At 43.7% G+C, this 144179-nt stretch overlaps 2 protein-coding genes across 2 annotated transcripts; both read left to right on the plus strand.

Moving 5' to 3' along the window:
• Positions 1-19606: 19606 nt before the first annotated feature.
• Positions 19607-79346, plus strand: LOC137503765 (integrin-binding sialoprotein-like). Its single transcript, XM_068231271.1, has 7 exons — positions 19607-19649; positions 27161-27218; positions 43758-43805; positions 47427-47504; positions 63583-63621; positions 64780-64929; positions 78984-79346. Exons 2-7 carry the CDS (start codon positions 27165-27167, stop codon positions 79344-79346), a joined length of 732 nt encoding a protein of 243 aa, XP_068087372.1. The 5' UTR covers positions 19607-19649; positions 27161-27164.
• Positions 79347-90092: 10746 nt separating this feature from the next.
• LOC137547633 (mucin-22-like) lies at positions 90093-127123 on the plus strand. The gene is made up of 6 exons (XM_068271107.1): positions 90093-90204; positions 102691-102754; positions 103155-103215; positions 113632-113688; positions 115970-116056; positions 124787-127123. The coding sequence occupies exons 3-6, from the start codon at positions 103162-103164 to the stop codon at positions 126338-126340; spliced, it is 1752 nt and encodes a 583-aa protein (XP_068127208.1). The 5' UTR covers positions 90093-90204; positions 102691-102754; positions 103155-103161; the 3' UTR covers positions 126341-127123.
• The last annotated feature ends 17056 nt before the right edge of the window (positions 127124-144179 follow it).

Here is a 144179-nt window from a genome sequence, read left to right on the forward strand (position 1 = left end):
AGAATAATATAAGTAGTGAAACCCGTATTATTAATCTTAGGGGCGACCACACTCTGAAAATACCTAGCCTCTTATATAATGATGGGCAGAAAAATACTTGGGGACTAACCCAAGCACGAAGTTTCCTGCATAAAGTGCATTTGAAAAGTAGGTTTAACTTGAATATCCTAGAAAAACACATATTGCTTAACAAAAAAATGGAAAAAGCTTTATCTAAACTTAATAAACTTAATAGCCCAGGAGAGATAGATAATTCTACCCCAATTTATTGTAAAAAATGGGAAACGGCTGTTAGTCCCACCCTTAGCCACAAATGGCCTAAGATTTGGCAGAGTAACTGGTCCATACGGGATACAAGTCTACAACTTATCCAGTACAAGACCACTGCTAAATGGTATCTCACTCCATCACGCATCCAGAAATTTACTAGCCATAAAGTGGTTTGTTGGAGGTGTGGGCAGGAGGACGGGACAGAGCTGCATGTGTGGTGGTCATGCCCCATAGTTAAAGTTTTTTGGGAAGAAATAACCCTCTTTTGCAAAGAATTACTAACCGATACCTTTGACCTATCTGTAGAAGAAGCTATCTTCGGATTTGCTAACGCAGGTGGATGCAAGGGTAGCATTCTAATCAAAGAAGTGGGTTCCAAGGTTGCTAAAAGAATGATACTGGATAAGTGGAAAGAACCAACTCCCCCAAGTCTGGATGAATGGGTTTGTAGAATGGACCAGCTGTGTGGTGGCAGGTATCCTGTAGTCCAAGATATGAAGGAAGATGATATGACTTATGAAGGTGGTGAATGGGCAGGACCGTGTGGTAAGACCTGGCGAGTAATCACAGAAGGGTATTTAAACAACTCATAAATATAGATACATGTCGGAGATAAGGGCGGGTGAGGATCGAGGCGGTTGGGCAATCTGTAGCAGAGACTGGTGATAAGGGTGTGGTATTTGTGAATTTTGAATGGGTAGATTGTGGAAAAAGAGTTGGTTGGATGAGAGTTGAGTGTGTGTGCTCACATGCAGTGGCCGGAATTTACTGCCCATCGTTTTGGGGTTGGTGAGAAGGAATAGCTGGTGTGGCGCGGCTGTCTTCAGTGTGGGGACGACCGGGCTCCGAAAGGGCGAGTATGTAATCAAGTTACCTATGAGCAATATAAGAAATATGAACACTATGATGACAGCACTACCCAGCGATGGCATACAGCCACTTAAGGCTGATAAGCCCCTAGCTGACAAGCTTTCCGCATGTGGTGTGCATCTGAGTGAAAAAGAAAAAGAAAAAAAAAAAAAAAAAAAAAGATGGGCCATCATGGCTCCGTTGCATTAGTTTCTGAAATATTTTCTGAGGGAAGGTCACTGATCAATATGGGAGGGGGGAAAAAAAGGGTGGGGCAAAATACAGGGGGAGGGGGGCTTATGAAGATCCCAAATCAGTGATTAATGTTTATACTGTATTTACTGTATACCCTGGGTATATAATTTACCAAAATTATAATTTAGTAATGAGTGTATATAAGACATATATTCTATGATGCAATCCTCATTGCATTTTTTTTTTTTTTTTTTGGCAATCCAATATAATCTATACCCTGCAATGACCAGCAGTTATACTAGATGTGTCATGTGATGCAGTTCTCTTATGGATAATTTTGCTCATTTTAAGTGTAGGTTTAACTGCAAGCTGGAGGGTGCCTTACTAGGACCGTACCATGAAGGTAAACTTTACACCCGTATGCATACACACCCACAGTACATACACGTATAAACCTACATATGAGGACATACACCCACATAAGCCCCTGTACCTTTAACTAAATTCCATATATATATATCTCTACCCAAACACATGTGCATCCACACACATACGTCTACCCAAACACCCATATACGTATACCCTTACGCATACCTCGGCACTGCGCAATCTGCTGGTGCTTCACCAACCCAACAAACAAGCAAGTAACAAGTAAATACCTACCTACCTACCCCCACACATACACCATATGTGTGTGTGTGAGTATATACCTACCCCACTATACATGCGTGCATTATATTATTATTATATCTTATTATAACCAACATCCATAATCAGCGATTAATGTTTATACTATATTTAACATATAATCTGGGTATATTGGTAATGTAGCAATATCTTATGTAGTAAGGAGTGTATATAAGACATATATTCTATGATGCGATGCTCATTGCATTTGTTGCCAATCCTATATAATTTATACCATGCAATATCCAGCGGTTATAATGGATGTAGCATATGATGCAGTATCCTCAGGGGTAATTCTGCTCCTCCTAAGTGTAAGTTTACGTGCATGCTGCGGAATGACTGAAACCCTCCGCCTTACAAGGGCTGTAACATGAAGGTATAGAAATTACACTTTGTACAGAACATATAAGGTACCCTACAATACCATCGAGTACGGAAGTAGGGCATGCACAGTGCAATATACACACTATATATATATATATATATATATATATATATATATATATATATATATATATATATATATATATATGTATATATATCCCCACACACATACACACAAACATATACTGTATGTGTACACATATGTATATACACATATATACACATATACATACATACATATATATATCTATATCTTTATATATATATATATATATATATATATATATATATATATATATATATATATATACACACATACCATACTATATACACACACACACATGTACATACACATATACCAATACCTACATACATACATATACGCATACAAATACGTATTATATACACATGCATTACATACATATATCCATACACATACGTCTACACAACGCAACCGTGTGTATACAGTTAAGCATACATACCACAGTGATGTATAAATAAATAAATACCTACATCCACACCCCGCACATGTACATATATACATGCCTGCACTCACCTACACGTGCATATGCACCCTGGAACATGCATACACATACATTACATACATGTATCATTCCTTATTGAGGTCTGGTAGTTGTCCTCCAGCCTACTATATCATAGCACTTATGGTAAAACAATAGCAATAGCAAGTTTAATTAACAGCTCCTCTCATTCCTGCACAGCTCCCTTTGGCAGGACTACTCCTCTGCATACAGGCTCTATGCAGATAGCTTATATCACTGCTGTGGAGAAACTTAAAGCAGCAGTTTTATGTCTTTGGCTGAATTTTAATACAAGTTACTACTTATCAAAGGTACTCTCACTCTAAGTATCATAATATCTGTCAGCTATTTTCCCCCACTGAGTTAAATTATCCTAGTCAGATTTATTTGGCAGCCTGCTTCAGGGTCAGGCTGGAATCTAGTCAGCTTTGTGCTCTGGGGTGACAGACTTTATTACTCTTCCAGCTATAGAAGGGGTCATTGCTCCAACAACAACAACAACAACAAATAACATTTGTAAAGCGCTTTTCTCCCGTGGGACTCAAAGCGCATAAGCATGGCTCCGACCATCGTGGTACAGGGGAAGAATTTTATAAATCTGGAAATGCCAGGCTAAACAGGTGGCTTTTCAGTCTGGATTTGAATAGCTCCAGGGATGGTGCTGTCTTTACTGGGTGTGGTAGGGAGTTCCAAAGAGTAGGGGCAGCATGACAGAAGGCTCTGTCTCCAGATTTTTTGAGGTGCACTCTGGGAGTGACCAAGTTTATAGAACTTGCTGATCTGAGGTTGTGAGAGGTGTGGTGCAGCTTCAGCAAGTCCTTCATGTATCCAGGGCCCAGATTGTGCAGGGATTTGAATGTCAGCAGTCCAATCTTGAAGAGTATTCTCCATTCTACTGGTAGCCAGTGCAGTGAGCGAAGGATCGGTGTAATGTGACAGTGGCGAGGCTGGTTTGTTAGCAATCTGGCAGCAGCATTCTGCACTAATTGCAGGCGACGCAAGTCTTTTTTGGGGAGGCCAGCATAAAGGGCATTGCAGTAGTCCAGCCGTGATGTGATGAAGGCGTGGACTAGGGTTTGAAGATCCTCTGGGGGAATCAGATGTTTAATCTTTGCAATGTTCTTCAGATGAAAGAAGGAAGATTTAACTACAGATGAAATTTGGTTTCTGAAACTCAATTCCCCATCGATTAGTACGCCAAGGCTGCGCACAAGGTTGGAGCTGTTTATGTCTGAATTCCCAATCCTGATTGGTGTTGCTTTAGGATAGAGCTGTTTTGATGGCGAGCACTGGCTTTGGACAAACAGGACCTCAGTTTTGTCAGCATTCAGTTTCAACCAGTTATCATTCATCCATGCCTGAAGCTCAGCTAAGCAAGAGTTTATTTTTGGGGTAGGGTCTGTTCCACCAGGTTTGAAGGACAGGTATAGCTGTGTGTCATCGGCGTAGCAGTGGTACGTCAGGCCATGTCGTTGGATAAGTGTACCGAGTGGCAACATGTAGATTGCAAACAGCAGAGGGGATAGGATTGATCCTTGTGGCACTCCGAATTGTAGAGGTGCAGGTTTGGACATTATAGGTCCTAGGGATACTCTCTGTGTTCTGTCAGTCAGGAATGATCTGAACCACTGGAGGACTGATCCACTGATGCCACAGTACTCCTGCAGTCTGTTAAGCAGGATTTCATGGTCAACTGTATCAAAAGCAGCTGAGAGATCCAACAGGATTAGGATGGAGCATTCCCCTCTGTCCCTTGCCATGAGCAGATCGTTGCAGACTTGGATGAGGTCTGTTTCACAGCTGTGGTGTTTCTTAAAGCCAGATTGTAGAGGGTCCAGGATGTTGTTTACTGACAGCCTGGTTTCAAGTTGCAGATAGACAGCCTTTTCAATAACTTTACCTAAGAAGGGGAGGTTGGAGACAGGTCTGTAGCTGCTCATAGCATCTGGATCCATGGAAGGTTTTTTGAGAAGGGGCTTGATGATTCCTTCTTTTAGAGAGGTAGGAAACCTCCCTGCCTCCAGGACAATATAGTCTGCCATGAGTTTGTTTGGCTTTGATCAAAGGGATGTGCTAATTCTCTTCACTGAGTCCCACCTAAACAGCATTGATCTCTGATCTGCTCTTCTATTGTGATATCACCATTATAGACCAATTACTTGAAACAGTTGTGTAGGAGTTGACCAAATGTGAAATACTACCAGGGTGGGTAAATATGAAAATTTGCAGAGTATTGAAAAACCTGCTTATAAGCTATCCCCCTTCACTATTACAGACGGTACAACTGGAGGAATGCTACTTATATCATACTTTTGTACTAAGCCCATTTGTACTAAGCCCTCACCAGAAGGGGGGGGGGTCACCACACTAACTAACAAAGGACTTCTGATGCAGAAACTGCTCTTCTCAAAAAAGGGGTGGGGGCTGCACTAAGACCCCACCCTGTGCTAACAAAGGATTTCTGATGCTGAACTGCTCTTCTGGCTGGAGCAAGGACAATGGTGATATGCAGGCCATTAGATAAAACGCATCAATTTTTTACAGCGTTCAGTATGCATGAGGCCTAAACCTTTGTATGTAATCTTTCCTGTACTACAGATAAGGTAGCCATACACTGTACCAATATTTTTCAATTACACACTTCAGCAGTCCATAACATTTGATCAATTGTAAATTGAATTGGGTTTAAGTATGGATCACAATTACTATCACAAGTACAAAGAAAGGCAGACTGTGCAGTGCATGGCCTGTTTTACTAGCTAGCTCAGTAGGAATGTGCAGGCCAGATTGGAACCTGCAGCTTCCTGTAAGTAACTATTCTTCTTGGTTTATTAATCGCCATATATTCCGTAGCGTCGCGATTCGCAGAGTAAATATCAAATATGCGTATGCCTTCATGCTGCAAAGGAATAACGTGAAACTTACCTATCCTGCAGTTAGGTTGTTTGTTAATAAAGGATGTTGTCCTGGTTTCTTACATATTCTAAAGAATAGCTAACCAATTACTTACCTAGGACCCTGTTTCCGTTTGTATTGATGGCTGTTCTATATGAAAGCTATTACTTTACTAGCCTTTGCTGGGCTTTGATTTATCTTGTCTCCTCAGCCTATATTTATGAACCTTGGCATATTATAAACCCCTGTGAGCCACTCCATCCCTGTGTCTCTTCTGTACTGGAAAGCTTCTGCCTTTCCCTATTTCTGGCTAATGACTGCTTTAATGTTTCCTGTATCCTATTTGGGCAGAAAGAGAGAGCAGCTCTCCTGCTCTTTTCCTATAATGCCTGGGGGAAGGTACCCCTTCGGGCACTCCACCTTTAATTCACACCTGAGCCGAATTGTGCCTGTTCAGTCCATCCCAGGGCCCGCCCAGTCATGCCCCTTTCGTTCCAGCTGTGCCTGAACTCTCGGGTTACTTGACCGGGCAGGGCCCATAGAGGTCGGACCTACCATTTACCTGAAATAAAAGCCGTGACACCCAATTGGAGTTTAAAGGCCACAGCTTTAATACAGATTTAAGATAATACAATGTAGAAAAACAATTAAATCAATCATGCATTAAGCAATAATAATAAGAATAACTTGCGTAAACCGCGCTCTGACAGGTCCCGCGACAATGCCGTTCCTCTTTGTGAATGTCACAGTACCAACCACCGGCTTGCGCTAAAACCTTGTGCCACTGACCCGCGCCAGTGACGCCCATTAAACTTTGCACCACTGAACCTTGCCAGTGACGCCCATGGTGCCATTAACCAGTCGATGACCCACCCTAGAGCCACCTAGTTTAATGACCCAGAAACCATTGTGCCTCCATGGCACCCATATATCATAACCAGCACTATGCACTCTTAGCATAAATGCCTTACTCCGTTCGCCAAGCGCGGTGTGTACTTCTGGTTTCGATGTCGTCCAGGCCGGCATTGTCACGGACCCGCCTCTTGCTGTGACGAATCTGTTAGGATACAACAAGGGTAGCATAGTTAGGGTATGTTCCCAACACCCATGTGGCCACTTGCGGGATTCTGACAAGCGGTGCACAGGGAGGGTGGGTGGGAGAGTTTCCTGTATCCTATTTGGGCAGAAAGAGAGAGCAGCTCTCTTGCTCTTTTCCTATAATGCCTGGGGGAAGGTACCCCTTCGGGCACTCCACCTTTAATTCACACCTGAGCCGAATTGTGCCTGTTCAGTCCATCCCAGGGCCCGCCCAGTCATGCCCCTTTCGTTCCAGCTGTGCCTGAACTCTCGGGTTACTTGACCGGGCAGGGCCCATAGAGGTCGGACCTACTATTTACCTGAAATAAAAGCCGTGACACCCAATTGGAGTTTAAAGGCCACAGCTTTAATACAGATTTAAGATAATACAATGTAGAAAAACAATTAAATCAATCATGCATTAAGCAATAATAATAAGAATAACTTGCGTAAACCGCGCTCTGACAGGTCCCGTGACAATGCCTTTCCTCTTTGTGAATGTCACAGTACCAACCACCGGCTTGCGCTAAAACCTTGTGCCACTGACCCGCGCCAGTGACGCCCATTAAACTTTGCACCACTGAACCTTGCCAGTGACGCCCATGGTGCTATTAACCAGTCGATGACCCACCCTAGAGCCACCTAGTTTAATGACCCAGAAACCATTGTGCCTCCATGGCACCCATATATCATAACCAGCACTATGCACTCTTAGCATAAATGCCTTACTCCGTTCGCCAAGCGCGGTGTGTACTTCTGGTTTCGATGTCGTCCAGGCCGGCATTGTCACGGACCCGCCACGGCATTCGGGCTTTTCCTGTATCCTATTTGGGCAGAAAGAGAGAGCAGCTCTCTTGCTCTTTTCCTATAATGCCTGGGGGAAGGTACCCCTTCGGGCGCTCCACCTTTAATTCACACCTGAGCCGAATTGTGCCTGTTCAGTCCATCCCAGGGCCCGGCCAGTCATGCCCCTTTCGTTCCAGCTGTGCCTGAACTCTCGGGTTACTCAACAGCTTCATATGAGTAAATAAACAGCAAAGACAATGGCTGAGTCCTCAGGCACTGACCCCAGCACCCGTGAACGGCCATTGAGGAGATGTTTACACAAGCTGAGAGAAGCTTGGTTTATCCAGTTTATCAACACAATGGGTGCTGGGCCTGGCACATACATATCCAGCTATTACATGAATGACCTCCCATGGAGGAGGGGTCTTCAGAGGAGATATCAAGGGAACTTTTGCTAAAGCTCTCTCTCTCAACGCTGACATTAACTTAAGATAATGGATTCAGGGCACAGCTATCGAATGCGGTGTGTATGGATTGTAAGGTTAGACTAATAATGCTCCTAGTAGTACTTTACACTGAGCCTGCAATTATGTAATCATATATTTTATATGCTGTAACTTGTACATATGTAAATAAACCTCTTTTATTTAACCATTTGAAAGGACCTCAAGTGACTGGTCATTAACATAGAAATAAGTAACATAAGCTAGAGTACATTCTATGAATACCAATGTTCTTACCACACATTAGCAAACAGCATTTTTTATGTTAATGAGAACCCAACCTTTTCAATAATGCACATTGCTTGGCTGTTCTGCTGATCCACTACCTCTTATAGAATTAGCCATAGTCGCTGAACAAGCATGCAGATCAGATGTTTCTAATAAAAACCAGACAAAATTAACAACATGCTTGTTTCAGGCGCATGACCAGAAAGATCATCACGACTGCCAGGCAACTGTTGTTGTTTAAAAGGAAATACATATGGCAGCCTCCATATGTCTCTCACTTTGGGTTCCTTTAAGTATGCGACCTGATAGTCAGTTTGCACTTAAGAAATCCAAGGTCAAAAAATACAAGAGTTAAAAAAAAACCTCCAAGGACAAATTCAAAATGCAGTGCTGGTAAAAGTTCCAAAACATACACATAAATATCTATGAATATGTCAAACACTGTATATGCTCTCCTATGCACGTTAACATTTGCATGCACACACATAAAAAAAATAATATACCGTATTTTCCGCCGTATAAGACGCACTTTTTCTCCCCCCAAAATAGGGAGAAAAAGTCCCTGCGTCTTATACGGCAAAGGCAGGGAATCCCCAACTTGCGAACGCCCGCCGATATGAACCGCAGACCCGACGCCATTGGGGATTCCCTGCCTGTGTGTGCGCTCGCTGTGCCTGGCTCCCCTGCGTGCGTAAGGTGTCCCCCTCTAACTTCCTCCTGCCCCCTCCATGTGCGCATCTCCCCGGTGCCCACACCCCTCCCCCCCCCCCGCGCGCGTGTCTCCGATATCTAGCCTTCCTCCCTCCGGGTCTGCAGCTGCAGCGGCTTACCTCATATATGCCGCCGGGAAGACTGCAGACACCCGGCTACTCCATGTGTTCCCTCTACTGCACGGCTTGTACTGATTGCGTCATCAGTACAAGCCGCGCAGTAGAGGGAACACATGGAGTAGCCGGGTGTCTGCAGTCTTCCCGGCGGCATATATGAGGTAAGCCGCTGCAGCTGCAGGCCCGGAGGGAGGAAGGCTTTACATCGGAGGATATCGGAGACACGCGCGGGGGGGTGGGGCGGGCACCGGGGAGATGCACACATGGATGGAGGGGGCAGGTGGAAATTAGAGGGGGACACCACGCAGGGGAGCCAGGCACATGCCACAAGGGGGGAAACGAGACTGATGAGAGGGACACAGGAGGACACATGGGGAGGACACAGACTGACACAGGAGGACACATGAGGAGGACACAGACTGACACAGGAGGACACATGGGGAGGACACAGACTGACACAGGAGGACACATGGGGAGGACACAGACTGACACAGGAGGACACATGGGGAGAGGGACACAGGAGGACACATGGGGAGAGGGACACAGGAGGACACATGGAGAGGACACAGACTGACACAGGACGACACATGGGGAGAGGGACACAGACTGACACATAGGGAGAGGGACATAGACTGACACAGGAGGATACATGGGGAGACTGACACAGGAGGACACATGGGGAGAGGTGCACAGGAGGACACATGGGGAGACTGACCCAGGAGGACACATGGGGAGACTGACCCAGGAGGACACATGGGGAGAAGGGGCAGTCAGGACACGTGGGAGACAGGTAGACAAGGTGCACATGGGGAGAAGGGACACACAGGACACATATGGGAAACAGGACACATGGGGAGACGGACACAGGAGGACATATGGGGAGAAGGGGCAGTCAGGACACATGGGGGAAACAGGACACAGAGGGAGACAGGCAGACAGGGTACACATGGGGGAGACAGGCAGACAGGTACTCATGGGGAGAAGGGGCACACTGGACACATAGAAAAACACATGGGGCATACAGCAGGACAGATGGGGCACACAGTAAGAGACATGAGGTACACAGGAGCACACAACATGTACAAGACGCTCCTGGAATATGGACGCACCAGGTTTAGTATTTTTTTCCTGGTTTTTGCCCTCTAAATTTGGGTGCGTCTTATATTCCGGAGCGTCTTATACGGCGCGAAATATGGTATATGTTATGGCCAGAACCCAAAGTGTGGCCACTTCGGGTTCTGGCTAGTCAAAACTAGAAGTTGCCGTCTTGCTGCAGCCAATGTGAGAAATGAAGATTCCCGGCGGCATAAAAATGAATGAATGAATTCCCCTGCCGCAGACAATGCGAGAAATGAAGCTGGCTCTTCGGCTCTGGCTCCTTCCTCCTGCCCCTCTCCTATTCAGCTCTTGCATGGCCCTCAAAGTCGTTCGTTGCGGCAGGGATTCCTGCTGTTCGTCTCTCTGCAGAGTGGGTGCTAGCAGAAGCAATGTCTGCATAGGTGAAGTTTCAAAACTATGCTCATGAATTTACGCGTAGTAAAGTACCGCTATGCGTAGCTTACGCCCACTATGCATAGTTAACATGTGTATTGTGTAGTGAACTACGAATGCGTTACTCGCATCCAATTTTCCCCGTGCGACTGTATGCTTACAAATTTACGCATTGAAAAGGGGAATGTACGCATAGAAGAGTTCACTGTACAAGCAATTAAAGAGAAATTAATATGTAAAATTCTATGCATGCGGGCATAAGTATCCGCATACACTACGTTTCGCACTACGCGTAATTGCGTATTTTAACGCGTAGGCTACGAAATGCATATGAACCGAATATTTGATTTTGAAGCCATAGTTTAGCGAAGCGTAATTGCGTAAAACTACACGTAGTTCCAGCGTAGTTCCATCCCTGCTTGCATTGCCTCCAGCGGGGAATTCATTCATTCATTTTTATGCTGCCAGGAATCTTCATTACGCACATTTGCCGGAGCGAGACGGCCACTTCTAGTTTTGACTGTCCAGAACCCAAAGTGGCAAGACTTAGGGTTCTGCCCGTAACATATATATATATATATATACTTGCCTGGGTATATATTTGGCTGGTGTCGGCTCCTCCCACTCCCTAACACGCAAACACTCAGTGACCAAGTTTGTGAGCTTTGGCATCAATATTTTGTATATGCTCATAGAAATGAAATAAATCACATTGGCGGTTTGTGACTCCACCCCTCTCCAGCATTTGAACCCCAGTCACCCAATGACCAACTACAGCAGGTTTGAGGCATCCGCTATTAACTGTGTAAAAATGGCAGCAATTTTAATATTCCCCTTGAAAATCAACAGGTGAATTTTGATCGGCTATTATAGGCTCCACCCTCTTAAATTAATATTACTCTCAGTCACCCAGTGACCATTTGGGCAAAGTTTGAGAACCCTGCCATTAACAGTGTAAGAAGGCATACAGTTTATATTTTCCCAATCAAATTTGTTTTTGGCCCTGCCCACTTTTTGTAACCTGGACACACAGTCACTCAACGACCAAGTTTGTGAGCTTTCGGGTCCTTGGCATCAATAAAAACAAATCTGATTGTGTGTTTGTAGCTCCACACCCTTTTCTGAATTTGAACCCCAGTGACCCAATGACAAACTGTACCAGGGTTGAGGCTTGTGCCATTAACAGTGCAATAATAGCAGTAATTTTTATATACCCCTTGAAAATCAACAGGTGAATATTGATTGGCTTTTTTAGGCTCCACCCACTTTTCGGAATATTAATTCCAGTCACCCAGTAACAAACTGTGCGAAGTTTGAGAACCCTGCCATTGACAGTGAAGAAGGGCTGCAGTTTACATTTTCCCTGGGAAATATGTTTTTGACTCCACCCAGTTTTTGTATCCTTGACACACAGTCACTCAATGACCAAGTTTGTGAGTTTTCGGGTTCCTGGCATCAAAATTGTGTGAATGGAAGCAGTTTATGCAGCAAAGAAAGCTGATTGGCTGTTTGTTGCTCCGCCCCTTCAATGAATTTGAACCCCAGTCACTTAATGACCACCTGTAGCAGGTTTGAGGCCTCTGCCATTAACAGTGTAAGAATGGCTGCAGTTTATATTTTCCCATGTAAAAAGTTTTTTGTTTTTGGCTGTTTCTAACCTTGACATACAGTCACTCAATGACCACATTTATGAGCTTTGGGGTCCTTAGCATCATTAAGTTGCATTTTTCCAATGAAATTAAATACATCTGATTGACTTTTTGTAGCCCGCCCCCTTTTCAGAATTTAAACCCCAGGCTCCCAGTGACTGACTGTACCAGATTTGAGGCATCTGCTATTAAGAGTGTAAGGATGGCAGCAATGTAAATATTCCCCTTTAAAATCAATAGGTGAATTTTGATTGGCTGTTGTAGGCTTCACCCACTTTCTAAATATTAATCCCAGTCACACAGTGGCCAACTGCTTCAAGTTTTGGAACCCGGCCATTAACAGTGTAAGTATGGTTGCAGTTTATATTTTCCCATGTAAAAATTGTAGTTGTTGGCGCCACCCACTTTTTCTAACCTTGACATATAACCACTCAGTTACCAAGTTTATGAGCTTTGGGGTCCTTGGTATCAATCATTTCTATATGCACACTGTAGAGCTGTTGGGGCCACTCGGCACTCAGACCCAAATCGTGGGAGCTGGGGATAGACTCTGCATTTGCAAAACATTCATTGGTTGCTCCACCATTCCAAGACACCCATATAAGGTGTGTGACTTGCGCTGTGGGACGTGCAACCGATTATGTTTTCTGGATAACAGTCTATACATGCATATACGTGAAGGCAAACCGGGCATCAGTCCCTTTTCATACGACTTTATTGCAACATCTCGCCACAAAGTATAGCAATGATACATTTTCAGCATGCCAAACTTGGATACATCAAACCTGTCTTGACGGGGGTGTCCGGGGAGTGAGGGATTCGGGTAGATGGACGGCACTACAGCCGTTTCGCGCCCAGCTGGTGCTAGCTTACGTGCTTGTGTCCTTATAAATGACGGCGCCGGGCGGCTTCCTAGATAGGACCTGAAAGCCACGCCCCTGGCGTCTGTCATTGGTCAGGAGGGAGAGTGTCACTGGGGTGAAAGGTGAGGGGGCGGAGACTCGCCTTTCTGGCGAGACACTAGTGATTATGTGACAAAGAAGCCAGCAAGTGAAAGTCAGCTGCTGGCAAGGCATTTAAAGGGGCAGTGTAAAAAACGGTGAAAGTGAAAGTGAAAATCATCTGAGTGATCTTAAATACGCATAATCACTGTGCTACAATAAAACAAACAGGCTTAAATACTAAAACATTATACATCAAACAGGTACTAAATATCGTTGTGCCTATATAACTGTAAGTGCAAAAGTTAGGGCATCCTAGATTGGACATGCCTATAGTTGCATGTGTGCAGCAAATTCATAATGTATCTTCTATATCAATTAAAACCACAGCCTACTTTATTAGTATACTCCATATGTTTGACCCCCCCATCTATCTTTTCCTTGGTCACCCGAATCCCTCACTCCCCGGACACCCCCGTCAAGACAGGTTTGATGTATCCAAGTTTGGCATGCTGCAAATGCATCATTGCTGTACTTAATGGCGAGATGTTGCAATAAAAGCGTATGAAAAGAAACTGATGCTCAATCATTTCTATATTCCCATTGAAATTAATAAAATCTGATTGGCTGTTTGTGGCTCCGCCCCTTTCTGAATTTGAACCCCAGTCACCCAGTGACCAACTGTACCAGGTTTGAGGCATCTGCTATGAACCACTTAAGTTAAGTTGGGCTGCGCGCACTCCCGCGGACCGCGGTAAGTGGTTAACAGTGTAATATTATCCCAGTCTCCCAGTTACCAACTGCGCAAATTTTGAGAACCGTGACATTAACAGTGTAAGAATGGCTGCAGTTTATATTTGACAGTGAAACTTGGTTTTGGCTCTGCCCACTTTTTGTAACTTTGACACACAGTCACTCAATGACCAAGTTTGTGAGCTTTCAGGTTCCTGGCACCAAAAGTGTGTGAACGGAAACAGTTTATCCAGCAAAGAAATCTAATTGGCTGTTTGGGGCTCCGCCCCTTTAGCAAATTTGGACCCCAGTCACCCAATGACCGACTGTAGCAATTTTGAAACCTCTGCCATTAACAGTGTAAGAATGGCAGCAGTTTAAATATTCCTCTTGAAAATCGATAGGTGAATTTTGATTGGCTGTTGTAGGCTCCACCCACTTTCCTGAATCTTAAACTCATTCGTCCAGTGACCAAGTGTGCCAAGTTTGAGAACCCTGCGTTTAACAGTCTAAGAATGGCTGCAGTTTACATTTTCCCATTAAAAATGAATAGCTGAAATTTGAATCAGAATCAGAATCATTTTTATTTCACCAAGCACGACTGGGTCGTGCCCGGAATTGGACTTGGCATACAGGGAATTGGAATTGGACTTGGCATACAGGGCTGAGAAAAACACAAAACACAGTGTAAATGTTAAACAAAACACAATACAATACAAATACAGTTTCGAACACAATTGCGCTACTGCTATAAAATGATTGGCTGTTTTATGCTCCGCCCCATTTTCCTGGATTTCTAACCCCGGTCACAGTGACCAACTGAGCCAAGTGTGGGGACTCTGGTTGATTACTGTGAGAATGGCAGCCTTTTCCATTTTTTTCCATTGACTTGAATGGGTGAAATCTGATTTGATGTTTGTAGCTTCGCCCAGGTGTGCAGGGGGGATGCAAGAACCCAAAACATATCATCCCAGGTAGTAAGGGATCTGTGTACCAAGTTTCATAAAAACCGGTCAAGCTGTTTTCGAGTGATCGCAGCACATACACACATACATCCGATTTTATATATATACAGTGTGTATTTATATATATATATATATATATATATTTATATATATATATATATATATATATATATATATATATATATATATATATATATATATATATACAATATATATATATATATATATATATACACACACATATATTATAGCTACACATACACAAAAAGAGACATACCGTATATTCCGGCGTATAAGATGACTGGGCGTATAAGACGACCCCCCAACTTTTCCAGTTAAAATATAGAGTTTGGAATATACTCGCCATATAAGACTACCCCTACATAGAACTGGGTTTAGAATATAACTATAGAACTACATAGGGTGTAGAATAGAACTAGATAAAACTATTACTGGGCGCTGTATGATCCAGAGGGAGGGCTGTGCATATTTTCATAACTGGCAAAGCTGTCATCCCAATAGTACTACTAATAGTGCTACATAGTAATAGTAATTGTGCTACATCTTTAAATTACCTTAAATACCAGATGGTGCAAAGATAAAATCTATTTCCAGTAAAATCTTCCAGCAATCGCTATCGTTTTTTTCAGCAGCCGCTTGCGTGAGTAGTAAATGACAAACCTAATGCTGCAGCATCAGGGGATGCATCCTATTGAAGTAAAAGCTTCCTGCAAAAACATTAGCATCAAGCAAGCAGCCGCTCGCGCGGGTTACACAGCAGCTTCCTGCTTCCGGGTCACCTGACTGATGACTTGTGCGCTTAACAATGTGTTCCTCCTCCAGTAATATCCAGTGTGAGCGCACACGTCATTGGTCAGATGATCCCCGAACCAGGAAGCTGCTGTGTAACCCACGCGAGCGGCTGCTCGCTTGATGCTAATGGTTTTGCAAGAAGCTTTTACTTCAATAGGAACCTTCCCCCGATGCTGCAGCATTAAGTTTGTCATTTACTATAATTCCTGGTTGAAGTAGTGACACCCGCAGCCTGACACCCGGCGTATAAGATGACCCCCGACTTTTCAGAACATTTTAAGGGGTTAAAAAGTCGTCTTGTACGCCAGAATAAACGGTAGATACTTCAACTTCTGCCTACACATACACACACACACACTGCTTGTGTGTGTATGTGCGTGTGTGCATTTGTGTGTGTGTGTATATGTCAGGAACCGGCCCCACGGCAAGCCTGCAGAAACGGTTTCCGACTGGAAGTTTTGACCGGATTGAGAGGGGAAGCAGCCTTATTCAAGCTAACACAAGGCTGTCACCCCGCCCCCTCAAAAAACACTTCTCACTGCCACCACTAGCTGCTGCTAGACACTTCAACAATTTCCACTCTGCTGTCGAGTGGCCTGCACTCAGTCCAGCGTTTTTGTATTTGGGTCAGCTGCACACTTAGGCCAAAATACGGGAACACCACATACACAATACAATCACACAGTAGCAAGGCACAATCAGACACTGAACTTGTAACGCAAATACACTGCAGTCTCTCCAAGACTATGAGTTTTGCTAGTACATCAGAAGTCAAACTTATTAAATAAATATTTAATATTCCAGAAAAAAGTGGAACAGTGCAGAAAGGTAAATATACAAAAGATTTACAAAAACAAAGTAAAATTGCAAAGACACACAACAAGGCAAAAAGGGGAATAAAATGTTACCAGCATGAAGGTCTGAACGGTGTTTGCGGGAACGCGCAGTAGCTGGTCAGAAATCAGGATAGTCCTAGCGTCTTTGCTAGCTCCTGGGAACTACAAGGTTTGAGCGTTCTATGCCGGGTCTTATAGGCCGAAATGTAGCCCGGGGCACTTAATTTTCAGTCCCAAAAGTAATGCAATTTCCCCCAGAATGTGACATCGCCATTTACAGAGCCCCCTGTCACATCTGGGTTTGCTGTGACATGCAAATTTGAAGGGTTTCCTGTCCCACTTAGAATCTAGACCAATATTCAGAACAACAAGTAGCTGTTTACATGTATAGTCTTCAAAGCAATGCAGCACCTTTTCAGGATGCCGGACAAAGGAGTGGGTCATTATCTAATTAACTGTTTCCTTGCTGGAAGCCGCAGTGTCCAGAGGAAACTGAATGCAAATGTACTTTACACTGTCATACAGACAATCAAATTAGTAGCTTCCTTCAGCCAGGTGACAATTATTTCCAAAGCCAACTGCCAGACTGGCTTCTTAACATACATACACATCTGAAATAGTACACAGCAGACAGAAAATGAACAAAAAAAATGCTTCTGTATTATATACACTATCCCAAATGGCTGCTATATTATGACAGTATACATCCAGAGTTCAGTGCACACCCTTACTAGTGTAGGATGCCTAAGAACACCTGTGCCTAGAAATGGCTATAGGTGGGCTAATGTCACCAAAAATCAATGTAGTTATGGGAAATGTTTTTTTTTGTACAACGTATGGGGATTGTGTGTTCTGTGAGCAGAAAGGCAGCTTCCTGGTTGCACAGCAGTCAAAAGCAGAAAACAGTCAAAAGTATTTTAGCAAGTCATATCTTGACTATTGGTTTCATATTTCAGAATTATTATTATTTATTCACACAGCACTGATATTTTCAACAGCACTTTACAGAAAAAATTGAACATGTCATATGAGCATCTTCATCTAATGTCCCTACAACTGGCCAAGCCCTAGTATGGAGAAGTTAAACAGGGAGGAAATAAGGCATGAAGAAAAGATACTTATTCCATGCAAATAGTGTCCTAGGTGGAATATGAAACTAGGACTCTAGTGCTCCTATCAGTGTTAATAATCATTGATCACCATGCTATTTGCTTCAAGCCTAGTCATACTGAAAGCTGTATGGGCATTTTCTGTGACTGGAGTTCTGTTTTGGAAGCCCAGCCCTTAAACCCTTTCCCTGCTTCCAACTTCCCAAGTACCACCACCTCTCCTCTATAGTTTCAGTACCAAGCCCAGGCAGTAATCACATAAAGAGGGTGGACCAATTTAGTGGTCGAGTTAGTAGACAAGTCCCATGGGACCTCAATGGGCTTAAAGTGGACTTAAAGGGTAAAAATAAATTCCATACGGTCAGCGCTGTCTGCAAAAGATATAATAGAGTAGCATGAATAAACATTTAAAAACTAACATTTTGTGTCAGAAATTACAGGTTTTGTTGTTTAGCCATGCCCTCTCCTGTCTTGAAAAACTGCCATGGCAGTTTTTTTTTGCCATTGCAAAGTCTTCTAGGAGATTGTGCCATAGGTGGGTGAAATGTAGCTCTTAGATCAGCTCAGGTATGTTGTGTGCTACAGTCAATCAAAGAGAGAATGTGAGAATAGAAAAGTAGTATAGTGCTAAATACAGTATCCACAGAGACAGACACAGAATGGCACATATCAGAGATGCCGCAGTACTGCTCAGTACGGAAATCAGCCGTTGCTGCAATGGGTAAAAAAGAGGGTTTCACTTTGGAATTCACACTTTAGGTCCATTTTAAACAGAGCCCTGTTAATGCCATCAGCCAGTTCTGCTGAAGCAGTAGGCCTCTATACTATATGTAGCCTTAGTACCAGTTAGGAGCACTGTGACCCACTACAAGGTTACTTTAAAAAAAATATATATACAAGCTTTATGGAACTCATGGTCATCTTGCTGCTGTTTCTGTCCCCATGTTCCGCCATATACATTTTAGGATAGTGGTGGATCCCAGGCCTGTATATTGTGGATGCAACATACAGTGCATTGTCTGCTCGTAGTGACTCTGTGTAAGTTAATATACATTTCAAACATAGTTATTAGATATAAACTATCCGCATGGAGCTTTTATGCTTTTCTTGTGTCTGTATGGGTTTCCTCAAGGCATTCTTTCAGTTTCCTACAAAACCCCAAAAATATTGATAAGTTAGTTGGTTCCCCCAAAATAGGCCTTAGAGTATGGTTGGGACATTAGATAATGGTTTCTGGGGTAGTCGATTGTGACATGCTTTGAGGGCAGTCAGTAACATGATTATGAACATTGCAAAATGCTGCAGAGGACAGCAGAATTGTATGCATTAATATTAATAATAAATAAAGTTAGCAACATAAAATAAATGTTTAAATAAACACATTTTGAATAACTTTTCTGAGCCGTTCCTGAATACCTTCCTAAGAAAATAGGCTAGAAAAAGATCGCTTTTATAAAACTGAAAAAAGCATGATGAAAAAGAAGTGTTAGTTGTTAAAAAATGTTTCCTTAAAATAGTTTTGGAGGGAAGCGCTAGATGAAAGGTTTTTTAGTGCACTCTGCTATACTCTGCAGCATCATTATATGTTGGCATGGGTGACCAAACCCTTCCAGTAAACTGAGACCTTCAATTACATTGAGCGAAACAAACATGTTGGCATCACAGGGACATTTTTGTAAACTGTGTGGCCATAGCAAGTGTTGACATTGCAGGTTCTTATGGTGAGAATGTGCTTTGGTGATGTCACTCCAGTGGTCTGATTGGCTGGAAAAAAACAAAGAAGGAGTTTATATGGCAACATGTTCCACAAACTGAACAGATTAAATCTGTGCTCTTCACTCTAAAGTCGAGAATACACTGAAATAAAAAGGTAAGGAGAGTCTTTGCTGTTGCCCTGTGCCACTGTGCTTATTAACTTATATTCACACTTATTGACTTATTAACACGTATTTCCTTCCATCTAGTGTTATGCCAATAAAGGTGGTATGTAATGATAGAATATGCAGGTAGGAGGAAAAGTAATATGGAAGTGCCATTCTTGACTTCCACTTACATTCTAGTTACCTGGCTGTCGTGTTGAGTAATCATTTTTATACTTTTTGTGGTTAATGACCAAGATGGCATTCCATCTTCATGGCTGCATACTTTCTTCAAGTGTGACTTAGATGCTACTGAATTAAAAAGATCAGAATGAAAGGCAGGCAAGTGGCATTTTTCAAAAGCAATAAAGATGGAATCTTCCAATTTCTCCCTCACTAGTCACTACAGGTTCCCTTCAAATTCAAAAACTGTGTTCAAGAAGATAGTAAAATGGTGATTATTTATCTGCAGAAGATGTATTTTATTTATTTCCTCTGTAAATCTATGCTTGTTTCAATGCCCTAGACTTGATCTACTGGATGGAACCGATGCAGGATGACGTTTGCTTTAACAATGATGATTTTGATTTAGAGTGTTCTAACTATTCTTTTGTGACAATCTCTTTGAACAATCACATTTCTGATTGTGATTACATAACCGTCTGACTAGCATGGTTTAATAAGATTTGTAACTTACAACAAGGAGCAAGTCACTGGTCTTTTTAGTCTGCTGAACTCATGCCCATTAAAAGACCCACTGCTGTAAAATGTTAATGGAAGAATTTATTTTGGTGAAACAGATATGTAAATGGAATGGTTCTCAAAAAAGAACCTGAGCCATGGTCACACAGTGTCCTCACTTCTGCTTGGATGTAGAGATTAGTTGGGTGGTACCTTTAACCACAAAGTTGGAACACTGTTAGGATCTACATTAGGCAGTGGCGTAGCTAAGGAGCTGTGGGCCCCGATGCAAGTTTTACAATGGGGCCCCCCAAGCACTCTATACATAGCAATTGATACGGTGCACCAAAACCTGCCAATGGCAACTACAGAGTCAGAGGTGCAAGGAAGGGATGGGAAACAGTTTGTTAATGATTACCATTATTCAAAGTATCTATAGAAGTGATTATTATGAGCACAGGACCAATAGAGAGCTAATACTGTAGTTGAGGGAGGGCCCTTCGGGGCCCCTCTGGCCCAAGGGCCCCGATGCGGTCGCTACTGCTGCACCCCCTATTGCTACGCCCCTGAAATTAGGTATACTTGCTTCATGTACTAGACAGACTATACAATATTTTAATTTGGTTTCTATATATGAACTACATTCTTTTTTTTTAACTTTTGTCTGATTTGATCTGTCCAAAATGAGAAATTTAAAGTGAACATGGGATAAAATTAACTTCCTGTTCCTCTAGAAAATCAAATTCTTTCAGTGACTTTAAAGCATTTATGGAAGTTCTATAATTAAGCAAAACATATATATTTTATACTCTTTTTTATTTATGGCCTAACACAGATATTGATTTGACCTTAATGGATATGAAATCTCAGACTGACTTTTGTTAACTGTTGCCCTCCAAAATTTCGAAATAATATTGGGGGTTAGTTTGGCAGGAATCTTTCCACAGGCATACTTGCTCAGTTCTCAGTATGGCAGCATGTATTTTCTTATGGAAGGAGGAGTATAAGCAGAATTAGGAGCTGTCCACAGCTGGGGAATCACTCCAATAAGGCAAGCTTCAGAAGAAGCAGTGGCAGAGGACGTGGACATCAGTACAGGCTTGGGAATGTCACACACAACACTCATGTAAAACTGTAAGCTTATTTTGTATGTAGCTGTAGGTTCAGTAGCTGATCCATCGTCACCAGGAAATGTAATTACCATACACTGATTTGCTAGAAGTAAATGCATGTATTAATATATTCAACCTGTGATTTATAAGCATATGAATTCACATTTCTTAGAATAGAATACATAATCCCATGGACTTCCATTAATTTTTTTTTAATTCAGCAATGCAATTAAATTTATATTTTTCATTCATATTGTAAATGGCATAACCTCTGAGTTAAAAGAAACCATTAAAATATAAAATGTATATGTTATTAAGTAATCTACAGTTTGTCTGCAGCATAAGACATTATTATATTCAGTGCTCATTTATATTTGTTAAGCAATATTGTGCACATTTATGCACATGAATATAGAATACGCCGAAAGAAACTTGCTGGGGAATAAGTCTGTACTGATTGGACATTTTTTGCATTTTCTGGTCGTTTACTGTGTGCAATCAACTAATAAATTATCCATAGATTTCAGAAAATCTAGACTTGTTTAGCATGCATGCTAAGGGGTGTGCATGCAACGAAGCATCATTATGGTCATGAGAAATGGTGGCTGCTCTTAAATAGTGATGGTCAATGCGTTGCAAATATTTTTGAATTGATACAGAATTAAATAATTTTTAATGCAAATGTTGGCATCTTGAAAATGCAAGTGGGATTTGTTCGCCCCATTTTCAAGCTTCATGAATTTGTATAAATATCTGCATTATTCTACATTAACTTGGAATTTTTTGCATCTAATGGACCATCTCTATTCCCTAGTCCTGAGTTTTCACACCTCACACATTATCAGTAAAATATTTTTTCCCCACCCAGCTAGCAAAAAGTAATTAAATTAATTTAAGTTTGATAACACTTTTCTTAGCTGTTTTTGAGCATCTTTTCACTTACAAGGTAACAATGTAGGAATTTCTGTCTAATGGCAATTATACTCCACAGTGAGTTGCAATATGTGCATAATATTAAATAAGAATCTTATCTATTCTACATTTATAGCAATTTTATAAAGAATGTATTATTATATTTTAATGTCCAATTGGGAGAACTAAGATCCCTTGGTACTCTCCACATTCAGCATATCATAAAACATCTGTTAGTGAAATCTCTTATATTTTTATCATGACAGGTCTATTTTTAAATTGATATCTTGTCCCCTTTTTCCTGGATCAAATGGAAAAAGAACATGACACTAGCATGACACATGACACTATTGTTGCTTTGTTTATATTCTCTTGTTATACCTTGTAATCTGTTGTACAGTACCGCAGTAGATGCTGGCACTATAACAATCAATAATAATAATAAATAATAATATCAGCATTTGCCTGACTGTATGAATACATTTTCTCAATATCAAGATGAATACTGAGTAATGCAGTGATTTTCCTATCATCTGAGTTGGATTTTTTGAATATTAATATAACGGGCATTTGCTCTGCAAAAAGCAAGTAGTGAAGTGGAAAATTTAATCTTGGAAGAGAATTATTCACACTGAGCCAGAAAAAAAGGCTTAATAGTTCAACATTTGTATGATTAAACCTGAACTATTCCAGAGTATTCCAGAGTAAACAAGGTGAATATTAACATTTCTTATTTGAAATTCTTTTATTATGTACCAGTATTTTCTATGTAAAAAACACAAGTTTTTACTGTTAACTTTGCTGTCGTTTTTCAAACATACAAGTATTTTGAATCCCTTAGAATCCACGAAACACCAATTATTCAGTTAATCGACTTTAACCCAATTTTTTTTCTCTGTTTTTACTGTTTTCTTTTACTATAATTATTTTAGATTGTTTTCACACTAGCAAAACTTAACACCAACTGTTTGCAGAAATTGTGATTATTGACCTTTATCTATCTAATAACCACACAAGTAAATAAAATGTGAAGTTGTGAAGCAACTTATTGCAGCAGTTTAACCTATCAAGAGGAAGTCTCCCCCTCCCATCCCCCCCCCCCCCAAAAAAAAAAGTATACAGGTAGATACTATACAGCAGTGGTCCTCAAACTAAGGCCCGCGGGCTGAATGCGGCCCCCTGAGGCTATTTTACTGGCCCCCCAAACACAAAACGTATAACTTATAGATGCAGCTCGCTGCACCTTTAAATATTGGCGCCTGTAAATAGAATAGCAGTGCTGGCACCACCCATCAACATACTGTAGAAGCCAGTGAGCAGTCATGTGCTGGCCTCCAATATAATTCTGTATCAGGTGACACTGCTGTCCAACTGGATGGCAGGTTGTCACCTGGGTATGCTTCACTGTCTGGTTCACAAAGATGTTCTTCGGGCGCCGCATGACTGAATGGCTGCTGCTGGGAGATCTCTTCCAGGCATGATTGGGGGAATCGATACCTAAATTCAATGTAATGTTTTTCAACATAATTTTATGTATGTTCCGGCCCCCCCCCGCAGTCTGAAGTATGTTGACCCGGCCCTTGACTGCAAAAGTTTGGGGACCCCTGCTATACAGTATATTTTCCCATGGTGACATAATGAGAGAAGCATTGGTACCAAGAAAAACACAACAAAGGTAAAATAGTTACCGGTACTCAAAGAAAGAAAAAAACAATTATTAATATTTGAATTATAATATCAAAACAATTATGCACTAGGTGCACTGTGCCAGCTAAAACTAGGCAATAACAGGCAGTTACCATGGTCAGAACAGCACTTTAGGCTTGGTGTGGTGTGATCAATGATCAATGCCATCCCTGTCCCTTACCATTGAGTCAAATTCCGGAATGGGTAAAGGCACTAATGAATCTTCAAGGGACCCCAGAAAGAGAAAGGTGCAGCAGCAGAGACTGTAGGTGGTCTTACTGGGAAGATGACTTTCACTTTTACTCCCACGAGTCAGTTTTAAGTAATATCCCTCAAAAAGCTGCCTTTCATTGGTTTCTCCTGTGTTCGAGGCACTGTGGAATACCAAACGGCCATCTCCAAAGTGTAATGATCCTACACCATCAGGGACAGACTCAGAAATTAGATACTACATATTAGCAATAAAACGGTTCTATTTTTAATGATAGGCCTAACTTGCAATACATCGAGCTTACTATATGTTGTGTGGTATGTTGAGATTTGTTTATATATGGGCAGCACAGTGGTGTAAAGAGTAGCATCTTTGCCGCAGGCAAGCCAGAATTATTACCATCTCACTGACCTGACCATCTCTGGTAGACACAGTGGACTATGATGAGTAAGTAATAATACACACAGAAGGAAGCACACTACTGTCATGAACTTGCATTCAATGTATTACATGTCACTCACACTACATGTTACAGTCAGAGCCCTTTTTCAGGACCATGAGTAATTATTGAAAGGAGTAGAGTGTTAGCTCCTTTGAGAGACTGTAAGTAAATAAACAATGTACATCATGAAGCATTGCAAAAGTTGTCAGCCCTACTGTATATAAATACATGATATAAATAGAATTCACCTGTGGATAGGAAGTACAACTAAATGTTTGCTTAGACAGTTACCATGGCTTTTTTAAAATCATTTACATTTTTTCTGTAGAGAGATGTGGGACATTGTGGCATGTGAAGCAGTGATGCTTACTTGTGGCCCGGTGATTTTTGAGGCCAACTGTGTGTTTGTGTGACATATGAAAACAGTGGCTACAACAACATGCAGCCCAGGCACACATACTTTAAAGAGAATCTGTATTGTTAAAATCGCACAAAAGTAAACATACCAGTGCGTTAGGGGACATCTCCTATTCCCCTCTGTCACAATTTCGCCGCTCCCCGCCGCATTAAAAGTGGTTAAAAACAGTTTTAAAAAGTTTGTTTATAAACAAACAAAATGGCCACCAAAACAGGAAGTAGGTTGATGTACAGTATGTACACACATAGAAAATACATCCATACACAAGCAGGCTGCATACAGCCTTCCTTTTGAATCTCAAGAGATCATTTGTGTGTTTCTTTCCCCCCTGAGGGGGGAGTGCATAGCAGAACCACAACACTGAAGAACTTGGCAGCCTTCCAGACACAGGCTGACAAGTCTGACAAGGGAAAGATACATTGATTTATTACAGAGACTGTGATAGTACAAAGTGCTGCAGTAAGCCAGAACACATTAGAATAGCTTTTGGAACTTGTAGGATGATAAAAAACAGGATGCAATTTTTGTTACGGAGTCTCTTTAAGGTAATGCCCATAATTTAGATCTCCCTACAATCCATCATGGTAGTGCTTACTTAAAGGGAATATGAAGTGAAAATAAACTTATGATATAATGAATTGTATGTGTAGTACAGCTAAGAAGTCGAATATTGAGTAGCAAAGATATGAGTCTCATATTGCTTCCAGTACAGTAAGAGTTAAGAAACTTCAGTTTTATCTATGCAAAAAAGCTTCTCTGAGCTCTCCGACCTAGCTTGGTTGGCTACAGTGCTGTTTTCTGAAGCACTTATCTCAACCTGTCTCTCACTGTTTCTTATTTGTTTAAGGTTTTACTGCCTGGAAAGATCAAAGGGCCATTAGCTCGGCTCTGTTTTATAGTTTAAAATACAGAGTGTAGTTTGTAAACTGCAAATATTAGAGATGATGCAATGTTATAAAAAAAACTATATAAATGAAAAAAAAATTATGAAACTCTTTTCTTTGCTACTATGTTCTATGAATTATCCGTGCCACACATACAATTCATTATATCATACTTTTTTCCCTTCAGTGTCACTTTAAGAGTTCCCCCACACAATATTGCCATGAACAGTAAGGCAGTGTGCCCTGCCAATCCATGAAAATAAAGACAGGAAACTCACCTGCTGCAGCCTGGCTCCTCATGTCTTCAGCAGTGCAGCCAGTGAATCACCCTCACACGCCAGCCGTCAGGCTGTATTACAATGATGTACAGTCATTGTGTGGCTGATCACTTCACTGGTGCTTTGTATAGAACATCCCAAACTGAACGATCAGAACACTGCTGCTGAGATTTAGTCTGCCCCCAGAAATGGATTTAACCCCCTTGGTGTTATGATTCTTTCTGGATTTTAGGGTCTAAACGCGGTGCAATTTTTTTGCATGCTTTTAGATCCTAAAACCTGGAAAAAAATCATGCTGCTAGGGAGTTCTGCAGCAGCCCAGCACTCACTCACCTCCCTTGGATCCAGCGCTGCAGTTTTCCCTCCATCCTCCGGGTGGAGCTGTAACCCTATAGTGAGGCCAGGGGAAGCAGAGCCTCGGAGTAGAGGAAGAAGAATGTTCCAGCCCCTGAGCAATGCTATTCCCTAGCCTCTGCTCTATTACCAAGGTGAGAAGCTTTCAGGTGGTGAAGGGGGACTTGGTAGTCAGGTCCATCGTTGTATTCTCTGTAGGCTATTGGGACTTGCCAAGACTCTGTAACCCCCTTTTGTGACAGCAGCCTGCTGAGGTAATTATAAGACTACCTAGTATGAAGTCTTATTACCACATACTGTAGATACATGGTAAAAACTATTAGGTCACTTTAAAGGTCAAGTAGGTCTTAAAGAAAAAAGACCCAAGGCTGTTATGCATACCTGCAGTAATGTGATGATCTGAGTTGTCACACCTAAGTAGCTTCAATTATATTCTTATGATTATTAATACTTGTTTTTTATATAAGAAAATATTTGGTACTGTTACAAATGCCATACTCCGTTAAAGCTTTAAACTTTATTAAAATTGTATATTTTTCTGCAGGAAAATGAAGACAGCACTTATATTCCTCTTTCTCTGGAGTCTCAGCAATGCATTTTATGTAAGTACCAGATATACTTTTACAACTTAGTAGTGACATTTTACAGAGCAAATGTAACTGAACTGACATGCAACATGATGAGATAAACATGGATACATATAGTATCAATTATGCTTGTGTTTACTTATTATTTTTTCTATTTTTTCCTGAAAAGGAAATAGAAGCAAAACATTTTCATCTGACTGTGCAAACACTCTTGAGTTCTAGAGAGTACTGAAAGGCATATAAACCATGTATTTTTGTTGGGAGCTGAATGAACTAGATTTGGAAAGTTATGGTGTCTATTCCCAGCAAAAGGATGGCTTTAAACCAAGCCTGACAGCAAACTTTTCTTTGGGAAAATGGAAACAAGATTGCTGACTGCTATAGCTGTAAGGAAAGTCAAGTGGTCAGCACACATTTAAAAAATTAAGGGGGGGAGAGGGATCATGGAGAGAGAGAATTGGACTGGTTAGTCATTTTCACAAAAAGTATGATGGACAGAGTTCTACAAATCTCTGTGCAGTGGCTGCTGACAATAAAATAATGTAATGATGCAGTACAGACAATTGTTTGTTATAGTGAAGACTGCAGTAGATTTACTTAAAGGGGATGGTCTGGAATAAACTAAAGCTGGGTACACAAGTCTGACAAATGTCAGGCCAAGTTCTGTACAAATGGCGTCATCTGCTGATAAATGTCATACATGCCTATGCAGCTTCTGACTCTGGGAGATAATCTTTTACTGCATTGTTCTCTGTGTGTGCATTTTTTAAACTACACGCTGGAGAGTAAAAACAAATGACCACACATTGCCTGCCTACAGTATGAAGGGTTTCAGAACAGGAAACACACTGAGCAAATACGCATAAATTCACCTATACGCATCTCTTATATCAAAAATAAGTGGTTTCACACATTTGCAAATACATGCTAAACAGGGATATTGCGTAAAGGCTGTCTCTTGTCTCACTGTTCTAACTTTACTCAAGAGTTATGACGTGTTCTCATGTAATGCCCGCTTTGTAATGTGGCTTACCGCACTGCAATGCACCACTTATGCAGCATTCATAGTTCACAAAAATTCTGCTGTTTTCCTATAGTATAACATACAGCAACACGTATTGGCATAGCCTGGCTACTGGTGAGTTCTGATCGATTTTTATTGGATCAGCTGTTAAAAGATGGTAAACGAGATGCAAATCATTTCAGCTTGCATGCAAATGTTATGTGAATTGCATGCTTGGAACTGGGCCGTCATGCTACTGTACACAGCTGCTTTTAGCACATCATATTATTATATACATTTGTGTATTATAAAATAAGTACATTAATTTTCTATAACTCATACTTTTTTTTACTAAATTTCTCCTGCATTATTTGCTAACCAAAATTATCACACTGTTGTAAGTTTATTAACCACTTCACCACTGAGGGGTTTTACCCCCTGACCACCAGAGCAATTTTCACCTTTCAGCGCTCCTTCCATTCATTCGTCTATAACTTTATCATTACTTATCGCAATGAAATGAACTATATCTTGTTTTTTCCGCCACCAATTAGGCTTTCTTTAGGTGGGACATTATGCCAAGAATTATTTTTTTCTAAATGTGTTTTAATTGGAAAATAGGAAAAATGTGGGGAAAAAAAAAATTATTTTTCAGTTTTCAGCCATTATAGTTTTTAAATAATGCATGCTACTGTAATTAAAACCCATGAAATTTATGTGCCCTTTTGTCCCGGTTATAAAACCGTTTAAATTATGTCCCTATCACAATGTTTGGCGCCAATATTTCATTTGGAAATAAAGGTGCATTTTTTTCAGTTTTGCGTCCATCCCTAATTACAAGCCCATAGTTTATAAAGTAACAGTGTTATACCCTCTTGACTTAAATATTTAAAAAGTTCAGTCCCTAAGGTAACTAATTATGTATTTTTTTTAATTGTAAATTTTTGAATTTTTTTTTAATTACAAAAAAAAAAAAAATGGGGAGTGTGGGAGGTAATGAGTTAATTTTTTGTGTAAAAGTCATTTATTTGTATGTGAAAAATGTGTAGGGTGTAGTTTACTATTTGGCCACAAGATGGCCACAGTAACTTTTTGCTTTATTGCGACCTCCAAGCCTCCTTCCGGAAGCTTGGAGGAAGAATAAGGAGGCTGGACACGTGAGTTTCTTCTCACAATGATCGCGCTGCCCATAGGAGAGCAGCGGGTCATTGTGGGGCTTAGATCAACGAACGGGAATGGATTTTCCCGTTCATTGATCTCCGGGCGAGCGGGCGGCGGCGGTTTTACTAGCGGCGGGCGGCGTGTTTACGAGCGGGAGCGCGGACAGCGTCGGGAACGCGGAAAGTACGTGTTTCTCCGTCCCTGGTTTTTAAAGGATGGAAAAAGGGGCGGAGAAATACGTACGCGCGGGGGTAAAGTGGTTAATACTTTATTCGCTTACACAAACATTAAAGGGAACTGTAACTGAAAAAAAAATGGCCATTCTTCCAGACTACCTCTTCCCTTGCCATCATCCCAAGCTGCTCGATTCCCTCAGTGTCAACCTCCGAATGCTGATTGTGTGGCCTCATGCTGCTCTCCTTCTCCAACACGTCCCCATGTACGTGAGCTTTCTGCGCTTGAACAGTAAGCAAAAATTGCTTCTGTGCACGCACAGAATGCTCCCGTCCACAGGAGTGCATTGGAGTAGGCCTGCAGTCAGTGCAGAGCATGCGCAGTGATTGGCGACTCGCCAAGTCGCTCAGCTTACAGAGGGGTAAACAGAGAACCGAGCAGCGCAGGACGACAGCGAGGGACCAAAGAGACTTCAAGGGGTTGGAAGAGGCCTCAGGTAAGTAGCTGGACACTTTTATTTTCACTTAACATTCCCTTTAAGGACAAGCCAATACCTATTCTGTAAGGAGTCCTTGGGCAAGACTCCCTAACCCTGCAGAGTGGCCTATTGAGTGGTGCACTTGGTGGTTGCAGCTCACAAGTGCTTTGAGTGTATCAGGAGAAAAGCTCTATACAAATGTTGCAGTTATCATTATTAAAATGAAGTACTTTAGTCAGGACAAAATGTAGTTGTATGTAGTGTCATTACTGTGGGTATATAGCATACATTTTGTTTATTTTGAGCTGCTACTATCTACTACTATTTGAACACCCCAACTTTACAGATGCGTTAATGGAACTGTGTAGAACCACAAAGAGAACAACAAATATATATTTTTCCATGAAGATGTTCCAGGACCTTTTAATCATAGGTTCTCTAAAATAACTATAATTCAGAGCTGTCCTTGAATGTCCTCCAAAACTGCATGGAACTGAAAGAAAAAAGAGATAGTGGTATAATGTCCACAGGGTGGGGAACCAAAAATGAAACTTAAATACTGAACGTTATAAAGCAAAGGTCTACAATGATAATGCAAAAGAAAACAACAATGAAAATGGGCGAATAGGTAGAAAGTATGATTGCGCAAAGAACTATGACGATATGAAAAAGTATTAAGATGGAAGCTATAATACGCACCCCATGCAAGGGTAATTCAAGGTTCCGGCACTCCCCAGACCCCCAGGTATTTCTCCTTCTGACTATCTATGACTCAGAAGGGGTATAGTATTTAATGCCGCCGGGGATTTGAGCAGCAGCAGGGAGAGCCGTCATTTGGCTCACCCTGTGCCCAGCTCACCAGTGGCGGAATAACACATTAAGATAATTATTAACCGGATTTTAGTTTACTTAATATAACTTAGTTAAAGGTATATGGAGACTGTCACCTTTATTCCCTAGAAAAAAGTCTGTATTGCTTATATTCTTTTTCAGTAGTTTCGAACTTTGCAAGCCTCACATGGGCCGTTTCAGATCATAGCGAGTAGGGATGATCAATGAGATGCAAATTGTTCTGAAATTATGCAAATGTATGCAATTTGCATAACTTTGATCATCCCTAATAGTGAGGGTCGATGAAAAGGTATTGAAGTAAAAGTTGATCAACTGTATCTTTGCACTGCATTTTTGCAAGGGTTTTTCTCCAGTTAATCTAGGCTACCGTGTAACTACAAAGCTAAAAACAGAACCTCCTTAGAGCGCCACTGGAATTCAGTTACACTATTGCTGCTAGACGCAATGAACATCCTACTCAAATCATCTGTATATGGGAAAAGCTTCCTATAAATGAAATAAAATATATATCATATGTAAAAAAGAACTAATACAGATTTGCTAAAGAAAACAAAAAGTTTAAAATCCAAAAAATAAATGTGGTCAACAGATATATTTCCATTTATTCACATTTACATCTCCTCTTCCAGTTGCTGGAGGATAAAATATAGTAAAGATCATGTTATTGGTCAAGCAATATATTTAGTTTTTGTGAGGAAACGCGGAAAAGCCGCCGCGTGTGCCAAGAGCTAGGTGGCTGACTCCGCGTCCTACGTGGCGGTTTGCACGCGTCTGGTGGTGTGGTGGAATGCGGAAAAGCCGCCGCATGTCCTGACAGCAAAGCGGCTGTTTGCATGCAGCAGCATGTGCTTGGTGTGGCTGGGTCTGTTAGTGCACCTAGGCAGATGGAGAGCTATGCTCGCGCGGGCCTGAATTCAGGACCTTTATACCTGCAGAGGAAGTGTCAGCTGATCAGGAAGGTCAGCTGATTCCTGCAGGACTCATGATTGGCTAAATGGTTCGGGCGGGGCAGCAGAGTCCAGCAACTATATATTCTGCTGCTTATTCAGTTGCTGGTTGTCTGGCGTTGCGATCACATACGTGGGAGCACCCAGATCCGTAGTCAGATCCGCAAGTGTGGCGGGACCAGCTGGAGCTGTAATCCTACACTTAGCTAGTTTCTGTTGATAGCTTAAAGTACTAGTTTGATTGTGATTATCTGTTTTGACCTTTTGCCTGCCTGACTATCCTCCTGAACTCTGATCTTGTACCTCGATATTTCTGATACTCTGTTGCCGAACCCCGGCTCGTCCTTAGACTCTGCTTCTTCCTACTGATCTTGTACCTCAATATTTCTGATACTCTGTTGCCGAATCCCGGCTCGTCCTTAGACTCTGCTTCTGTCTACTGATCTTGTACCTCGATATTTCTGATACCCTGTTGCCGAACCCTGCCTGTACCTGACTCCACCTTTGCCTCTTGATATTGTACTTTATCTGTCCGTGTGTGTACGACCTGGCTTGTCCGACCTCGAGAATCGACCTCACTGTTGGAGGCAGTTCCCCGTTCTATCAGTGACACTTCCTCCAGAGAGTGTTACTTTTAGACAATCCTTCCTACTCGCAGCCTGACTCCTCCCGTCTTGGAGAGTCAAGGTCTTCGGAAGGAATCCGTGCACTATACCTTACTGCGCTGAGGCTTAGTCCTCAAAGTGTTACTGTTACACCAAACACTACACTCTACTCAGGTGAACAGAGGTTAGCTGGTATATCGGATTATCGGTGATACTGCAGATCACTTATAATCTGGTATACATCTGTATTCCCAGTGATACTGCAGATCACCGGTAATCAGATCCTCTCTGTGCTTCACCGATCGTTACAGAACTCCAGACCAAAAAACAGATGGACGCACGTGCTGACCCTCTGACTGTGCTTGCCACTTCGGTGGATAGCATCCATCAAGCACTGGGCCAGCACAAAGCCTTAATTGATGCCCTATCAGGCTCTGTGCGAACCCTTCAGACGTCAGTTGATTCGGTGCGATCCCCTCCTAGTGATGACATACGTATGCCCGTACCTGATAAATTTTCCGGCCACAAGTCTGATTTTCGGAATTTTAAGAGTAGAGTGTTATCATATTTTGAGCTGAGACCCCGATCCTCGGGAACTGAGACCCAACGGGTCATATTTATTAAGACCTTACTAACTGGTGACTCCCAGACCTGGGCGTACAATTTGCCGGCCAGTGACTTAGCCCTTACCTCGGTAGAGGAATTCTTTAAAGCCATGACAGTGATTTACGACGACCCTGACCTTGCTGCGACCTCTGAGCGGAAGCTTAAGCTTTTGCGGCAAGGTAGGGGTCCAGTCGAAGATTACGCGGCCGAATTTCGTAGGTGGTCAGTTACGGCCAGGTTTGACACCTATGCCCTGTTAGACTACTTCCTGTCTGGGTTGTCGGATGAGGTCTCCGACCTAATGTTAAGCCAACCCGAGCCCAAGACAGTCGATGAGGCCATCTCGTCGGCCATTCGAATCGACCGTAGGCTACGCCATCAGAGACAAACTAGGGGCAGTCATCGTGTCAGGGTGACTTCCTACGCAGCACCTCCTGCTGCACCCCTAGTAACTCCATCTCCTGCTGTCTCATCGTCTCCGGTCTTGCCGCCACCTGAACCGATGCAGATTGGTCGGTCTAAGTTGACCCAAGTGGAGAGAAGACGGAGAATGTCTGAGCAATTATGTCTATACTGTGGTGAAGGGGGGCATAGGGTACGAGACTGTCCCATTAAACTGGATAAAAATAAGCCGGGAAACGCTACCGCCTAGGAGTTGTAAGGGGTGACACCCTGGGCGCCCAACTCACACCCCTAAAAGAAAGACGTTTACTCCTTCCTTGTACGATTACGTTGGGGGACAAATCTGAAGCCACAGAGGCCTTTCTTGATTCAGGCTCCGCGGCTACCTTTATGAGTTCAGAGTTCGCAGAAAAGTTGGGCATTCCGCTCACCCCAGTAAGACCACCTATCCAGGTTACTGCTGTGGACAATTCCCCGCTGCAAAGGGACCGTCCGCTGTCTCAGACACCAGAGGTGGAAGTCACTATTGGGGTTCTGCATAACGAAAGTCTAAGTTTTTTTGTATTACACATGACCACCTCCACAATTGTTTTGGGTATGCCCTGGCTGCAGCTCCATTCGCCACAGATTAATTGGGCTGCTGGACAATTAACTAGTTGGTCAGACTTCTGTTCCCAACAGTGTCTAGGGAAGGTGACTTTAGGTCAGACCAAGTTTCATGTGGAGGGTGTTCCCGAGCAATACTCCGAGTTCTCGGATGTATTCTGTCCCAAGGCTGCTGACAAGTTACCTCCTCATCGCCCTTTCGATTGCCCCATCGATCTCCGTGCCAGTTGTATGCCCCCTAGGGGTCACCTGTATAATTTATCTGGACCAGAGAAAATAGCGATGCAGGAGTACATTCGTGACAATTAAGCCAAAGGGTTCATTCGCTCCTCCCGGTCGGCTGCAGGGGCCGGTTTCTTTTTTGTTAAGAAGAAAGACGGAGGGCTTCGACCTTGCATCGACTACCGTGGCCTGAATAAAATCATGGTGAAGAATCGATATCCGTTACCATTGATAGACGATTTATTTACGCAGGTCACGAACGCCAAGATCTTTTCAAAATTAGATCTGAGGGGTGCATACAACCTGATCCGCATTAGAAAGGGCGATGAATGGAAGACGGCCTTCAACACTCCCGACGGGCATTACGAGTACTTAGTGATGCCCTTCGGGTTGTGTAATGCGCCAGCCGTCTTCCAAGAATTAATCAACGAGGTATTCAGGGAGGTGTTGGGTAGATTTGTGCTAGTATACCTTGACGATATACTGATCTATTCCAACAACCTCTCCGAGCACAGGGTCCACGTTAAATTCGTGTTGGACAAATTGAGGCAAAATATGCTGTATGCCAAGGTGGAGAAATGTATTTTCGAGGTGACCACTGTCACATTTCTAGGGTATGTGATTTCCACCTCAGGCTTGTCAATGGATCCTGCCAAGGTCACAGCTGTTCTGGAATGGCCACAGCCAGTGGGGTTGAAGCCCCTGCAGAGATTTTTAGGTTTTGCGAACTATTATAAGGAGGTTCATAAAGGGGTACTCCACGATAATTGCCCCTCTCACCAGTCTCACAAAAAAGGGAGCAGATACCACCCACTGGTCTCCTGAGGCTGTGACAGGCTTTTCGCACTAGAAAAAACTGTTTTGCTCAGCGCCTATTTTAAGACATGTAGACATGTCCTTCCCCTTTATTGTGGAGGTTGACGCTTCGGAGGTTGGGGTAGGGGCGGTGCTGTCTCAGCGGTCAGGGTTACAAGGCAGATTGCATCCATGCGCTTATTTTTCCCGTAGGTTTTCTCCGGCAGAGAAAAACTACGACATAGGCATTCGGGAACTTCTGGCCATTAAATTGGCATTTGAAGAATGGCGCCACTGGTTGGAGGGGGCAGAGCACACGATCACGGTTTATACTGATCACAAAAATTTGGAATACATCGAGGGGGCTAAGAGACTAAGTCCCCGACAGGCCCGTTGGTCTTTATTTTTTACGAGATTCAGATTTATTATCACGTACACTCCAGGCAGCAAAAACATCAAGGCAGATGCCCTGTCCAGATGTTTTGAATTAGAGACAGCACAGCCCCCCGCTCCTGAGTCCATCATCCCGCAAAGGCTGGTATTAGCAGCCACAGAGACCTGGGAGGATTGGACAAAAGCTTTGGGTCCCTTTCAGCAGGATGTCCCTGAGGGAAAACCAGAGGGGGTTTTGTTTATCCCACTACCTTTTCGTCTACAGGTCTTACAAATGTTTCACGCCCATAAGAATGCTGGTCACCCTGGTGCTGCCAGAATGCAGGATCTGATCGCCAGGTGTGCTTGGTGGCCTTCTATGGCAACAGACTGCAAGGAGTATGTCAGGGAGTGTGCGGTATGTGCCAAGAGTAAACCCTCCCGGCAGGCACCTGTCGGTACCTTGCAGCCTTTGCCCGCCCCGAGTGAACCATGGACCCACTTGTCCATTGATTTTGTAGGTGAACTCCCCAGGTCTGAAGGCATGTCGGTCATTTGGGTGGTAGTCGACCGCTTCAGCAAAATGGCCCATTTCGTGCCCTTGAAAGGACTCTCCTCAGCCCAGGAATTGGCCGACCTATTTATCGTCCACATTTTCCGGCTGCACGGCATTCCGGAAAACATTGTGTCCGATCGGGGAGTCCAATTCATCTCTAAATTCTGGAGGGCATTTTGCCACCAAATGGGCATGAAGCTGTCTTTCTCGTCAGGCTACCACCCACAGACCAATGGGCAGACCGAACGAATTAATCAGTCTTTAGAACAGTTCTTAACCACTTGAGGACCTAGGGCTTTCTACCCCTTAAGGACCGGCCACTTTTTTTCCATTCAGACCACTGCAGCTTTCACGGTTTATTGCTCGCTCATACAACCTACCACCTAAATGAATTTTGGCTCCTTTTCTTGTCACTAATAAAGCTTTCTTTTGGTGCTATTTGATTGCTCCTGCGATTTTTACTTTTTATTATATTCATCAAAAAAGACATGAATTTTGGCAAAAAAATGATTTTTTTAACTTTCTGTGCTGACATTTTTTAAATAAAGTAAAATTTCTGTATACATGCAGCGCGAAAAATGTGGACAAACATGTTTTTGATTAAAAAAAACCCCATTCAGTGTATATTTATTGGTTTAGGTAAAAGTTATAGCGTTTACAAACTATGGTGCAAAAAGTGAATTTTCTCATTTTCAAGCATCTATGACTTTTCTGACCCCCTGTCATGTTTCATGAGGGGCTAGAATTCCAGGATAGTATAAATACCCCTTAAATTACCCCATTTTGGAAAGAAGACATCCCAAAGTATTCACTGAGAGGCATAGTGAGTTCATAGAAGATATTATTTTTTGTCACAAGTAAGCGGAAAATGACACTTTGTGAGAGAAAAAAAAAAAAAGTTTCCATTTCTTCTAACTTGCGACAAAAAAAAAAATGAAATCTGCCACGGACTCACCATGCCCCTCTCTGAATACCTTGAAGGGTCTACTTTCCAAAATGGGGTCATTTGTGGGGTGTGTTTACTGTCCTGACATTTTGGGGGGTGCTAAATTGTAAGCACCCCTGTAAAGCCTAAAGGTGCTCATTGGACTTTGGACCCCTTAGCGCAGTTAGGCTGCAAAAAAGTGCCACACATGTGGTATTGCCGTACTCAGGAGAAGTAGTATAATGTGTTTTGGGGTGTATTTTTACACATACCCATGCTGGGTGAAAGAAATATCTCTGTAAATGACAATTTGTTAATTTTTTTTTACACACAATTGTCCATTTACAGAGATCTTTCTCCCACTCAGCATGGGTATGTGTAAAAATACACCACAAAACACATTATACTACTTCTCCTGAGTACGGCGATACCACATGTGTGGCACTTTTTTGCACCCTAACTGCGCTAAAGGGCCCAAAGTCCAAGGAGTACCTTTAGGATTTCACAGGTCATTTTGAGAAATTTCGTTTCAAGACTACTCCTCACGGTTTAGGGCCCCTAAAATGCCAGGGCAGTATAGGAACCCCACAAGTGACCCCATTTTAGAAAGAAGACACCCCAAGGTATTCCGTTAGGTGTATGGCGAGTTCATAGAAGATTTTATTTTTTGTCACAAGTTAGTGAAAAATGACACTTTGTGAAAAAAAACCAATAAAAATCAATTTCCGCTAACTTTTGACAAAAAATAAAATCTTCTATGAACTCGTCATACACCTAACAGAATACCTTGGGGTGTCTTTTTTTCTAAAATGGGGTCACTTGTGGGGTTCCTATACCGCCCTGGCATTTTACAGGCCCAAAACCGTGAGTAGTCTGGAAACCAAATGTCTCAAAATGACTGTTCAGGGGTATAAGCATCTGCAAATTTTGATGACAGGTGGTCTATGAGGGGGCGAATTTTGTGGAACCGGTCATAAGCAGGGTGGCCTTTTAGATGACAGGTTGTATTGGGCCTGATCTGATGGATAGGAGTGCTAGGGGGGTGACAGGAGGTGATTGATGGGTGTCTCAAGGTGTGATTAGAGGGGGGAATAGATGCAAGCAATGCACTGGCGAGGTGATCAGGGCTGGGGTCTGAGGGCATTCTGAGGGTGTGGGCGGGTGATTGAGTGCCCTAGGGGCAGATAGGGGTCTAATCTGATAGGTAGCAGTGACAGGGGGTGATTGATGGGTAATTAGTGGGTGTTTAGGGTAGAGAACAGATGTAAACACTGCACTTGGGAGGGGTGGTTAGAGGGGAAAATAGATGCAATCAATGCACTGGGGAGGTGATCGGAAGGGGGTCTGAGGGGGATCTGAGGGTTTGGCCGAGTGATCAGGAGCCCACACGGGGCAAATTGGGGCCTGATCTGATGGGTAGGTGTGCTAGGGGGTGACAGGAGGTGATTGATGGGTGTCTCAAGGTGTGATTAGAGGGGGGAATAGATGCAAGCAATGCACTGGCGAGGTGATCAGGGCTGGGGTCTGAGGGCATTCTGAGGGTGTGGGCGGGTGATTGAGTGCCCTAGGGGCAGATAGGGGTCTAATCTGATAGGTAGCAGTGACAGGGGGTGATTGATGGGTAATTAGTGGGTGTTTAGGGTAGAGAACAGATGTAAACACTGCACTTGGGAGGTGATCGGACGTCGGATCTGCGTTCGATCTATTGGTGTGGGTGGGTGATCAGATTGCCCGCAAGGGGCAGGTTAGGGGCTGATTGATGGGTGGCAGTGACAGCGGGTGATTGATGGGCGGCAGTGACAGGGGGTGATTGATGGGTGATTGATAGGTGATTGACAGGTAATCAGTGGGTTACTACAGGGGAGAACAGATGTAATTAATGCACTGGCGAATTTATAAGGGGGGGTCTGAGGGCAATCTGAGCGTGTGGGCGAGTTATTGGGTGCCCGCAAGGGGCAGATTAGGGTCTGATCTGATAGGTAACAGTGACGGTTGGTGATAGGGGGTGATTGATGGGTGATTGATGGGTAATTAGTGGGTGTTTAGAGAAGATAACAGATGTAAACAATACATTTGGGAGGTAATCTGACGGCGGGTTTGCGGGCGATCTAATGGTGTGGGTGGGTGATCAGATTGCCCGCAAGGGGCAGGTTAGGGGCTGATTGATGGGTGGCAGTGACAGGGGGTGATTGATGGGTGATAGGTGATTGGCAGGTGATTGACAGGTGATCAGTGGGTTATTACAGGGAAGAACAGATGTAATTAATGCACTGGTGAATTGATAAGGGGGGGTCAGAGGGCAATCTGAGCGTGTGGGCGGGTGATTGGGTGCCCGCAAGGGGCAGATTAGGGTCTGATCTGATAGGTAAAAGTGATAGGTGGTGATAGGGGGTGATTGATGGGTGATTGATGGGTAATTAGTGGGTGTTTAGAGGAGAGAATAGATGTAAACAATGGATTTGGGAGGTGATCTGATGTCGGATCTGCGGGCGATCTATTGGTGTGGGTGGGTGATCAGATTGCCCGCAAGGGGCAGGTTAGGGGCTGATTGATGGGTGGCAGTGACAGGGGGTGATTGACGGGTGATTGACGGGTGATTGACGGGTGATTGACAGGTGATGGACAGGTGATTGACAGGTGATCAGGGGGGATAGATGCATACAGTACATAGGGGGGGGGGTCTGGGGGGGGGATCTGGGGAGAATCTGAGGGGTGGGGGGGTGATCAGGAGGGAGCGGAGGGCAGGGGGGGGATAAAAAAAAATAGCGTTGACAGATAGTGACAGGGAGTGATTGATGGGTGATTAGGGGGGTGATTGGGTGCAAATAGGGGTCTGGGGGGTGGGCAGGGGGGGGGTCTGATGGGTGCTGTGGGCGATCTGGGGCAGGGGGGGGGAAAAATCAGTGTGCTTGGTGCAGACTAGGGTGGCTGCAGCCTGCCCTGGTGGTCCCTCGGACATTGGGACCACCAGGGCAGGAGGCAGCCTGTATAATACACTTTGTAAACATTACAAAGTGTATTATACACTTTGTATGCGGCGATCGTCGGGTTAACATCCCGCCGGCGCTTCCGTATGGCCGGCAGGATGTTGCGGCGGGTGAGCAGCGCCAGGCGGAGGCGGAGGATCGCGTCACGGATGACGCGATCGCTCCGCCCATGCCCATACAAGGACCGCCGCCAATTGTCAATACGGCGGTCCTTGCGGCGTCCACTTCCCGGCCGCCAATTGTATATACGGCGGTCGGGAAGTGGTTAAGATGTTACGTTGCGGAGACACAGAATGATTGGGTAAAGTTTCTGGCTTTTGCAGAATTCGCACAGAATAATTTGAAGAGTTCTTCTTCTGGTTTTTCTCCGTTCCAGATTGTGACAGGGAGGTCGCCCAAGTTCTCCCCGCTGCCAGTTGCCTCTTCTCCGTTTCCCGCACTGGAGGATTGGCAGAAGTCACTCAGGGGCAATTGGGGAATTGTTAGAGAGAATTTGCAGAAAGCGTTCCAAAGTCAAAAGGGTCAAGCGGACAAGAGACGTTCCATGGAATGGAAGTTTCAGCCAGGGGATTTAGTCTGGGTGTCCACACGTCACTTGACCCTGAAGCAGCCATCTGCCAAACTGGGCCCCAGGTTTGTGGGTCCATTTTCTGTGACCAAGAAGATCAACAACGTCACTTATGCCATTGATCTTCCTGCCAGCATGCGGGGCGTAAGGTCGTTTCACGTGTCCCTACTCAAACCTGCGGTTCATGTGGGTCCTACTCCTCCTCCTCCTGTGATGGTGGAGGACCAACCCGAGTATGAGGTAGAGAAAATCTTAGATTTGCGCATTGTACAGAACTCAGTACAATATCTGGTGCATTGGAAAGGGTATGACATTGAGGAGAGACAATGGGTACCTGGGAACCGCATGCATGCGGACGAATTAAGGAAAGAGTTTCACGCTTTACATCCCGAGAAACCTGGTAGGAGTTGTCCGGAGTCCACTCCTCGGGGGGGGGGGGGGGGGGGGGTACTGTGAGGAAACGCGGAAAAGCCGCCGCGTGTGCCGAGAGCTAGGCTGCTGACTCCGCGTCCTACGCGGCGGTTTGCACGCGTCTGGTGGTGTGGTGGAACGCGGAAAAGCCGCCGCATGTCCTGACAGCAAAGTGGCTGTTTGCATGCAGCAGCATGTGCTTGGTGTGGCTGGGTCTGTTAGTGCACCTGGGCAGATGGAGAGCTATGCTCGCGCGGGCCTGAATTCAGGACCTTTATACCTGCAGAGGAAGTGTCAGCTGATCAGGAAGGTCAGCTGATTCCTGCAGGACTCATGATTGGCTGAATGGTTCGGGCGGGGCAGCAGAGTCCAGCAACTATATATTCTGCTGCTTATTCAGTTGCTGGTTGTCTGGCGTTGCGATCACATATGTGGGAGCACCCAGATCCGTAGTCAGATCCGCAAGTGTGGCGGGACCAGCTGGAGCTGTAATCCTACACTTAGCTAGTTTCTGTTGATAGCTTAAAGTACTAGTTTGATTGTGATTATCTGTTTTGACCTTTTGCCTGCCTGACTATCCTCCTGAACTCTGATCTTGTACCTCGATATTTCTGATACTCTGTTGCCGAACCCCGGCTCGTCCTTAGACTCTGCTTCTGCCTACTGATCTTGTACCTCGATATTTCTGATACTCTGTTGCCGAACCCCGGCTCGTCCTTAGACTCTGCTTCTGCCTACTGATCTTGTACCTCGATATTTCTGATACCCTGTTGCCGAACCCTGCCTGTACCTGACTCCGCCCTTTGCCTCTTGATATTGTACTTTATCTGTCCGTGTGTGTACGACCTGGCTTGTCCGACCTCGAGAACCGACCTCACTGTTGGAGGCGGTTCCCCGTTCTATCAGTGACACTTCCTCCAGAGAGTGTTACTTTTAGACAATCCTTCCTACTCGCAGCCTGACTCCTCCCGTCTTGGAGAGTCCAGGTCTTCGGAAGGAATCCGTGCAGTATACCTTACTGCGCTGAGGCTTAGTCCTCAAAGTGTTACTGTTACACCAAACACTACATTTTTCTCAGGTGAACAGAGGTTAGCTGGTATATCGGATTATCGGTGATACTGCAGATCACTTATAATCTGGTATACATCTGTATTCCCAGTGATACTGCAGATCACCGGTAATCAGATCCTCTCTGTGCTTCACCGATCGTTACAGTTTTGTTTTATTTTTAAGTTCAACAGCAAGAGGCCTTAGGCTCCCTGCCCACTACATGTGATTCCGATTCTAATTTTTAATTGTTTTTTACATGCGATTCCGATTTTCGATGTTTAATCGTTACTGCATGCTGTGTTTTTTCTGCGTTTTTCTGTTGATAGCATTCAAGGAAAATCAGAATCGCAAATTGGATTTACACTTTGCAGGGAGCCTTACTGTGGTGCAGTATCACTCAGATGAGGGTTATAACCTTTTACTGCCAGCAGACTTTTTTTTTTAATTAAAGAGACACTGAAGTGAAAAAAAAAATTATGATATAATGAATTGGCTGTGTAGTACGGATAATTACTAGAACATTAGTAGCAAAGAAATTAGTTTCATATTTTTATTTTCATTTATATAGTTTTTTTTTATAACATTGCATCATTCTCTAATATTTGCAGTTTACACACTACTCAGCATTCTAAATGATTTTACAGAGCAGGCCAATGAACTATTGAACTATCCTCTGCAGAGAAAAAGAAAATACAGTGACTGACAGTTGAGATAACAAGCTCCAGAAGACTCTCTGCGACTTTGAAAGTCATGGAGCTCAGTGGTTCTTTTGCATAGATAACAACTGGAGTCTCTTAACTCTTCCTGTACTGGAAACAATATTAGACTTAAGTCTCTACTCCTAATGTTTTATTTCTTAGCTGTACTACACATACAAATCATTTTTTTCGCTTCAGTGTTTCTTTAATTCAAACCAGTTTTGCAGGCTTTATATCCTCTGAGAATCTCCAACCCTGGAAAATCTTTGCCAGGTGCTCAGAGAGTTGTGGTATGTTGGCACATGCATGTTTAAAGGACTCTGATTGTTTAAGGCAGCGCTCAGTGCACCCCAACCCGTAACCCGATCAACCAACTCCCATCTGCTGTTTTTAGGCTTCAATAATCCTTACTTACCACCACTATTACAATGTACATTGAAATCTGACCATTTTGCTGACCACAGAAAAAAGTAGTTGAACAGGAAAATATTACTTTTAGATTGTGAAGCAAAATCACCAAATGCTGATGTGTGTGCCAAAAGAAAGTATTTAATCCCAAACACAATATGGTAGGGTCTTTTTGTTGTAATTTTGGACTGCACTGAGTACAGTCACAGACAGAAGGTGCTGGAATGCTAACAATAAATTGTTTACGTTTAACCTTAAAATGGCCTGTAGACATTAGATGTAAGTCGGCAAACAATCTTTCTTCAGAGAAAACAAAACGTAAGTGTGTGTGACTTTATCTCTGTGGGCATTAATGCACTGAGGCGTCGGCCTCTTGAGTTAACAGCAGTCATCACCTGTGAAAATCAGTGATAGTTAATTATGATATATTTCCTCTGAAATAAGTTAGTAAAATGACTGGAGAGGTTACAGGGTGCCCATACCACAATCCTCCACAAAAATCAGGTTTGTTGCTACAAGCACTACTCTTGTCTTTACTTACTTCCACCTTCATGGAACATTATTACAGAAGCATCGAGAAATTGTTCAAGAGGCAATATAACAAAATCAAGTTAGTTTAATCTGACACCCAGCATATAAAGAATCTTCTTCCTATATTATTTCTGCTGTTCAGAATAAAGAAGCCTGCTTGCAGAACTATGAACTGTGTTTTTCTTTACTCTCTCCAGATAAACCGATTCCATAAATGGAAAGGAGATGATTCTGATGAAAAAGGGGTAAGCTAAAAAAATGTACAATCTTTGCAGAATGTGTTTATTTCCTTACATTACATTACATTAGACTAGTACACACGTACTGTAGATCGTATGGGCACACCATATGCCTGGTACTTTACACACCGCCAAAAGCAGCCATGTAAATTGCAGTATAGTGGCACCAAGAAGGTAATTTGGGAATAGTAGAATATTGGTAAAATTACCAGTATTCTACTATTGGTTATATCATGTGCCTATTGTACCGGACACCTTTATTAGATGTACGCCTGTAGATATGATGAGGTTAAATCAGGGAGCAAGACCAGGGGCCCTTCTGGAAGTGTCTGGCAAAAACTGTATTAACAAGGAAAAAAGTACAGATTAAAATTCCATATTTCCTATACAACTACTGACTACTGTCCTTGTCTATCGAATATCTATCTAATTGCCAAGTAGGTAATGTATGTTTATTAAAATGATTTTCATGAGTTGCTCAGAAGGCCAAGAAGTAAAGTTAATATGCAAGCTACAATCAGTTTCTGGAACAGAGTTTGGCTTGCATCCTCTTGAACCTTATTCTTCAATGATTGATTGTTCCCTGTATATGCCTCTGTTGGAGTAAAATTTCCATATTTTTGTCACAACTCTCTCTCTGTCCACTTTTTTCATCCTCTCATAAGTCCTGTGTACAAATACTGTATGTACACTAAAGAAAGTTTTTATCTACTAACAAAAAAGGTGGGTGGGATTAGTTCATCAAGCACCATATCGTTCAACCTGTGATTGACTATATTGTTTATTTTCAGGTATTTCATGAAAGAAAGGATCAGTGTGATTTGACATTTTAAAATACAGTTTTATCTCATGATCTCTTTGTGGTCTGCGATTGGAGATGTAGCAGGACATCTTTTAAAAGGTGTCCCTTTCTCACCTTTTAATGTTGAGTAGTACACCATCAATATGAAAGGCATCAGTGATGGGGCCTTTTCTAACCACCTGCCTTACCAGTGCCGCATTAGCGATCAGGCAACCAAATCAGTTGATTGGTGCCCCAGGAGGTCAAGGGGGCACATAAAGATTTATAAAGATAAAGATGTGCATTCATGTTTGTGAGACAATGGCCTCAATTCACTAAGCTTATCTCCTGTCTTTAATAACGTTTCTAGAGTTGTTACCATGGTGATAAGGCATGTAGTATTCAGGAAACATTTTACCTCAGGCAAAGATAAAGTTAACTCTTCTGTCTTAAAGTTAACTCTCCAATACTTAAAATAATTCCAGAGTTAAAGACAGGCAGTTAATTAACTGCGTGTGAAAATAACTACGAAGGAGGTAAATTAACTACAGAGGAGGTAACGTAAGGAATGGAGAGATAAGATAACTTCTCACTGTGTGGAGGTAAGTTTTCTCTTGCCTTATTATCTCCAGCATGATCTTAGTGAATTGAGGCCAATGTATGCTGGGGAGATATCTTTTTAACAGTGTGGCCACAGGGGGTTGCCTAAATTTATGGCTTTGCTTGGGTTCCTGTATTGTCTTAGTCTGGCTCTGTGCCTGCCCTCTTTGTGTACTCTGTGTGTACCGAGGTAGCTGAAGCATTCTAGAGTGCCTGGCAAATGGCTTATGTCCAGAAATGGTTCCTCTCATTAACTATTTGTGAGGTGCAGAAGTTGACATCAAGTTCAACACCAGGAACTACTGGCAATATTTTCACACTGCCTTCTCATAAATACATTTTATAGCTGTCTTGTTTTGACTCCGTCAATTATAACAGTAGTGAAGGAGTGTAGTAAAACAATAAATGTGTCGGTAAGCGAGGAAGATGATTTTGTCTGTGTTCCTACTGAGGTAATTTTTTTCCTCACTACCTGTTGTGAGCAGTGATGGTCATGTCTAGGAGAACTCATGAAGAAGCATTTGATCAGTTTGATCAGCTGATACATATGTAAGTCTCTGATTTAATAGTCATGACCATGTGCTACAGCAGGATTCCATCACAGCAAATCAGCTGAATAAACAAATCCCATGTTTAACATGACCATCACATGACATCACTAGTCCTAAGGTTAAAATACTTCAATGTAAGGTCTGGAGGTCCTGTGGGAACAAAGCAAGTCCAACAAAAATGATTTTATTTACTAATCTGAGTTTTTCTCTGCCTCTTTGAGGGAAATGCTTACGGACAGCAATAAAAACCAGAATCAGGTTATATTAACTATTTCCACACTATCTAAAACTAAAATACAAATTTTGCCGCAGTTAGGCTTAATAATGCAACACAGATCTACATAAATCAGATTCCAAGCTGATTAAAACACATCTAACATGCAGAAGAAACCCTTGGCTGGTGAATGTATTTTTGCGTCGTGACTGAGATGACAGTGTTTTAGTCATGTGGAAATGATGCTGTAAGTGTATATATGTGTGGGATCACCATCTATGGGTTTTGGCAGACGCAGTTGTAATTATATAATTACAGAGCCACACCACATACACCTCCTGTACTTTTGGAGAAGGATGAAAATGAACAACAATCATTAAAATGAATTCTCTGCCCAGCAAAAATGTGATGGTGCTTATTTTACAGGCACATGCTGTTCATTTTAAAAAATGGGCTGTTTAACTTGAATGAGACCTTTACTTGAACCTGCGTTATAGATGGCCACAGCCTTTGCAAATTTATAACTCGTGGTCAGTTAAATGATCCTTTCTTCCCACAATGCACATGGCTCTGATGCCTCTATAACTAAATGATAGACTGAATGAAAAGTCGGAAATACTTTCTATAGCTATATCTTATAGTATATTGAATGTAGCCAATGCCCTCTCAGTGATGTCTAGCCTAGGTTGATTAGCTATGCAGTATTGTGCCTGCCCCTTCCTACCTCACTATCCTGTCCCATTTGCCGATTGTCTCCATATCTAGTCATGGAGGTGGTGGCAGCTGGCAGGATTTGTGGGCATCACTCTGATTGTAGCTGGCCAATGGGAGCAGGCTAGGAAACACGCCTGATTTAAAAACTAAGGCCTGATTCACACTCCATAAACAGTTGGACACAAGTTTACTTTAGGATAGATATGAATTATTAAAATATCATGCAATCTTTTATTAAGTTAAATGACAACTGAAATAGGAGAAATATGGAGGCTGCTACATTTATTTCATTTTAGATAATACCACTTCCCTACAAGTTCTGCTGATCTTTCATGCATCAGTAGTGTCTAAATCATACACCTGAAACAAGCATGCAGCTAGTTCAGTCAGATTTGAGTCAGAAACATCTGATCTGCATGCTTATTCATGGTCTATGACTTAAAATATTCAAGGCAGAGGATCAGCAGGACAGCCAGACTTTTTTTTATTGTTTAAAGGGAAATAAATATGTCAGCTTCCATATCACTCTCACTTCAGTTGTCCTTTAAGGTCTGTTGGTTCATTAGTCCTGTGTATTATTTTGTCTCAAAATAATGTAACAGATTGATGAACTATATTTCATGTAGAAAGGTTGATCTCTCAGCATGGATGACAAATGTGAGAGATCGGCACAGCCTCTTTGTGAATGAAGCCCCTGTTATTGTATTTTGTCATAACCCATGTATGTGTTCATACTGCTTACAGTATCTTTTATTCTCTACGTTCAGGCAATGAGGAACAGGTATGGCTACTTTGTCAGACGTGTATATATCCAGGCACCTCCTAAATATATAACATATGCCAGGGTAAGTAATGCATTTTTGAAAATGGTACAAAAAATAATTATATAATAATATAAAAAAAATGTTCATTTAGTCCCCAGTTTACAAATGAGATAGGGACTGTAGGTTTGTTCAGAAAACTGTGCCTCCCAGTGCGCCCAGTGTCCCCTTCTGTGCTCCACTGTGCCCCCCTGTGCATCTAGTGTCCCCCTCTGTGCTCCACTGTGCCCCCCTGTGCATCTAGCGTCCCCCTCTGTGCTCCACTGTGCCCTCCCTGTGCGTCCAGTGTTCCCCTCTGTGCTCCATTGTGCCCCCCTGTGCATCTAGTGTCCCCCTCTGTGCTCCATTGTGCCCCCTGTGCATCTAGTGTCCCCCTCTGTGCTCCACTGTGCCCTCCCTGTGCGTCCAGTGTCCCCCTCTGTGCTCTACTGTGCCAGCCTGTGCATCTAGTGTCCCCCTCTGTGCTCCACTGTGCCCCCCTGTGCGTCCAGTGTCCCCCTCTGTGCTCCATTGTGCCCTCCTGAGCATCAAGTGTCCCCCTCTGTGCTCCACTGTGCCCTCCCTGTGCGTCCAGTGTCCCCCTCTGTGCTCCATTGTGCCCCCCTGTGCATCTAGTGTCCCCCTCTGTGCTCCACTGTGCCCCCTGTGCATCTAGTGTCCCCCTCTGTGCTCCACTGTGCCCTCCCTGTGCGTCCAGTGTCCCCCTCTGTGCTCCACTGTGCCAACCTGTGCATCTAGTGTCCCCCTCTGTGCTCCACTGTGCCCTCCCTGTGTGTCCAGTGTCCCCCTCTGTGCTCCATTGTGCCCTCCTGTGCATCGAGTGTCCCCCTCTGTGCTCCACTGTGCCCTCCCCGTGCGTCCAGTGTCCCCCTCTGTGCTCCATTGTGCCCCCCTGTGCATCTAGTGTCCCCTTCTGTGCTCCACTGTGCCCCCCTGTGCATCTAGTGTCCCCCTGTGTGCTCCACTGTGCCCCCTGTGCATCTAGTGTCCCCCTCTGTGCTCCACTGTGCCCTCCCTGTGTGTCCAGTGTCCCCCTCTGTGCTCCACTGTGCCCTCCTGTGCATCGAGTGTCCCCCTCTGTGCTCCACTGTGCCCTCCCTGTGCGTCCAGTGTCCCCCTCTGTGCTACACTGTGCCACCCTGTGAATCCAGTGTCCCCCTCTGTGCTCCACTGTGCCCCCTGTGCATCTAGTGTCCCCTCTGTGCTCCACTGGGCCCCCCTGTGAATTCTGTGTCCCCCTCTGTGCTCCACTGTGCCCCCTGTGCATCTAGTGTCCCCCTCTGTGCTCCACTGTGCCCCCCTGTGCATCTAGTGTCCCCCTCTGTGCTCCACTGTGCCCCCTGTGCATCTAGTGTCCCCCTCTGTGCCCTCCGTATGCGTTCAGTGTCCCCTCTGTGCTTCACTGTGCCCCCCTGTGCATCCATCCAGTGTCCCCTCTGTGCCACCTTGTGCATCTAGGGTCACCCTCTGTGCTCCACTGTGCCACCCCTGTGCATCTAGTGTCCCCTCTGTGCTCCACTGTGCCCCCCTGTGAATCCAGTGTCCCCTCTGTGCTCCACTGTGCCCCCCTGTGAATCCAGTGTCCCCCTCTGTGCTCCACTGTGCCCCCCTGTGCATCTAGTGTCCCCTCTGTGCTCCACTGTGCCCCCCTGTGAATCTTGTGTCCCCCTCTGTGCTCCACTGTGCCCCACTGTGCCCCACTGTGCATCTAGTGTCCCCCTCTGTGCTCCACTGTGCATCTAGTGCCCACCTCTGTGCTCCACTGTGCCCTCCGTATGCGTTCAGTGTCCCCTCTGTGCTCCACTGTGCCCCCCTGTGCATCCATCCAGTGTCCCCTCTATGCCACCCTGTGCATCTAGTCTCCCCCTCCAGTGTCCCCCTCTGTGCTCCATTGTGCCCTCCTGAGCATCAAGTGTCCCCCTCTGTGCTCCACTGTGCCCTCCCTGTGCGTCCAGTGTCCCCCTCTGTGCTCCATTGTGCCCCCCTGTGCATCTAGTGTCCCCCTCTGTGCTCCACTGTGCCCCCTGTGCATCTAGTGTCCCCCTCTGTGCTCCACTGTGCCCTCCCTGTGCGTCCAGTGTCCCCCTCTGTGCTCCACTGTGCCACCCTGTGCATCTAGTGTCCCCCTCTGTGCTCCACTGTGCCCTCCCTGTGTGTCCAGTGTCCCCCTCTGTGCTCCATTGTGCCCTCCTGTGCATCAAGTGTCCACCTCTGTGCTCCACTGTGCCCTCCCCATGCGTCCAGTGTCCCCCTCTGTGCTCCATTGTGCCCCCCTGTGCATCTAGTGTCCCCTTCTGTGCTCCACTGTGCCCCCCTGTGCATCTAGTGTCCCCCTCTGTGCTCCACTGTGCCCCCTGTGCATCTAGTGTCCCCCTCTGTGCTCCACTGTGCCCTCCCTGTGTGTCCAGTGTCCCCCTCTGCGCTCCACTGTGCCCTCCTGTGCATCGAGTGTCCCCCTCTGTGCTCCACTGTGCCCCCCCTGTGAATTATGTGTCCCCCTCTGTGCTCCACTGTGCCCCCTGTGCATCTTGTGTCCCCTCTGTGCTCCACTGTGCCCCCCTGTGAATTATGTGTCCCCCTCTGTGCTCCACTGTGCCCCCTGTGCATCTAGTGTCCCCCTCTGTGCTCCACTGTGCCCCCCTGTGCATCTAGTGTCCCCCTCTGTGCTCCACTGTGCCCCCTGTGCATCTAGTGTCCCCCTCTGTGCCCTCCGTATGCGTTCAGTGTCCCCTCTGTGCTTCACTGTGCCCCCCTGTGCATCCATCCAGTGTCCCCTCTGTGCCACCTTGTGCATCTAGGGTCACCCTCTGTTCTCCACTGTGCCACCCCTGTGCATCTAGTGTCCCCTCTGTGCTCCACTGTGCCCCCCTGTGAATCCAGTGTCCCCTCTGTGCTCCACTGTGCCCCCCTGTGAATCCAGTGTCCCCCTCTGTGCTCCACTGTGCCCCCCTGTGCATCTAGTGTCCCCTCTGTGCTCCACTGTGCCCCCCTGTGAATCTTGTGTCCCCCTCTATGCTCCACTGTGCCCCCCTGTGCATCTAGTGTCCCCCTCTGTGCTCCACTGTGCATCTAGTGCCCACCTCTGTGCTCCACTGTGCCCTCCGTATGGGTTCAGTGTCCCCTCTGTGCTCCACTGTGCCCCCCTGTGCATCCATCCAGTGTCCCCTCTATGCCACCCTGTGCATCTAGTCTCCCCCTCTCTGCTTCACTGTGCCACCTTGTGCATCCAGTGTCCACTCTGTGCCACCCTGTGCATCTAGGGTCACCCTCTGTGCTCCATTCAATCAATTTTGTAAATGTTTAACCACTTCACCACTGAGGGGTTTTACCCCCTGACCACCAGAGCAATTTTCACCTTTCAGCGCTCCTTCCATTCATACGTCTATAACTTTATTATTACTTATCCCAATGAAATGAACTATATCTTGTTTTTTTTTCGCCACCAATTAGGCTTTCTTTAGGTGGGACATTATGCCAAGAATTATTTTATTCTAAATGTGTTTTAATGGGGAAATAGGAAAAAATGTGGGAAAAATTTATTATTTTTCAGTTTTTGGCCATTATAGTTTTTAAATAAAGCATGCTACTGTAATTAAAACCCATGAAATGTATTAACCCCTTTGTCCCGGTTATAAAACCATTTAAATTATGTCCCTATCACAATGTTTGGCGACAATATTTTATTTGGAAATAAAGGTGCATTTTTTTCAGTTTTGCATCCATCCCTAATTACAAGCCCGCAGTTTATAAAGTAACAGTGTTATACCCTCTTGACATAAATATTTAAAAAGTTCAGTCCCTAAGGTAACTATTTATGTTTTTTTTTTTTATTGTATTTTTTTTTTTTTTAATTACAAAAAAAAAAAAAAAATTGGGGAGTGTGGGAGGTAATGAGTTAATTTATTGTGTAAATGTAATGTTTGTATATGTAAAATGCTTTTAGGGTGTAGTTTACTATTTGGCCACAAGATGGCCACAGAGTGTTTGTTTACATGCGACCTGTAAGCGTCCGGAAGGACGCTTACAGGAAGCAGTAGGAGGCTGGGAGACTCACAATGATCTCGCTGTTTCTGAAAGAAGCAGCAGATCATTGCGGGGGCTTAGATCAACGAACGGGAATGGATTTTCCCGTTCATTGATCTCCGGGCGAGCGGGCGGCGGCGTGCACGAGCGGCGGGTGCCCGCGCACGAGCGGCGGGAGCGCAGACAGCGGCGGTAGCGCGGAAGGTACGGATTTCTCCGTCCCTGGTTTTTTAGGAGGGAAAAAAGGGGCGGAGAAATCCGTACGCGTGGGGGTAAAGTGGTTAAAAATAAAGTAAATATAAATATAAAGTAAAAGCATGGACTATTTAAAGGTTAATTTTAGGCATAGGAGCATAGGAGGATAAATACAATTGTTTATCTCATCAGTTTATTTTCCCCTTGAGTTCATTTTAACTCTGTTTACAGGATACATTATTTTTGCTTCTGCCCAAAAGTTCACTGAAAAGCAAAATAAATAAATACTTTTGTTGTCAAATGTTTTTTATTAAATTGCAAAATAACAACGAGTACATACACATATGCATAGATTGGAGCACATAACGGTGGGCATATTTACATATACTTAATGTATGCCCCATGGCATTTTGAAAAGGCAAATGAGAACGTAAAATAAAGTAAAATAAAGAAAAACGAAAAAAATTACTTGACTGAAGAAAAAACATAAACAGGATATTAAACTTCAGAAGGTTGTACAGTGAAACAAATACATTCACAGTCACTTGGTGTGGAAGAACTTCCTAGCAGTGCAAACTGCCTCACGTAGAGGCTAGGTCATATGCAAATTGGGGTGGGAGCTGGCAGCACTGAGGCAACAAATACCAGCGCCCTCCATGGAAGCCACAGGCTAAACTTATAATGTGTGGGCTAAAGCAAGGTCCACCAGTCAGGGGCGTGGGCTGTCAAGAGTTTGAGAAGGCCGTGGGTACCATTGGTACTAGGTCTCGAACATTGGGAGGGGGTCAGAGCTGATACCCCTCCTCTGTGGATGGCCCTGACAAGTGCCTGTATCCTTCATAGGGGGTAGGGGGAGAGGTAGGAGAGGAAGATGAGAGAGAGATAGATGAGTGGGGAGAAAAAGAAGAGGGGGAAGAGTCAGAAGAAAGAAAGAAAAGGAAGAACAGAGTAGAAGAAAGGTCAACCCTGGCGCCGCCCGAGATCAGAGAAGATTAGTGTGTATGGCTTATCCGTTTGTTTGTATGTTCAATTAAGTAATTGGTTCATTCATTAGGTCCCCTAAAGTTATTACACAGAAGCCGAGTGGGGAGGGTTATGGTGCCATTAAACTGTTGTGAGGGATTGTGGTAGGTCCTGGTGGTATTGGTTAATGTATGGGAGCCAAACTTTTTCAAAACGAGGGAGGGAATCATCTAGTATGGCCTTCATTTTGTCGAAGCAGAGGGCCCTGCTCAAATTATTTCTGAATTTGGATATAGATAAGGTGGGGGATTTCCATGCACCTGCAATGACTCTCTTCCCTGCTAAGCATATGTGTGAGAGCAATTTGTATTGGGAGTTAGTCATGACCGGTGGGCGTAGTCCCAGTAGTGCAACCTCAGGGGCCCTGGGAACCTGGACTTTGATAGTGGAGTATATAACCTGATATATTCTGATCCAGAACCTCCAGGCCCTCGGGCAAAACCACCACACATGTGAGAGAGTCCCCCTCTGGCCGCAACCACGAAAACACAGACCATTACAGTTAGCATCAAATTTTGCAATACGGTCTGGGGTGAGGTACCATCTTAGGAGAACTTTAAATTGGGTCTCCAGGAGGGAGGCACTTATGGAGCATTGCGGGGTAAGTGACCAGATATTAGATAGGTCCTCCTTTTCGAAGGTGGAGTTAAGGTCAAGTTCCCATTTTGTTACATAGGAGGGCTTGGGGAGGCCAGAGGGGGACACAATGCACCTGTATAGTAGGGAGATCAGACCCGGAGATCCCGGATCAGAGACACATACATGCTCAAAGCATGTGCGGGTCAAGAGGGAGCCATGTCCCTTGACAACCTGAGAGAGAAAATGTGAAATTTGCAGGTAGCGAAAGTTCTCCTTTATGGGTAGCTGGTGTTTCTCTGTAAGGTGTGCAAAAGACCTGACTGATGTGTCAGTGACTAGGTCGTTAAATAAATACTTTTAAACAAAAACACACTGAAGAATATACATTCCTAAAGCATATTTATTGCTTAGATTCATGATTTGACTGGAGCTAGGGGTAAAACTTGAGCAATGCAACACAAGTAAACCTCTAACACAAGTAAGTATTCATTGAAAATGATAAACACATGTGACTTGGTAAATGTTCTAGATAAATATAGAGGTTTATTTTACTACTTTTAGTAGCTGCTTCCTGTTTGTGGAGCAGAGAGAGTGCTCCAGACATAATAATCTTTGAGTTGATCGTGTAAAGCAAAAAGATACCTGTAACAGATATATATATCTGGACTGGTGACTTGCTGTACAGTTACACACACAATGTTTCTAACAGCAAAATATAGACAATTGTGTTTATTTTTATGTCGTTGTTTTCATTAGGTTGCAGGGGCGTTGCTAGGATCCTAAAAGATACGGGGCACTTTCGGGCACTCAAGCTGGAAAATGGGTGTGGCCACGCACAAAATGTGGGTGTGGTCATAGATGAAGCTAAATTTAAATGAACTTAACAGTGGTCTAAGTAGGCCTGCCCAGCAAAATGTTGGATGAAGCCCCCTCTCCACCAGAGCAGGGACAAGGTCCTCCAGCACCCAAGGCTGAGACACCAAAGTGCGCCCCTCCATCCCGCCCACCCCAGCTGTCACACACTGATTACTATTAGACTAAGAGGCGCCACAGGGCCCACAACCTCCCCAACACCTTAATATCTAGTTATATGGCTTGCAGTCACTGCTATGTATCCCCTTTTCTTATTTCTTTCTGCTTCAAACACAATTAGGAATGACAGCTGAATGAATTGTGCGCCCCCTCCTACACTGCGCCCTGAGGCTGGAGCCTCTCCAGCCTATGCCTCGGCCCGGCCCTGCTCTCCACATAAACATAACTAGGCAGGGTTACCTGGCTTCCGTGCTGGCTAGTCTGGCTTTCTGCTGGGTAGCTGGCCTGTCGCCAGGTTATCTGGCAGTTACCCCATAGCATTCCCTGATCCTCTACTAGACTCCCTCCCTTGCTTCCATGGGCCTTCCATTGAGGCACCACAACTCCCAGTATGCCCCCATAGAAAAACCATAGCTCCCTGCATACCCCCCATAAAGTTATCACAGCCATTAGCATGGCACCACAGCACTCAGTATGCCCACATAAAGGCACCACAGCACCCAGCATACCTGCGACTGATGCACCACAGCTCCCAGCATGCCAGCCTTTTAGCCACCCCAGCTGACTCTGCCTGGGGGACATTCCCAGAATAGATCCGGGGAACGTGCCACTGATCTTTGAGGCTAGCAACGCCTCTGTTAGGTTGTATACTGGAGATGTACAGGGACTGAATTACCATATGTATCAAGACAGGTGCAAAGAAAACCATAGCAGCTGTCCACAGCAACCAATAAGCATTCTTGTTTTATTTATCAGCTGAAATTTGACTGATCACTGTGGGCAACTACTCCAAGTTTGCTCCAGTCCTCAATGCACCTATCCTGATAAGTCACCCAAGAGTGCTTAACAAAAAAAATACTAAAATATTCACACCACTTCTTAGACTTAGAAATAGGTGTAAACCCACAGGCAGCGATACTCCCAATTCCAGTCATGAAGCCATGATTCATTTTCCTGAACTGACATACAGGTCCAGGAGATGCAAACATACATTATGGAGAAACATAATTGTAATGGGGTCCCTACCCTAAGCACACATGTGTGCTAATGCCCTCTCTTTCTTTCTACCATGGTGAATATAGGTTAGATTGCTTAGTTTGCTACTGGCAGAAGACATAAGTGCTCTCAAGGTATGGAATCCAAATAGGTCCCCGATCTGCACTAGAGCACCTAGTAAGGTAGTAAGGGATGATGGTCCCAGGGCTTTAAAGGACCTCTGAACTACAGGAAAACCTATGGGCTAGATTACTTTTTTAGAAGTGATCTCTGCCTCCTAATTCCAGTGCCTTTCTGGCAGCTACAGGGAGGGGAACACAAAAATATAATTGGGAATTGAGCATATCAGGGACACATTAGGCCTATATTGTTCTTGGAGCCTTGGCTATGGCTCCACCCCAATCAGATTTCAGCAAATATTCAAAATTAGTAGCTTCTGTTCACACTTGTGCATTGCTCTTTGCATTATGATGCTTTACAAAATCACTGTTCTACTACTTATAAGGATCATGAATTTCTAGCACTTGTGACCACAGTTATGATGGGTCTTTTCCATGACGTTGCTTGAACATTAGCATTCAATTTCCAGGAAAGTGATACTTTCTGCCCAGCTCAGTTGAGGATTTATCTCTACTGAAACTCCCCTAGCAAACAGTTGCAGCTTGCATGCAAATCTAATGCATGTAAATTTAATTGCATCTAATTGTATGCAGCTTGGAATTATAACCATCTCACTTACCATTTCTATTAATATATACAATAATATATAACAATATTAATATATAATTTAAAGTGAACCAGAGACGAACCACCCTCATGTATTTTACCATATATATCAGTGGAAACATTAGAGAAAACACCTACTCTGCTCTCTGTTTTATCCTTCACTGCTCAGCATGCTTTTGTTTATCAGCTCTGATAAAATCCTAGACTGAGCATTCAGTCTGGCTTTGCTCAGGAATCATTATAGCTGAGTCATTATAGCAGAGCCAGAATGGGGCAGGCTTGGGCTTGAAAATACATCAGAGAAGACAGACTCAGCTATAATGATTCCTGAGCAAAGCCAGGCTCAATGCTCAGTCGGGGATTTTAACAGGGCTGACCACAAGCAGGCTGAGGAGTGAAAAATGAAACAGAGAGCAGGGTAGGGTTTTTTTCTCTAATGTTCCCACTGATATATATGGTAAAACACATGAGGGTGCTTTGTCTCTGGTTCACTTTAAAGGACACTTAAAATGAAAGGGATATGGAGACTTCCATATTTATTCCCTTTTAACCACTCGAGGACCTCAGTTGTAAACCCCCCTAAAGACCAGGCAAATTTTCTGCTAATTGACCACTGCAGCTTTAAGGCCAAGCTGCAGGGCCACACAACACAGCACACAAGTGATTCCTCCCCCCACCCCCACCCCCCGCCCCTTTTCTCCCCACCAACAGAGCTCTCTGTTTATTTGTTTATCTCCCTGTGTTTATTTTTATTTTTTTATAAATATTTATGCTGGTTTTTTTTTATTATTTTTTACTATTTATGTTATTATTATTATTTCCTAAAACCCCTCCCTCCCCCAGCCGGCCAATCCTGGCGATCGGCTGTCCCCAGTACAGCACTGCTGCTGATCGCAGCGCTGTACTTACTGAAAAGACAGTGGTTACGCCGTCTAACAGTCTCCCGAGCGGCAGTCGGAGTGGAGCTCTGCCCCCCGAGCAGGAGATGCGTGCGCAGCCTGCGCGTGATCTCCTGCAAAATGCAGCCCCAGGACTTGACGCCATTCGGCGTTAGGCGGTCCTGGGGCTGCCGCCGCGGCCACACCCATTGGCGTGAAGTGGTCCCCCAGTGGTTGAACAATACCAGTTGCCTGGCTGTCCTGCTGATCCTCTGTCTCTAGTAATTTTAGTCATAGTTTCTGAACAAGCATCCAGATCAGATGTCTCTGACAAATAAAAAAAATCTGACTGGATGAGCTGCATGCTTGTTTCAGGTGTGTGATTCAGACACTACTGATGCCTGAATGATAAGCAGAACTGCTGGGCCACTAGTATTGTTTTAAAGGAAACACATATGGCAGCCTCCATATAACTGTTGCTTCTGGTTCCCTTTAAGCATATACTATGATAGATGGGGCAACATTTTGTGTACACTTTGGAAATGAGGTGATGATGCAGTGTTGTGTAACAAAGGTCAGTGAGAAATGACCCCCTCATGATATAGCTTTACAGTAACTAGGAAACTTCTCTATGGCAAACCTTTTGGGTTTAACCACTTGCCGACCGCCCCCAGCCGATGGGCGGCGGCAAAGACTGGGCCCAAACGACCGCAATACGCCCATCGGCGGGGGCGGCTGCGGGAGTGGCTATGCGGCGATCGCGTCATTCGTGACGCGATCAGCCGCCGGGGACTGGCTCCGCCCACCGCTCGTAGTAACCCGCCGGCCGCTCGGAAGCGCCGGCGGGTTACTACCACCCGGATCGCCGCATTTACATTGTATAATAGGCTTGTAATGTATACAAAGCCTATTATACTGGCTGCCTCCTGCCCTGGTGGTCCCAGTGTCCGAGGGACCACCAGGGCAGGCTGCAGCCACCCTAGTCTGCACCCAAGCACACTGATTTCCCCCCCCCCCTGCCCCCTGATCGCCCACAGCACCCCTCAGGCCCCCCCCCCCTGCCCACCCCCCAGACCACTGTTTGCACCCAGTCACCCCCCTAATCACCCATCAATCACTCCCTGTCACTATCTGTAAACGCTATTTTTTTTTATCCCCCCCTGCCCACTGCCCCCTCCTGATCACCCCCCACCCCTCAGATTCTCCCCAGACCCCCCCCCAGACCCCCCCCCCCCCGTGTACTGTATGCATCTATCCCCCCTGATCACCTGTCAATCACCTGTCAATCACCCGTCAATCACCAGTCAATCACCCCCTGTCACTGCTACCCATCAATCAGCCCCTAACCTGCCCCTTGCGGGCAATCTGATCACCCACCCACACCAATAGATCGCCCGCAGATCCGACATCAGATCACCTCCCAAATCCATTGTTTACATCTATTCTCTCCTCTAAACACCCACTAATTACCCATCAATCACCTATCAATCACCCCCTATCACCACCTGTCACTGTTACCTATCAGATTAGACCCTAATCTACCCCTTGCGGGCACCCAATCACCCGCCCACACGCTCAGATTGCCCTCAGACCCCCCCTTTATCAATTCGCCAGTGCAATATTTACATCTGTTATTCCCTGTAATAACCCACTGATCACCTGTCAATCACCTATCAATCACCCCCTGTCACTGCCACCCATCAATCACCCCCTGTCACTGCCACCCATCAATCAGCCCCTAACCTGCCCCTTGCGGGCAATCTGATCACCCACCCACACCAATAGATCGCCCACAGATCCGACATCAGATCACCTCCCAAGTGCAGTGTTTACATCTCTTCTCTCCTCTAAACACCCACTAATTACCCATCAATCACCTATCAATCACCCCCTATCACCACCTGTCACTGTTACCCATCAGATTAGACCCTAATCTACCCCTTGCGGGCACCCAATCACCCGCCCACACCTCAGATTGCCCTCAGACCCCCCTTTATCAATTCGCCAGTGCAATATTTACATCTGTTATTCCCTGTAATAACCCACTGATCACCTGTCAATCACCTATCAATCACCCCCTGTCACTGCCACCCATCAATCACCCCCTGTCACTGCCACCCATCAATCAGCCCCTAACCTGCCCCTTGCGGGCAATCTGATCACCCACCCACACCAATAGATCGCCCGCAGATCCAACATCAGATCACCTCCCAAGTGCAGTGTTTACATCTCTTCTCTCCTCTAAACACCCACTAATTACCCATTAATCACCCCCTATCACCACCTGTCACTGTTACCCATCAGATTAGACCCTAATCTGCCCCTTGCAGGCACCCAATCACCCGCCCACACCTCAGAACGTCCTCAGACCCCAGCCCTGATCACCTCGCTAGTGCATTGCTTGCATCTATTTCCCCCCTCTAATCACACCTTGAGACACCCATCAATCACCTCCTGTCACCCCCTAGCACACCTACCCATCAGATCAGGCCCTAATTTGCCCCGTGTGGGCTCCTGATCACTCGGCCAAACCCTCAGGTCCCCCTCAGACCCCCTTCCGATCACCTCCCCAGTGCATTGATTGCATCTATTTTCCCCTCTAACCGCCCCCTGAGACACCCATCAATCACCTCCTGTCACCCCCCTAGCACTCCTATCCATCAGATCAGGCCCAAAACATCCTGTCATCTAAGAGGCCACCCTGCTTATGACCGGTTCCACAAAATTTGCCCCCTCATAGACCACCTGTCATCAAAATTTGCAGATGCTTATACCCCTGATCAGTCATTTTGAGAAATTTGGTTTTCAGACTACTCACAGTTTTGGGCCCGTAAAATGCCAGGGCAGTATAGGAACCCCACAAGTGACCCCATTTTAGAAAGAAGACACCCCAAGGTACTCTGTTAGGTGTATGATGAGTTCATAGAAGATTTTATTTTTTGTCAAAAGTTAGCGGAAATTAGATTTTTATTGTTATTTTCACAAAGTGTCATTTTTCACTAACTTGTGACAAAAAATAAAATCTTCTATGAACTCACCATACCCCTAACGGAACACCTTGGGGTGTCTTCTTTCTAAAATGGGGTCACTTGTGGGGTTCCTATACTGCCCTGGCATTTTAGGGGCCCTAAACCGTGAGGAGTAGTCTAGAAAACAAATGCCTCAAAATGACCTGTGAATAGGACGTTGGGCCCCTTAGCGCACCTAGGCTGCAAAAAAGTGTCACACATGTGGTATCGCCATACTCAGGAGAAGTAGTATAATGTGTTTTGTGGTGTATTTTTACACATACCCATGCTGGGTGGGAGAAATCTCTCTGTAAATGGACAATTGTGTGTAAAAAAAATCAAAAATGTGTCATTTACAGAGATATTTCTCCCACCCAGCATGGTTATATGTAAAAATACACCACAAAACACATTATACTACTTCTTCTGAGTACGGCGATACCACATGTGTGACACTTTTTTGCAGCCTAACTGTGCTAAGGGGCTCAAAGTCCAATGAGTACCTTTAGGATTTCACAGGTCATTTTGAGACATTTGGGTTCAAGACTACTCCTCACAGTTTAGGGCCCCTAAAATGCCAGGGCAGTATAGGAACCCCACAAGTGACCCCATTTTAGAAAGAAGACACCCCAAGGTATTCTGTTAGGTGTATGATGAGTTCATAGAAGATTTTATTTTTTGTCACAAGTTAGCGGAAATTGATATGTATTGTTTTTTTTTTCACAAAGTGTCATTTTCCGCTAACTTGTGACAAAAAAAAATCTTCTATGAACTCACCATACTCCTAACAGAATACCTTGGGGTGTCTTCTTTCTAAAATGGGGTCACTTGTGGGGTTCCTATACTGCCCTGGCATTTTAGGGGCCCTAAACCGTGAGCAGTAGTCTAGAATCCAAATGCCTCAAAATGACCTGTGAATAGGACGTTAGGCCCCTTAGCGCACCTAGGTTGCAAAAAAGTGTCACACACGTACTCAGAAGAAGTAGTATATTGTGTTTTGGGGTGTATTTTTACACATACCCATGCTGGGTGGGAGAAATATCTCTGTAAAAGGACAATTGTGTGTAAAAAAAATCAAACAATTGTCATTTACAGAGATATTTCTCCCACCCAGCATGGGTATGTGTAAAAATACACCCCAAAACACATTATACTACTTCTCCTGAGTACGGCGGTACCACATGTGTGGCACTTTTTTGCACCCTAAGTGCGCTAAGAGGCCCAAAGTCCAATGAGTACCTTTAGGATTTCACAGGTCATTTTGCAACATTTGGTTTCAAGACTACTCCTCACGGTTTAGGGCCCCTAAAATGCCAGGGCAGTATAGGAACCCCACAAATGACCCCATTTTAGAAAGAGGACACCCCAAGGTATTCCGTTAGGAGTATGGTGAGTTCATAGAAGATTTTATTTTTTGTCACAAGTTAGCGGAAAATGACACTTTGTGAAAAAAAACAATTAAAATCAATTTCCGCTAACTTGTGACAAAAAAAAAAATCTTCTATGAACTCACCATCCTCCTAACGGAATACCTTGGGGTGTCTTCTTTCTAAAATTGGGTAATTTGTGGGGTTCCTATACTGTCCTGGCATTTTAGGGGCCCTAAACCGTGAGGAGTAGTCTTGAAACCAAATGTCGCAAAATGACCTGTGAAATCCTAAAGGTACTCATTGAACTTTGGGCCCCTTAGCGCAGTTAGGGTGCAAAAAAGTGCCACACATGTGGTATCGCCGTACTCAGGAGAAGTAGTATAATGTGTTTTGGGGTGTATTTTTCCACATACCCATGCTGAGTGGGAGAAATATCTCTATAAATAGACAATTGTGTGTAAAAAAAATAAAACAATTGTCATTTACGGAGATATTTCTCCCACCCAGCATGGGTATGTGTAAAAATACACCCCAAAACACATTATACTACTTCTCCTGAGTACGGCAATACCACATGTGTGGCACTTTTTTGCAGCCTAACTGCGCTAAGGGGCCCAAAGTCCAATGAGCATCTTTAGGCTTTACAGGGGTGCTTACAATTAAGCACCCCCCAAAATGCCAGGACAGTGAACACACCCCACAAATGACCCCATTTTGGAAAGTAGACACTTCAAGGTATTCAGAGAGGAGCATAGTGAGTCCGTGGCAGATTTCATTTTTTTTTTGTCGCAAGTTAGAAGAAATGGAAACTTTTTTTTTTTTCTTTTTTTTGTCAGAAAGTGTCATGTTCCGCTAACTTGTGACAAAAAATAAAATCTTCTATGAACTCACCATGCCTCTCACTGAATACTTTGGGATGTCTTCTTTCCAAAATGGGGTCATTTGGGGGGTATTTGTACTATCCTGGAATTTTAGCCCCTCATGAAACCTGACAGGTGCGCAGAACAGTCAGAGATGCTTGAAAATGGGAAAATTCACTTTTGGCACCATAGTTTGTAAACGCTATAACTTTTACCCAATCCAATAAATATACACTGAATGGTTTTTTTTTTATCAAAGACATGTAGCAGAATAACTTTCGCGCTCAAATGTATAGGAAATTTTACTTTATTTGAAAAATGTCAGCACAGCAAATTAAAAAAGTCATTTTTTTGCCAAAATTCATGTATTTTTTGATGAATATAATAAAAACTAAAACTCGCAGCAGCAATCAAATAGCAGCAAAAGAAAGCTGTATTAGTGACAAGAAAAGGAGGTAAAATTCATTTAGGTGGTAGGTTGTATGACCGAGCAATAAACCGTGAAAGCTGCAGTGGTCTGAATGGAGAAAAAGGCTCTGGTCCTTAAGGGGCGAAAAGACTGTGGTCCTGAAGTGGTTAAAACTCTCTCTCTCTCTCTCTCTGATTCATGTAATTGATGTATATTTTTGTGAGACCATGTTGCATATTAGCTATTGTTGTATATACTGTAGATTCTGGTATTTATATTTTATTTACGAGTGCTTGTACCTTGCTTCTGACTGAGCACCAAGATACATGAAAGATAAGACTGTGAATAAGAATAATTTTTAACTTAAAGGTGGCCACACACCATACAGTTTTTTTAAATATCTGTACAATTTAAGAATTGCAATCAATTTTGATTGTAACATTTCAAAAATATGACCAATGTACCACACACATATGCTCAATTTTTCCCCAATTTTGATAAAAATTATTGAAAAATCTGACAAAATTGCTAGGGTTTGTATATTAATAAATTGACAATCTAATGGTGGCCATACATGGTACAATTTTTTAATCCAATCTTACCCTTTCTATGTAATATAAGGGAACTGCATAAATTATCCTTTCAGTATATTCACTTAACTTACCCTTAAACTACATAGAAACGGTAAGATTGGATGAAAAAATGGTACCATGTATGGCCACCATAACACACACCATACAATCTTTAGAAAGATTGAAGAAAAATATCTGGCATTCCGGATCGATAAAAATTGAAGAAAACGGGAAATCCGATCGGATTTTTCAGTCGAATGAAAAAAAAGCTTTCGATTTTTCCGGGATAACCAATAGTTTTTATCGAATTGCTGTAAAATCGGATCATTTTGTTGTATCGTGTGTGGCCACCTTAAGACTGAGATTAAATTAGATGGAGAAGACAGCAAGAGTAATGTAACTTTTCTATTTCTTCCTGTGCTTTGTTATAGGCTGGAGGTTCTTCTGAAGAAGAAGACAGCTCTGATGAGGTAATTAAAGTCAAAACTTTACTGTATATACTTGCGTATAAGCCTAATTTTTCAACATAAAAAAATGTGCTGAAAAGTTACCCCCTCGGCTTATATGTGAATCAGTGGAGCAAAACAGATGGTGGAGCAGGTTTTGTTAATGGCAGTGGAGCGTAAGGATTGTGCACTAGTGATCCTGCTCTTACCAGCTTGCGCCCTGCTGTGTCTGTGCCCTCCATCCCCTGCAACATGGTGTGCGGCATCTGCTGCTCAAGACTACCTGTGTCCCCTGGCTTGTGGAGCGTGCAAGTAATGTGTCAGAGGTGCAATGATCGGGGATTCTTTGTGTGTGGCAATCGCTGTGTCTCATATCTATGAAGCCATCTAGTGGCTTCTTCAGATATGGCTGTATGATCCAGGGGCACATCTGGCTATGGGAAAGGGGGCTGACTTGTATTGGGGGAACATCTGGCTACTGTGGCGGTGGCTATATTGGGGAGGGGGCTTATACGCGAGTCAATCACTTTTTCCTGGTTTCTGAGGGGAAAGTGGGTACCTCAGCGTATACATGGGTCGGCTTATATACGAGTATATACGGTTATTTTAGCTATGAAAATCAATTTACAAGACACAACATCTTTAAAGCACACCTGAAGAGAGAGGGATATGGAGACTGGCTGTCCTACTGTTTGTGTGCTTCTAATACTTTTAGCTATAGCGCCTTCATTTCACAAAGCTATTCACTGCATCAGGATAAATGTGGCGCTATGAGTAGGACTTGGGGAACAGGATGTTTGACAGACTACCTAGTAATGTAATGGTGAACAACAATGAGGCATGACCACTAGGATGTTGTAAGGGACAGAAAGGAACCTAAAACTCCATTATTAAAAAATGTATGCTAAAAATAAATTTTTCCTTCTTAAAAGGAAAGTATTTGCAATTGTTTAGCTTAACATGAGCAAAAAGAAACCCCCTTGATGCATTACTGAGTGAATATGCAAATCATTTTGTGAAGGATATTTTAGAAGTAAACTTAATGCCTAAAAAAGCCTTCTCAACTCACATTTAATTAGCATTTCAATATCCTTCCGTACATGCAAGTACACTGTAGTACTCCATACGAGAGTAATATAAACTCATAAAAATAAATAAAATCAAAATGTTCTGTGTCCACAGCAGGAGGATTCAGTTGATGCTGGTAAAGATGGAAAGAAAGCTGGATCAGAAGAAACAGGGGCAGAGCAAACACCGGGGAAAGAAGCTGAGGAAGAAGAGGCTGACTCTGAAGGTGGTGAGGAGGAAAACGGAGGAACATCTGCTCCAGAGGTAAGAACAAGAAAATCTCATCATTACTAATGCTGAAATCAATAGTTCATAGTACAGTGACCTCAAAATTCTGTCTGCATAGAGCTGTCTATCTATCTGCAAAAACACCCCTTTATTTATAGGTCTGCTGTCTGACACTAGTCATATCAGTGGATGGACTCTTACTGGTGGCCAAACATGGGACTATCTAAATTAATTACCTAATAAAAACATTGAGTCGCCACAACTTAAAGTGAGATGAAACTCAAAATTAAATGTTTGTTAGTATTAAACAGTAAAAAAATGAACATTAAACAGTATAAGACTGACCTAATGTAATTTGAAGGGATATTTACACTTCACTGGTAGCACTACTGGTTTCAGGACAAATTAACAGATTGACTTGCAATTAAGTAATTACTGATAATGCGGTGAGAATGACAGTGTACATGTAAACACGCTGCGTGTCGCTAGCACGGCGGTTTACTTTGGGGGGCACAACAGAGTGCAAGGAGGGGTCTGGGGGGAGATAATATAGCAACAGAGGCTGGGCATTATATGCAGACCTAGCCTCTGTGTGCAATTAGGATTTGTAAATCCCACCTCGGGTTCTCTTTAAGACCAGGCCATTTTTCACGAAATGGGCCACTGCAGCTTTAAAGGAGTTGTCAGGGCAAATATAGAAAAATGAGTGGTACCTGGAGGTCGCTCTGTACTGCGCCTGCCCGATCGACGCTGTCAATCACCACCACGTGGGCCGGAGCGCCTGCGCAGTCTGCTCCGGCCCACGTGGTGGTGATTGACAGCGCCGATCGCGCAGGCGCAGTACAGCGTGACCTCCAGGTCGCTCTGACGTCATCGCCGGGGACCGGGTCGGAGCTCCGGCAAACGGCTGTGGGCAGAGCTGTGGCGAGGGAGGTCCTGGGAGCTTGGGGCTGGAGGAAGCCCCCAGTAAGTACCACTCATTTTACTATATTTGCCCTGACAACTCCTCCTTTAAGGGCTCGCTGCAGGGCCGCACAACTCAGAACACAAGTGATCCCCCCCCCTCCTTTCCTCCCCACCAACAGAGATTTCTGTTGGTGAGGTCTGATCGCGCACCGGATGTTTATTTATTTTTTTATTTGTTTATAAATGTTTATTTTTTAATCAAGTTGTAGTGTTTTGTTTTGTTTTTTTCCCCCACTGCAGGCCCTCCCTCCCTCCCCCCCCCCCACCAGTCTATTACCATGATCAGCTGTAATAGGCATCAGCCTATGACAGCTGATCACTATCTTGTCTCCCAGGGGGACAGCTGTGTCATACGGCTGTCCCCAGTACAGCGCTGCTGTAGATCACAGCACTGTACTAAGTAAAAGAACGGCGGTTTTGCCGTCTAACAGCCTCCTAGCGCCGTCATTCATGCGGAGATGCGCGCACATCAGTGCACGCGATCTCATGCAATCCCCGCCTCAAGAACCCTACACTGATCGGCGTTAGGCGGTATCTGGGGCTGCCGCCGCATCCACGCCCGTCTGCGTGACACGGTCGGCAAGAGGTTAATTACATTAGTCTCTGGTACACTTTAACTTTCTGCTTCCTTCTGGCTATTTAAAATATGATTTGAGCAAGATAGTTTAACATACTCAAAACTCCAGTCCCCGGGAACTGCTGTACTATATGTAGTTAAATCTTTTTTTATAAGGTAGAACATCGGAAAGCCAGAGTAGATCTAGTATTAGATGTCATTTATCCAAATAAAACCCTCATATTTCTTTATTTTTACTATGTTGGCAAAACATGTATATACTCCATTCAGAGGCGGCCTTTGGGGGGGGGGGGACAAGTGGGGCGATCACCCCAGGCCCCGCACCTAGAGAGGGCCTTGCATGTCATGCCCACCATACCATGCTCATTTTGGAGGTGGTGAAGGAAAGGTCTACAAAAGTCTAGCTGTTTGTGTTTTGAGCAGTGGATCATTTACAAATACTCAGATCTTCATATTTTGTTTTATCCACCTTTATTTTGCACCGACCTCCCTTTTATTGCTTTTGGTTTTTGTCTTCAGCATGCTTTACTGTACTATGCTGTTTGCATTTTTGTAATGAAATTCTGCACTGACATAAAGCTTGCCAAATGTCAGATTAAGGTAACGTGAAGGAGCCTCAGCCTGAGGGCCCCAGGGGCATTTAGGTCAGTCGAGCATGGACTGGAGCTGGAAAGGGCTCAGGCTGGAGCCTCCAGACTGGCTGAGGATTGGTGCTAGGTTTGATGGGGAGCTAGGGATAGGAAGAGGCTGGCTAGGGAGCTTGGGGTGTGTACCAGACTGGCTAAAGATGGCTGTTAGGCTGGATGGGGAACTGTGGATGGGTGCTATGCCAGCTGGGGAGCTGGAGATGGGTGCTAGGCTGCCTTGGAGAGCTGGGGATTGTTGCTAGGCTGGCTGGGGATGGGTACTCAGCTGGCTGGGGATGGGTACTAGGCTGACTGGAGAGCTGGGGGTGGGTGCTAGGCTGGCTGGGGATGGGTGCTAGGCTGGTTGGAGAGCTGGGGATAGGTGCTAGGCTGGCTGGGGAGCTGGGGATGGGTACTACACTGGCTGGGGAGCTAGGGATGGGTAGTAGGCTGGCTGAGGAGCTAGGGATTGGTGCTAGGCTGGTTGGGAAGCAAGGAATGGGTTCTAAGCTGGTTGAGGAGCTGGGGATGGGTACAAGGCTGGTTGAGGAGCTGGGGATGGGTGCTAGGCTGGCTGGGGAGCGTCAAATATAACCTACTGGCTGGGGAGCATGTCTGGATAGAAATACAAACTTTGGACTCCCCATTCAGCCTAGCACCCATCCCACGCCAGTCTACAGGGTGGGCCATTTATATGGATACACCTTAATAAAATGGGAATGGTTGGTGATATTAACTTCCTGTTTGTGGCACATTAGTATATGTGAGGGGGGAAACTTTTCAAGATGGGTGGTGACCATGGCGGCCCTTTTGAAGTCGGTCATTTTGAATCCAACTTTTGTTTTTTCAATAGGAACAGGGTCATGTGACACATCAAACTTATTGGGAATTTTACAAGAAAAACAATGGTGTGCTTGGTTTTAATGTAACTTTATTATTTCATTAGTTATTTACAAGTTTCTCTTTGTTTACAGCCATTGACATGCCACAAACAGGAAGTTACTATCACCAACCATTCACATTTTATTAAGGTGTATCCATATAAATGGCCCACCCTGTAGAACTCATCAGTTGGTTAAAGGCCACTAAACCAATATAAGAATATTTACAATACGTAATGTAATAAAACGCTGAATGGTAGTACCATTGACCATTTGATTACATTACGTATTGTAATTGTTCCTATATTGGTTGGCTTAGTGGCCTTTAACAAGTTTTTAAACAATTATAAAGCATACTGCATTAGAGGTGGACAAGCCCGTGAGTGTGGTGGTATGGTATATGGCCTACACTTATGGCTCTAGGCCCCGTATATGGCACTCGCCCCAGACCCCGCGTACTGTAAGGCCGCCTCTGGCTCCTTGAACACAGAACTTTGAACACTGGGTTTAAAATGTAATTAAACTGACTCATCAAATAATTTAACTTCCCAGTCCAAAACTATGTAAGCAAAAAATGTATGACCATTAACAAAACAGCTTGATAGAATAGTTTAAATATATAAAATAGTTGTCAGTTCAATTTACTTACACATCTTACCATGTGATCAGGTTGAAGAAAGTACTGCAAGTCTGAATGAGACAGGCACTGAACAACCAAGCCCTGCGAGCGAGAGCAGCACTGACGTGCAGCCTACCCAAGCCGACACCATAGCGCCTGCCACAGCACAACTTCAGGACAATGCTGGTGTGGCCACTGAGCTTCCTAAGAGCAGTGACTATGAGAATGTAGGCACTGAAGAAGGAAGCAATGGAGGTTTTGTCAGCACCACTGCTCCATATGACCCGGAGTATAATGAGTACCAATATGAAAATTATTATGAGCATGAAAATGAAGTTGACGCTAGAAGAGTGAGAGGCGATACATTTGTCCGATACGAATATGAGTATGACCCCAATGCTCATCAATATCAATAGAGCAACAAAAACATAAACAAAAAGTGTATTTACAGGTTTTATTATTTCATTAATCTGTACTTTTTTTTATTTGACTTGCTACGAGTTTAAAACTTTTGTCAGATACTAAATGCTGAGCATATAAAAATGCTCCACTACTCTAAAATCATTGCTTGATCCATTGTAGTCTGACAGTCTTGCTCAGGTATCAATTGCATTAAATAGGCTATCCAGTTTGTAGAATTGGGCTTCTCAATCAAAGTCTTCCTCATAGTACCACAGAAAGCTCTGCTTCACTTGCACACCCTCATTATTAGCATATTTCACGGAATTTTTTTATATGCAGTCACCATACTATTTTAGCAATAATGGCCTGGCTGCTATACATAGTACTATGATTAATACATTTGCAGGGGATACCAGACAATTAATGATGTGCTTGAGTTTCTGGTTTGTGTATAGAAAATGTATTTAGGGATCTGTGAACTTTAAAAAGTAAAAAATTCCTTTAAACGAATATTTAAAAGTTACTGCAGCACTGATATGTTCAACAGCAGTCAACATGTCTAGTGAAAAAAGAAGGGAACACCGAGAGCCCAATATAGTGTAGTATGTACAATAATGGGTAATGAGAGGTATATAAATGAATATACTCACAAGTCAGGGTTACCGTATAGGTAACCACTGTATAGGCAGGTGAGGAGATTAGACCTGTCCTCACTCAGGATTAAGATGTTGCTCTCTGTAGATAGGGAGAAGAAAAGGGGAATTCAACCCCTCCAACAGGAGAACAGAGGCGCCAAAATAATAAAATGTATTAAAAGCTTTAAAATTCCTCGGGAGGCAGTGGTGGACTCATCAGAGGCCTCAGAGGCACTTATCGTGACCTTGAGGCTGTACTGTGTGTACTCCTTTTTGTTATTGCCTGAAGAAGCCGGAATATACCTGCGAAACGCGTTGCACTGTTTATTGGAATATATAAATAAACTTGTTTGTATTAAAATTGACGGTATTATGTCTACTTCGGGGAGAGGAGTCCACCACTGCCTCCCGAGGAATTTTAAAGCTTTTAATACATTTTATTCTTTTGGCGCCTCTGTTCTCCTTACAATAACATGTCTAATGATTCTAGTTTAAAGAAGAGTAACTGGTTAGTCCTATGAAATTAATGTACACTCTACTTTATATTGTGGTTAAATACAGGTAGTCCCCGATTTATGAACATTTAACTTATGAGCGACCTGTCAATACGAGCGGCCCAAAATGGGAAAAAGTAAAAACTTTTTTTTTCAAAAAGACCTTGCAATTTTTGAGAAAATGAATTTAAAAAAAATTCAAAGAAAAACTGTTTTTTTAAACTCCGTAAAATAAAATTTTTCTGCGGTACGCCATACTAGAGCGTGAATTCTGAGTTTGTACCCACATTTTTTACATTTTAACCACTTGCCGACCGCGCACTTATACCGCGCGTCGGCAAAGTGGCAGCTGCAGGACCAGCGATGCATCGCCGGCTGCAGGCTAATTAATCAGGAAACAGCCGCTCGCGCGAGCGGCTGTTTCCTGTCATTTCACGGCGGGGGGCTCCGTGAATAGCCTGCGGGCCGCCGATCGCGGCTCGCTGGCTAAATGTAAACACAAGCGGAAATCCACTTTGTTTACATTTTTACAACGCTGCTACACTAGCAGCGTTGTAGCAGATCAGCGATCCCCGGCCAATCAGCGGCCGGGGATCGCTGTCACATGACAGCGGGGAGCCTGTTAGAGGCTGCACAGGACAGATCCGTTCCTGTGCAGCCTCCGATCTCTCGGGGAAGGGAGGGAGGAGAGGGAGAGGGGGAATCCTGCGGTGGAGGGGGCTTTGAGGTGCCCTGCCCCCCGCCACCCACAGCATGCAGGAGCGATCAGACCCCCCCAGCACATCATCCCCCTAGTGGGGAAAAAAGGGGGGTGGTCTGGTCGCTCTGCCTGTCATTTGATCTGTGCTGGGGGCTGTAGAGCCCACCCAGCACAGATCTGAAAAAACAGCGCTGGTCCTTAAGGGGGGGGGGGGGGGTAAAGGCTAGGTCCTCAAGTGGTTAAAGCAAAGCTGTGATTTATAGCTGGGACCCTCTGGAAGTTTGTGTGGATTGTGTGAAATCAATTCAATCTCAAAATAGTAGTTAAATATAATGGTAATTACAATCACATTACAATCATCACTAGGACAGAAGGAGGCACATAGGGGGAGGTGGGGAGCTGGAAGGGTACACAAGGACACAGTTTAAGCAGAGGGAGACAGTGGAGGCAGAGGTGGCACAGAGGGAACAGGGGAAAGAGGTAACACAGTGGAGGGGGGCAGAGTTGGCATAGAGGGGGGCACTGAAGGCACAGGTTAAAAAGTGACACAGAGGAGGACACTGGAAGTACAGGGGGACAGAAGTGACACAGTGGAGGGCAGAGGTGGCACAGAGGAGGACACTGAAGGCACAGGGGAACAGGTGATGCAGGGAAGGACACTGGAGGCACAGGAGGACACAGAGGAGGTACAGGGAACAGAGATGGAACAGTGTTTTGCCTTAAAAATGGATTCGGGTTAAGAATGAACGTACAGTCCCTATCTTGTTTGTTAATCTGGGACTACCTGTAACTACTTTATTTATACTGTCTTATACATACCTACTGTACCATTAAAGCTGCTTTAAAACATAATTCATCTATAATCATGAAGGCATCTAACATTAATAGACAATGAAGGGTGGATCTAACATATAACGTGGAACTGGACTTTTTGAATATGAATAAGGAAGATACACATTGCCAATACCTGCTTTGCAGTATGGTAAATCAGTGAAAGATATTTGCATGTTTTCCATGTGCGTTAGGGAAATAGACGGTCTGTACCTGTGTACAATTGTTAAGGGTTATGTGAAATGATTTCCATTCTTTGTTGCAAAAGTTATGTTAACTGAAATGTAAAATAAAAGAACATATTTGCTCTATATGCAAGAGTTTTGTGTTTTCATCAATATTAATTCAATATAGGATAAAGATTTAGTATCATTTGCCTGCTAATGAATTCTGTTTGAAAGAAAATTTTGCATATTAGAATGATTTGTGGACCTCAGATTTGTTACATGAATGGTCACCCATCCCCAGAGATTTGTTCACACATCACCAGGCTCCATAGGTCACCACTTGTTGTCTTCCTGGTATTGCAGCTAAACCAGAATCTCAGCCACCGTATACACTGGCCTCTGTGCCAATGGAAAAGCAGAACAATTAAGGTGACCATACACTGGTCGATGTGCCATTAGATCGACCAGCTGACAGATCCCTATCTGATCGAATCTGATCAGAGAGGGATCGTATGGCCACCTTTACTGCAAACAGATTGTGAATCGATTTCAGCCTGAAACCGATTCACCATCTGCTGAGCTGTTCTGCCGCCTGTCCCCCCCCCCCCCCGTATACATTACCTGAGGCTGGCTCCCGGGCGTCTTCTCCGCGCTTCACCGCACCGCTGTTCTTGCTCCATCCCGGCGCTTCCTGTGTTACTCCGTGACCAGGAAGTTCAAATAGAGCGCCCTCTATTTCAACTTCCTGGTCACCGGAGTGACACAGGAAGTATAAGCGTACACTGGGACATGCGGAAATGCGGTGCAGCGAGGAGAAGAGGACCCCGGAGCCAGCTTCAGGTAATGTATACATGCTCGGATCGGGCCCGAATCGTACGCCGCAAGCGACGCGCTCCTACCGCCGGCCGATCGAGGGTAATTTCCCGCACGGCGCGATCGACGGACCGATCCGATTTCGGGAGGGAATCGGATCGGCGGGTGCGTTTAGCGCAAGCGATTGGCAGCAGATTCGATCCCAGGATCGGATCTGCTGTCGAAACGGCCGTGAATCGAGCCAGTGTATGGCCTGCTTTAGGTGGTTTGAAAGGTAACATTGCAGTTGCAGTCAGATTTTTAGATGTCTTCTAGTCCCACACTAGTCTCAACAGCTAGCTTTAGAAAATAATGTGGCACGCATGATGGCATGACTTGGTAGTATGCAGCCTTACCACCAGTTTACGATTTGCCAACCAGTTTCAGAATTACTTTTAAATTTCACCATCCAGAGGTCACTGTAGTTTCCTGCAATACAATAGAGCATGAAATCATTGTTAGGACCATGTCAGAGCAGAAAAATAGTAGCTGTGACTAGTGACAGTCATTTGCTTGGCAATTTATACTAATGTTAATTAATGCAGTTGCCAACAACTGTGGCAAATGAAAACAACTTTTTGCTTAACCTCTTGCCGACCGCATCACGCCAGTAGGCGTGGCCGCGGCGGCAGCCCCAGGACCGCCTAACGCCAATTGGCGTAAAGTCCTGGGGCTCTGTTTTGCAGGAGATCGCGCACAGGCTGCGCGCGCATCTCCTGCTTGGGGGGCGGAGCTCCGCCCCGCCTTCAGTCTCCGAGCGGCTGTTGCCGCTCGGGAGACTGTTAGACGGCGTGATCGCCGTCTATTTACTCTGTGCAGCGCTGCGATCAGCAGCAGCGCTGCACTGGGGACAGCCGTGTGACACGGCTGTCCCCCTGGGGGACAAGAGAGCGATCGGCTCTCATAGGCAGAAGCCTATGACAGCCGATCGCCGTAATTGGCCGGCTGTGGGGAGGGAGGGAGCGAGGGAGAGAAGGGATTTAAAGGAAGAGGGTTTTTTTTTTTTAAAACAGCAACACAAATATTTATTTAAAAAAAAAATAAACATGGGGGGAGCGATCAGACCCCACCAACAGAGAGCTCTGTTGGTGGGGAGAAAAGAGGGGGGGATCACTCGTGTGCTATGTTGTGCGGCCCTGCAGCTTGGCCTTAAAGCTGCAGTGGCCTTTTAAACTAAAAATTGCCTGGCCATTAGGGGGGTTTAGCCCTGCAGTCCTCAAGAGGTTAAGCTTTAGTTTGCCATGGTTGTTAGTATCTGCACTGGATCACATGTGTAGCACCAGGGTAGCTGCATGCAGTTCTTGAAACTAAGTTGTTCATTTATGGTCCTTAACCTCCCTGGCAGTAAGCCCGTGCTGAGCACGGGCTATGCCGCGCAGGGGGATTTCTCAGGCCCTGCTGGGCCGATTTGCATAATTTATTTTTTTTTGCAACACGCAGCTAGCACTTTGCTAGCTGCGTGTGCACTCTGATCACCGATGCTCTGTGCCGATTGTCTGCCGCTCGCCGCGCCGCCCCCCCAGACCCCGTGCGCTGCCTGACCAATCAGTGCCAGACAGTGCTGAGGGGTAGATCGGGACTCCCAATGACGTCACGACGTCGATGACGTCATGCCGCCCGTCGGGGGAAGCCCTCCAGGAAATCCCGTTCTTTGAACGGGATTTCCTGACCAGAGATCGCCGGAGGCGATCGAAGAGGGTGGGGGGATGCCGATGGGAAGCGGCTATCATGTAGCGAGCCCTGGGCTCGCTACATGGTTTAAAAAAAATAAAATAAAAAAAACTGCTCTGCTGCCCCCTGGCGGTTTTTAATAGACCGCCAGAGGGGGTTAATGTAAATTGGGGTGGAAAATATGTTGTACATCCATTGACATGCAGAGCTACAGCTCTTATGTGCCATAATGGTTAGCACAGATGCACATTTAGGGTCTATTTCCACTACATGCAGATTGGATGCAGAATTGATGCAGAATGGATGCAGAAAAACTGACTCCCATGCAGGGGCGTACCTAGAAATCCCCGGGCCCCCCTGAAAAAAAAATCCCCCCTCCCCAGGGCCCTCTCAGGGACTTTTGTGGGGCAGGAGGGGTCGCAGCATAAGAGGAGAGCGTGGCCGCAGATCGTGGGGCGGAGGGACATTCCCCCCCCCTCCCTCACCTCGGGCTCCCCTCTCAGCGCTCCCCCTCCTGCAATCATTGGTGGCAGTGGCGGCAGCGGCAGGCTGACCACATTACCTTCTTCTCGCCGGAGGTCTTCTGATCTCTAAGAGCTTCATGCAACTTCCTGTGTTTTATGTGAAGTGAAGGTCTGATGTTATATCTACGCTTATCACCTGCTTTCTGAAGAAATAATTAAAGAATAAAAGAGAACTTTGGTACCATAAAAAAAACCCGTTTGCGTGTACATATTGAATTGTGGAATAATTTGTAGGGGTGTAACCACACTACTACTTTTTTTATCTCTGTCAGTGATAATGTGTTCAGCCTGCCGCCGCCGCCGCTGCCACCAATGATTGAAGGAGGGGAAGCACTGAGAGGAGAGCCCGAGGTGAGGGAGGGGGGGGAATGTCCCCCCCTCCCCACCGATCTGCAGCCACGCTCTCCTCTTATGCTGCGACCCCTCCTGCCCCACAAAAGTCCCTGAGCGGGCGGCAGGGGTCGCATCCCCTATTGTTACGCCGGTGCTCCAATGAATGCCTATGGGAAAATCTGCATCAGAAAAAAATGCGTTTAGTGGAAACAGGCCCATAGGCATTCATTGGAGTCAGTTTTTCTGCATCCATTCTGCATCCAATCTGCGTGTAGTGGAAACAGGCCCTAATAGTAACTGCATAGCAACCTGGTAGCGGTAGTTGAAGCTGCTTAATCTTTTGGTCCTTAATGGCTAGCCAATGTGCTGGGCAATGCCAAATTATAATTATAATGCAGGTTGTAAAACTATATGCCCATTTATTTAGATGCTCTGTGATGGAAGAAAAAAGTTCCCTTTATAAGTGCATTTTTAGTTTTCCTGAAGCCAGATTATCTCCCCCAACCTAACCCATATCTAAAAATTACTTTCCCCACCACCATACCACTAATCTAATTCTGGTGCACAATCCTATCTCATTCTCTGCTGACAACTAGCACTAAAGACTACATTTGACCTAAACCTAACTTCTACCCTTTAAATGATCTGTAACCTATCTAATTATTTTTGCCTTACCCTATATGCAAACTTTGAATAAGTCACCCGTTTAAAAGGGCATATGACAGCGGTAGTAGAATATCCGTAGTTTTACCGGGTTTTCATTTGTAGGATTTACCAATATTTTACTACAACCTAACCTCTCCCTACTCTCACACAGAACCCTCTGCTGGTGGTGCCTAACCCTTAACCCCCACCCTTACCCCACCACACCCGGTGATGCCTAACCCTTAACCTCAGCCCCAGTGGTGCCTAATCCTTAACTCCACCACTGGTGGTGCCTAACCCCTCATTTCGCTGGTGGATGACTAACCTTAAACCCTCCCAACTAACCTTAACCCCCTCACCTAACCTTAACATTGACACCTTGTTTAAAAGGGCACCCAAAAAGCAGATACAAATGGCAGAAACAAATATCAGCTACGTATAGCAGCTACAAATTGCATCGACAAATAGCCGCTACACATAGAAAATAGCAGCTGCTAAATTGTAGATCTAGCTTCCAAAACATTTTCCATGCCTATCAGGATGACAAGTGACAATACTCATACAATGAGCACCCACATAAATGCAAATACATGAGCAGGAACAGATTTCAGCAAAGACCATATAAGACACAGCCTAGGGGTATACATCATATTTAGGATGTGCAACTGAAAGAAAGTGGCTGCAAAAAAAAAAAAAAAACACTCTACATAGAAGGGAAAATGTCTACACAAGAAGGATTGCACATAGAAGAGTAAGGGTGCTAACAAAACTGGCGGGAGGGGGAAGCTGAACATGGAAGATGGAAAGGGGCACTGTTATACACAAAAATGGTGCCTCATGGTAGCTGATGCCTCATGGTGGTGATGGTGGGGAGAGGGAGAAGGAATCCTGTACAGGCAAGCAAAGGATGAGCATGCAAGTATGGATGGTGGAAAGATGCAGACAACAGCACAGAGGGATCAAAAAATATAAATTTAGCTCCAGCTGCCAGTAGCAGAGTTAATACCTGGTACGGACACAATTAGCTTTCTTTGTTGGTTTAGCGGTTGTGGATGAAACTATACTGTCAGTTATAAGAAATACTTTAAAGTGAACCTCCGGACTAAAAATCAACTCAGCAGCACTGAAAAGGCCTGGTGTTTCTTTAACAGTTTCACAGCATCAGAACTTTGTTTCTCTTATCCAAGCCTTATTTTTAGCTGCACAGAAGAAAACTGCCCGGGCTTTTTTCCCCTGATGCTGTGCAAAGCATGATGGGATTTCTGATGATGTTGCTCTCGTTCTGCTGTTTTGGTGCAATTTTTTTTTTTTTTACATTTTGAATTTGACATTTGAAGCCTAGCGTGTGCAGCTGGGAGGGGTAATCAGGACACAGGACAGTTGGAACTGTGTCTCCTGCTCCTTGTCACCTCCTTTCAACCAAAAAGATGGCTGCCCCCATGACAAAGATGGCAGCCCCCATGAATCACAAACATTTGCCTGTTCTTTTGAAACAGGGTGGGTAAAAAATTATATTACCTATCTATTCTAATTAACATAACTAATGTAACTTAATGACAGTATGTTTGTTTAGGCTGAAGTTCCCCTTTAAGATAAGATGGAAAGAACATGGTGGTGTTCATTGCAACTTTTTATTTTATTTTAATTGAATGAGATGTTTAAGATAACTGCCAGCAGTGATAGCAAAATGTTAAAACATTTGGAAAACGGGGCACAGTAATATAGTTAATTTATCAAATACATTTTCAATTAACTTTGGACACAAGAACAAGAGAGGCATGCAGACCCCTACATCCTATGTATTACTGATTAGAAAAGAAACTAAAAATGAAAAAAAAAAAACTACCTTTTTCTAAGCATCTGTGTTCACTTTATGAACTCCATCATTTATTGAATTGCAACTTACCAGCAGTGTTGGTGTTCAAATTTGGCAATACGTTGTTTGGAACCCGAACACAGTAATTATTATTGCATTTATAAAGTGCCAACATATTATGTAGTGCTGGATAATAAATTGGGATACATACAATGGTAACGAGGGGTGACAGATGTAGCACAATTCTGTACAACATAACAAAAGACTATACTCGCAAACAGGGTGTAAGATACATGATCATGCTATTTTACAGAGACCCAGGAAATCAAGTCTGAGTTAGTCCATGGGAAGGATGACATTGGTAGTGTCAAAAGATCGAGAAGGGCACATGGAGTGGTGGTGGGGAAGGGGGGGGGGGGGCCTACCAAAGGCTTACAACATAAAGGGAACAGTCAGAATAGTCATGCTGCTCAGTGCTGAAATGGTGCTTAATGCATGTGTTTGGGTTCTGAACCACATATTGCCAAATTTGAACACCAACACTACTCACCGGTATAAGTTACCATTGACAAACAATTGTCAACAACAACACCTAACTTATGTATTTCTTCTGTACATTAAAGATGACAAGTGACCTCTACAGGATTTCTATAGGTTACATTAGGTAGGCTAAAACAGGAAGAGGAAGTGACACAAGAACATGTTATCAGATTGTAAGTCTTTGTGATTAAGTACAGATCTGCTACCCCAGCCTCCTTTCTTACTCTTTATGGTTTCACTTGTAGAAGAAATTGATAATTGAAAAGAAAATCATATATTTACAAAGATGTGTATTTTGATTATAGTATACACTGTGTAGTATTGTGGCGTGGTTTGAAGCCAAATTGTGGGTGAACTTGTACTTAGCTGCAGTATGTCACACCATCACCTTTATTGTTAAATGTACATTTAAAGAAAGACTGCAAATACCAGTGTTGAAGATGTGGTCACGTGATCACAGCTCAGCACTCCTCTCTCTATGCCTCTAGGTGGTAAGGTGTATCTGCATGCTAGTGGAACACTGTCAGTGAGAGACTTAGCACCATTATTAAATATTTCAATTATTATTAAGTATATGTCTGAGTGGGTGGGCCTTTACCACAGTGATGCACCATAATTGGGCAAGTAGGAAAAAGTGAGAATATGACCAGCTTAAGAGGAAATGACTGTCATATACTGGCAGTGGCACACCAATCACATTTGGAGCATTGTTTTAAAACATTTTGCTAGCTTTTATGAGTGTAAGAATTTTTTGGGTCATCAACTTTAATTTGTGTACATCAGCTGATCTTATATGTTTCTACACTACTAGGTTGAAGAGAGCACTGCAAGTCAGAATGAGACAGAAACTGAGCCGCCAGGCACTGCTAGTGAGAGCAGCACTGAAGTGCAGCCCACACAGGCCAGCACTACAGAACCTGCCCCTGAAGCCAATGAGATTCCTGGGGGTCATGGTTATGAAGGTCTAGACAATGAAGAAGGAAGCAATGGAGGTGGTGCAAATGCAGCTGCTCCCTATTATCCAGAAAAGGGATACAACTATGACAATGGATATCATAATCAACATGAAGATCACTATGGAGGAGATAAAGGCGATTACTACAGAAGATATCTGGAGTACTACAGAAACCAGCTGTATGATCACTATGCTAATAACTACCACAATTATCATTAATAATGTTAACAAAATCAAAATAAGACATTTTGAACATTTCAGCCCCGGAATTTTCAACATACAAAATTTATAGTCATTTTGCTACCACCTGCTAATTGTAATCAATATTGTTCGTTAGTAAACATTTCAGATGTAACGGGTTCTACATTCTGAGAGGTATTTATCAACAAGGATGCACAGAGAAGAGCAGTAGCATTACATTGTGTTCGCTTCATATAGCTGGGCCCATATGCAATCAACTTTCTCGCCTGAGTTTTCTCCTTGGAGATAATTTTTCATCTTTTCTTGAAAATATCCTTTCAGCACTTTGCAATCAAAAAGGTAGCAAAAAGTAGGTGAAAAGTACTATCAAAAATACTTTGAGTATGTTCTTGCTTGCTGATGGTTTACGTGACGTTTTCTCCTAGGTAATATTTTCATATCTTATCAATAAAATGCCTTTTAATTAGTAAGCACGCATGTGCACACCCCCCATGTCCCCCACGTGAGTACTCTAATCCTCCATCCATGCAAAATGATTGTTTTAAAACATCCATTATGCACTAAGGTGCAAAAACAGGATGTTTTAAAACGTAGGTTTTTCATTAAGTGGTTAAGCCACCAGCAAGCAAGAACATATTCAGAATAATTTTGACAGTGCTTTTTCACCCACAGTGCTGAAACTTTATTTTAAACAGAAAATGAAAAATAATTTCCTAGACAAAATCTCCTAGTAAATACTTTTTCATATACTGTTAAAAATAACTTTTCAGCACTCTGCAACTGAAAAAAAAGTGGTGGAAAAGTGCTGTCAAAATTATAAAGAGTATTTACTTACTTGCTGGGTCCTTATTCAATTCACATTTTCTCCCACATTTTCTCCTTGGTAATATTTTAACACTTTATCAAAAAAAGGCTTTCAAGCCACCAGCAAGCAAGAAAATACTTACAATATTTTTGGCAATATCTTTTCACCTACTTTTTGTTACTTTTTCAATTGCAGAGTGTTGAAAAGTTATTTTAAGCTGAAGATGAAAAATTATCTCCTAGGAGAAAACTTAGGAGAAAAAGTGAATTGAATAGGAATAGAAAGCCTGTATTTGATTCACTTCTTCTCCTTATTTTCACTCTTTGTGAATAAAATGCCTTTAAAGGATACCACAACTGACATGTGGCATAATGAGATAGACATGGGTATGTACAGTGCCTAGCACACAAATAACTATGCTGTGTTCCTTTTTTTCTTTCTCTGCCTGAAAGAGGTAAATATCAGGTATGTAAGTGGCTGACTCAGTCCTGACAGTGTGACCTTCACTGATAAGAAGTTCCAACTATAAAACACTTTCCTAGAAGAAAATGGCTTCTGAGAGCAAGAAAGAGTTAAAAAAGGGGGAAATTCTTATCAGTGAGGGTCACACTGTAGTCACTTCCTGTCTGAGTCAGGACTGAGTCAGCCACTTACATACCTAATATTTACCTCTTTCAGGCAGAGAAAGAAAAAAAGGAACACAGCATAGTTATTTGTGTGCTAGGCACTGTACATACCCATGTCTATCTCATTATGCCACATGTCAGTTGTGGTATCCTTTAACCTCCAGCAAGAAAGAAAATACACAAAATCATTTTGATAGTACTTGTTCTACTACTTCAGGTACCTTTTTTTTAACTACGAAATGCTGAAATCTCCTAGGAGAAAACTCAAGGAAAAAGTTAATTGAATTAACTTTTTCTACTCAGAGATATTTCCTCATCTGCTTTTTTAAGTAAGTTTACACAATTTAAAAACTACCAAAAACGAGGTGAAAAGATACTATCAAAAGTATTTGATATTTGAGTATTTTCTGGTAGTTTTCTCCTAGGAGATAACTTTTCATCTTCTCTTTAAAATAACTTTTCAGCACTCTGCAATCAAACAAGTACCATAAAGGAGGTGACATATACTATAAAAAATATTTTGAGTATTGTCTTGCTTGCTGGTGGCTTAAAAGGCTTTTTATGGGCAAGTTGTTAAAATATGATTTGGAGAAACAGTTAATCGCATGTGGGCTCACATCTTATACACTTTTGTTTTTATTGGACTTTATTGGACAGTCTAGGCTGGCGAGTTAGATCAAGCTGTAAATCTCAGGTATCCCTAAAACCTATAGCAATGGAAAAACATGGGATTTTATTGTGTTCTCACAAAAACTGTAAACTGTTACAAATATAAAGAAAGTGTATACAAAACAAATATAATGTCAAAAATATTCATGCAACAAATATTCTGCATACAATCATGTAGCTTTCCTTGCCTTATTCTTTGTCCTAGTTATCGAATTTAAAGCAGATCTACCAAGGTGCTTTTCAGAATTTCACTTGACATTCATTGATTTATTTATCTATATATTTATGTATACCTATAAGAGTTCCTTTTAATTAATTAATTCCATCTTAGTATTTATAAAGAATAAAAACATTATATGATCATTCCTACCCATCAAATGAACTGTGAATGCTATTTAGCATAAAGTACCTTTAAAATTAACTATTGTATTGCTAACAAATCATTAAACCTCTTTTGAAACTCTTGCAACACTTGTTTTCAGTTTTTTTCCAAAATACTTTGTTCAAGAATAATTGTTAACCATCATATGATCTTGATTGTATTGGATTTGAAAGAATCTGCCACACATACAGTTTTTGTCCCATGTTAATATTTTCCATACTCACATTGGCCAGTAGTCAATAGATCAGTGCCCACTTATCCTGTCACCAACATCACATGACTAGATGTGTTTAGCTGGTGACAATTAGCGGGTAGGAGCAGCTTAGTGACGGAGAAAGGAGCAGGCACAATATTTTCCTCAGGCCCGTGTTTGACATAGGTTCACTTTAAAAAAGGTAGCATCATATTTTTTGAAAGGATGACCTCACTATAATATATCAGAATCATTAATTTTGCCAAGTACGAAGGAGTTGGTTTTAGTTTATACAGGTTCTGGAAGTGGGGGGGTATTGAATGGTGAGAGTAAGGGGGAAAATGTCCGAAAGCCAAGAGCTGAGGCTGTCATACAACAGTGCCACCAGTCGCACTTGGCAATCATCTGTTAACCTTAAGGAGACATCAAGGGGGGAGATGTGGGGGGGGGGGAAGAGGGAGGCAAAGGTTCAGCAATGATGGCCCAGTTTTTCATGAAACAGACCTGCGGTGATGGCTGACCCTGCTGAGGATCCCGATTGCTGACATCTGGCAGTTCTGGCCAAGGTGTTCCAGTTTAAAATATACAGTAGTGTTAACTTCTAAACATTAGTGGACATCTTTCTTGGTCTGTAAACAAAACTATTCACGTTCTTTCTTTATTGGCAGGGATAACCAGCCTCAAAGTTGTCCGTATTTAAAAAGAATCTGTATTGTTAAAATCGCACAAAAGTAAACATACCAGTGCGTTAGGGGACATCTCCTATTACCCTCTGTCACAATTTCGCCGCTCCTCGCCGCATTAAAAGTGGTTAAAAACAGTTTTAAAAAGTTTGTTTATAAACAAACAAAATGGCCACCAAAACAGGAAGTAGATTGATGTACAGTATGTTCACACATAGAAAATACATCCATACACAAGCAGGCTGTATACAGCCATCTACAAAAATTAGGAATTTGCCATGAAGCTGCAGCACACATGCACAAAATGCTCACTTTGAAAGTAGTAGATCAACAAAACTGGTGAATTGGTGCAGCCAGTATTGATTCATATATAAAAGGGTAGCACAAAATTGGCCATATGCACCTAGTACATCTCAGTTAGAAAAGTGATGCTTTATTGAACATACAAAATCTGCCGCTATACACCTTTAACGACCAAAACACAGAGTATTAAAACATATTTCTGCGCAGAAATTAGAACATTAAAACCAAGGAGCCATCCCACACATCCCCTAGATCAATGCTCTAGGCCTGTGTGCATGGAGTTTCTCAGGAACTCCTCTGCTCCACTCACGCAGGCCCAGCCCACCCACAACACACACACCGCCCTGCACCATGCATACAGCAGCTGCCTCCCCCTATTGGGGATAAGTCCAATGTTAGTGCGCAGAATGCAGCAAGCAAGCGTTAATAGGGGTAGAGGGGTACAAGCCGGGATACCATTAGATGGAGCACTCTCCCATATATCATCTTATGCATGCTCTATTTGATTATACTTGCAGTATTCCCAGACTTGGATTAGTTCAACTTTGCCACTCCTTTGCACTCCTCTCCCATTGGCCGCAGGCCATTCCACTGCTGCAATGATTCCTCTATCTTGTGTCACCTTCTGATCCACTCTACTCCGGCAGTTACCATCTATGCATTGCACGGAGGGATGAAGTGCAGGACATTCCCATTCACAGCTCTGGAGGGATCAGCTGGACATACCACGCACTGCCATCAGGCTTTTTGATTATAATTGTCTCTATGTGCTGGCTGCGCACCGGCTCTCCATGTTAGCCTAAGATGCTGCAAGGCTGTGTGCACATGGTAAGCACACCCTGAGGAAGCATCATGTGACGCGAAACGTCGGTGGGAGGAGCCTATCGCCACACCACGCGTATTCAGCGTTCCCCACTGCCCGCAACACTACAGCCGGAGAGTGCCCGCTAGCCGCGTCTTGGCATAGCCAGGCAAAGCGGAGGCGCTTACCATGCGCACACAGCCTTGCAGCATCTTAGGCTAACATGGAGAGCCGGTGCGCAGCCAGCACATAGAGACAATTATAATCAAAAAGCCTGATGGCAGTGCGTGGTATGTCCAGCTGATCCCTCCAGAGCTGTGAATGGGAATGTCCTGCACTTCATCCCTCCGTGCAATGCATAGATGGTAACTGCCGGAGTAGAGTGGATCAGAAGGTGACACAAGATAGAGGAATCATTGCAGCAGTGGAATGGCCTGCGGCCAATGGGAGAGGAGTGGAAAGGAGTGGCAAAGTTGAACTAATCCAAGTCTGGGAATACTGTGTTTGCCCATTGTAAAATCTTTTAAATCCTTGATTTACATTCTGACATTTATTACATGGTGACATTTTTACTGTTGGCAGGTGACGTAGCTGCTACATGCTTTTTTTGGCAGTTGGAAACAGCTGTAAACTGCTATTTCCCACAATGCAACCAAGTTCACAGACAGGAAACTGCCAGGAGTACCACGGTCCTCAGAGTTTCTTGTGGGAGGGGTTTCACCACAATATCAGCTATACAGCGCCCCCTGATGGTCTGTTTGTGAAAAGGAATAGATTTTTCATGTAAAAGGGGGTATCAGCTACTGATTGGGATAAAGTTTAATTCTCGGTTGGAGTTGAATTTTTTTTTTCAACCTCATGCATCCTTTAAAGCAAACCTGAAGCAAAAGTAAACTTATGAGATATTGAATTGTATGTACAGGAAGAGTAAAAAAAAAGTCAGTTGTTATCTATGCAAAAGAGCTTCTATGAGCTATTTGATCAAACTTTGGTATCGTCTTGTAATAAAAGAATCTGAAAATATTGTTTATAACACTGAAAACCATAATGTATGTATAATCGTAATAATTGTATAATATTGTCTATAACCTTCTTTTATTGTTTCTTCATAATAAAAATCTCAAGATATTGTTTATAACACTGAAAATGATAACAAATGTATAATCGTAATAATGTTATAATATTATCTATAACCTTCTTTATTTCTTCATGTAATAAAATCTGAAAATATTTTTTATAAAAATGTAAAAAATATATAAGTGCATTCATAATAACTATAGTAAAATATTAGGAAATATAACCAATATTTTACTACAACTAACCTAACCCTACTCTCACACAGTAAAGAGTAGCCTACCCAGTGTTGCTTGGATACAATCCGTGATCACGGCTTAGCTGTGATTCACAAGCATTTTTTCACTGTCCAACATCATGATCCGAATCTGTGATCGGGTACCGTTCATGGAATTCAATCACAGGCTGTTATTTTGCGTATTCGGCCGGTGATCACGGAAAAAATATCCATCAATTTAATCTGAAAAGCTGCCGACTTTAGCGGTTAATAGCAAAGCCCCCTTCCATGATATAAATACCACATTTACAGGATATGTTAAGTAGAACAGTGGGAACAAGGTCTTTTTGAAAAAAATAATAATAATTTAAGTTGTAGCCACTGATCACCTTTATAAACTATGCAATTTTAGTGATTGAAGCATGTATGGGAGCTTTGCTATTAACGTTAAAGTCAAATCCGGATCACGAACCCATGCAATTACAGATAAAATCCGAATCGAATTCGTCAGTCAGTTTCAAATCCGGATCACAATCACAGCTTATCCGTTATTTTTGGGACTGCCATGGCCAGATTTATTCAAATCCGTCATCAGGGGTATCTGAGCAACACTAAGCCTAACCCTAAAACCTCTCTGGTGGTGCCTCCAAGACCAGCAAATGAACATAAGTATTGCTAAGGCAGCTAGCTCTGCAGATACCCCTCAAGGACAAAGCTGCCTTCTGTCATGTGTTGGCCAGTGCTAATCCCCTTTGCTAACTCCAATAAAGGATGCCCCGACTACAATGCATTTCTCAAAAGACTGTATGTTTCACTTGCATAACAATGTGACTAAAATGTTTTCCTGTTTGTTAATATTTTAGCCTCACTTCAACTGCTGATTTCAGTGTGTGTGTTAAACCAACACTTAAAACACAACATTAAAAGTGATAAACCATAATATAATTATCATATTATCATAATAAACCATTTTACCATAATCCCTTTTAAATATAGATACACTGTAAAAATACTAAACAAGCTAATGGCAAGGACATTAATTAATTTCTAATATACAGGGGCATATATAAACGGGTCCCCCTATGAAAAGATTTATGGTGCTTCCATTTCTATATTATGGACCCAACCCCATCAGCAGTCTATCACCTGATCCCCAACATGAAAAAGGCCTGATTTCTTCATTTTCTTCTGTCCCATGCTCCCCTGGCTTTTGCCGTATATCCACAGACAAACAGATGAATGCGGCAGTAGTGTTTAGACTTACCGTATATACTCGCAAGCAAGCCAAATTTTTCACCCCCCAAAAGTGGCCCAAAAGTTGGGGGGTCGGCTTGCTTGCAAGTTATGTGGTAGTATGGGTAGGTGGGTGGGTAGGTGGTGCTCCTCCCCGCTCCCCCCGCGGCCGCCGCTGATATTACCTTAGGTGGCACCGCTTCCTCTATCCCCGTCCTGCTCCGGTAACTAATTCACAGCAGCGCGCCCCTCGGCGGCTGCTGTGATGACGGAGGAAACCATAGAGAGCGGTTTCCATAGTAATGGCATCGCCGCTACAGGAAGCCGCTCTCTATGGTTTCCTCCATCATCACAGCAGCAGCCACCGAGGGGCGCGCTGCTGTGAATTAGCTACCGGAGCAGGATGAGGATAGAGGAAGCGGCGCCACCTAAGGTAATAGCAGCGGCGGCCGCGGGGGGAGTGGGGAGGGGCACTACCTACCCACCCACCTACCCATACTGGGACTATACTAGCCATACTGGGCACTATGCTAGCTATTCTGGGGCACTATACTAGCTATACTGGGCACTATGCTAGCCATACTGGGGCACTATGCTAGCCATACTGGGCACTATGCTAGCCATACTGGGCACTATGCTAGCCATACTGGGCACTATGCTAGCCATACTGGGCACTATACTAGCCATACTGGGCACTATACTAGCCATACTGGGCACTATACTATCTATACTGGGCACTATACTAGCTATACTGGGACACTATACTAGCTAGTAGACAGGTCATGTGTATGCTCGGTGTGTATTCGACCCCACAAGTGGGGCTTGCACTCTTTTGCAGGTAGTCACTAGTCTGTTTTTAAGTAGCGCTGCTCATTTCCTTGCTATGAACGATTATAATTGTAGGCAAGGGCTTGATGTGCCTTATCGCTCTTGAAGAATAAACCAATATTATTGGAAAATAATTGAATGATTCACGTACATAAAGACTACGTGTGTCACAGATGCTGGTCCACTTCTTTAGATCTATGCAGTGCATTAGTAGAAATGCAATTCGAGAATGAGCGCTTCTAGTATGACATACAAGAGGTGCTCATAATCGAATTGCACAAGGAGGGGGGATTCGTTTTATGCTAGGTACACATTAAAGGTAGCCATACATCTAGTGATGTATGGGCAGAATCTAACAAAGAGACAAATCCCATTCTTATCAAATCTGATAAGAGAGAGATCTGTCAGCTGCCCATAAACTACAGGCCGATTAACAATCATTTTCATGCTGAAATCGATCCGGAATCGGCCCTCGCTGCTGTGGCCCTCTAATGTCAGTGTCCTCCGCAGTGCCCGTGTAAATGTATATATTACCTCTCCGTGGCCTCCGCTTGTCCCCTACAGGCTTCCGGGATTCTTTTTTTGCATACACCCGCGCCCCATGTGGTTTCCTAGTAAGGACACGCGTCCTAGTAAGGAAACCACATGGGGCGTGCGTGTATGCGGAAGAGGATAATGCACCTAGAGCAGCAGGGGACAAGCGGAGGCCGCGGACAGGTAATGTATACTTTGCACGGGCACTGGAGGGAGGGGTGACATTGAGATTAGGAGGGCACAGTGGCGAGGCGACAGATGGTTTAGACGGTTGTCAGGAAACTGCACGCTGTTCCCTCCACGCACCCAACCAACCAACTTCAGCCCGACATCTTGTGCTATTGACAATGCAACCAATTTCCATCCCGAAATTGGTCGCTTTATAGGTCGGGGCATGCACTTGGCAGCAACGATTTTCATCCAATTCGATTATAATAATCGAATTGGATGGTCAATCGGCCGCCAAGTCGCCTTATGTATGGCCATCTTAAGAGATTTTCTGGCACATTTACTGTCAGATCGATTATTTCCAACATGTTCGATCTGATTTCCGATCGATTTCCAATCATTTTCCGATAGATTTCCCACTGTTTTCTGTTCATTTATATCGGAAATTGATCAGAAATCAGATCAGACTTGTCGGAAATAATCGATCGGACAGTAAATCTGCCAGAAAATCTGATAGTGTGTACCTAGCATTAACATTAATGAGGAGTGCATCGTAGTCACAAGGAAGGGAAATTAGTTTTAGGCATTAGGTGTGTGTGTGGGGTAGGGGGGGGGGGGGTTGTTTTAGGAACTAGGGGGAGGGTTCAAGTGAGAATGGGCGCCAAGTTTGTCTATAGTAAAATATTGGTAATTTAAATTAATAACCAATATTTTTACAGTAACCCCAGTGTACCTAATTTATGTAGCGGTGGCACTAAATGTAATCTGCTTCAACAATCTGCTGTGATGAATAATTCTTCACCTGCTGATCCTTTCTTCTTGCCTCTGAATAGGTTGCCTGGCAAAGAGCAGTACATCTGTGCCATGACTGCAAGGAAACTGTCACCCAAAGAGATCACAAAAGAACATTTCAGAAAACATTAAACCCAAGCGTACATCTAGCTATAGTTACTAAAATAGTATTTACGCTGTTTAATAGTATTTTTCCTCGAAATGGACTGAGCAAGGGTAGGGGAGGGAGTGACATGTCTCCTCTTCAAATGTTAACACGGTAATTTTATTCCTTGAAACTCACCATTATATAGCTGGGGATTTTGTGTATACACAATCACCACAGGCAAAGCTCCCACATTGCAAAACATTTCCCTGAAAGAAGAATTTCCCACTACCCTTCACCAGGGGCGTAGCTAGGGGTGGGCGGGGTAGGACAAGTGCCCCCGGGCGCTGGGTCCCTAGGGGCGCCCAGCGGTGACCTGTGTTTTTTTTTTATTTATTTACCTGGTTACTACCACTGGGGACACCTATAGACCTGGTTACCTATACTGGGGGAACCTATTTTGGGGAAACTGCTGCCAGATTAACTGTATTTTTGGGGAACCGCTGCTGCCAGATTAAGTGTATTTTGGGGAACAGCTGCCAGATTATATGTATGTTGGGGGAACCACTGCTGCCAGATTGTGTCTATTTTGGGGCAACCATTGTCAAATATCTGTATTTTGGAGGAACCTCTGACAAATTACATGTATTTTTGGTGAAATGCTGTCAGATTACATGTATTTTGGGGGGAAACACTATGGCAGAGCTCAAACTTCCCTGCCAGACCTTTTACACCACTGCTAAGGTCATGTATATTTGGCCCCACCCATTACCATGCCGATGCCCCTTTTTTGACCTTACAGGGCGCATTAATAGTCTTTGTCCCCGGGCGCTGGAAACCCTAGCTACGCCTCTGCCCTTCACATTGTGTTTCGAGCCAGACTTAATTTTTTGCAGTTGCAGGAAATGATCTGTAGATCTGGGAAGCCATATGAAATCAGTTACTAACGCAACGCAGCACACGAAGCCTTAATTAAAAAAATATGGCACATGGTGCAGGAACTGAGACTAATCTCAAACTTGATTGGCCAATACACACATCTAAATCCCACCCTGCTTATGTTTCCATTGTTCTGTGGTTATCTAGAGTAGACCACAGGTATCTTTCTATCTATGTATAACCGTGGTTAGTGTCTCTTGTAATGCTCAGCTAAACTCACTTTGCAGTGTCTCCAAGTTTCTTACATATTGGAAAAACACTCTCACTAGTCATTAGCAGAACAGAAAATGTAAAAATACTTCAATCACTCCTTTCAGGCTGGAGACAACATTGGTTGTTGCGCAATGTGGTAATCAGCTTTGCTAATTGTTCCCACCACAGAATTATTGCAGTTTAGAATAATGTAGTCATAGTTTCCTGGTGCTGGTGACACAGACTTGTCAAACACAATCATTTGATTGGTTGTCACTAAGTTTATATTTGTGAAATAAGGGAGAACTAGTCTACAAATTCGTCAGTGGGAGGACAGATAATACCAATCAGGTAAAGAATTTCATTCATATTTCTTCACCCTTTTATAGTCATATGCTGTTTTTAAATATTGTATATTACTTTGTTTAATCCTGGGAACAATATTTGGTGTGCATCTGTGACACAATACAGCATACAGGGCTAAAATGGCATTGGCCCTTAATGAACTGGGTTATACTATATATTGGGTGGCAAAAAAATGATCATGTGACCTTTGTAACTACCATATGACACCTGTGCTGTTCTTTTGTGCCTGTGGAGGATATTGAAGTATTAGTTGTGCCCACTTCGAAATTATTTGATTTTGCTTTTTTCCATAAAGGATTTGTAAACACTGAGTCCAGTTACTACTACCCAATCCATTACTGATCAGTTAGTAATGGATTGCTATCCAACTTGGGCTGTTATTAATCACCTGTGCATTGTTAGCTTTACAATATCAAGATAAAGTATCACTGCCAATTAAGAGAATAATCCAAATCAGAAGATTTAATGATTTCACCCATTGCAGAAATATTTTTTTTTTTTTATAGGGGAAAACAAGATACTATTGTTTATTGCAGTACTGCTACTGTCATATACTGTAGCTAGTGTGTTAAATTATTTATGTTGTATTTTTATTTTAATGTACATATTTACTAGTTCTCCCACTCTAAAACTCTGTGCATGCAATGTGGGATGAGGGGTCATAAAACAGTATGTCAGCCTGCTGTTTGTTGCTAGGGAAAGGAAGACAGTGTTGTATGGTACTACAAACAGGACAATTTTTAATATATTCAAAGTAGTCAGTTGCTTAGGGTGCACCTGCCAGAGGGAGTGTCACAATACCATGACAAGTGACGAGCTATTCTTAATGGAAATATACACAGCTTATGGTTACATGACGGAAGGGGAAAAACACTGTGTTATGGGTATTAGGGAAAATTCACTGGATACACTTTAACATCTAGTCAGCCCAGTAATTTGTTAACATCTAAACTGATTAACCTGATTATTGATTAATATTATTGATTACCTGATATTCAGAAAAGAATAGCCTGTTATAGAATTCATTTTTTATTATGCGGCTTTATTCATTTATCGTATTTTATTAACCACTTACCGACCGCCCACTGCACAGGGGCGGCCGGAAAGTGGATCCCACAAGGACCAGCTCATGCCCAGAGGTGGCAGTCCTTGTAGAGGCATGGGCGGAGCGATCGCGTCATCCGTGACGCGATCCTCCGCCGGGGACTGGCTACGCCCCCCTCGCGCTGTAACCCGCCGGCCGTTCAGAAGCGCCGGCGGGTTACTAGCACCCGGATCGCCGCATACAAAGTGTATAATACACTTTGTAATGTATACAAAGTGTATTATACAGGCTGCCTCCTGCCCTGGTGGTCCCAGTGTCCGAGGGACCACCAGGGCAGGCTGCAACCACCCTAGTCTGCACCCAAGCACACTGATTTCACCCCCCTGCCCCCTGATCGCCCACAGCACCCCTCAGACCCCCCCCCCTGCCCACCCCTCAGACCACTGTTTGCACCCAATCAACCCCCTAATCACCCATCAATCACTCCCTGTCACTATCTGTCAACGCTATTTTTTTTTATTCCCTAAACTGCCCCCTGCTCCCTCCTGATCACCCCCCCCACCCCTCAGATTCTCCCCAGACCCCCCCTCCCCAGACCCCCCCCCCCCCCCCTGTGTACTGTATGCATCTATCCCCCTGATCACCTGTCAATCACCTGTCAATCACCTATCAATCACCTGTCAATCACCCATCAATCACCCATCAATCACGCCCTGTCACTGCCACCCATCAATCAGCCCCTAACCTGCCCCTTGCGGGCAATCTGATCACCCACCCACACCAATAGATCGCCCGCAGATCCGACGTCAGATCACCTCCCAAGTGCAGTGTTTACATCTGTTCTCTACCCTAAACACCCACTAATTACCCACTAATTACCCATCAATCACCCCCTATCACCACCTGTCACTGTTACCCATCAGATCAGACCCTAATCTGCCATCCGTCTACACGCTCAGATTGCCCTCAGACCCCCCCCCTCCCCCCTTATCAATTCGCCAGTGCAATATTTACATCTGTTCTTCCCTGTAATAACCCACTGATCACCTGTCAATCACCTGTCAATCACCCATCAATCACCCCCTGTCACTGCCACCCATCAATCACCCCCTGTCACTGCCACCCATCAATCAGCCCCTAACCTGCCCCTTGCGGGCAATCTGATCACCCACCCACACCAATAGATCGCCCGCAGATCCGACGTCCGATCACCTCCCAAGTGCAGTGTTTACATCTGTTCTCTACCCTAAACACCCACTAATTACCCATCAATCACCCCCTGTCACTGCTACTTATCAGATTAGACCCCTATCTGCCCCTAGGGCACTCAATCACCCGCCCACACCCTCAGAACGCCCTCAGACCCCAGCCCTGATCACCTCACCAGTGCATTGCTTGCATCTATTCCCCCCTCTAATCACACCTTGAGACACCCATCAATCCCCTCCTGTCACCCCCTAGCACACCTATCCATCAGATCAGGCCCTAATTTGCCCCATGTGGGCTCCTGATCACTCGGCCAAACCCTCAGATCCCCTTCAGACCCCCTTCCGATCACCTCCCCAGTGCATTGATTGCATCTATTTTCCCCTCTAACCGCCCCCTGAGACACCCATCAATCACCTCCTGTCACCCCCCTAGCACTCCTATCCATCAGATCAGGCCCAATACAACCTGTCATCTAAAAGGCCACCCTGCTTATGACCGGTTCCACAAAATTCACCCCCTCATAGACCACCTGTCATCAAAATTTGCAGATGCTTATACCCCTGAGCAGTCATTTTGAGACATTTGGTTTCCAGACTACTCACGGTTTTGCGCCCGTAAAATGCCAGGGCGGTATAGGAACCCCACAAGTGACTCCATTTTAGAAAAAAAGACACCCCAAGGTATTCTGTTAGGTGTATGACAAGTTCATAGAAGATTTTATTTTTTGTCAAAAGTTAGCGGAAATTGATTTTTATTGGTTTTTTTTCACAAAGTGTCATTTTTCACTAACTTGTGACAAAAAATAAAATCTTCTATGAACTCGCCATACACCTAACAGAATACCTTGGGGTGTCTTCTTTCTAAAATGGGGTCACTTGTGGGGTTCCTATACTGCCCTGGCATTTTAGGGGCCCTAAACCGTGAGGAGTAGTCTAGAAAACAAATGCCTCAAAATGACCTGTGAATAGGACATTGGGCCCCTTAGCGCAGCTAGGCTGCAAAAAAGTGTCACACATGTGGTACTGCCGTACTCAGGAAAAGTAGTATAATGTGTTTTGGGGTGTATTTTTACACATACCCATGCTGGGTGGGAGAAATCTCTCTGTAAATGGACAATTGTGTGTAAAAAAATCAAACAATTGTCATTTACAGAGATATTTCTCCCACCCAGCATGGGTATGTGTAAAAATACACCCCAAAACACATTATACTACTTCTCCTGAGTACAGCGGTACCACATGTGTGGCACTTTTTTACACCCTAAGTACACTAAGGGGCCCAAAGTCAAATGAGTACCTTTAGGATTTTACAGGTCATTTTGCGACATTTGGTTTCAAGACTACTCCTCACGGTTTAGGGCCCCTTAAAATGCCAGGGCAGTATAGGAACCCCACAAATGACCCCATTCTAGAAAGAAGACACCCAAAGGTATTCCGTTAGGAGTATGGTGAGTTCATAGAAGATTTTATTTTTTGTCACAAGTTAGCGGAAAATGACACTTTGTGAAAAAAAACAATTAAAATCAATTTACGCTAACTTGTGACAAAAAATAAAATCTTCTATGAACTCACCATACTCCTAACGGAATACCTTGGGGTGTCTTCTTTCTAAAATGGGGTCATTAGTGGGGTTCCTATACTGCCCTGGCATTTTAGGGGCCCTAAACCGTGAGGAGTAGTCTTGAAACAAAAAGGACCTGTGAAATCCTAAAGGTACTCATTGGACTTTGGGCCCCTTAGCGCAGTTAAGGTGCAAAAGAGTGCCACACATGTGGTATCACCGTACTCAGGAGAAGTAGTATAATGTGTTTTGGTGTGTATTTTTACACATACCCATGCTGAGTGGGAGAAATCTCTCTGTAAATGGACAATTGTGTGTAAAAAAAAATCAAACAATTGTCATTTATAGACATATTTCTCCCACCCAGCATGGGTATGTGTAAAAATACACCCCAAAACACATTATAATACTTCTCCTGAGTACGGCAATACCACATGTGTGGCACTTTTTTGCAGCCTAACTGCGCTAAGGGGCCCAAAGTCCAATGAGCACCTTTAGGCTTTACAGGGGTGCTTACAATTTAGCACCCCCCCAAAATGTCAGGACAGTAAACACACCCCACAAATGACCCCATTTTGCAAAGTAGACACTTCAAGGTATTCAGATAGGGGCATGGTGAGTCCGTGGCAGTGGCAGATTTCATTTTTTTTTTTGTCGCAAGTTAGAAGAAATGGAAACTTTTTTTTTTTGTCACAAAGTGTCATTTTCCACTTACTTGTGACAAAAAATAATATCTTCTATGAACTCATTATGCCTCTCAGTGAATACTTTGGGATGTCTTCTTTCCAAAATGGGGTCATTTGGGGGGTATTTATACTATCCTGGAATTCTAGCCCCTCACGAAACATGTCAGGTGGTCAGAAAAGTCAGAGATGCTGGAAAATGGGAAAATTCACTTTTTGCACAATAGTTTGTAAACGCTATAACTTTTACCCAAACCAATAAATATAGGCTGAATGGGTTTTTTTTTATCAAAAACATGTTTGTCCACATTTTTCGTGCTGCATGTATACAGAAATTTTACTTTATTTGAAAAATGTCAGCACAGAAAGTTAAAAAAATCATTTTTTTGACAAAATTCATGTCTTTTTTGATGAATATAATAAAAAGTAAAAATCGCAGCAGCAATCAAATAGCACCAAAAGAAAGCTTTACTAGTGACAAGAAAAGGAGCCAAAATTCATTTAGGTGGTAGGTTGTATGAGCAATGAACCGTGAAAGCTGCAGTGGTCTGAATGGAAAAAAAGTGCCTGGTCCTTAAAGTGAACCTCCGGGCTAAAAACCGACTCAGCAGCACTGAAAAGGCTTGGTGTTTCTTTAACACAGGCATGGGCAAACTCGGCCCTCCAGCTGTTAAGGAACTACAAGTCCCACAATGCATTTGCCTTTAGAAGTCATGACTGTGGCTGTCAGACTCCTGCAATGCATTGTGGGACTTGTAGTTCCTTAACAGCTGGAGGGCCAAGTTTGCCCATGCCTGCTTTAACAGTTTCACAGCATCAGAACTTTGTTTCTCTTATACAAGCCTCATTTTTAGCTGCACAGAAGAAAACTGCCCGGGCTTTTTTCCCCTGATGCTGTGCAAAGCATGATGGGATTTCTGATGTTGTTGCTCTCGTTCTTCTGTTTTGGTGCAATTTTTTTTTTTTTTTACATTTTTAATTTGACATTTGAAGCCCAGCGTGTGCAGCTGGGAGAGGTTATCAGGACACAGGACAGTTGGAACTGTGTCTCCTGCTCCTTGTCACCTCCTTTCAACCAAAAAGATGTCTGCCCCCATGACAAAGATGGCAGCCCCCATGAATCACAAACATTTGCCTGTTCTTTTAAAACAGGGTAAGTAAGAGATTATATTACCTATCTATTCTAATTAACATAACTAATGTAACTTAATGACAGTATGTTTGTTTAGGCTGAAGTTCCCCTTTAAGGGGGGTAAAGCCCACGGTCCTCAAGTGGTTAAAGAAAGAACACTATGTATACCTTAACAAGAAGTCTAAATTCTAATTTTAATCTTTCAATGTACATTTGAAAACATAAGATCATTTAATAAAAAGTTGAACCAAAGTTATTTGAAACCTAATGATCGGCCATGCTGGAAATGATCAATTCTACACATCTATCTGATGGGAAATTGCGTCGTGTGTACCAGGCATTACAACAGAATAGATACTGTAATATAGTAGTGCAATACTCTAACAGCATGGGTTTGGAGGTGGTGATGGGTGTCTTGTTTATGGCATCAAAATGACCAGAAGCAGACTGGGTACAGGGACAGGGAAGCAGTGACTAGAGATGGCCCGAACGGTACGCTGGAGAACTTGTTCGCGCAAACTTAGCTGGTTTGAGTTCGCAGTGAACCGCGAACACTTATCGAATTACGACTCGCCCCCTATACTACATCATTGAGCTAAACTTTGACTCTCTACATCACAGTCAGCAGACACATGGCAGCCAATCAGGCTGCACTCCCTTCTGGAGCCCCTCCCCCCCTTATAAAAGGCAGCACCCGTCGGCCATGTCCTCACTTTGTGTGCTGCTGTATTAGTGAGAGAATGGAGAAACATTGAAGAGGTAGGGAAAGCGTTAGTTAGGAGGTCTGTTAGCTTGCTCCTTGCTGATATTTGTTGATGAAAAGCACCCCAAAACAGCTCATTTGAGAGCTAATGTTCTTCTGATGTGGTTTTTTTTTGTGTGCGTGTGTGTGTGTGTGCCACTGACACTGCATATACAGCCCTGTCTGTCGCAGCTGGACCTTGCTAATTGCTGTACTGTGCCAGGCCCAGCACATTCAGTGCATACCTTTCACTGCCTCTGTGTGACTGCACTTTGTATTATACAATACCACCACCAGTCAGTGCATACCTTTTCCCTGCACCTTTGTGACTGCACAATTGTATTATAGCAGCAGTCAGTGCATAGCTTTTCCCTGCACCTGTGTGACTGCACAATTGTATTATAGTAGCAGTCAGTGCATACTTTTTCCCAGCACCTGTGTGACTGCACAATTGTATTATAGCAGCAGTCAGTGAATACCTTTTCACTGCACCTGTGTGACTGCACAATTGTATTATAGCAGCAGTCACTGCATACCTTTTCCCTGCACCTGTGCAGGGCCGGATTTCTGGAAAGGCCACGGCCTAGGGCGGTAAAAAATGAGAAGGATAAAAGGGCGGCAGGACCTCAGAGAAATAAGAGGATGCATGTCAAAATAAATCATTACTCCTGCTCCAAAGCCGCCTTGCATTGCTGCACACACAGTCAGAATTCCAGAGCTCTGTGTATTTTCCTTACTTCTTGGTGTGCGATGAGACAGTGCTATCTCCTGAACATACAAGCTTCAGTTTAATGCCAGGGGTGTACGGAAACATGGATCGCAATGTGCTTGCTGCGCAGTCTGTGACTCTGGTTGTAGACACAATTTCTGATCCAGTAAGGTAAACAATTTCACAGAATTATTTCCACTTTACAACTCAAGCTGGACTAAACAGTGTATTGCTGGTCAGACTCTATTAATGACTTAAGCCATTCCTTCTCTCTCCCCCTGGATTGTAAAGCTACATACACACGGGGAACAATTGTCCCCCGTTGCATGCGCGCACGCGACCAGGGAGCGATAGCTCCCTGCCGGCGACAGCTGTCCGCACATCTCGCCAGAAAGGCAGAGACACGGCGGAAGCTGTTTGTAAATGGAGCATCCCCCGGCCGGATGCTCCATTCACTCGTGTAGGTCTACTGTTGCTAGCCCGCATACACACGCGGGACTAGTGACAGTTCCTTCGAAGTTGCGGCGACAGCTGTAGCCGGCGATTGAGCATATCAATCGCCTGGCGACAGCTCCGACGGGCGACGGTTGGGGGCGCGCGCGTCATACACACACGCGTGCCACGTGGTTGCGGCGACGGCCGTACCCCGTGTGTATGAGCCTTTAATCTTAAACAGAAAGATAAGGTTTTTGGTTTTTTTCCTTAGAGAGATTTATGGTAGCCCCTTCTAAACTAAATCTTAACCCCTTGCTGGCTCATTTTAAAGGCAGCACTACTGCAGTAGTATGAGATAGACAACTTCTCTATAATTATAATTGCAAATGTACTGTTGTATACTTTTGTATTGTTACTTTCTGTTTTTTATACCAAAAGTAATAACATATACTGAGAATTAAAAAAAACATATATTTGTACCGTGTTGGCAAACAGTAACAAAAAAATCTGTGAAAGAATCAGTACAATAAATAATATAAAATAAATGCAACAGATCTGTGATTACATAAGAGCAGTGAGGGAGATGAACTGCTCTGCTACTTCATGCCTGGTACACACCATGCAATTTCCCATAAGATAGAGCAGCCGAATCGATTATTTCTGACAGGTCCAATTTGATTTCTGATCATTTTTCTATTCGACTTTGTATAAATGATCGGAAAATCGATTCAACCCATCTATCTGGTGCATACCAGGCATTAGGGAGTGACTGCTCTGACAGGAAAAACAATCATTCATCATTTTTCAGAGAGAAAAGATTCATACGTATACACGAGTCACTAAAACAGGCATTTTCTCCTGCAAACGAGTGATCGATAGTCAGGGTGTTGGACAGAATGATATTGAGTGTGTGTGTGTGTGTGGGGGGGGGGGGGGGGGGCGGTTGGTGGTACCGGGCCTAGGGCACAGGGAAGTCCAAATCCGGCCCTGCACCTGTGTGACTGGACAATTGTATTATAGCAGCAGTCAGTGCATACCTTTTCCCGGTAACAGTAAAAAAGGGCGCAGGAGGCTAGTGGACAAATCGGGCGCCGCCATTCACTCCCATAATAAATATCGTTTAATGGGCGCCCGATAGGAAAAAAGGGCGCCGGAGAAAAATAACGTTTTAAAAGCGGCGCCCGGAGACTTAATGTTTTATTACTGCTTCTCATGATTACACATTATTTAATGATTTATACATTTTTTAATATTATTTTTAAACGAAAAACAGTACAATATTTTTTTCAAACATTATTTTTAAACGAAAAATAGTACAATTTTTTTTTTACATTATTTTTAAACGAAAAAAACGCACAATATGTTTTTGAAATGTTATTAATGCTTAGCACAGGGGGGTCTTAGGTTTAGGCACCAACAGGGGGGTCTTAGGTTTAGGCACCAACAGGGGGGTCTTAGGTTTAGGCACCAACAGGGGGGGTCTTAGGTTTAGGCACCACCAGGGGGGTCTTAGGTTTAGGCACCAACAGGGGGTCTTAGGTTTAGGCACCAACAGGGGGGTCTTAGGTTTAGGCACCAACAGGGGGGTCTTAGGTTTAGGCACCAACAGGGGGGTCTTAGGTTTAGGCACCAACAGGGGGGTCTTAGGTTTAGGCATCAACAGGGGGGTCTAGGGGTTAGGGGTAGGTACAGGGAGGGTTACTTAGTAATTTTTTTTTAAACGTTATTATACGTTTCACTATTTAAACGAAAGATTAACGTTTTTACAATTGCCGATTTAATGCACATTATTTAATGATTTATAACTTTATAAAACATTAATTTTAAACGAAATACAGTACAATACATTTTTAAACGTTATCCATGCTTATCGTTTAAAACCCCGCGCCCTTTTTTCCCAGCGCCGCTTTTTAACGTACGCCCTTTTCCCTGCACCTGTGTGACTGGACAATTGTATTATAGCAGCAGTCAGTGCATACCTTCTCCTTGCACCTGTGTAAGTGCACTTTGTCTTATACTACTAGCAGTCAGGTCAAAAAAGTGTTCAGTACCTCACCTTTATGAAAATGAATGAGGCATGGATCCCAGAGAGCTACTGCCTGCCCGAAGACTAAGTCAGTCCCCACACACAGCATCTCTGCCTGCACACCGTGTGACTGCCTGCCTCAAGACTAAGTCAGTCCCCAGAAGAAAGAGCACCCAATATAAGCAGCACCAGACCAATCAAAAAATCACAAACTTTATTGGGAATATTAAACAATTCTAAAAACATATATAATAATAATAATTAATAGCATATCCCATATCGTAATATAATTAACATAAGTCATAAAGCCCATGAGTAATACAAAAAAAAATTTCATAAGTATGGGTGACCAAAATGCCCATATAAATATATTGCACAGAAATTAATGAGAGAGGCTGGAGGACTGTGTGTGCAACCGCTGCACGCCTTAATGCATCTCGCGGGTCCGACCCGCTTCCGACCCTCTTCCTGAAACGGGTCGGACCCGCGAGATGCATTAAGGCGTGCGGCGGTTGCACACACGGTCCTCCAGCCTCTCTCATGTAAGTCCCTAGCCTCCTCTTTCACTCCTGCATTACTTTATTTGCACGGTCATCGTGATGGTTTATTTAAACTTATGCTGTTATCTCCTTGAATACTTTTTTACTGTACTTCTATTCAACCAATTTGGTCCTTTTTTCACTTGATATATATTTTGGTTTACTGTGCAATATATTTAGATGGGCATTTTGGTCCTCCAATTTTTGTATTACTCATGGGCTTTATGACTTATGTTAATTATATTACGGCATGGGATATGCTATTAATGATTATTATTATATAATATTGAGGCTTTCTGTGAGGAATTGTTTACACCTCTGATCTTTGGATTAACTATTTATATGTACACCGCTGCAGTCACCATTGGTGATTTTAGATGTTTTTAGAATTGTTTACTATTCCCAGTACAGATTGTGATTTTTTCAGATACAATTAAATGGTCTGGTGCTGCTTATATTGGGTGTTCTTTCTTCTTTTTCTTGTGTGATTTAAATTGCCCAATTAGCACATTCCTTTCTGTTTAATTACTGCAAAAAATGGAATTTAGATGGTGCTTGTCCACAATTGTTGCTTAAACTAACTTAAGTCAGTCCCCACACAGCATCTCTGCCTGCCGGCCGCTGCTGTCAGTCCCCACGCAGCATCTCTGCCTGCCGGCCGCTGCTGCCTGCCCCAAGACTAAGTCAGTCCCCACACAGCGTCTCTGCCTGCAGGCCCTTGACTGCCTTCTCCGCCACCACCAACAGGGTCCAGGACTCCAGGTGGATTCCTGAATTTTTATGGCAGGTGCTGCTAGTAGTGGCTGCTATCAAACATAATAATAATTTTTTTCTGGTGCATGTACATGCCTAATTTTTTTGGCTGCACTGCGGCTGCAACAACAAAACAAAAGGCATGTACATGTGTCAATTCCCCTTCGTGATCATTACCTTGCCGCGGTGAAGGGGCTTGCGTATCACAATGAAGCAATGACCTTTATGAGTGTGTTGGGGGGGTGACACACCCAAGATAATAAGGTCGTAGCTTCATTGTGGGCAGACCAAATTCAATCAGCTGGACAATCACTGTTGTTCTGTCATTGAGCTACCTCAGCCCGACGACCATATGGGCTTGAAAACCGCCATCGCCTGCACTCTCGCCATCGTGCGCACCAGTCCAGCATGGCCATCACTACACAAACAGCTGTTTGCAGTGCATTACACAGGGAGTTTGGTCTGTCAGTGTGAAGCAGTACACTATTTACACTACCCGTTGATCCATGTAGACACACGCAAGATGTTTTCAAGCACTTTAGGCCTCCAATTTAGCAATGCAATATGATTTCTGCCTTTAGGGATTATAACCCTGCTGTGCGTCAAATCTGTAATTTTCCCTGGGACTTTTGGCATGTATGCCACTCCTCCATGCCCCCCTCTAGATGTTAGAGCCCTTGAAACATCTTTTCCATCACTTTTGTGGCCAGAAACAGTGTTTGTAGTTTTTCAAGTTCGCCTGCCCATTGAAGTCTATTGTGGTTTGCAAAGTTTGCAGGTTCGCGAACTTTTTCGTAAGTTCAAATTCGAGGTTCGCGAACCGAAAATCGGAGGTTCGGGCCATCTCTAGCAGTGACAAGAGTGGAGCCTACACTTCAGTCCCAAGTCAGTACAAACATGAAAAAATGTCCAGTGAGAGAGAATTGTGATAGCAATTGTTGATTGTGATACAGTAGAGTCTGATGTTGTCCTTGTCATCAGGGGAGTAGAGCCTGTGGCTGTTCTGCTGTGATGCAGTGGTGTTTGATAGTTGGTACCCTATGCTCAGGTATGGGATTCTCACACAAAGCAGAGACAGATGAAGTTATAACCCCCATTAATGACATTACAGATTATTGTTTCTGTGTGTTTCCCCTTGCAGCCTACCACTGTGTTTGTATTCTGTAGTCCTCAACATTTTTACAGAAGGTACCTGGTTATAAATCTGTTGCGATCAACTATTCCTAGTCTGGGGAACGTTATCTCGGGTAGTCCAAAGAGACAGATTAAGGCAAAATGGAATCCAAGGCAAGGTATTACCATTGGCATACCATGCAATCTGGCCTATTTAGTAAGGTAAAGTAAAGACCCAGTCTTAGGGGGCAGCCAGGCCCCTAGGCATGGCAGTTTCTAGGTTACATAGCTCTCAGGGTGAGGGTGTAAAGATGCAGCAGAATGTTGTGTACAAAAAATAAAATTGTAATTTATATAGAAGTGGCATTATTCCAAAACAAAAACAGGTAGGATAATGATATGGACCATAAAAAATTAGTAGACAAGTGTATAGTGTACCCTCACTAATTCTAGTTTAAACTAAACAAATTACGAGAATTGTGGAGGATGCCATATTTATGTTTTCACTTTCCTCACATTTTCTAGATCTGCATATTAGTTCCAGCTAAGTAACTCCGAGAATATAAGAACAAGTGCATCTGCACTACAGGTAGGTAAGGCATTTAAGACGGTTATCCATAATTCTCTTGTGAAATATTTTTTGGGGGAAAATGATGCTCAATCATCAGAACTTAAAGAAAATTAATTAAGTTGGAAAAGGAGCATAGAAAATTATCAATATATTACCTACTAACATATCTTTTTCTACATCACATATACTATTGTGTTAGCCTGTAAATTATATTGCAATTCCTTATGGACCAGTGAATGTGGTCCATAAGACAATGCAATAACCATAATGGCCACAAGATGTCAATGTTATACTACAGTGTATTGCACGATTAGTAACATTTGAAAAGGGAAATTGACTATTATAAGCTGCAATTGTAAAACACCTAACCATTGTGTACATAACAAGATAACCAGCAATTACTGTGTTTTGTCTATAGGAATAACATGAAAATTACTCTAATTTGGTTCTGCCTCCTTGCCAAAGTGACTGCATCTCCAGTAAGTATATTTAGCTCTGCAAAAAAGACTGCTGTGTTATTGGAAATATAGTTTCACCTGTAATCTAGTATCTTGTTAACTGTTTGGTGGCAGCATAAAAAATAGTGATTTAGTGGGAAATTGCAAGAATTCACAATTAACAGAATTTGCATGCGTCGTGCAGGATTGCAATTTTACGTTCATCAGACATCTAATGTATTTCCACAACATCATATTTGCAGAGGCGTAGCTAGGGCTTTCAGCGCCCGGGGACAAAGACTATTAATGCGCCCCCTAAGGGGAAGGCTGCCGCGGCAAAAAAGGGGCGTGACCATATAATAAATGTGGGTGTGGTTATGGGTGGAGCCAAATGTACAGGAAGTTAGCAGGCTCACGCTCATCCACCCTCCCTCAGTATGTACCTTCCAGCATGTTCCAAGACAAATTCAGCAATCATGAGCCCCCCCCCCCCTCCCCATCAAGACAAATTCAGCAATCATGAGGCCCCCAACATGACCAACTCAGCAATCATAAGGCCCCCAACAAGACAAATTTAGCAATCATGAGGCCCCCAACAAGACAAATTCAGCAATCATGAGGCCCCCAACAAGACAAATTCAGCTCATGAGGCCCCCAACAAGACAAATTCAGCAATCATGAGGCCCCCAACAAGACAAATTCAGCGATCTTGAGGCCCCCCAACAAGACAAATTCAGCGATCTTGAGGCCCCCAACAAATCATGAGGCCCCCAACAAGACAAATTCAGTAACCATGAGGCCCCCAACAAGACAAATTCAGCAGTCATGAGGCACATAAATAGACAGCATTTCACATAAATAGGCAGAATGCCCCCTTAATTTGGTAGACACCTCTCACCTGGCAGCAGTTCCCCAAAATACACTCAATCCGACAGCAGTGGTTCCCTAAAAATAGGTAGCCCCAGGTCTATAGGTGTCCCCAGAATAGGTGGGCAGCAGTATAGATGTCCCCAGAATAGGTGGCCAGCGGTATAGATGTCCCCAGAACAGGTAGCCAGGGGTAGAGATGTCCACAGAACAGGTAGCCAGGGGTATGTGTGCCCAGTATATGTAGCCAGGTGTATATGTGTCCAGTATGTGTAGTCAGGGGGTATATGTGCCCAGTATATGTAGGCAGGGGGTATATGTCCCCAGTATACGTAGGCAGGGGGTATATGTCCCCAGTATATGTAGCCAGGGGGTATATGTCCCAGTATATGTAGTCAGGGGGTATATGTCCCAGTATATGTAGGCAGGGGGTATATGTCCCCAGTATATGTAGGCAAGGGGTATATGTCCCCAGTATATGTAGGCAGGGGGTATATGTCCCCAGTATATGTAGGAAGGGGGTATATGCGCCCAGTATATGTAGCCAGGGGGTATATGCGCCCAGTATATGTAGTCAGGGGGTATATGCACCCAGTATATGTAGGCAGGGGGTATATGTCCCAGTATATGTAGGCAGGGGTATATGTCCCCAGTATATGTAGGCAGGGGGTATATGTCCCCAGTATATGTAGGCAGGGGGTATATGTCCCCAGTATATGTAGGCAAGGGGTATATGCGCCCAGTATATGTAGGCAGGGGGTATATGTCCCAGTATATGTAGGCAGGGGGTATATGTCCCAGTATATGTAGGCAGGGGTATATGTCCCAGTATATGTAGGCAGGGGTATATGTCCCCAGTATATGTAGGCAGGGGGTATATGTCCCCAGTATATGTAGGCAGGGGGTATATGTCCCCAGTATATGTAGGCAGGGGGTATATGTCCCCAGTATATGTAGGCAGGGGGTATATGTCCCCAGTATATGTAGCCAGGGGGTATATGCGCCCAGTATATGTAGTCAGGGGGTATATGCGCCCAGTATATGTAGGCAGGGGGTATATGTCCCAGTATATGTAGGCAGGGGGTATATGTCCCCAGTATATGTAGGCAGGGGGTATATGTCCCCAGTATATGTAGGCAGGGGGTATATGTCCCCAGTATATGTAGGCAGGGGGTATATGTCCCCAGTATATGTAGGCAGGAGGTATATGTCCCCAGTATATGTAGCCAGGGTGTATATGCGCCAAGTATATGTAGCCAGGGGGTATATGCGCCCAGTATATGTAGCCAGGGGGTATATGCGCCCAGTATATGTAGGCAGGGGGTATATGTCCCAGTATATGTAGGCAGGGGGTATATGTCCCCAGTATATGTAGGCAGGGGGTATATGTCCCCAGTATATGTAGGCAGGGGGTATATGTCCCCAGTATATGTAGGCAGGGGGTATATGTCCCCAGTATATGTAGGCAGGGGGTATATGTCCCCAGTATATGTAGGCAGGGGGTATATGTCCCCAGTATATGTAGGCAGGGGGTATATGTCCCCAGTATATGTAGGCAGGGGGTATATGTCCCCAGTATATGTAGGCAGGGGGTATATGTCCCCAGTATATGTAGGCAGTAGGTATATGTCCCCAGTATATGTAGTCAGGGGGTATATATGCGCCCAGTATATGTAGCCAGGGGGTATATGTCCCCAGAATAGGTAGTCAGGTGTGTGTCCCAGCATGAAGGGAGCAGCGCAGTGGAGGGAGAGCTGTGAGCAGCGGTGGAGAAGGGGGGGCCATCTCCCCCCTCCTTCTCTCACCTCAGGTGCTCTCCCTCCCTCGCTGTCCCCTCCACAACTAATGTTCGTCCGGGTGGCTGGCAGCGGAGGGTGGGACTTACCTGCGTCTCGTCGCAGCGCCGGATGGATCTGCCGCTACTCTCTGGTCTAGTCCAGACCAGAGCAGCGGCTGCAGGACCCGAACTTCCGGCGCTGGAGCGAGACGGAGGTAAGTCCCGCCCGCCGTTGCCAGCCACCCGGACGAACATTAGTTGTGGAGGGGAGAGCGAGGGAGGGAGAGCACCTAAGGTGAGAGAAGGAGGGGGAGATGGCCCCCCTTCTCCACCGCTGCTCACAGCTCTCCCTCTACTCTGCGCTGCTCCCCCTCCCAAAAAAAAAAAAAACCCTGTAGCTCAGCTGGGCGCCCTCAGGGACCCGGCGCCCCGGGGCACCTGTCCTACTCCGACCCCCCCTAGCTCCGCGCCTGCATATTTGTCCCGCGGCCCTTATTTAGTTCACTTTTTCTACTAAAAGATAATTTTTTATCTCCTGTTTAAAATATTTTTGCAGCACTCTGCAATAGAAAAAGAACCAAATAGTTAATGAAAATACCCTACAAAATTATTCTGAGTATTTTCTTGCTTGCTGGTGGCTTAAAGGGTATTTTATTGATAAGGTGTGAAAATATCAGCTAGGAGAAAACTTATGAGAAAAGAATTGATAAAGGGCCATAGTCTTTTAGCCACAGCTGGCGACATGCATGTGCATCAGAGGCAGGCCCGGATTTCTGCAAAGGCCATAAAGGCTATGGCCTAGGGCGATAAAATCAGATAAGATCAGAAGGGCGGCATGACTTGGAGAGAGAAGAGGTCATATGTCAAAGTAAATCATCTCCTCTGTTCCCGCAGCGCAGCCAGCCAGCGCCCTGCTCTGCACGAATAGATGAATTCCAGAGTTCCCCAATCCCTGCACCTCTCACTTCCTGATGTGTTATAACAATCAGGATCAATCATAGCTGTCACCTGATGATCCAATTATGATCGACATACAGTACAAGTGGATGTGAGAAATACAAGGAATTTACATTACAAAGCAGATAAAACTAAGTTCCGCTGAGTTCTAATGCAGGCATTCACAAACATTTCTGCTAGTTTCTTTGCCTTCTTTTTTGCAGCTGTGACACTGACCCCAGCAGTTGTAAATTACACTTTCTTATCTAGGCCTAATTTATTGCTTTTTTTTCTTCCTAGCCAGTGATCTCGTCTCTGCTTAAGTTAACTCTTTCCTGACTTATTTTCTGTTCTTCAGCTCCGAGTCCGACCATCTATGAGAACTGCTGCAGCCTGGAATAAAAATGCTGTATGCTTCCCTTTCATTGCTAAACTGTCACTGTCACCTGAGTTGTTACTACCTCTATGCTAGTGTGTTTGGTTTGGCATCCTTCTGCTTTCCTGTAGCAGTAGAACATTGTACCATCTTAGCCATCAGCAAAAGCAGAGAGTTTTGAATCAGGATGATACCATTTATTTGCTTAAAAGAAAAAGAGTAATCGTTCTGCTAATAAACCTTCTTCAGACTTTGTTCCTGTATACTGTCAGTATGTTAGAGCACACCACCATATGTACATTCAGCATTTAAAAGAGATACGTAGATTTTTCAGCAAATATAAATAAATGTCATTCAGATGCTTTAAAGTGGAGCTGAACTCTTGCACAGGAAAGAAGGAAAACAGAGAAATGCACCCTGTATGTATTTAGAGAGCCTTTTGAATTCTTCCACATCTGTGTCTAATCACAAATTTGATATCTTCCCTGTGTCACCTGACTGCCACAGCATATAAGCTTATTTTAAAGCACAAGATGTTAATATATTTGCTTCCATGAAAGTAGGAATTAGACACACTGTCTATTTATTGCAGGATTTGTATCAGCTGTAACAAAGAAATGCTTTTTCTTTAAAGGTTATTATGTTGTTGCGTATCTTTTAGAGCAGAGAGGAAGTTCTGAGTTCAGGTCCACACTAATTACAACAGAACATCCAAAGTGGGTCTTGACAGGATGTTTGCTACTTACCTGTTCCACTGGCGTATTTAGACGGGGGTTCCGGATGTATGGAACCCCCCCTGAGACTCCTGTACCTTTAAAAAAAATTCCCTGAAATCGCTGAAGTGGGCAAGCTGGTAATCATACAAAGGCTTGCCTCCTGCAGGGTCTGTGGGAAAAACTCAGCTCTCTCACTATTGTAAAGACTGCATGTAGACAGCTACATAAGGTATTTCACAGGTTGAAAAGTTTTTGACAGTCTCTAAACTCCAGGAGGGCTGCCTGCAGCTTGTGTGAGAGGCTGACCATCCCTTACATCCTCCACACCCCTATAGACGGTATACCTATATCATTCCCCTATTCCCACAATCCTCCCCCTACTATGTTGTTAATGTTCTGTTTTTGCTTTGGCAATGCTAAATGTATTTGGTCCTGCCAATAAAGCTTTTTTTGGATTTGGCTGGCAGGGACAGGAGACACATTACAGGCAAGTAGGCTGTGTGATGTGGGACTGCAATACAGATACTCTCTCCACATTCACCATTGTTTCCCCCTCTTCCCCTAGTGCTGGCTGGAAGGGGGGCAATCTCCTCCCAGGCCCCCTTTCATTCAGTGATTTAGGACTGGTCTGGTGTCTGGTGTATTCAGGTTTGTTGTTGTAAGGCAATGTAAAATAATAGGCTAGCTGATAAAAGTGCAATTAGAGGTCAGGCAAGCTGGTAAATATCCACAGCATGATGCAGAGCTTGGCTGGAGGGTCCATTGGCAAAAATCTGTCTGGTCTCTCCTCATTGTTATAATGACTGCATGTGTGGATAAGGTGTTAAACAAGGTGAAAAGTTTTTTACAGTCCCTAGACTCCAGGAGGGCTGCTTTCTGACTTGTGTGAGAGACCAGCAGGGACATGAGACCTATTACAGGCAAGTAGCCTCTGTGTGATGTGGGACTGCAAAACAGATACCCTCTCTGCTCCATCTCAGGCTATTATCAGTCTCTCTCCACTCCTCCTCTCTCTGGGCTAGTGCACACCAAAATCACAATAGCAATTGCTAGCAATTAGTGAGTGCGATTTTGTGAAGCAATTTTCAGAGCGATTTCTGAATGAATCGCTCAAAAAAATGCTACATGCAGTATACTCGTGATTTTGAAAAAATCACAACGCTGCCGTGGGAACACCCTCATAGGGTAACATTAGCCAAGCGCTTTTTTGAAATAACTGTCGATTTGAAAAACGCTCAGAAGCCCTCTTGGTGTGCACCAGCCTCCTTCATTCACCTTTGTTTCCCTCTTCCCCTAGTGCTGGGTGTCTGTGTCTTCTTGTCATACAGGAAAGCTAAATAAAAGTGCAATCCTGGTGAGGCAAATTATTATTATTTAGTATTTATATAGTGCCGCAATCTTCCGCAGATGTATATATCCCTGCATCATATGGCTACCGCTTGCGCTATGTGACACTATGTGGCATATTCCACTGAATTGTCCAAACTAAGCCTATCTCCCGTTCCTCTCTCGGGGAGTTGTTCCAGCGCTGTCCCCTGTTCAAATTTGCTGCTACCAGAAGCCCTCAGAAACACTCATGTCCTTGAGTACTTCCAAAGATAGGCAGCTCCGTAATACGCCAGCACACTTTTGTGCATGGGCAGTATGGAGCCACCTGTATTCGGAAGCACTCGGGGACATAAGTACTTCTGGACCTTTCAGGAATCCCCCCCTTAAAAATCCTGCATTTGCCCCTGTGTTCTCTGTTTTAGATGGGCTTCTCTCCATTGCATTGCCCTGCCACCTGTTTGTGGCTCTGACTGCAGCCAGTCTCACAGAGGACAAAGAAGCAGCGCATGCTCTGGCCACTCGCGCTCCCTGTAATTTCCCGCTCCTGCCCAGATGTGCACAGCAACTGGGGCCAGTATAGTGTTATGCATTCTTGACAAGTACCGATCATACATCACCGTAATTTCTCAAGTATGCATGCCCAGAACACTATCGGCTGCTGTGCACATTCGAGCAGGAGCGCACATTTCCATTGTGAGGACAGAGCATCCACTGATTCTTTGTTCAATGAGGGGCACTGCAGCACTACTGAAATGAGCCCATTTAAACCAGTGATCGCTAGTCAGATAGTTGGACAGAATGTTTTTGGTGGTGGTGGTGGCGGGGGGGGGGGGAGGGGGGGCGCTTGGTGACAGCAGGCCTAGGGCACTAGTAAGTACAAATCCGGCCCTGATCAGAGGGCTAACCATGCACAGGTATGCTTGCAATCAGTTACAATTACCTTTATACATGGACCGGCATGCACTTTTTTTTGTGTCTGGCAATCTCTACATGTCAGGTACAGCATATAAACCTTCTCCAAGAAGTAGCTAGTTCTACTCTTGTTAAATAAGTGTTAGAAATTTAAGTCAAATACACAGTATATGGCCTCGTTATAAAATGGCAGACAGCCTTTTAACCTATTTGACTACAATAATGTAATTTTCATTTTCTCCACACCTATAAAAGTTGCAGTCACGGGTCACCTGAAAATATTGCCAGATTTCAGCAATTTTCCACATGAATGCCAAATTCCACTAAAAGACTGTTATTTAATGATACTTTAGTTACAATCACCATGCTTAATAAGTGAGGAATAAGCTAATCGCTAAATTGACTGGTCCACTTTCATTGTGGCCAAAATCATAGGGAACAATTGCGGACAGTGGTGTTTATTCAGAATAACTTTTTGTTAGTTAGCTGCAGATCACCAGATTAAGAAGCAGTGGTGCACAGCTGCAATAAAAGTCAGAGATGAGAGATGTTCAAATGAATGGTGCTTCAAATTAACACTTTAGGACAAATACAGTAAAGTGATCGCAACACTACAAAATCTCCCTTTTATAAATTTAGCATTCTAAATAGGTCCTAAGATATATTACCAATTATGATAAACTCCACTTTACAATCTCACCACAAGATGGCACTATTACAATGACATTACATTATTTGTGATGTCGGTTTTACAAGCCTACCATTATTCTAAGTACCAGAGTTACCTGCAAATCTTAAAGTGTACCAGAGACATTTTAAACTAAAAGTGTTATACATACCTGGGTCTTCCTCCAGCCCCATGTGCACGGATTGCTCCCACGCCGCTGTCCTCAGTCTTCTTCATCTTCGGTACCAAGTCTCCTAACTTCAGCCAGTCGTAGCCAGTCTGCGCAAGAGAAGTGCGCCCTCTACGTATCTTTCCGTCAGAAGACTGAGGACGGCAGCATGAGAGCGATCCGTGTGCATGGGGCTGGAGGAAGCCCCAGGTATGCTTAAAACTTTTACTTTAAAACGTCTCTTGTTTCCTTTAAGAATCCAAAGAAGCCCATACATCTGATGTGCCTGCATGCTCCCCCAAGTGTAAATTTGGCCCCAGCGGTGCCCGTGCAGTGTAAAAACTCATGCTGCCCCAACTCCTAATCCCCATCTGCCATCCACCCTGTGAGGCACCAGGCACGTGGTGGCGCTCAGTGCAATGGCAGACATGGGAGTCATAGTAGTGGGACAGGTGAGATATTACACTGCATCGAGGGGAGGGGGGGTTGGGATTTGGTACGACACAGAACTACTGCGAATAACAGAACTAGAGCTATGACCTGGCGAGGTGGGCCTCTGCACTTTTGGGGACCGGGAGGTGGAGCTGCGGCGAGGGGCATAGCGGCGGCTAGGGGCTGGAGGAAGCCCCAGGTAAGTAGATGTCCTTTTTTTAGGCAGCTGGGACATTCCCTTCACGGCTCGGTTTACATCAAGCCAGATTATAATCCTCCAGCCATAGAAATTAGTAACACAAGTATAGACCTAAAAAAGGAAAAAGTTTGCGCTTGTGTGGATGAATGTGTTGCTGCTAGAGGTGGGGTCGGCTCAGACCCAATGATGAAGGAGAAAATGTGTATAGTACCTCAGCGCAAAAAGGGGTGTGAAACTTGCCCCGGGCTATGCAAGCCCACTCGAGATGTAAGCAGATGATAGTACATTACCTTAATAGAGGTTACATCTAGCTGCTCAAATACTTGCTGTAATCCCGATCTCTGTATTTCAAGTAATCCCGATATCACAGCGGCGGGGGATAAGAGCTAGCTCGCTCTACCACTTCCTGTTTCCGGTCCGTCAAGCCCTACTGCCAGTACGGTGCGTGCTGCACTGCAATGTAGTTCCGTGCGCCAATAAAATCGCACCGGACAGCCTAAAAAAAGAGATAGGCAACATATAGTGCAGAGAGTAGCGAAATGAGTGGCCACCGCTTAGGAATCACTTGACAGATCAGAGCGCACGCCCTTCGACATCGAGAGCACGGCCGTGCTCGTTCTCTGTCCCCTTGGCACCTCCTATTTAAACAGCGGACAGGCAAACAGTTAGTAGCCTCTTCTGAAGCAGCCGCAAGCTGCGATCGCGTTAGGTACTCTCTGGAGTCCCCCTCTGGATATATTTTTGGGTAAGTGGTGCCTTTTATTCACAGCGTGATTTTTTCCTCTGACAGCATTTTTGCACAATAGCACGTTGCACTTTGTTTATAGTGGGATTTACTTTTGAAAACAGATATGAGGGTTATTTGTCCAGGCTGATTGGCTGAGGTTGTATCACAGCATTTTTATGATTCTATATGAATTTATTGTTTTTCCACCATTGTTTATGTGATTTGTGCACATGCTGTGTGTATGCGGGCACCCATGCTGTTGGGCATGGATGCGGGCATGCACACATCACTTTTGTTGATGTAATAATTTGCACGGAAGCACTTTATGTAGATAAAGGGATGTTATTTGCACAATTGTGTACACTATTTGGCACCTTGCCCTTTGAATTATATACTATTATAGTGTAATTTATCCTATTGTGATCCAGAGGTGGATAGTGCTGACAATAATCGGCACGTACCAGGAGACTATATTTTAATTGTTTTTATATATCTTGTTTGTTTGCTAATAAAGTTTGATAATTGATACATTTAGATCTAGAGTGTCCTTGAGATATTATTTATGGCTTAGATAGGTCCTCCTTTTTCTTTTTTGTGCTATAATCCTCCAGCCCGGAGCAGATGCATTTCCACCACAGGCTTCTGTTGGAAGCGCATTTGCTGTTCAGAGTTATCATGCAGCACAGTTTTTTTTGCGTTGCAGCTACCCCAACAGATCCTTAGCAGACTGACAAGTATGAACAGATCCTATTGATAAACAGGTTCTGTTTGCTTGTCAGTTCTTGAGATCTGTTGCGATCCACAAAAATGGACAAAAAAAATGCTGTTTTGCATTGCAGTGTGAACCAAGCCTTATATAAAAACCTTAGGTATGCAGACACAGAACATTTATACAAAACACTCGACCAGGATTGATAGGATTGGGTATATTGACAATCACACACTGGAACTGAGGCACAGTCCCTAACAGAAGCTCTTCCAAACAAATTAGAATGAGTGGTATTTAGAATAAAAAATAAAACTTTTTTCAGTGATTTATAAGAAGATCCTTTTGCCAGTTCTCAACATTGTACAATTCTCTGTACTGCCATTTCATCAAGTGACACAGAACACATGATGATATCACTGGTTTAATTGATTTAAGAAAAATAGCTACTGGTATTAAATGTTGCTCAGCATAAAATCATCCTTTTCCGATCATGGAAGAACTTTAATCCACATATTATAATTATGTATCAACCGTTAAACTAGAAAACTAGGCAGTGAGCCACCAAATGTTACAACATTAAATATATTGCATGTAGTAATATAATATATGTTAATAAAACTATTTTCTCCTTTATTTTTAAAGCAAGAACCTCCTACTGACACTGAAAAAAGAAAGCCTTGCTGTGTCGAAGCACCAAAAGTATGTACATGTTTTATGCATTATGTATCATTATAAATAGAGGATTACTGTATATTTAGAAAGAAGAACTTAAAAAAATAATGCAAATGACATTTTAAAGATATAGCTTTAATCTATTGGTTTTTTATTATGAGTACTATGCAAAATACATCATGTGTCTGATTTTCAAGCCCATCGATAGTTAAAATGAAAATCAGACAGCATATCTAGAGTTGGGAGTACGATGTACAGCTTTGGCTTATCTGCCAATACAGACCTTTTACATTGTGTAATGGTAAGTTTATGTTAGGTGGTGGTTCGAGCAGCAAAAATGATTCTTTCAAAAAAAAAGAAATGTTGATTTCCTGGTTAGGCAGGCCACCGACATAACTTACCAAATTATTGAGCGGAACTTTGTGGATTGTAATGCATGGACTATCTGAAAAAACACTCTACAAACTTACTGCATATATAGAAAAAATAAGGGAACACCGAGAGCCCAATATAGTGTAGTATGTACAATAATGGGTAATGAGAGGTATATAAATGAATATACTCACAAGTCAGGGTTACAGTATAGGTAACCACTGTATAGGCAGGTGAGGAGATTAGACCTGTCCTCACTCAGGATTAAGATGTCGCTCTCTGTAGATAGGGAGACGAAAAGGGGAATTCAACCCCTCCACCAGGGGTGGATGCTGATATTGTAAGGAGAACAGAGGCGCCAAAAGAATAAAATGTATTAAAAGCTTTAATCTCGGGAGGCAGTGGTGGACTCATCTTCCCGAAGTAGACATAATACCGTCAATTTTAATACAAAAAAGTTTATATATATACTCCAATAAACAGTGCAACATGTTTCGCAGGTGTATTCCTGCTTCTTCAGGCAATAACAAATAGGAGTACACACAGTACAGTCTCAAGGTCACGATAAGCGCGAGGCGCCCAACAAACAAACGGCAACTCTAAGTGTAAACTGCTTAATATAGAGTTTTCACAGTAAAAACATCATAAAAAATAGCATAAAAACAAAACTTACATATGGGGCCCATGCAATAGGAACCCCGAGAAAGTTGCACGCGTGTATGGGTCAGCAGTAAAGGTGCCGCCTGTCTCCTACCCGACCGGTTTCGCAAACTAGCATCATCAGGCATCACTGATGACGCTAGTTTGCAAAACCGGTCGGGAAGGAGACAGGTGGAACCTTTATACTGTCCTTTACTGCTGACCAATACAAGCGTGCAACTTTCTCAGGGTTCCCATTGCATGGGCCCCATATGTAAGTTTTGTTTTTATGCTATTTTTTATGCTGTTTTTACTATGAAACTCTATATTAAGCGGTTTACACTTAGAGTTGCCGTTTGTTTGTTTTTTTATGATGTTTACTACTGATATACATTAGTGAGATGAATCATTGTTCAATTAGTGAATCCTGGACAGACTGTTGCTTCTTGATGTCCTACCAAATTGTTGATACAACCTTATAGTGTGGGTTGTCACCAGTATCCATGAATGCAGAGCTGTATGCCGTGACCCCAGTATTTATTGTGGTGGAGATTTGCCTGCTCTTATTCTTTGTTGAAGACTCGTCTTCTGTTTTTGGGCTCTGCGCTGATCATTTATAATTTATGTGTTATTGTGCTTAACTGCAGCATGTCATGTGAGAACATTAACCTCTTCCTGACCGCCTAATGCCGATAGGCGTCGGGAAGGTGGCAGCCCCAGGACCACGTAACGCCTAAAGGCATCAAGTTCTGGGGTTGGGTTTTGCACAATGCGCACGCATCCCCGCTTGAATGACGGAGCTCCGCTCCATCACCAGTCTACCAGCAGCGATCGCCACTAGGAGACTGTTAGATGGCTCAAGCAAAGTAAATTGTCGGGTGCTGTGCGATCATTCCAAAACGTGGGGCAGGGGTGCATCCTCACAAGTTTGCCTCGGGCAGCAAAAAGTCTAGAGCCGGCCCAGCTTGCTAAACCCTTTCACGAGTTTCTCTACTGTTACCCTCAAGCTTAACTCAAAACTCAAGCACACATCTTTGCCATACTTACACAAGAACCATGAAAACATGTCTTGTATACTGTTCACACTCACATTTCATCTAGGAATAATGACACTTTTATTACTTTTAAATCAGGTGTATATAGATACCGTACAACAGTTCCTTCTTAACAATATGTGAGAGTGCAGGCTAGTGTTGTACCTTATTTTATGGTTAAACTTGATTAATGTATGTCTTTTTTCAACCTCAGCTACTATGTACTATGTAATTATGTAACAATTTTCTTTTTCTCTTTCTAGTTGCTGTTTAAGGGATATGATTCCAAGCATAATATCAATGTATACTTGTTTCAGTTTCCACCACTGGGGTCAAAACCTAAAGCAAAGGTAAGAATCTTCTTAAATGATTTATGAAAAATGTGATGAGTGATGACTAGGCAAATGAATATGTGGGGTAGGAGGAGTGTGATGTGCATAATGCGAAGGCATACTTTGTTTCTACTAAGTTATAAATTCACAATGCAGTCACTTTATACATATCATACATCTATTACTCTCACATTCTTTGTTTCTACTGATGGTAAGGAACTGAAGATATTCATAGCAATGGATATCATACCTCTTTCCATAACAGTAATGCAAGATTATGTCCTTTTGCTAAATATTTCTGCCTTTAGTGCTAAAGCCCACACATGCAAGAATGAGTGCAGTTCCACAGAATGTTTGCAACTGGCATGTAGTGTCTAGTGCACATGTGTTACATGACTGTTGCTCATGCATAAAACCATGGAGATAACCAGCTCTTCTAATTTCCATGACTGACATGAATCGTGTATAGAGCATAAACCATGCGGGCAGTGTACACAGCTACTCTCAGGATGTTACTCCGAGTAGGGTTAGAAAAATAAGCATGGCCTCAATATGTAAACATCCTTTTTTGGAAATCTGGGCTGGACAGGATGCATGATGCATAGTGCCACTATAAAACACAGGCCTTGATGAAGGGGTGAAGGGAAAGGTGCAGTGTAATATCAAATGTTGCAATGTTCTACTGTATGTGCCAGTTTAAAGGGAACCAGAGAGGAATGAACACTAAAAATAGGAAAAGCTTTTATACATACCTGGGGCTTCTTCCAGCCCCATAAGCCTGGATCGCTCCCACGCCGCCATCCTCCACTTCCTCTATCGCCGGGTCCCGTCACTTCCGGCGGACGCAACCAATTTTCTGCATGCACAGGGGCTCCCTCCATACCCTTACGCATGTGGCTGCACAGTATGCAGCCGCACGCGTAAGGATATGGAGGGAGCCCCTGTGACGCGGAAAATTGGCCGCGTGCTTACTCCGACTGGCTGACTGGCCGAGAGTACGGGACCCGGTACCGGCGGATACAAGCAGCAGAGGACGGCGGTGTGGGAGCGATCCAGGCTTATGGGGCTGGAGGAAGCCCCAGGTATGTATAAAAGCTTTTCCCCCAACATATCTGGTTCTCTTTAAAGAGGAACTTCAGCCTAAACAAACATACTGTCATTAACCACTTGAGGACCTAGGGCTTTACACCCCTTAAGGACTGGCCACTTTTTTTCCATTCAGACCACTGCAGCTTTCATGGTTTATTGCTCGCTCATACAACCTACCACCTAAATGAATTCTGGCTCCTTTTCTTGTCACTAATAAAGCTTTCTTTTGGTGCTATTTGATTGCTCCTGCGATTTTTACTTTTTATTATATTCATCAAAAAAGACATGAATTTTGGCAAAAAATGATTTTTTTAACTTTCTGTGCTGACATTTTTCAAATAAAGTAAAATTTCTGTATACATGCAGCGCGAAAAATGTGGACAAACATGTTTTTGATAAAAAAAAACCCATTCAGTGTATATTTATTGGTTTGGGTAAAAGTTATAGCATTTACAAACTATGGTGCAAAAAGTGAATTTTCCCATTTTCAAGCATCTATGACTTTTCTGACCACCTGACATGTTTCATGAGGGGCTAGAATTCCAGGATAGTATAAATACCCCCCAAATGACCCCAATTTGGAAAGAAGACATCCCAAAGTATTCACTGAGAGGCATAGTGAGTTCATAGAAGATATTAATTTTTGTCACAAGTAAGCGGAAAATGACACTTTGTGACAAAAAAAAAAAGTTTCCATTTCTTCTAACTTGCGACAAAAAAAATGAAATCTGCCACGGACTCACCATGCCCCTCTCTAAATACCTTGAAGTGTCTACTTTCCAAAATGGGGTCATTTGTGGGGTGTGTTTACTGTCCTCGCATTTTGGGGGGTGCTAATTTGTAAGCACCCCTGTAAAGCCTAAAGATGCTCATTGGACTTTGGGCCCCTTAGCGCAGTTAGGCTGCAAAAAAGTGCCACACATGTGGTATTGCCGTACTCAGGAGAAGTAGTATAATGTGTTTTGGGGTGCATTTTTACACATACCGATGCTGGGTGGGAGAAATATCTCTGTAAATGACAATTTTTTAATTTTTTTTACACACAATTGTCCATTTACAGAGATCTTTCTCCCACTCAGCATGGGTATGTGTAAAAATACACCCCAAAACACATTATACTACTTCTCCTGAGTACGGCAATACCACATGTGTGGCACTTTTTTGCACCCTAACTGCGCTAAGGGGCCCAAAGTCCAATGAGTACCTTTAGGATTTCACAGGTCATTTTGAGAAATTTAGTTTCAAGACTACTCCTCACGGTTTAGGGCCCCTAAAATGCCAGGACAGTATAGGAACCCCACAAATGACCCCATTTTAGAAAGAAGACACCCCAAGGTATTCCGTTAGTAGTACGGTGAGTTCATAGAAGATTTTATTTTTTGTCACAAGTTAGCGGAAAATGACACTTTGTGAAAAAAACCAATAAAAATCAATTTCCGCTAACTTGTGACAAAAAATAAAATCTTCTATGAACTCACCGTACTACTAACAGAATACCTTGGGGTGTCTTCTTTCTAAAATGGAGTCATTTGTGGGGTTCCCATACTGTCCTGGCATTTTAGGGGCCCTAAGGTATTCCGTTAGGAGTATGGTGAGTTCATAGAAGTTTTTACTTTTTTGTCACAAGTTAGCGGAAATTGATTTTAATTGTTTTTTTTTTCACAAAGTGTCATTTTCCGCTAACTTGTGACAAAAAATAAAATCTTCTATGAACTCACCATACTCCTAACGGAATACGTTTGGGTGTCTTCTTTCTAGAATGGGGTCATTTGTGGGGTTCCTATACTGCCCTGGCATTTTAGGGGCCCTAAACCGTGAGGAGTAGTCTTGAAACCAAATGTCGCAAAATGACCTGTGAAATCCTAAAGGTACTCATTGGACTTTGGGCCCCTTAGCGTACTTAGGGTGTAAAAAAGTGCCACATATGTGGTACCGCCGTACTCAGGAGAAGTAGTATAATGTGTTTTGGGGTGTATTTTTACACATACCCATGCTGGGTGGGAGAAATATCTCTGTAAATGACAATTGTTTGATTTTTTTTACACACAATTGTCCATTTACAGAGAGATTTCTCCCACCCAGCATGGGTATGTGTAAAAATACACCCCAAAACACATTATACTACTTCTCCTGAGTACGGCGATACCACATGTGTGACACTTTTTTGCAGCCTAGGTGCGCTAAGGGGCCCAACGTCCTAATCACAGGTCATTTTGAGGCATTTGTTTTCTAGACTACTCCTCACGGTTTAGGGCCCCTAAAATGCCAGGACAGTATAGGAACCCCACAAGTGATTTTACGGGCCCAAAACCGTGAGTAGTCTGGAAACCAAATGTCTCAAAATGACTGTTCAGGGGTATAAGCATCTGCAAATTTTGATGACAGCTGGTCTATGAGGGGGCGAATTTTGTGGAACCGGTCATATGCAGGGTGGCCTTTTAGATGACAGGTTGTATTGGGCCTGATCTGATGGATAGGAGTGCTAGGGGGGTGACAGGAGGTGATTGATGGGTGTCTCAGGGGGTGGTTAGAGGGGAAAATAGATGCAATCAATGCACTGGGGAGGTGATCGGAAGGGGGTCTGAGGGGGATCTGAGGGTTTGGCCGAGTGATCAGGAGCCCACACGGGGCAAATTAGGGCCTGATCTGATGGGTAGGTGTGCTAGGGGGTGACAGGAGGTGATTGATGGGTGTCTCAAGGTGTGATTAGAGGGGGGAATAGATGCAAGCAATGCACTGGCGAGGTGATCAGGGCTGGGGCCTGAGGGCATTCTGAGGGTGTGGGCGGGTGATTGAGTGCCCTAGGGGCAGATAGGGGTCTAATCTGATAGGTAGCCGTGACAGGGGGTGATTGATGGGTAATTAGTGGGTGTTTAGTGTAGAGAACAGATATAAACACTGCACTTGGGAGGTGATCTGACGTCGGATCTGCGGGCGAACTATTGGTGTGGGTGGGTGATCAGATTGCCCGCAAGGGGCAGGTTAGGGGCTGATTGATGAGTGGCAGTGACAGGGGGTGATTGATGGGTGGCAGTGCCAGGGGGTGATTGATGGGTGGCAGTGACAGGGGGGTGATTGATGGGTGATTGACAGGTGATCAGTGGGTTATTACAGGGAAGAACAGATGTAACTAATGCACTGGCGAATTGATAAGGGGGGGGTCTGAGGGCAATCTGAGCGTGTAGGCGGGTGATTGGGTGCCCGCAAGGGGCAGATTAGGGTCTGATCTGATGGGTAACAGTGACAGGTGGTGATAGGGGGTGATTGATGGGTAATTAGTGGGTGTTTAGGGTAGATAACAGATGTAAACACTGCACTTGGGAGGTGATCTGACGTCGGATCTGCGGGCGATCTATTGGTGTGGGTGGGTGATCAGATTGCCCGCAAGGGGCAGGTTAGGGGCTGATTGATGGGTGGCAGTGACAGGGGGTGATTGATGGGTGATTGACAGGTGATTGACAGGTGATCAGGGGGATAGATGCATACAGTACACAGGGGGGGGGGGGTCTGGGGAGAATCTGAGGGGTGGGGGGTGATCAGGAGGGGGCAGGGGGCAGGGGGGGGGATAAAAAAAAATAGCGTTTACAGATAGTGACAGGGAGTGATTGATGGGTGATTAGGGAGGTGATTGGGTGCAAACAGGGGTCTGGGGGGTGGGCAGGGGGGGGTCTGAGGGGTGCTGTGGGCGATCTGGGGCAGGGGGGGGAGAAATACACTTTGTATGCGGCGATCGCGGGGTTAACATCCCGCCGGCGCTTCCGTATGGCCGGCGGGATGTTGCGGCGGGTGAGTGGAGGCAGGCGCCGGCGGAGCGTCACGGATGACGCGATCGCTCCGCCCATGCCCTTATGGGCCTTTGGGCATGAGCTGGTCCTTGCGGGCTCCACTTCCCGGCCGCCCCTGTGCGTTAGGCGGTCGGGAAGTGGTTAAGTTACAGTAGTTATTATGTTAATTAAAATAGATAGGTAATATAATCTCTTACCCACCCTGTTTTAAAAGAACAGGCAAATGTTTGTGATTTCATGGGGGCAGCCAACTTTTTGGTTGAAAGGAGGTGACAGGGAGCATGAGACTGTGTCCTGATCACCCCTCCCAGTTGCAAGGCAACGAGAACAACAACATAGGAAATCCCATCATGCTTTGCACAGCAACAGGAGAAAAATGCCTGGGCAGTTGTTTTTTTATGTGCCAGTGTAATGAGGGTGGATGCAGTGCCATACTGTATGTGCCAGTGTAATGAGGGAGGATACAGTGCCATACTGTATGATGAGCGTAATGACGTAATTACGATTTCGCGAAATTTCACGTAATTAGTGTAATTGCGATTATGGCCGTAAGTACATAATCGTAATGTAGAAGGATTTCGCGAAATTTCGCGTAAGCGTAATTTTTCGCGTAATTTTCGCATCACTGTGGGTATTACGAAATTAATGCGTATGGCCATGCTCCCAAGCGGAAAAGTTGACGCATGGATCAATGTTAGGTAGCCGCCGACTTTAAGGGTTAATAGCAAAGCCCCCTTAAATGCTAAGAGCCTCAAATTTGGAGAATGTATTAAGGAGATCAGAAGGAATAAGAGGAAAAAAATTTTTTTCAAAAAGACCTTATAGTTTTTGAGAAAATCGATGTTAAAGTTTCAAAGTAAAAATGTATACAGTTAAAAACCCGCCGACTTTAACGGTTAATAGCAAAGCCTGCTTAAAGTTTAGGAACACCAAATTCCTAGGGTAAATTAAGGGGATCAGTGGGAATAAGAGGAAAACATTTTTTTCAAAAAGACCTTATAGTTTTTGAGAAAATCGATTTTTAAGTTTCAAGGGCAAAAATGTCTTTTAAATGCGGAAAATGTCAGTTTTTTTTTGCACAGGTAACAATAGTGTATTATTTTCAGAGATTCCCCCAAGTGGGAAGAGTTTTACTTACTTCGTTCTGAGTGTGGGAAATATAAAAAAAAAATGACGTGGGGTCCCCCCTCCCAGACCTCTTTAACCCCTTGTCCCCCATGCAGGCTGGGATAGCCAGAATGCGGAGCACCGGCCGCGTGGGGCTCCGCACCCTGACTATACCAGCCCACATGGTCCATGGATTGGGGGGTCTCGGAAGGGGAGGGGCAGCCAAGCTTTCCCCTCCCCCTCCGAGCCCTTGTCCAATCCAAGGACAAGGGGCTCTTCTCCACCTCCGATGGGCGGTGGAGGTGGAGGCCGCGATTTCCTGGGGGGGGGGGTTCATGGTGGAATCTGGGAGTCCCCTTTAAAAAGGGGTCCCCCAGATGCCCACCCCCCCTCCCAGGAGAAATGAGTATACACAAACACTTAGAAAAAGTATTTTAATTGAACAAAAAACATAACCACGAAAAAAGTCCTTTAATATTCTTAATTAACCAATAATACTTACCTGTCCCTTTAAATAAATGATCCCTCGCAATATCCTCGGAAATGTTCTATCAGTTACAATGTAACAAAGTTATTACAATGTAACAACTTTGTTACATTGTAACTACGCCGCACCCGACGTCACTCGCCGCTCACCCGCCGCATACGCGTCCGTGCAGGACGCTAAGTCCCCGCTGGCCCCCGCTGTCCACCCCGCCCACATCTGTCACCCACATGTCACCCACATGTGGGTGACATGTGGGTGACATGTGGGAGAGGCGGGGAGGGCAGCGGAGCCGGTGGAACTTAGCGTCCTGCACGGAGTCCGGACCCGACAGAGCTCTGAGCTATATAGCTCAGAGCTCTCTAAGCATCTTTGTATTTGGGCTCCAAGGAGCCCCATTGGTCCTTAGCAGACCAATGGGGTTCCTTCAAATCAGAAGGAACCCCATTGGTCTGCTAAGGACCAATGGGGCTCCTTGGAGCCCAAATACAAAGATGCTTAGAGAGCTCTGAGCTATATAGCTCAGAGCTCTGTCGGGTCCGTGCAGCACGGACGCGTATGCGGCGGCTGAGCGGCGAGTGGCGTCGGGTGCGGCGTAGTTACAATGTAACAAAGTTGTTACATTGTAATAACTTTGTTACATTGTAACTGATAGAACATTTCCGAGGATATTGCGAGGGATCATTTATTTAAAGGGACAGGTAAGTATTAATGGTTAATTAAGAATATTAAAGGACTTTTTTCGTGGTTATGTTTTTTGTTCAATTAAAATACTTTTTCTAAGTGTTTGTGTGTTTATTTACTTTTAACTCTTAAAGGAAATGGGTAAGGGGTACAAGTACCTCTATACTAATTTCTCCTGGGAGGGGGGGTGGGCATCTGGGGGACCCCTTTTTAAAGAGGACTCCCAGATTCCACCATGAACCCCCCCCCCCCAGGAAATCGCGGCCTCCACCTCCACCGCCCATCGGAGGTGGAGAAGAGCCCCTTGTCCTTGGATTGGACAAGGGCTCGGAGGAGGAGGGGAAAGCTTGGCTGCCCGTCCCCTACCGAGACCCCCCAATCCATGGACCATGCGGGCTGGTATAGTCAGGGTGCGGAGCCCCACGCGGCCGGTGCTCCGCATTCTGGCTATCCCAGCCTGCATGGGGGACAAGGGGTTAAAGGGGTCTGGGAGGGGGGACCCCACGTCGTTTTTTTTTTATATTTCCCACACTCAGAACGAAGTAAGTAAAACTCTTCCCACTTGGGGGAATCTATGAAAATAATACACTATTGTTATCTGTGCAAAAAAAACTGACATTTTCCGCATTTAAAAGACATTTTTGCCCTTGAAACGTAAAAATCGATTTTCTCAAAAACTATAAGGTCTTTTTGAAAAAAATGTTTTCCTCTTATCCCCACTGATCCCCTTAATATACCCTAGGAATTTGGTGTTCCTAAACTTTAAGCAGGCTTTGCTATTAACCGTTAAAGTCGGCGGGTTTTTAAATGTATACATTTTTACTTTGAAACTTTAACATCGATTTTCTCAAAAACTATAAGGTCTTTTTGAAAAATGTTTTTTTCCTCTTTTTCCTCCTGATCTCCTTAATATATTCTCCAAATTTGAGGCTCTTAGCATTTAAGGGGGCTTTGCTATTAACCCTTAAAGTCGGCGGCTTTTTTATATTATACGGAGCGTTACGGTTTAACGCGAAATTACGGTAGCGTTTAATGCGAAATTACGGCATGAACGAAACGCGAAATTACGCGTTGAAAATTACGCTTACGGTATTTTCTATTACGATTTTAATGGCAATTACGCTACCGTAATTTCGCATCGTAATCGCAAATTTCGCATGCGTAATTATAGTAATGCGAAATTACGAAAATTTCGCCTCAACTCTAAGTGTAATGAGGGAGGATGCAGAGTCATACATTGTGTGCCAATGTTATATATCACTGCTCATAGCTCATCAGGAGTGAATTGAAACTAGCCCTCCAGCCCTCTCCCCTGCCCAGTTGCCTTCTCTACGTACTTCAGCTTGCTTTCCTCACTGTGTGTCCAGGTATCTTCAGCCAGTTCTCGAAGCCCTCTGTCCGCATTCTAGTGCCAGCTCTCTCTCCTTCCTGCATTATTAAAATCAGGTGGTAGTCTGACCTGCAAAGCATGATATAGTAACTAGTGCCTGCCCCTCTTGTGTCACTCTGATGACAATCTGCACTGTGGAATGGAATAGTGTATTTCCATTTGTACAATGTTTTCTAAGCTGACTTTCTGTTTTGTTTCATTTGATTAAGGTGAAGGATGAAAATGGAGGATATCAAAGTGATACTGAATCCGAGGTTAAAGGAGATGGAACTCCAAATGCTCCCAGTGGCAGTGGAGAGACAAATGGCCATTCAGCTGTTGAAACTAATACACCTGTTTATGCTCAGGGCAGTGATGTGCTTGGTAAAACAGTGAGCAGCCTCATTGATAGTACCTACAACTCAGGGGGTGAACACAAGAAAAATATTTTGGTGTTTTCAGGAACATCTATGAGCAGTAACCCAGGCAATATTCGTAGACATACCTCAGTTCTTTCTACCCATAGTGCTCCAAGAAAGAATGACTCTGAAGAATATAAAACAGAGATTAATACATCACACAGTAGTTCTATGAATGAAGCAGTAAATAGTGTTACTAATGATGACTTCAACACTGAGAGTACACAGCAAAAGGCAGACTTAGCATCTTCAAACACTCCTGTAAATAGTACACTAGCCAGTATCAATGGACATGTTTCAGATCTTGCCATCAACAGTGGTTCAAAAACCACTGCAAAAAATGACATTGAAGTATATGGAACAGCAAACAATCCCACACACGACACCACTGATGCGGGAGATACACAGAAAACGTCTTGGTTTTCAAGAACACCTGTATATGGTACACCAGTGAGTGTTAATGGACATGCCTCAGAAGTGTCTGCCAATAGTTTTCTAGAAACCACTGAAATAAATGACATTGAGGTATATGGGACCGGGAGTGATGAATCAGTAAATAATGTCACTCCTACACCAGAGGCCAGTTTTATAAATGTCACGTATGGTGCAGAGGCTGAACAAATAACTGATTTAGGGTTTTCAAATGATCATGTGAACAGTACACCAGACAGTCTTGGAAGACCTGCCTCAGATCTTTCCACTAGTACTGGTCCAATAGCTACTGGAAAAACTAATATTAAAGAGTATGATGCTGCTCACGAATCTAATATGACAGCGACAAACGGAGCAAAAACTAAACTTGGCAGTGAGGAAGGGATGGTGAATGTACACAGTGATGTTGGCGGATATTACAGTACAGGAGGAATTACTCCTACTGACTTTCCGATCTATGACGATAAAGAGGTAACTACACCAGATCCTAATGTACAATTTCCCTACAAAGACACAGAGACAGATAACTTACCTGAGTGCATTATCACTGACAACAAGTGTCGGGATCCCTCCACACACACAGACGGCCAACAAGTAACCGATTCAACAGCCCGCAAAGAGACCACTGGAATGAACGTCAGTCCCAGTGAACATGAAAGTGTAACACTGAAAATTAAAGACCAGAGCGGCATATCAGATGGGGGACACCAAAAGATGATCATATCAGTTAAAGAAAAAAGCCGCAAACAACCCAGCCAACCTAAGAAGAGGAATAAAAAGTTACCAACAATATACAGCAACGGTAGGAACACTAAAATTAGCAGCAAATACAGACAGCTATATCAACAACATTATAGAGGTCATTCTCGTTACTTTCATTTTAGACACAGTTCATCAGAAAGTGAAAGTGATAGCAGTCAAAGACTAGACTAAGATAGCAAATAACTGGTACTACAGGATATACCATGGCACACTGGCAATTCCCTTGTTGGTAGTGCGTCACTAGTAACTTTGAAATTATACTGCACAGCATTTCTAGCAACAAACTGATTTGTCACTTCATCACTAGTGAGTTAAAGCCCTGGTTCACCCTCCCATATTTTTCATTCTTAGAAGAGGTGAATAGAACACTGTGCCATTGTCTGCACCACAATTTGCATGTTTGCTACAGCTGTTCCAAAAAAACTCCCTTTTGAAAAGCCAGTCACATGACCTAGATATCTCTCTACAATATATGGTCCTGCCAGAAGAGTGGGAGATACTTCCTTGGCACAGAGCTATCACCTGATCCAGTCCACCTCCTTCTCCTGCTGAGAGAGACCAATTCGTTGTGGCCAGCACTGCAGCTACAGTTCTGTGTGTGTAGAATTACACAATGAGCAGGGGGAACTGGACAGGAATTGAAGAGAAGAAGCTTTTGATCTCAAGATGCAGTGCTAGCCACAAAATTCGATACCTCAGTAGCAGCATAGAAGAGATGGTTAACTCTGTGCTCAGGTGCAAGAAATAAATAGTGGACCCCTCCCAGCTCATCACAGACTACCTCACAAGGGTGATGGTGGAATGGAACTTTGCTCAGTCCAGTCAAGCAGCATCTGACATGGGTACAAGAAGACACCATGACAAACCCAGCCGGCCAAGTAATAGAAAAAATAGAAAAATAATGATAGAGTAATTGTTAATATATAATATAAAAACCTTGTACATGTATCTATGCTCCCCATTATTTGTTTTGTACTATGCACAGTGCTACAGAAGATGTTGGTGCTGTATAAATAAATAATTATGATAATAATAGTAATATATTACTCACAATATGCATAAAAATAACATGAGCCTGAGCTTGGGTTTCAAGCAAGAAGAATTTTAACTACCAGCAGAAAGCGATTGCTGGTGCCTGTGACATCATTCACATTGTTGTGAGCATTGGGGTGACTTTTGCTAGTGGCACATTACAAGGAAGGGTATGAACCTAAATCAAACACTCCTAGACCTAGTTACAAATAGTCAGCAAAATGTAAAGGAACCAATTCACATGAAACTGATGGATATAACACAACACCTTCCATATATCCATAGACATACATGAAAGCCCCAAAGCTGTGACAGGGCAAATTTCCGTTAGGGCCTTAAACTGAATCGATTTTATGGGGAAAATGAATGCAGTAGGTTTGTGTTTTAGCAAAAATGCAAACGCACTGGTGGGGATGAAGTTAAGGATTCCTTATGGACAACTGTGTGCAGTTGTGGGTCACTGTGGAACTGCCACTGCATGCACCTAAGGCCTCATTCCCACCAGGCACTATGTACCAGTTGCAGATCTGCAGTGAGCTGCATGCAGTTCTCCATAAAGAACCATTTATCACACATACCTCCCAACCATTCTGATTGGCCCAGGGCTGTCCCTGGTTAGGAGGTATGGTCCCAAGTCCCTCGGCAGTCTGCCCTTTGTGTGACGCCATCCTGTACTCTATCGTGCCCAATATGTAAAGCAAAGTATGTGAACAGTGGAAGCAGTGACCAGGTGATGTGTGCCCTTCTCTCACCTCTCTCTCTAGTGCACAGTGTCTCTTACTGCATCATGTGATGATTACATACCACAAACACCACCATGGAAGCTATACTGGGGATGGAGGGGGAAACCCCTAGACCACCAGGGAAGCTATATAGGGGAGGACACCTAGATAGCAGGGAACTGTAAAGGTGGGTGCAAATCACATGAAAACTGGAGCGTGGCTAAAGGTGAGGCAGAGAGGGTCCAAGTGTTCCTCTTTGCTGGCTCCAAAAGTTGGGAGGTATGATCTCATTCCCACCAGTGCTGCTCTTTCCTCACAAACAGATAGAAAATAGATTTCGGGGGGGAGTGTGAAAAACACAAAGCATACCGTTAAGATTGCTTAATTGCTGGTTAAAAAAGTGTTGGTGATTTGAAAGCTGTGCTGTTGGTTGGGAAAGGGGGAGGGGGGGTGCAGTTCATGACAGCATGCCTTGGGTGGTGAAAGGTCCAAAGCAAGCCCTGCTACTCATGCTGCATTTGATTGGTCCATTTCGAAGCTGCATACACTTGCATAAAATTTGCATTTACTCAGAATTATTTGCATCTTGTTGACAATCTCTACTTGGGTCATATCAGATCGTAGTGCTAAAACACTAGTGATATGGCAGTAATGCAATAACAGTCATGTGCAATGTTTTTGTAAAAAATCTAGAAAGCCCTGATTTTATTAAAAAAAAAAAAATTACTGCAGATGCTGCACATGACTGCAGTTGAATGACTGCCACCTACTGTCTTGTCCATCAGTACTCACTATGATTTTACAAGAGACAGGTGGGGATGAAAATGAAAAACCTATAGAAAAGACATTTCCCTAATGAGTTATATTCAAGCTGCTTCCACTGTTCATGCCCTTGTGATCCAGCTATGGCTAAGATTCTTACAACCCCACAATAAGTTGCAATTTATTTTATTTGCTGGCTATGAGTCTATACATTTTTGCAACAAGAAATACAGTATCTCACAAAAGTGAGTACACTTCTCACATTTTTGTAAATTTTTGAATACTGGTATATCTTTTCAGGAGACAACACTGAAGTTACAACACTTTGATACAATGTAGTCAGTGTACATCGTGTATACTGTAACAGTGTAAATTTGCTGCCCAATAAAAATAGCAGCCATTAATGTGTAAACCGCTGGCAACAAACGTGAATAAACCGCAAGTGAAGAATGTCAATAGTCTGTCCAAATTGACAATATTTTGTGTGGCCACCATTATTTTCCAGCATTGCCTTAACTCTCCTGGGCATGGAGTTCACTAGAGTTTCATAGGTTGTCACTGGAATCCTCTTCCACTCCTCCATGACGAAGATGGTGGATGTCAGAGACCTTGCACTATTCTACCTTCCATTTGATGATTAAGGTCTGGCTATATGCTTGGTCAGTCCAAAACCTTTACCCTCAGTTTCTTTAGCAAAGTGGTGGTCGTCTTAGAGGTGTGTCTGGGATTGTTATTATGTTGGAATACTGTCCTGCAGCCCAGTTTCCCAATTGAGTGGATGCTTTGCTTTAGCATGTCACAGTATATGTTGGCATTCATGGTTCCCTCAATTGACTGTAGCACCCCAGTGTCAGAAGCACTCATGCAGCCCAAAACTAAGATACTCCAACCACCATGCTTGACGGTTGGCAAGTCACACTTGTCTTTGTACTCTTCACCTGGTTGCCATCACACATGCTCGACACCATCTGAACCAAATAAGTTTATCTTGGTCTTATCAGACCACAAGACATGGCTACAGTATATGTGGTCTCCTTGTCTTCAGCAAACTGTTCGCCAGCTTTCTTGTGTATCATGTTTAAAAGACAAACACTTATATAGCGCTTTTCTCCTGGCAGACTCAAAGCGCCAGAGCTGCAGCCACTAGGACTCGCTCTATAGGCAGTAGCAGAGTTAGGGAGACTTGCCTAAGGTCTGTTGCTGAATAGGTGCTGGCTTACTGAACAGTCAGAGCCGAGAATCACACCCTTGTCTCCTGTGTCAGAGGCAGAGTCCTTAACTATTACACTATCCTGCCACTGGACACTGGATAGTGGTCTCCTTCTGGGACAACAGCCATGCAGACCAATTTGATGCAGTGTGTAGCATATGATCTGAGCACTGACAGACTGACCCCCAATCTTTTAACCTCTGAAGCCCTGCTGTCAGCACTCCTACATCGATTTGCAACAAACCTCTGGATATGATGCTGAGAATGTGCACTCAGCTGCTTTAATCACCATGGCAGGCCAGTTCTGAGTGGAAATTGTCCTGTTAAACTGTTGTATCTGTTGGTCTTGTCTACAGTGCTGCATTTTGCAGTCTTCTTATAGCCTAGCCCATCATTATGTAGAGAATCATTTTTTTAAGATCCTCAGAGAGTTCTCTGCCATGAGGTGCCATGTAGAACTTACAGTGACCAGTATTAGCATGTGTGAGAGTGCTTATACTGAATTTAACACACCTGCTCCCCATTCACACCTGAGACCTTGTAACACTAATGAGTGAAATGACACCAGGGAGTGAAAAAAGTCTAATTGGGCAGTATATTGACATTGTTCACTTAGGTGTGTACTCGTTTGTTCCCAGAGGTTTAGACATTATAGACATCAGAAAACTGCTTTAAAGCTTGGTGCACACATACCAGAAATGCTAGCGTTGCGGAAAACACTGCGTTTTTGCCGCTAATGGAAATCTATGGGTCGCAGGAAAAAACGCATATGCGTTTTTGATGCGTGCATTTTGGAAAACGCTGGTTTTGTTGCATAATCTTCAAAAATGCATGGAAAACACACATAATGAAAGTCAATAGAAACACAATGATATGCGTTTTTCATGCATTTTCCATGCGTTTTTCTATGTGTTTTTGCTTAAAAAACGTTGTTTTGTGATGTAATTCAGCTTCCTGTTGTTTTTCTAGTGATTTGCATAAAATGCAAACTGAAAGCGCATAAAAATCGCATACAAATTGCATATGCATTTTTTATATGCGAACAGCAAACGCATTAAAACACACGTAAAACGCTAACGCACCAAAAACAAAGCAAAAAAAAGCACAAAAAAACACACACAACATTAACATAAAACATGACTTAAAAAACGCAGCTTTTCATATTATGTTATGTGTGCACCTAGCCTCAAAATGGAGGCAGTACCCAAATACTGTAGGTTCCAGCACTACAGAAATCACACCAAAAATCCCCATATAAATGTTAAATCCATATGCACCATCACAACAAACTAAATATTAAAACCACTTACAAAAGAGTTAGCCCTTGGGTGCATGCTGATAATCAAAAAACTATTTTATTAAATCATATATCTTATCGGTAAAATCACATATAAAAATAACTTACAAAAAAACCTTAACCCATAAAAGTAAAAGAGGTTTCTCTAGCTGCATAGTGTTAATCGAATAAGGCTGCAGTCTCCTTGAATAGAAAACTCCTGAATTCACTGTCCATCCACTAAATGGATTGATCAATCCTAACGTCCATCATATTATTGCATATTAGACCCACATGTTGTAAAGTCCAATGCATATCTGCTCAACACATAGCTTGCGGTGTATGGGACTGATCCGAATGGCTGGATCTCAGGTCCACAGCAATGATGTATAACAACACGGGCAGTTCAGGCTGAACTCAATCGCAGATCAGCCCAGACTACTAATAATATCCTCTTCTCAAGGGAAATAGCCAACACAATTCAGGCAGTGCAATATGCAGTGTGCAGCAGTTCATCAAACAAAACTCATATGTGGTTACCACAATGTAGTGCATGCAGTACATGATCTTTGGCCATGCGCTATGATGTCCATGTGAAAATGGCAAATCCTTGTATAAAGTGGAGGATGGTTTAGGAGTATCCGTTGTAGATCTTACCAGCTATGGATGGCCTATGGATGCCTATGGATGTCGCTACTGTTCGATATGGTTTCCCGTTAGATACGGCCTCATCAGGAACTGGGCACACCGAGTAAGTTGCTTCCTCTAACTTGTCTATGCTTAGTGCCATAAATGCGGGGCCCCCTTCCCGTGCGCTGTCAGCCCCGCATGGAAATATCACACCCCGGGAGATCTCTGAGCGCTAGGAGCTGCCAGGCGGATCATCCATTGGGGCATACGAAGGTGTTAAGGGAGAAGGACAAGGACATCCCCTCCCCCACCCACCCCCCACCCGGAATAGGACACATAACCTGCATGAAAGATCAAATTACAACTAAACAAATGTAAACCCAATGACATATTATAATGTGTAACAACAACGCAAATGGTATTACAAATAACAAAATGTTGTCATTTCCACCAGCTGCCATTAGGCAGAGTAACCTCGGATCCCACTTTCAAGACTTTACAGCACACACATCCTCCACAGCTGCATGTACCCCTATCTGAAAAATGTTTGTATTGCGAAGAGTGGCGAATCGCAACAGCATTATGCGGCTCACCATCCTTCCTGCTCACTCTGGTAAGCTCTCCACTTATCACCACTACAACTTTTTCAACTTCCTGTATTTTTACTGTGCTTCACTAATCACTATTTTCCATCCACCCAGGTAAGTGGTCGCTCGTTGCTGGCACCTTTGGCTCGATTCCTCTACTGCCATTCACTCTTTTTTCTCCTTCTTGCACTTATACCTCTGAGTTTATTTATTTCTCCCTCCACCTACTGGTGGTCTAAACTTCACCCCTTTTTCACTTTATTCATTTTCTCTATTGTTGCAATATTTTATTGTTATAAAATCCCTTTTCTACACAGTGCAGTTATTTGATTCACTGTCATTATATTTCTGCAACATTTTTTGCAGCTTGTGTGGGTGTGAGTGAGCTGTTTGACTTATTATATATATATTTTTAATTACTTCTTGTGATTAGTTTTTTGACCTTTTTGACTTCTCATTAGTTCAATTTTTATTGATTTTGTTATTGTGATTCATGGTCTAATATTGTTCATCCTCCAGTCATCACTTAAGTTGTATTGCTAATTATCTCGGTGAGACCCCCCATTTATATATTTTTATGTGGTATTCATTGTTTTTATGTGACATTTGCAGTTCAATAAAGATAGCATTTTTGTACCTTCATTACATGAGTGGTGCGGTTTCTGTAGAACTACTTTTTTTTCTATTACATGTTGTTTCATGTTCCTTTCTGCACACTTGTGTCTACTAATAATTTAGTGTAATTATTTGGGTGGTTGATAGTGCTTGCCCGACTCGTTTTTCCAAGAGCACATCAGTCTGGACATGCACTGCAAATGGAGGGGAGAGTCAGAGCCATACTTCTTGTCTACCTGAGTGCTGGGTGTTTTCTTTGCCAGCATTGTATTATTTGCATCTCATTGACCATCTCTACAGACTATCAAACATTGTATAATCTACACTTGCCTTTTTATACCTTTTTAGGATCGAAAAACCCCTACAAAATTTTTGAATCTCAGGGCACCTCTACATACAAATTATGAAATAAAATCATACCACTTTTCTAAATTTTCCCTTCTACCTACTGTTACTTATAACTAGTATACACCTCTTGGTTATCAATAGTACTAAAAATGCTGTATTTACCAGCATACACATGAAATGCAGCAATTACTCCCAAATACGTGGAATGCAGCAATTACCCTCACATATATGAATTGCAGAAACTACCCTCACATATTTAAAATGTAGTAATTACCTCCACATATAGGAAATGCAGCAATTACCCCCACTTATATTAACTGCAGCAATTGCCCTCATATATATGAAATGCAGCAATTACCTCCACATATATGAAATACAGCAATCATTCCCACATATATGAAATGCAGCAGTTACCCCCACAAATAAGAAATGTAGCAATTTCCCCTACATATATGAAATGCAGCAATCACCCCCACATCCATGAAATGCAGCAATTAACCTTACATACAGTATATGAAGGGAAGCAATTAACCCCATATCTGAATTCATGAAGTATTTTGTGACAAAGACTATGTTGGAGAGGCCTCTTTCAAAAATCTAGGATTTTCTAGCACCTGCTATACAAAAGCATAAGGGCTCTTTCACATTAGGGCAGATTTTCTGCGTTTCAACGCAACGGGTAAAGTTTGCGTTACCCAAGGTAGAATGAAAGTCCATAGACTTTAATTTTAGCTTTCACATATAACGCTGCATTTTTGTGCGTTGCGTTACACTGCACCCAGGCGCAGTTTTTCGGCCGACGCTAGCTTTATGCGTTACAATGTTAGTCAATGTAAAACGCACACTATGCGCGTTTTTAAACCGTTAACGCAGGCAATCAGTCCCAGAATGCAACAGAGGAACAATGTAGAAAGTTGAAAACTAAAAAGAAAAAAAATTACCTGCGTTTTCCTATGTGCTGTAACGCATTGAAAACGCATTAAAAACGCACACTCAATGCAACGCATATCAAAGCGCATTAAAACAACAAAACGTATGCTTTGAGCGTTCTCCAACGCAAGCTCTGATGTGAAAGAGCCCTAAACAAACTTTGGGAAAATGGGCAGCTGATCTTAATATTATGATAACAGAGGATACTTGGGCAAGAGCAATCCAATCTATCTGCTGGCTAGTATCAAATCCTGGTATACAATCATTACAATTGAAACTAGCCAACTGATGGCACTCAATGCCCACCATCAAATTTCCCAAAAACAAACTATGTTGGCGATGTAATCTCCATCTAGGATACCGTCTACACATCTGATTTGCCCCAACCTAACCTTGTTTTTGGGGAAAATAGAAACATTTCTTTGTCAGAACAACACCTGTTTGATCTTAAGTCAACTTTAAAAACATATTTTGAGTCACAGATAGAAGGAGCAAGATTGGTGAAGAAATAACCCTTTATGTAGGTACTCTAATGGCTAAGAAACTTACTACAAAACTAGTAATTTAGCCCATTCCATTAACAGGCATTAGGTGGCCTCCCCACTATACTGAACATTTGGCTACAGCCCCTGTGTGATCATGGGGTGCCCCACATCCCCTCCGCTTGCACCCAGCCACGGTCATGCCATGTGCACTACCTCAGGTGGCACACATGGGCGCAAGGTGGATGCAGTCATCTGCAATTTTATTAGGTAAGATACTGGCAGAGCAATTATATCCCAGCCTTTGATAACTGGCGCAAGGGGTCAATGCAAATTTCAAAGCAGACAGGGACACCGAAGTAGCTAATGGTAACAACAAGAAACTGAGGCATTACACTGGGAGGCTCTGTGTACTAGGCAGTGTATAAATGTCTCTATTTTGCCCTCTCACGCTCTCCTTTCCTTCTCTCTCTCTCTCTGGGAATCCTTGTCTTCTCCACTCACATTCCCCTCATGTTGCCGCCATTACTCATTTCAAGGCCGATGGAAGGCGTGTAAATACCCCAATAAGAGGGCTTGGTGTTGCATCATGGATGGAAATAATCAGACGGTTGCATCAGCAATTGAGTGGGACTACGTCGATCCACCAAAAAGATGGAAAAAGAGGGAGTACCTTGTCCTGCAGAGGTGGCAAAATTCTGCAGAACCCCTTAGGGCCAGTTCACACTTATAATCGCGAAACTTGCAGGAGTGATTTTCCCGCGATTAACGAGGAAAAATCACTGGACACTGCGGCATCGCTAATCGCTAATCGCGGAACGCTCGTCGCCAGGAAACCGATGCATGCAGCGGGGTTGCGGTTATCGCTAACCGCAACCGCGGCAGTGAGAACACTGCCACTCGCTACATTGTGTAGCGGTTTTTGCAAAACCGCTAGCGGTTTGCCGTGAGGTGAGAACGGGCCCTTAAGGGTAGTCACAGAATGGCTGATTTAGATGTGCATGACTGCTCCAAACTATGTGGTATTAAAGAAAGTCCCAGACATCCTTAAGATTTTATGGGTCGGTTTCTGGAAAAGCAAAAGTCCAAGATAAAGAATTACAATGGCATTGTGTGTTAAGGGAATGTAACCTCCTCTGAGTTTTTACTGTTGTCTGTACAGAGATTTTCTTTAACTTCCTGTCCCCACTATCCTTATTTACACATGTGGTTGTAATACAAACAATAGTGTTCCCAGGAAAACCTGACAAGTTGTTCCAAATCTTCCCTCTCTACAACAAAATGCATATTTGTGACTTTCCGGACAGAAAGTGCCACAGATTCTCAGAAATCACAACACAAGCAATAAATACTCAAAAGCAGTTGCAACTCTTTTTCATACACTCCAGAAAGAAAAAAAAATATTGGAGTTGGGGTTGATGTATTTGTTAGAATTGTGCTATATTTACAGTTTTCTAATAAATAAGGTTCTTTGTTAAATTGTTTATGTAAATATAGAGATGTGTAACATCTCTCTATATATTTTGGTAATGTACACAGTATGCTTGTTTAGTCTGTCCTCGTTTGACCAATGATAAGCTGGTTGGTGTAGCTCCCACTGATTGCACTGTAATAAGGAACATGAACCCAGTAAACTCCTGAACCTGCTTCCAACATTGGCCACAAAAAATACATAACAAAATTCCTTTCCACGCAGGTGGTAAGGTGGAATAAGCAGAGCAACATAAACTTGTCTCTTCTCCAGCATTGGTAGTAGAGAGAAATCCAGAGCTCAGACTCTCCTTTTTGAGACTTTCTTTCAACCTTTAGGTGATTCACAGCCAAGATCTCACCTAATAGTACTAATATACTGTACTTTATTTTAAGTATAGTTATTGATTGCACGTTGCTAATCACTTTTAACTGTTTTTAGTCCATAATTTAACTGTACTATAGACTAGTTTAACCACTTAACGACCGCCTAACGCCGATAGGCGGCGGCAGGTCGTAAGTGGTTTTGCATGGAAACGGCTGCTCGTTTGAGCGGCCTTTCCATGTCAGTTCACGGAGGGTGTCTCCGTGAACAGCCTGTGAGCCTCCGATCGCGGCTCGCAGGCTAATTGTAAACACGCGGGGAAGGCCGCAATAGCAGCATAGGGGGAGATATTGTGGCTGGGAACGTGAAGAATCACTAGCGTTCCCAGCCTGTGTGCCGGTGACGGCGAAACCGGAAGTGGCCGCCGGCGGGGACAGGAGGATCGGAGGGACACGGCGAGGGCACCGATCAGCTGCAGGGGGCTGAGGAAAGCCCCAGGTGAGTAAAACTCTTTTTTTTTTACTTAAAGAGAATCTGTATTGTTAAAATCGCACAAAAGTAAACATACCAGTGCCTTAGGGGACATCTCCTATTACCCTCTGTCACAATTTCACCGCTCCTCGCCGCATTAAAAGTGGTTAAAAACAGTTTTAAAAAGTTTGTTTATAAACAAATAAAATGGCCACCAAAACAGGAAGTAGGTTGATGTACAGTATGTCCACACATAGAAAATACATCCATACACAAGCAGGCTGTATACACCCTTCCTTTTGAATCTCAAAAGATCATTTGTGTGTTTCTTTCCCCCTGCAGCTATCTTCCACTGAAGTGTCAGGCTGTTTCTTACTGCAGAGTGCAGACAGCTCTGCCCGTATGTAATTCATCAGTATGTGAAAGCCCAGCCAGCTCAGAGGAGGATTTATCCAGCTTGTAAAAGATAAGAGAGAAGAGAGAAGCTGCCCTAATCTAAATAATACACAGGCAGTGTGCAGAGAGGGGCCTGGAGGGGGCAGATGCATCACAGAACCACAACACTGAAGAACTTGGCAGCCTTCCAGACACAGGCCGACAAGTCTGACAAGAGAGAGATAAGTTGATTTATTACAGAGATGGTGATAGTAGAACATGCTGCAGTAAGCCAGAACACATTAGAATAGCTTTTGGAACTTGTAGGATGATAAAAAACAGGATGCAATTTTTGTTACGGAGTCTCTTTAAGTGTCACTTTAAAGTGGATCCAAGATGAAAAACTAACTATAACAAGTAACTTGTCTATACATCTTATCTAAAGTTTAGATAGTTCACACAGCAAATCTAGCTGAAAACAGCTTCAGTAGAATATGATTATTTCTTTCTGTGATACGACAGCAGCCATGTTGTTTGTAAACATTACACACAGCACTCAGCCTCCCCCCTCCTCCCCCCTCCTCCCTTCTGCCTCTGAAATCTCTGGCTAGTAATACCTCCCCCTCCTCCTGGCGGGACTGAGCTCCCATGAGCCCTTGCTACTGCCAAGGCTCTCTGAAAACCTGTGGGCGAGGCTTGTTCAGTTTATAGGGAATTAGATTATTAAAACAAAAACAAAAAAGTATTTGGCTTGAGGAATGCCCGATAAACAATAGGAAAGGAGCACAATTATGCAATGAGTCAAAGTTCATCTCGGATCCACTTTAAAGCGGATCCGAGATGAAAAACTAACTATAACAAGTAACTTGTCTATATATCTTATCTAAAGTTTAAATAGTTTACACAGCAAATCTAGCTAAAAGCTTTAATAGAATATGATTATTTCTTCCTGTGATACAATGACAGCAGCCATGTTGTTTGTAAACATTACACAGAGGCAGGCTTATCTGCATCTTGAGCAAAAAAACCTAATCCCCCCTTCTCCTCCCTCCTCCCCTCTGCCTCTGAAATATCTGGCTAGTAATACCTCCCCCTCCTCCTGCCCAGACTGAGCTCCCATAAGCCCTTGATACTCTCTGAAAGTGCCTTGGCTCTCTGAAAACATGTGGGCGTGGCTTGTTTAGTTTATAGGGAATTAAAGTATTAAAACAAAAAAGTATTTGTCTTGAGGAATGCCCTATAAACAATAGGAAAGGAACACAATTATGCAATGAGTAAAAGTTAATCTCGGATCCACTTTAAAGAGACCCAGAGACGAAGATGATACTAAATTTATACATACCTGGGGCTTCCTTTAGCCCCATCAGCCTGGATCGCTCCCACGCCGCCTTTCTCAGCTGCCTCTGTCTGCCGGTACCGGGTCCCGAAATTTCGGCCAGTCGATCCAGTTGACACAAGCGCAGTGCGTTCCCTCCGTACTGCGCAGGTGCATGCGTACAGAACCGGAGGGAGCCCCTGCGCATGCGTACAACTGGTCGCGTCTGGCGGAAGTGATGGGACTCAGGTATCGGCAATAGCCTCTAGGATGGCGGCGTGGGAGCGATCCAGGCTTATGGGGCTGGAGGAGGCCCCAGGTATGTTTAAAATCTTTTTTTCATTTTTCAACTACCCTTCATCTCTGGTTCCCTTTAAGTTGACAAAATCCCATTTACCTTAAGTTCCCCTTTTCAGACTGAGAGAGCTTTTAGCACCTCTCCAGAGCTCCAAGGAGATGGACTGATTCTTATCTGAGTTGTACACACACCGCTGATGTCACCAGGAACAGCTAGCCTTACTGTAAACAAAAAAAAATCATATTTCCCATATATTATGCTGTTATAGACAGTATGAACATACAAATTAAACCCTTTTTAGACAAGTTAATAAGTCCAATCTGACACACCTTCTGGGAAGTTCCCAGGCAGATCGGACCTCCAGAGGAACTCCAGTGAAAAGAATGTAATAAAAAAAGTGCTTCATTTTTACAATAAGTGTGTATAAATGATTTAGTCAGTGTTTGCTCATTGTAAAATCTTTCCTCTCCCAGATTTACATTCTGACATGGTGACATTTTTACTGTGGGCAGGTTATGTAGCTGCTCCTAGCTGTTTTGGCTGTTACAGACAGCTGTAAACAGCCATTTCCTGTCTGTGAAAATTGTTACATTGTGGCAGTTTGCCCAGAGTACCGCGGTACCAGAGTTTCTTGTGGGAGGGGTTTCATCACAAAATCAGTCAGTCATACAGCGCCCCCTGATGGTCTATTTGTGAAATGCAATAGATTTGTCATGTAAAAGGGGGTATCAGCTACTGATTGGGATAAAGTTCAATTCTTGGTCGGAGTTTCTCTTTAAAGAGAAGCTGTAACCAAGGATTGAACTTCATGCCAATCAGTACATGATACCCCCTTTACCATGAGAAATGTTTTCCTTTTCTCAAACGGATCATCAGGGGGCTTTGTCTGGCTGACATTAGGGTGAAACCCCTCCCACAGTGTGATGTCAGGACCATGGTGCTGACATCACACCGTGGGACCCTTGTTGCATTGTGGGAAATAACAGCTGTTTCCAACTGCCAAAAAAGCAAGCAGCAGCTACTTCCACTGACACCACCTGCCAGCAGTAAAAATGTTGCCATGTGATAAATGTCAGAATGTAAACAAGGAAGAGGAAATATTTTACAATGGGCAAACCCTGAATAAATCATTTATACATGATTATTGTAAAAGGTAGGCACTTTTGTTTATTACGTTATTTTCACTGGAGTTCCTCTTTAAGTGTGGAGAGCAGTCATTTCTCTGCTCAATTTTGTCCTTTCTGAAAGGTGGCTGGAGTTCTCCCCTGCAGAAAGGAGGACATCAGCTCTTTTGTTAACCCCTCCCATCAGGAGGAAGTCTTATGCTGGGTACACATGATACGTTTTTCTGCCCGATTTTTCACTTGATCGTTTTCCCCACTCAATTCTGCGCTTGATTCTCTTATCTTCCGCTCGTTTTTCTTATCTTTTTCCATTCACTTCTATGAGAAATCGAGCGCAGTTGATCGGAAGGGATATCGGACATGTTGGATATTATCTATCGAATCCATCTATCGAGGGGAAAAACGTATGGTTTGTATTCAGCATTAGAGTCTGGTACACCCAGACTTCTGGGTCCTTTGTTGATCAGCTCTTATCGGATTCCATCAATCGACAGGCCAGCAGGAGTCTGGCCAAAACGCAAATGACTTGGATTATTCAGCACAAACACTTTATTGACTCCAAACAGTATTTTGAACTTTCATGCATTCCTCATTTTCTCATCTCTTACTTGATTCTATCCAACCAATCTGTTCAGCTGGCAGACACTATATATTTATTTGTGAGCTTCAAAGTATAATGTTGTGTATGGTTTTATAATAAAACTAACAATTTAATCATTCCAGTTTTGCCCTTGTTACCTGATTATTCTGATCCATGCAAGAACTCTCTGTCGTCAAGAAGAGACACACGGTTACCACATTGTCTTATCTCAGCACATGTTGCACCCACATATACTGCTAGCACCCCCCCCCCCCCCCCATGGAGTTACATCTGAGTGTGGCCATGCTCCGGCATAACAAGTACCAAAAATGGGAATGTTGACACCCTAAGGACAAAACATTAATTTCGTCTATATGACTTTTTTGAGTGAAGACTATACTAAAAATTGAAGGTGGTGTGGTTTGCAGTGCTCACTTTCACAGACCACGGAGATGGAAGTGTTGGCAGTGGCACAATGTTTCACCCATGGTGCTACTGGTGATGGAAAACAGTGATTTCAATATTACACTATATTAGTGTTTATATTCTAGATTCCCATTCCAAGATTACATGGTGAGGACATGTGTGCCCCGAGAGTATCTGGCAATAAGCAGGGGAGGGCCTGATTTCCCCAGAGGCACTCTGTAACTGCTATAATTTGGGGGCTGCTCCATCTGGTGAGTCCATTACAAAGGGTGTGATGGCAGATACTACTTTGGCAACTAGGATTGTGTGATAGATCAACGTGGCTGGGAATATATCTATTATACTGCCCACTCAGGACAGGAGGAGCACATTTTGGCTGAATTCAGTCTGAAGCCTGCAGCCATGCTCCATCTTAGGCTAACTCATAGGTAGAGCAATCATTCTCCCCACCCCCTCACTTGCCCATGTCATTTCAATTGAATTGATAGGTGTCCCTCTTTCTCATCTCAGAAAGGTGACATACAGCAGATCAGCACTATGTGAATTTAGTATTTGGAGTTTTTCTAGCAGCATTTGAGTAGCTCCTAAAAATGCTGACAATTTGTAATTGTTGGCTAATCGTTATGCATCAGGCATATACAGTATGTTCACATAGCAGCCTGTACAAATACAACATGTCAAAACACTACAAATACCTATGTAAACTGTATTTCCTTTCATTACAAAAGACAATTTAAAAAATTAGTAAGCCTATTATATTCTGCTAAGTACTAAAAGTATAGTACAGTACAGTAAAATGACATTTATTACTGGTCAAATCCTTTTTGTGCTTCTGAAATCACTTCTAATTCTAGTGCAGGTTCCACAGAAGTCTCAGTATTTGCACTGAATGAAATATTTGCAATGTTTCTTACTAACCCAGAAATGACTGGAAAGATTTGGGATGCCAACAGTGGTTCTGTCATAACTTAGGAGGATGGTGGGAGGTGTGGGGGATGGAGCTCTGAGCTGGAGTGACGTCTGAGACTCCTGTTCAGCATATTCTGTGGGGCCTTTCTAGGGAGATATTTCTGATGGTGTTATATTATAATGTATGCAGCAAACTAAGACAAGTCAAGAAGGATTCATTTTACACTAGAAACATAATTACGTGTAACAGAACTACACAGTTTCCAGTTTACTAAATTTTGTTATATTTGTTCTTTAAAAGTCTTAGACGTTAAGGGTGAAGGGGGGCAAAGCCTTTACACTGCCTAGGGTCCTGCATGCTCTTTATCCAGTTCTGAGCAGAGCTGAGAGTGTTTTTTTCTGACATCTGTAATAAGTAAAATGAATGAATTTACTTACATACTCCAGAAAAAAGTCCTGGAGAAACCCGCAGGATGTTTGAGGGGCCAAACGTGATGAGACTTTGCTGCCCAGAGGAAGGGTGGGTTGGGGTTAAAATTGGCCAGGAGTGGTAGTCGTGGGCTCTTTCACACCAAAAATCACAAAACACAATCGAAAAACGCAATCAGATCCTGGCATTTAACATTTTGCGATTTTAACTATGTTGGGCTTTATCAAAACACAAGAAAAATGCTTTACTGTTCTTGTGTTTGAAAAATCGAAAGCCTTTTCAAAAACAAAATGGAAGGCAGCTGGTGTGAAAGGGCCCTAATAGGGGGATGAGTCAGGAACAGGGAGGGTAGGGAGGATTTGGGGAAAGTGGAAGGGGAGGTGCTTACCACTTGTGTGAGAGGACAGGTTTCCCATCCTTCCGAATGTTGCGCTTAGAGGTCTTCGTGTGTGCCTTTATTTTTTTCTTTTTGAGCATGGTACGTGTAATTGTCATTGCAGCCTGCCAGGTCTCGGGTTCTAGGACGTCCCCTAAAGGGAGTCTCCCCCCCTCCTTCCTCACCTTGGGCTCCCCCATCAGCGCTTCCTCCTCTGGCATTAATTAGCAGCAGTAGCGGCGGCGGTGTAAAGGGAACGCGGATTTACTTCCGCGTTCCACGCTGGATGCTCTCCTCTGTATCAGCGCCCGATGATGCTACTTCCTGATAAACAGGAAGTAGCATCATCGGGCGCTGTTACAGAGAAGAATCTCCGGCGTGGTACGTAGAGGTAAGTCCGCATTCCCTTTACACCGTCACCGCTACTGCTGCTAATTAATGCCGGAGGAGGAAGCGCTGATGGGGGAGCCCAAGGTGAGGGAGGGGGAAGTGACCCCCCCCTCCCCGCCGCTGTTTGTGGGCATCGCTCCCCCTTCATGCGCTGCGTCCCCTCCTGGCTACACTGAGGGCACCTATACCTAGCTAAACTGGGGGCAACCATGCCTGGCTATACTGAGGGCACCCATGCCTAGATACACTGAGGGCACCTATTCCTAGCTAAACTGGGGGCACCCATGCCTGGCTATACTGAGGGCACCCATGCCTAGCTACACTGAGGGCACCTATACCTAGCTAAACTGGGGGCACCCATGCCTGGCTACACTGAGGGCACCTATACCTAGCTAAACTGGGGGCAACCATGCCTGGCGATACTGAGGGCACCCATGCCTAGATACACTGAGGGACTCTATACCTAGCTAAACTGGGGGCACCCATGCCTGGCTATACTGAGGGCACCCATGCCTAGCTACGCTGAGGGCACCTATACCTAGCTAAACTGGGGGCACCCATACCTGGCTACACTGAGGGCACCTATACCTAGCTAAACTGGGGGCAACCATGTCTGGCTATACTGAGGGCACCCATGCCTAGCTACACTGAGGGCACCTATACCTAGCTACACTGGGGGCACCCATGCCTGGTTATACTGGGGGCACCCATGCCTAGCTACACTGAAGGCACCTATACCTAGCTAAACTGGGGGCACCCATGCCTGGCTATACTGAGGGCATCTATACCTAGCTACACTGGGGGCACCCATGCCTGGATATACTGGGGGCACCCATGCCTAGCTACACTGAGGGCACCTATACCTAGCTAAACTGGAGGCACCATGCCTAGCTACACTGAGGGCACCTATACCTAACTATACTGGGG

The sequence above is a fragment of the Hyperolius riggenbachi genome, chromosome 1, assembly GCF_040937935.1.
Source record: "Hyperolius riggenbachi isolate aHypRig1 chromosome 1, aHypRig1.pri, whole genome shotgun sequence".
Taxonomy (NCBI): domain Eukaryota; kingdom Metazoa; phylum Chordata; class Amphibia; order Anura; family Hyperoliidae; genus Hyperolius; species Hyperolius riggenbachi.

Excerpts from the sequence above, each read along its gene's own strand:
- LOC137503765 (XM_068231271.1), top strand. The coding sequence starts at position 27,165 with ATGAAGACAGCACTTATATTCCTCTTTCTCTGGAGTCTCAGCAATGCA. Across the intron at positions 27,219-43,757 it reads GTCTCAGCAATGCATTTTAT|ATAAACCGATTCCATAAATG; the intron begins GTAAGTACCAGA and ends TACTCTCTCCAG. Across the intron at positions 43,806-47,426 it reads ATGATTCTGATGAAAAAGGG|GCAATGAGGAACAGGTATGG; the intron begins GTAAGCTAAAAA and ends CTCTACGTTCAG.
- LOC137547633 (XM_068271107.1), top strand. The coding sequence starts at position 103,162 with ATGAAAATTACTCTAATTTGGTTCTGCCTCCTTGCCAAAGTGACTGCA. Across the intron at positions 103,216-113,631 it reads CCAAAGTGACTGCATCTCCA|CAAGAACCTCCTACTGACAC; the intron begins GTAAGTATATTT and ends TTATTTTTAAAG. Across the intron at positions 116,057-124,786 it reads GGTCAAAACCTAAAGCAAAG|GTGAAGGATGAAAATGGAGG; the intron begins GTAAGAATCTTC and ends CATTTGATTAAG.